General features: G+C 40.1%; 1 protein-coding gene across 1 annotated transcript; it reads right to left on the bottom strand.

The window, feature by feature from the left end:
• Positions 1 to 54,805: 54,805 nt before the first annotated feature.
• Positions 54,806 to 102,540, bottom strand: LOC105035210 (uncharacterized). Its single transcript, XM_010910670.4, has 20 exons — positions 101,116 to 102,540; positions 100,614 to 100,817; positions 78,995 to 79,099; positions 78,821 to 78,886; positions 78,567 to 78,731; positions 77,260 to 77,334; positions 77,021 to 77,175; positions 68,159 to 68,294; positions 67,995 to 68,064; positions 67,779 to 67,906; positions 67,606 to 67,662; positions 64,112 to 64,297; positions 63,898 to 63,990; positions 62,934 to 63,019; positions 62,784 to 62,850; positions 62,580 to 62,646; positions 62,364 to 62,500; positions 61,122 to 61,213; positions 60,896 to 60,962; positions 54,806 to 55,237 (listed from the first exon to the last, which is right to left on the bottom strand). The coding sequence occupies exons 1-20, from the start codon at positions 102,373 to 102,375 to the stop codon at positions 55,073 to 55,075; spliced, it is 3,381 nt and encodes a 1,126-aa protein (XP_010908972.1). The 5' UTR covers positions 102,376 to 102,540; the 3' UTR covers positions 54,806 to 55,072.
• Between the last annotated feature and the right edge of the window lie 26,616 nt (positions 102,541 to 129,156).

The raw sequence follows: 129,156 nt of genomic DNA, 5'->3' as shown, positions 1-129,156 counted from the left end.
CCTAGAAGAAGACCCTCTTCTTCTTCCACGTTTTTCTCTCTAGACACCCTAACTTGCATCTTTTATATCTCCACGACCCAAAGGTCTCTCTCTCTGATTTTTGGGTGGCACAAAGGTCTCCTCAAATCTATATCTTTTTCTAAAATTTCACAAAGAAACTCATTTTATACAGAGAGATATGATAGAGTCCATATCTAGGTCAAATACCTAGTCAAGGCTTATCCAAACATGGCAAGTTAAGAGGCGCCCAACTCTTGAGCACCTCCTCCATATTTCGTGCATGGATTACTATCAAAGGGTGACAAATTATATACCCTAAAAGCCATGAAAATTTCAAAAAAAATTTGGATAAATTCGGTGCAAAATTGAAAGAGTTTTGGATTTCTAAAACTCTATCTCATAGAATTCAAAATCCAAACTTATTCCTTTTTGATTTGATCCAAACCACCTTCCATGTAAGAAAGAAGAGAGAAAACCTTTTGTGAACGTGGGAGAGACCTGGGAGAGGGATTTTGTCACACAAAATAAGTGGAGATTGGCATTGAATAAGAGAGAGGGCGTGGGGAAGGCTTATGTGGCGCAAGGTGGAATCCTAGTCTTACTAGGATTCTATCTTATGTCTTGTTTTAATTTGGTTTCCCAAACCAAATCAAACCAAAATTAGATCAACCTAATTAAAATAGGTCTTAACCCAATTAAGAACTTAATTTAATCAGATTAAATTAGATTTAAATCTGATTTAATTTTCTAATCAAATTAGAAATTAGATTGACCAAGTCCTAGTTGAACTAGGACTAGTTTTTCCTTGCACTTGGCTTATCAAATAAACCAATTGGACTTGATCCAATCAAATCCAAAATAAATCTAATTAAATTATATTTAATTAGACTTAATCTCAGTCCATTGGCTTAATCAAATTAAGCCAATTAGCAATCGAATTGCTAATCGATCCTCCTGCAATACTTGCACTGGGTTAAATGTCAATCGTATTGATCATTTAACCCTAGAACGATTCTTAATCGTTGATCAACCCATCCGATCGGATCATGAACTCTAATGTGTGTGACCTCATAGGTCCAAACCTAAGTTGGTAGTACAAAAATAAATTTCTGTACCAATCGAAGTGACCATCTAGCAATGATACCCGACGACCGGATAGGTCGAATGTGTAGAACAACATCCTTAGAACCCATGCGGATATAGTTTTCATATAATTCATCCCCTTGACCAAAATGATCATAGGACACCCCAGAGTTCAACTGTCAACTCTGATCAGGTTGTCCACATTGTATTTCAAAATATCAAATCCATCTGATGGATTATCTTGGCCAAGGTTTTGCTAAATTGAAATACAGTGACTCATTCTTCTCCAACTCTTGGAGTGGTCAAACCCATCTCGATCACACTCTGACTTCGTAAGTACTTGACTGTGCCCAGAAGCCTTCCATCCCAGAATTAAAAATTCAGTTAGTCCAGTACCAAAGCACAGTGAGTTGCTTGCAAGTCACTGAGGCGATCTCAAGTCTAAGGGACACTTATACCTATATCCCATCAGAGACATTCTCGATAGCAGAATGCTCTGGAGTTGGTCACGTTCAATGATGATGTACCCTTACATCTCACCTGTATGCCATACCAGTGTCTCCACACTCCTTGGTTAAGAGGACAACCAACCCATATGGCCTACAGCGACCTATGCTCGATAGAAGCTGTCGTCCTTATTAACAGCCTATCATTTGGTCGTGAACAGTTTTAAGGACTAATCGATGAATCCTCTCTTTATCGAACTTAAATAGTCCTAAGGATTTCATCATAACAACGGAGTTCATTAGAAGATGAAAGCTTATGATGAAGATGCCAAATATATTTTATTTATTAACAAATCAATTACAATACTTGGTTGCTCAACCGTCAACAGCTTGATGATTGGCTTTTTGGGATACATTTTCCAACAACTTCCACTTGTCCTAAAGCCACTCGGCATAGTATCTAATACCCATCTTCGACTTGTGGTTGTCGAACTCCTTTATCGTCAGGGCTTTAGTGAAGGGATCGGTTAGGTTCTCCTTTCTGTCGATCTTCTGAAGGTCGACGTCACCTCGATCCACGATCTCTCAGACCAGGTGGAAGCAGTGTTAAATGTGCTTCATCCGCTGGTGTGCTTTGGATTCCTTCACCTGAGCTGTGGCACCAGTGCTGTCACAGTAGAGCAGGACTGGACCATCGAGGGAGGGTGCTACCCGAGCTCGGTGATGAATTTCTTTAGCCACACAGCTTCCTTCGCGGCATCCGATGCTGCGATGTACTCCACTTCACAAACAGAGTCTGCCACAGTATGCTGCTTGAAACTTTTTCAGCAGATGGCTCCACCATTCAGAGTAAAGATATAACCCGACACGCTCCTGCTGTCATCATGGTCAGATTGAAAGCTGGAGTCTGTGAACCGCACAAGTTTCAGATCTGACTCGCCATAAACCAACCATTGATCCTTAGTATTTCTCAAATACTTAAGGATGGCTTTAACCACTTTTCAGTGATTTTCTCCAGGATCAGATTGGTATCTACTCACTACTCCTAGTGAGTATGCCACATCTGATCTTGTACATGTCATGGCGTACATGATAGATCCCACGGCTGAAGCATATGGGACTCTACTCATACGCTCTCTCTCTTCAGGAGTTGTCGGATAATCCTTCTTAGAGAAAGAAAATTCCTTGCCTATTGATAGATAGCCTTTCTTAGAATTCTCCATGCTGAACCTCTTCAGCACAGTGTTTATGTACATGGACTGGGATAATCCAAGCATCCTTTTAGATCTATCCCTATAGATCTTCATCCCTAAGATGTAGGATGCTTCACCCAAGTCCTTCATGGAGAACTGTGATGATAACCAAACTTTTATTCCCTGTAGCACGGGGATGTCATTCCCGATTAAGAGAATGTCATCCACGTACAAGACAAGGAATACCACAACTGGACCATTTGCCCATTTATAGATGCAGGGCTCTTCTCCATTCTTAATGAAGCCATACGTTTTGATCACCTTATCAAAACGCATGTTTCAACTCTGAGAAGCTTGCTTCAGTCCATAAATGGATCTCTGAAGCTTGCACACCTTGGACTCATCTGTGGATATAAACCCCTCAGGTTGTATCATATACACCTCTTCAGTCAGCTCTCCATTCAGGAAAGCTGTCTTTACATCCATCTGCCAGATCTCATAATCCAGATGGGCAGCTATTGCAAGCATTATCCGAATGGATTTGAGCATTGCCACAGAAAAAAATGTCTCGTCATAGTCAATACCATAACGTTGACGATACCCCTTGGCGACCAGATGGGCTTTATAGGTCTCCACCTTTCCGTCTGCACCCCTCTTCCCTTTGAAGACCCATTTACACCCAATGAATTTAACCCCTTCAGGTGGGTCAACCAATGTCCATACATCGTTGACCTTCATGGACTCCATTTCGAATTTCATGGCTTCAAGCCATTTTTCAGAATCAGATCTCTGCATTGCATCCATATAGGTGATCGGATCCTCACTATTCTCATCAAATTCGATGGGATCACCGTCCCGGACCAAGAAATCATAGTATCTATCCGACTGACGCGGTACTCTATCGGATCACCTTAATGATGCAGGTACATTGGGCTTCGAATCTGATCTAATCATATCCGACTCAGGTTCAGCTATTGGTGTCGGTCTTTCTACCTGTTGAACTTCATCAAGTTCAATCTTAGAGGCAACAATTCCTTCACCAAGGAACTCCTTTTCTAAAAAGATTACCTTAAGACTGACGAACACCTTTTGTTCATCAGCATGGTAGAAAAAATATCCTTTTGTCTCTTTGGGGTACCCTATGAATGAGCATTTGTCAGACCTAAGTCCAAGTTTGTCTGTGACTAATCATTTGACATAGGCTGGGCACCCCCAGACCCTAGGTGTGAAAGTGCTGGCTTACGTCCCGTCCATATCTCATATGAAGTCTTAATTACAGACTTACTTGGAACCCTATTTAATAGATAACAGGCCGATTCGAGTGCATATCCCCAGAAGGATATCGGCAAGCTAGCAAAACCCATCATGGATCGAACCATGTCTAACAGAGTCCGATTCTTCCTTTCAGACACACCATTATACTGTGGTGTTCCTGGAGGAGTCCATTGGGAGAGAATCCCATTCTCTCCTAGATATATGAGAAACTCACTAGAAAGGTATTCTCCTCCTCGATCAGATCAAAGAGTTTTAATACTCTTCCCAGTTTATTTTTTTACTTCACTTCGGAATCGTTTGAACATTTCAAATGAATCCGACTTATGTTTCATCAGATAGACATATCCATATCGGGATAGGTCATCCGTGAAAGTTATGAAGTAGAAATATCTACCTCTAGCACTTGTACTCATGAGCCCGCATACATCAGTATGTATTAGGCCCAAGAGCTCAGTAGCTCTCTCACCTTTTCTAGTAAAAGGTGACTTGGTCATTTTATCAAGAAGACAGGACTCACAGGTTGGAAGTGATTCACAATTACTGACTTCAAGGATTCCCTCTTGAGTCAACTTGTTTATTATGTTCTTGTTTATATGACCTAGCTTCCAATGCCATAAGTAGATATCTGACACACTATCTGATCTAGGGTGCTTGCCAGTAGAATAGACTCTTATCAAGCTTGATCTTTTTGGTCTGGCTCTACACTGATGTCCCAGCCTGAACTTGCACCTTCTTCACTTTCTTCTTCTTGTTCTTCTTTCCTTTCTTAAAGTGTCGAGAACCAGAAGACGAACCTCCCACTAAGTTCACCGACTCCTTATGGAGTTGGTGATCTTTCTCAAAGTTCTGAAGCAACCCCAGTAATCCGTGATAGTTTACTTCAGGCTTTGTCATTCTATAATGAGTGAGGAATGGGAGATAAGACTTGGGTAGCGAGTTCAGTATTGCATCTTTCCCAAGCTGCTCATGCAAGGGAAAGCCGAGCTTGCTCAATCATTCCATTAACTCGATCATGTACAATACATGATCAGTGACAGAGGCACCATCCCGTATTTTGGCGTTGAAGATGGCACAACTAGTCTTGTACCTCTCCATGTCATCGGGTGTGCCAAAGGCATCCTCCAACACTTGAAGCATGTCCTTTGGCTGAGCCGTCTCGAATCTGCGACTGAACTCGTCGCTCATAGCAGCCAGCATGATACAGCGCACCGTGGTCCGATCACTGAGCCACTTCTGGTAAGTGTCTCTGACTGTTCCACGTGCATTGACAGCTGGCTCCTCAGGTGCAGGATCCATTATCACATATAGGATCCATTCATGCTCCAGGACTATCTTCAACTTTCGATACCAGCTACCGAAGTTGGGTCCCACCAACTTATCATTGTCCAACAATGATCGGAGCGATAGGGAAGTGGCCATATTTGCACAAAGGAGAACCATAACCTAATTAGTAATTGATTCATTAAACCTAAAGATTTAGACTTTAATCAAAAAGTTTCTCCCACTATTTTATTCGAATTGGTAGCCTCTACCTCCAACTCGAGGAATTATCCTAATTCTTTAGCGGGTACTAGAATCCACTTAGACTGCACACAAGCCCAACTTTGGTTGGTCAACTCATGTACATCTAAGGGTAGGTTAATAACCAATTGTTTCTCTAAACAATTTCTAGTAATTTTAATTTTGCCCCAGAAACCTAATCAGTAGGCTTTGGCCTCCACTGTAAGGATCCAGTTAGGTCCAACCATTAACATGATCATACTTGGTGTATCTAACCAATGAATGATTAAGCCCAACTTTGGTTGGCTCACCTAACCACCATTAGAGAGACACTTCCAAGTCATCATATGATGAGTGATAATTCCATTAGTCAACAAGCACCAGGCCTTTGGGTCTGTAATGATTATTGAGTTAATGGACTCATTATCAAACACCTTAATGGGAGGCTATGACTCAGTTATCTCCATAACTTTATCATTTTAAGGACCTAATAATTTTAGAGGATTTAAATAATATAGAGGATGAGGTCAGATGAACCAGCTTATCATGATCCTCCCACTGGCTTCACCAAGTCAGCTTAAGGGAGACCATTAAAAGGGCTGGTCTAGGAGCACCTAAATCAGTCACACTGATTTACCTAGCTGACATGGGTCAGCTCGAATAGTCAAGTGATCCGATCAAAACATAATTTCACCAAGAGGCCAGGTAAGTTCGATCAGTGGGAGGGTCTGCCAAAGCTTGCCTTAGACACCATCAGAAATGGCCAGGTAAGCGGGCTCCCAATTAAAAACCACCGGTCTGGTTTACCTTAGACACCAACTAGTTTAATTAGTTTCGATTAGATCAACCTAACAGTTCGTGCTAGACCGCTTAGCCAAGAATCAAGTCCATTTGGTTCTTGTTAAAGACATGGACTTGACCAACTACAACTATTGTAATTGATCTAGAGAATCTTTGACCTAATCTAAGACAACAATTGATTAGATTTAGTCAATTCTCTAATTAAGTCCATCTTTAATCTAACCATAGGTCTAACCCAATTAATGGACCTAATTCCCACTAACCCATTAACCCAATGTGTTATGATTTGTGTCTTAGGTTCTTCAATTCACAATCCTAGAACCTAATCAAACAACTTCTTAATTCTTAATTAAGTTTTGGGCTGAGGGTTGGGTTCGGCTTTTCACAAAATAATTTTCATATTTGTAAAATAATTTTATAATATGATTCTACCAACCATATTGCATGTTTGATTCATAATCAAGATACAAGTGAAATAAACATGAAACTACCTTAGATCTAATCTTAACAGGTTCATGTAATTGAAACAATTTCAACTTTAAACAATTTCTTTGCACAAAAATTATTAACAAAGAGATTTTATTTTAGATTTAAATATCTTTTAAATCTAATAAATCATAAATTTAATCTAGATCATATCTAACAAATTTATGATTAAAGATAGATCTACACAACTAGGACAACCTTTGCACTGTAAGGGGTAAAACTTACAGCAGGACAACCTTGTAGTTTGTGATTGATCTAAAATTTTAATTTTAGATTTAATAATCAGATTATAAATTAAATTTAATCTAAGAAATAATCTAATCATGTATAAATAATCATATAATTAAGAACCTAGGCTCTAATACCAATTGTAGGAACCAGATCTAGGGTTTCAGGGTTAGATCTTGAAACTTTTTCAAGATCATACAGCGGAAGACTAAAATAAATCAAAATTTATTTTTTAAAACTAAAAAATCCTTAGATCTAAGATTCTATTATATGATTATTATATAGTATTAAATTAAAAATTAAAATATATAAATATAGCATGAACCACATGTTGATCATATCAACATATTTCTATACCACATCTAATGTATGTATTAAACAATAGATCAGATCTATTACCTTGCAAGTTAGATGCTCTAACCTCGCTGATCTGGGATTAAGGATGATGTTGCAAGCCGCACATGCATCCGACCTCTAGGAGTCATCCACACGAGCCCACGAATCTCGATCAGAAGTCCTGCTTCAGGAAATCAGCACAGTATGCTAGTACTGCGCTGATCCTTCTTTGATGGTTGATCAGGTGCCTCCTTCTTCTTGATTTGGACTCTTCCAAAGATAGAAAGTAAAAGGAGGAGTTTCAGATCTGAGACGCTCTCAGAAAACTCAAGATGGAGGGAGGAAAGATATGAAAATGAAAAATCCTAGATGAAGACCCTCTTCTTCTTCACATTTTTCTCTCTAGACACCCTAACTTGCATCTTTTATATCTCCACGACCCAAAGGTATTTCTCTCTAATTTTTAGATGGCACAAAGGTCTCTCAAATATCTATCTTCTCCTAAAATTTTATGAAGAAACTCATTTTATATAGAGAGATATGATAGAGTTCTTATCTAGGTCAAATACCTAGTCAAGGCTTATCCAAACATGGCAAGTTAAGGGGTGCCCAACTCTTGAGCACCTCCTCCATATTTTTGTGCATGGATTACTATCAAAAGGTGTACAATGTATACCCTAAAAGCTATAAAAATTTTAAAAAAAAATTGGATAAATTTGGTGTAAAATTGAAAGAGTTTTGGATTTCTAAAACTCTATCTCATAGAATTCGAAATCCAAACTTATTCCTTTTTGATTTGATCCAAACCACCTTTCATGTAAGAAAGAAGAGAGGAAACCTTTTGTGAACATGGGAGAGACCTGGGAGAGGGCTTTTGTTGCACAAAATAAGTGGAGATTGGCATTGAATAAGAGAGAGGTCATGGGGAAGGCTTATGTGGCGCAAGGTAGAATCCTAGTCTTACTAGGATTCTATCTTATGTCTTGTTTTAATTTGGTTTCCCAAACCAAATCAAACCAAAATTAGATCAACCTAATTAAAATAGGTCTTAACCTAATTAAGAACCTAATTTAATCAGATTAAATTAGATTTAAATCTGATTTAATTTTCTAATCAAATTAGAAATTAGATTGACCCAAGTCCTAGTTGAACTAGGACTAGTTTTTTCTTGCACTTGGCTTATCCAATAAACCAATTGGACTTGATCCAATCAAGCTCAAAATAAATCTAATTAAATTATATTTAATTAGACTTAATCTCATCCCATTGGCTTAATCAAATTAAGTCAATTAGCAATCGAATTGCTAATCGATCCTCCTGCAATACTTGCACTGGGTTAAATGTCAATCGTATTGATCATTTAACCCTAGAACGATTCTTAATCATTGATCAACCATCCGATCGGATCATGAACTCTAATGTGTGTGACCTCATAGGTCTGAATCTAAGTCGGTAGCATAGAAATAAATTTCTGTACCAATCGAAGTGACCATCAAGCAATGATACCCGACGACCGGATAGGTCGAATGTGTAGAACAACATCCTTAGAACCCATGCGGATATAGTTTTTATATAATTCATCCCCTTGACCAAAATGATCATAGGACACCCCAGAGTTCAACTGTCAACTCTGATCAAGTTATCCACATTGTATTTCAAAATATCAAATCCATCTGATGGATTACCCTGGCCAAGGTTTTGCTAAATTGAAATACAGTGACTCATTCTTCTCCAACTCTTGGAGTGGTCAATCCCATCTCGATAACACTCTGACTTTGCAAGTACTTGACTGTGCCCAGAAGCCTTCCATCTCTGAATTAAAAATTCAGTTAGTCCGGTACCAAAGCACAGTAAGTTGCTTGCAAGTCACTGAGGCGATCTCAAGTCTAAGGGACACTTATACCTATATCCCATCAGAGACATTCTCGACAGCAGAATACTCTAGAGTTGGTCACGTTCAATGATGATGTACCCTTACATCTCACCTGTATGCCATACCAGTGTCTCCATACTTCTTGGTTAAGAGGACAACCAACCCATATGGCCTACAGCGACCTATGCTCGATAGAAGCTGTCGTCCTTATTAACAGCCTATCATTTGATCATAAACAGTTTTAAGGACTAATTGATAAATCTTCTCTTTATCGAACTTAAATAGTCCTAAGGACTTCATCATAACAACGGAGTTCATTAGAAGATGAAAGCTTATGATGAAGATGCCAAATATATTTTATTTATTAACAAATCAATTACAATACTTGGTTGCTCAACCGTCAACAGCTTGACGATTGGCTTTTTGGGACACATTTCTCAACAAAATGATCCTATTGAGCTCTCACAATCCCTAGTGACATCTAGCAATATGTAGCGGTAATCCAGTAGAACCAAAGTAGAACCTCTAGGTGTAGTTAATATATGATACAGTCCCTCTATCGTGAGTTCCGACTAGATGCAGATCATGGATAAATCATCAAACCTCATCATCAGTTATATGATAGATTCGATCAGCTCAAGTCCATTACTGATTCTAAATAAAAAAATTTTTCTATCAATCATACTGCTATGGCAATAGACTTGTGAACTCAGTTTCTCAAATTTCATAGGACTACTTCTCTCTATCAAGATCGATAGATTCTATCTAGATACACACATTGCTCCCACAGGTCAACCAACTGAAGCCAACATCCACTATAAAGACTCATAATCAAATTAATGCTTATGTGTAGTCAAACTACAGCAGTCTTACTATAAGCAACTATAACACCGTGGGTCAAAGAATCAGTCATATAATTACAGCATCGAGATATCACTGATGATTGGATAGAATTCATGTGATCTCTCATATGGTCACGCTCAGTACTTATTATTCTCTAACAACTATCTGCACTTGACATTCAGTATCTCTGCATCATAGACTAGAGACTCATCTATCCTGAAGAAAGTGAACTGTACGTCGATCTATCTACATCGATCACCATCTCCATAACTATTCTATGACTGAAGGCAATTTGAAAATCGATCATACATAGCTCTAATTCTCAATATTTGAGAATATGTATCGTAATATCAATTTCAAAGATAATTCAAAAATACATAACACTTGAATGAAAAAAAAAATTATCTTTTATTGATTAAATCAATAGTTTAAAATATAAATTTATGTCATAGAATGAACAATGTGTCAGCCAATAATTAGCTTTTAGGACATACATCTAACAGATACTTGGAGAGTAGACATGATGCCTCATTTAGTATCAAATCACTATAAAATATTATGTTTGTATATATCTTTATTGCTTTCATATTGCTCATCCCTACATCTACATATTTTAGCTTTTAGTTCATTGCTTCCACTATACTTTCACTTGCAAAATTTATATTTCAGCTTGTAAAAATTTTTAAATTAAAAAAAAAACAATTCACCATCCCTCTCTTAGGTTGTTTATTTGCACAACATCATTAGAGCAATGTGAGGTATGCGATGCCTCCTATTTCTATACAACTTCATGATGCTGGATTTCTCTCTTCTGAAGTGGGTCAAGGTCTCTTCCTTTAGCACCAAACTGCTGCTACAAAACTTGGAGATCATGTTGAGGTTGGTAAGGTTAAGGTAAGATGAAGATTAATAATCTCCCAATGTGCCACCTGGACTTGAGGATGTGGCTGTTACCACTCCTCGATAATGTGAAACAAAATCCTCATGCTAAAATTTTTTCGACAAGAGATCCTCCAACGCTCAAGTCAGTTGAAATTTAGTGAATAGTGTAAGAGAGAAAGAGAGTTAAGTGAGAATGAAGTATGTAGAATGACTTACCTAAGAGTCTCTTATTCCTCCTATTTATATGGGAGTTCAGTAACCACTATTGAGATGAGTGGGACATGCAGTAATTGCATAATAATAGCTAGTTCATAATTAAGCTGGTCATAACATCTATCCATGTGCTATCACAATTGCAACTACTTTATTTATGTGATAAGGCTGTGGGTGCAATTGCTACTGATATTCTCAAACTGGCATTATCGTAACTTCATATCATCTATGTCAGAGCTGACTAGGTTGAACATGCCGAGATGATTCCACTTTAGTCATGATTGAGGTCAGTTGAAATATCCTCCACATCACCTTCCACTTACGTGACAAATAAAATAAGGGCATGGACCTCCACCACCATACTTCATGATCTTCAAGCAAGCCTTTGTGAAGCAAACAGCCATAGAGGAGGTGGTGTTGCACTCAAGGCAAGCTATGCGGGCCGATGAAGAGAAGAATTACATTATTACATCTCTGAGGATCGGTATCCACTAGATCCCCAAGCAGCTACATCCAAGAAGCTGGAGGTGACTCCTCAAACTATGAAGTCTTAGAGGAGTCTACCCACCATTCTTGTAGTGGACTATGGTCCTATACATAAATGGAATGAGCCCTTCCATTATTGTAGAAGAAGGCTGCACTTTAGAAAGATAAGAAACTTTTTGTTCCTAGACTTTCTTAGAGAGGAAGGAGTGGTTGGCTGAAAATTTTGGAGTATGAGAGAGAGGCTTGTGCTGAAGGCTTAAGAGGAGGCTTGAGGTTGGATGACATGGAACTATGGGGTGTGATCCAAATTAAAGATGGGCAGCTGGTCAGGAAGGGTAATGCAATACTTATACCATATATCCAATGTGCGATAGCTTTCTTGCTCCTAACATCTCACCAAATCCAATGTGTAGTAGTTGATGGAAACTTTGGCCGTTTTGGAAAGAGCTTCATCTCACCATATCTCCTTTTATTTCCACCAAAATGCCTCTCTTCTTCTAATCCAGCCAACAACACTATTGTTGGTATTTTATGCCTAGACTTATCTCATATGATAATTATATTAAAGGGAAAGAAAGCCTGTTTCTATCAGAGAACACAGCGGATAGCTAGAGTGCATTTAAAAATTTTCTATAACAACTTAATAATGATCAGATCTTTATCTGATTCGTAGAAAAATTTGAATCAAATCTCAAAGATTCTGAATCCAAAGCCTCGCGCAAGTCTGAATCCATAAATCTTCTACTTCGCACGCACGTCAAACTTCGCAGGAAAGTGGGATGAAGCCTCTGATTGAAGCATCTTTGCAAGGCAACAAAGGGAGGGGAGAGAGCCTCTGGTGTGATGCCTCACACTAGTAAGAGGGACATCCAAGAGGGCCTTCACACCGTGGGAAGGTGGGATGCCCAAAGGAAAGACGCCAAGAAAGAAGGTGACGCCCCCTCTATCTTCATGCCTCCTCTCTCTCTCTTTCTCTCATTAGCACACAATCTAATTGTTATGCCATGACAATTAGATATCCTTCCTATTTATAGATGATTTCCTATGACCCATAAGACTAGGACTTCTAATTCAAAAAGATTTTAAATTAATTCATATCTTATTAAAGAAGGAGTCCTAAGGGAGAAAAGATTGGCACCTAACTAGGAGCCCACATGCACCCACGCCTACACCCAAGGATGGGGTGGCAACAACCAGCACCCCATCACCCTTTGATCAGCCATGAGGAGAGAGAAACTCAATAAAAATAGACTTTAAGGATCTAATCTAAATATGGATAAATTTAAATCCAATTCAAATCTGATTTGAAATAATTTTGAATAGGCTGTCAATCCCAAAGTATTCAAGATTTAGGATTAAGTTTAATTTAAATTTATGAACCCAATTAAATCTAATTAAATTAGATCTAATCTAAAATTAGTTAGCACTTAAATCCAATCTTTTATAGATTTTTTGGATCAAAGATCAAATCTTATTCATCTCCAAAATTAAACCTGAACCTCATGTCTAGTGTTAGCTAGACATAGTCAACTATTTAATCCTGTATGACCCATAACTTAATTCTCAATCAAATTAATCTATTTGTTCAATCAAGTCATGTACTTCTAAATTGAATATATAGACTTAGGTCAATTCTTTCTTATGTCACTTGACTTTGTGTGTGACTCCATAGGTTCGAACACTAAGTCGGTAGCACAGAAATTATTTTCTATACTAATCGAAGTTACCATCTAGCAATGATTTTGGATGTTCAGATAGATTGAATTATCGCAAAGTAATATTTAAGAACTTATGCATATGGTTATCGCATAATTCATCTCTTTAATCCTGAATGCTCTAGGACGATCTAGGGTTAAACTGTCAACCCTGAATGATCATCCACATTGTATTCCAACCTTTCAAATCCATCACATTGATTACCCTTGCCAAGATTGTACTAAATTGAAATACAGTGATGCATCAGCTTCTATAATCCAAAGTGATCAATTCCATCTTGATTCACACAGACTTTGCAAGTACTTGACTGTATCCAGCAGCCTTCTATCACTGCATTAGAAATACAGATAGTCTGGTACCAAAAGATAATGAGTTGCTTGCAAATCACTTTGATGATCTCAAGTCTGAGGGACACTTATATCCATACACTTCATGAGCTACTCTTGACAGTAAAGCGCTCAGTAGGTGAGTCACTTGTTCAGTGACAATGTACTCCTACACCTCACCTATATGCCATATCAGTATCTCCACACTCCTTGATTAAGAAGACAACCAACCCATATGGCACATAATGATCTTCACTCAATAAACATCATCATCTTTTAATGACATATCCTTTGGCCGTAAATATGTTTAAGAACTATACGATGAATCCTCCTTTATCGATTACTTTATAGTTCCAAGGACTTCATCACAACACAAGAGTTCTAGCAAAAAAGATGTAACTTTATAATGAATGATGTCAAAATAATTTTTATTTATTAATTAATAATTCATATACATATTACAGAATGAGTACAATTGTCCAAATGATTGACTTTAGGATATAGTTTTTAACAACTCCCACTTGAACTAAAGCCAATCGAGGTAGTATCTTATACCCATCTTTCACTGACGGTCATCGAACTTTTTGATTTTGAGAGCTTTAGTGAAGGGGTCGTCTATGTTCTCCTTTCCATCGATCTTCTGAAGCTTGACGTCACTTCGATCCATGATCTCATGTACAAGGTGACAGCGGTGCAGAATGTGCTTGGTATGCTAGTGTGACTTCGATTCTTTCACTTGAGCTATGGCCCCAGTGCTGTCACAATACAGCAGAACAGGACCATCAACAGAGAGTGTAACTCTAAGTTCTGTGATGAACTTCCGCAACCACATCGTTGAAGGGAAGCATGTCAATTTTGTGCATGCATTTTTAAAATTTTATAGTGGAACATACATATATTAAATAATTTAAACTACAATGCATACATAGATCAAATATAAAACTATCATATAGGATCTATGATATGAACTAATATGCATGTATGTAAATTTGAAATCTAAAATTCAGCAAATATAGATCACATCTAAATTGTATTTAGATTATATCTAAATATGAATTGAGTTCAAAACTCCATATTTGAGCACGGATAGCAGATCACCACATTCAAAATTCATGGTAGTTGGTTCTTCATGATGCTCTGCAGCCACACATGTATCCGACCTCTACGGATATCCACACGAAGCCTTTACACTGATCAATCTCCTCGGGAGTGCTAGCTCGCGAAGACACCATACTGTTAGCTGATCTAAGAGGAATATGAAAAAAATGAAGAACAAGGAGACTCTCTCTTTTTTTTCTTGATCCACACATCAAATCTCTACGATAGAGATCAAGAGAAGAACTCTTTCTTCTCAATTCTCTCATGCACAAGAGAGAACTTTTCTCTCTTCCTTTCATACCTTTAAGAAAAACTTTTTTCTCTGATTTTTTATAATAAAAATTAGATCCAATCTGATTTCTTATGTAGAAAATAACATGGATTTTCATGTTTTAAAAAATCAAAAAGAAAGATCCAAGAAAAGAATCGTTCTTCTCTTTTCTTCTTTCTTTTTCTCCTTGATCTAGAGCCCTAGGAAGCCCCAAACATCCAACTAGATCTTTTTGACATTTCTTCTCAAAATTTTCATATTAAAAATTAGATCCAATCTAATTTTTATACTAAAAAAATATATGAGAGAAGAACTCCTTCACCAAAATTGCGCATAAGAAAGAAGACATTTCTGCTTCCTTCTCTTTCTCTTATTGGGAAGAACCTTTCTTCTTCAATTTTCTATTATAAAATCAGCAGAGGAGCCTCTCTTTGACACTTAAGAACCAGCAGCAAAAGTCTCACAAAATTCTTTCTAAAGAGGCATAGAGAGAAGGCTTGGCATGTGGGATATGGGGCGTCCAACTCCTGGATGCCCCCTCCTTTCTTTTTTGTGACAAGAAGAGGGGGGACGCCTACCTTTCTCACGAAAGAAACAAGAGGGGCATGACATCTTGAGTGAGGTGTGGGTTCTCACAGTGAAAATGGATGTGTCATGGAGAATATATAAGTAGATGGATAGTTATGAGTTGGTTAAGTCTTATTCCAAATAGGACTCATAAATCTTGATCCAACTCTAACTAATTCTTCGACCCAACCCTAACTAACATAGGAATTAGTTATAATAAACTAACTAATTAGGTCCTAGCCCAATTATAAAACCAATTAGGCTCTAATCCAATTAAAAAATTAGTTAGATTAAGATCCCATCAATATAGAGATTGATTCTTGTCGTCTTAATGGATATCAGAAAAGCTTTTGATAATAGGGCTTGATCCAATCAAACCTATTATCTAATAGGATTTGATCCAATCAAACCTAAATCTCAATTCAAAATTTAATTTACATCCTTAAAATCAATTAGAACAAGCCCTGTTATCCATTAGGACTGCATCCAATCAATCCAAAGCAAACCTAATTGAATCCAATTTAATTAGATCTGATCCAATCTCCATTGCTCAATTAAATTGAGTCAATAACAATCAAATTGTTAATTAATTATTCTTCTAATTTATCAATCATTAGTAAATAATTTATTGCAACCTTTGCATAGGGTTAATCATCAATCACATTGATAATTAATCCCTTCAATGATTCATAATCATCGATCAGTCATTCGATAAGACCTGTACTTCTATGTGTGTGATCCCATAAGTTCAAACTTAAGTTGGTAGTATAAGAATAATTCTTGTACTAATCGATATAACTATCTAGTAATGGGACCTGACGTTCGGATAGGTGAATGTATGCCCAGCAACACTCTAGAACCTACATGGATATAGTTACCATATAATTTATTCTTTTGACTCTCGAGTTGCTTGCAAGTCACCGAAGCAGCCTCAAGTCAGAGAGATATTTATACCCATATCCCATCAGAGCAACCCTTAACAGCAGAGTGGTCCGAAGTTGATCATGCTCAGTGAAACGTACTCCTATATTTCATCCGTATGCCACATCCGTGTCACCATACGTCTTGATTAAAAGGACTACCAAGTAATATGGCACACAATGATCTACACTCGATATAATCATCATCTTGTAACAATTGTATCATTTGGTCACAAGCAAGATTTAAGAACCACACGATAAATCCTCTTCTATCATTTTGGAAGTAGCTCTAAAGACTTCATCATAACATATGAGTTCTATTTAAGAAGATGTATTCCTTATGATGAATCTGTTAAATAATATTTATCATTTTATAACTCATATACATGTATGGAGTATAATCATCTACAACCTATATGATTGACTTTAGAATATATTTTCCAACAACTCCCACTTAAGCTAAAGTCAATCAGATCGGTATCAAATACCCATCTTCCATTTGTGATCATCAAACTCCTTAGATTCGATTGCTCTAGTCAATGGGTCGGCCAAGTTCTCCTTTCAATCGATCTTCCTAAGATTGACTTTATCTCAATCTTTTCAAATAAGGTAATTGCAATGCAGAAAGTATTTGGTTCTCAGATGGAACATCAATTTTTCAACTTGAGTTATGACTCCAATATTGCGGTCAATACAGAAGGACTGGACCATCAACGAAGAGTGCCACTCCAAGCTTGCTAATGAACTTCTATAAGCAAACAACTTCTTTACCAGTATCAAATATCATAAAAAACTCTATATTACAAATAAAACTGGCTACTGAATATTGCATGAAAACTTTCCAGCATGTCTTTCCTCTTTTAGGATAAAAATATAACCTGGCATAACTTTATCATTTCGATTCGACTAGAAACTAAAATCAATATTCTATAGATTTTAAGTCAGATTTTTCATAAATGAGCCATTGATCCTTAGTATTTCATAAATACATAAGGATGATCCTCATAACCTTCCAAACTTTTATGGAGAACAGAGATGATAATCAAGCTTTTATTTCCTGTAATGTAGGGATGTCATTTTCGATTAAGAGAATTTTATCCCAAACAATATAAAGAATACTATTATAGAACTATTAGCCCATTTGTACATACAAGATTCTGCTTCATTCTCAATGAAGCCATACGTTCAAAACATATATTTCAACTTCAAAAAATTTGATTCAATCCGAATGGACTTGAGGATTGCCACAAGAAAAATATCTCATCATAGTCAATACTATAATTTTAATAAAATCTTTGGCAATCGAATAGAATTAATAGGTCTTCACCTTTTCGTCTGCACTTTTTATCCATTTGAAAATTCACCTACACCCTATGAGTCATACCCCTTCAGATGAATCAACGAATATCTATACATCATCGATCTTCATGGACTTCATTTCATATTTAATGGCTCCAAACCACTTCTCAAAGTTAGATCCCTGTATGGTATCCGTATGGGAGATCAAATCTTCTTTCTGAATCTAGAAATTGAAGTATCTATTCGACTGACACAGTACTCTACCGTATCTACTCAAGGATGTCTTTACATCGAGCTCTGAATTTGATCTAATCAACTTCAGTTCTATAAGTTTGTGACAGAGTTACTTTCTCTACCTATCAAGCTTTACCAAGCTTGTTCTTAATGGCATCAGTTTCTTTACCAAGAAACTTTTTTTCTAAAAAGAATGTCTTAGGATTAATGAACATCTCATGTCCATCAAGAAGGTAGAAGAAATATCCATAATATAATATTTATCAGATCAAGATCCAAGCTAGTCGGTTTGTGAACATTTCATATAAATTCGACACTCTAAACCCTAAGGTAAGAGAGTATCAAATTACCCAAGTCCATATCTCATATGGAGATTTGGTGATCGATTTGCTCAGAATATTCTCGGGCACATATCAAGTAGTCTCTAAAACATAACCTCAGATAGACTAGTAAACCCCACAGTGGATCGAATCATGTCTAACAAAATTTGATTCCTCCTTTTAGACATCCTTTCAAATAATGATGTCCTAGGAGAGGTCCATTGAGAGAGAATCCAATTCTCTTCATGATATGTCTAAAACTTACTGTAAAGATATTCACTTCATCAGTCTGATCAATAAGTTTTAATACTTTTTGCAATTTACTTTTTCACCTCATTACGAAATCACTTGAATATTTCAACTGATTCGGACTTGTGCTTCATAAGCAAGATGCATCCATGTCAAGCTAGGTCGTTAGAGATTTTAATGAAGTAGTAAGTCCTCCTCTAGTATTTATGTTCATGAGTGCAAATACATCCATATGTATCCAACTTAGAACATTACTGGCTCATTCATCCTTTCCAATAAAAGGTGATTAAGTCAACTATGCCAAAGGCAGGCTTTAGTGATATTATCTAATCTAGGGTGTTAGTTAGACGTGTACTTTACACTAATAGGCTATGGTACTGAGTTTGTATCATTTTTCAATTGTCCACTCATTATTGTAGTATTATTTATAATGATATCACAATAATCATTCTTATTGACACCATCAATAAGACTGGACAATAGTGATAATCATTTAAAATAATATCTTTAGGATCGAAAATAAGCTCAACGATTTCTAATGTTAAGACTGGAACAGCTTCCATCTCTCACATTTAGGAGCTTTTGCCGTTTTCAAACCTTCTACTATCTTGAAGTCTTTTGCAACTAATTGCAAACATGACTTGTAATATCGATATCCTATACCTAGGTAGTAGTATTGCTGATAGAAAAAATTTTAAGAAGTTATCATATAACTATCTTGACCAACAACCATTTGCTGATTTCTCTTTTAAACCTGTTTGGATCAAGAGAACCAAAATATTGAGGACAATTCTTCTTCCAATGATCCAGTTTCTTTTAAAAAAGCATTCTGTCTGATTGTGGTTACCCTTAAACTTCTTGATCAATTCAGGCTCAAGGACTATGCTTAACTTCTGATACTGCCTATCGAAGTTAGGTCCAATAATATTGTCACTGTTTAACAGTGAACAAAGTAATAATTTTCTAGCCTTTTCTGAAAAGAGAACAATTGACTTATTAGTATATGAACTATTTTAAGTCTAAAGACTTGGACTTTAGTCTAAAAGTTCTTCCACTATTTTATATGAATTGGTAGCCTATACCTCCAATTCAAAAAATTACTTTAATTTCTTAGTGGGTACTAGAATCCACACAGACTGCATTCGGACCCAAGTATGGCTCAGCCAACCCTAGTGCATCCATGGGTGGGTTTCTAACTAATTATTTCTCCAAATAATTTTTAGCAATCAGATTTTGCTCCAAGTATCTCTTCAGTAGGCATGTCGTGCCTTTATTGAAAAATTTGGTTAGGTCCAACCATTAACATGACTATATCAAGTGCATCCAGCAAACAAATATTCAAACCCGTATGTGGCTCGACCAACCAAACCATTGATCTAAAGGAGACAACAAGATGGTCATATGATGAATGATAATTCTAATACCTTATAAATACTAGGCATGTGGCACCTCTAATGCCTATTTAGAATATTGGACACATTATCATGCACCTTAATAGGAGGCTATGATTCTAATACCTTATAAATACCAGGCATGTGGCACCTCCAATGCCTATTTAGAATATTGGACACATTATCATGCACCTTAATAGGAGGCATGATCTAGTTATCCCCATAACTAGCTCATTTTATAAACCTAATAATTTAAAAGATTTGATTAATAATCAGTAAATCTGTAAGTCATAAATCCTCCCACTAACTTCATCAAGTCATGTAAAGGACTAGAGACTAGCTGGTCCAACCGGTAAGTCATAAATCCTTCCATTGACTTCATCAAGTCATGAGAAGAACTAGAAACAAGTCAGTCTAGGGTACTTAAATCAGTCATACTAATTAACCTTAACGACATGGGTCAACTCAAATCATTCAGTGATCTAGTCAGCCTAATGACTCGAGCTCAATATTGAGCCTTAATCAAGATCCATTTGGTTTAATCAAATATATGGACTCGACCTTCTACAACTATTGTGTTTGATCTAGAGTATTCTTGATCTAATCTAAATCAACTATTGGTTAGATTTGATCAACTACTCTTTTTAGTCCATTAAATTTTTTATTCTAACCTTAGGTCTAACCCAATTAAAAGGAACTGATTTGAGCTAACCCATATCCCATATTTTATGTAATGTCATTAGATCATTAATCATACTAGATCTAAAATATATTTCTTAATTCTCAATTAAGTATAGCATTAACATGGATTAAGATTTTTAATTGAAACTATTTTAATTTTATAAAATAATTTTACATCATTTTATGTAAAATTTTTTATTCTGAAAACTAGGTCGGCTCACCCCTATATTGAGTTGGCTCACTTTAGTGGGTCGATTAAGTCTGATACTAGATTGACTAACTGATCATGAACAGTAACCATTACTATTTGGCTGGAGACAACTGGGTCGGATCAGTCAATACTAAGTCGATTAAACCAGAAGACTGGATTGACTCTGTTCAAAATTGAGTCGACTCAGTTAGCGTGCCAACAGATATTATATAGTTTCAAATCTAAAAATTCTAGCATAAATTGAAATAAATCATAACGAACTTTTAAATCACATCTAAATATTTTATGATTCTAAATTTTATTTTTTATGATTAAAATAATTTTAATCATACAGATTAGATGTTCTACTTTTCATACAACTCAAATTTTATATCACATATAATAAATCTTAAGATTTCAACGTCTAGGATTTTGCAAAAAAGTAATCTCTTCCTTTCGCATTCTTCTTCATGGGATTAAATCACATGGCACCTCTACACGACATAAGAGCACCCTATCGAATGGAAGAGAGGACCTTTAAATCTTTTTTGCTCTTATGATCGGATGGTCTGGTGATCAACCCAATCCAAGTACTTGCTAATCGGATATCTAATCTACTCACATATTATATATACAAAATTTAGATTTAATCTAAATTATATCAGATCTGATTTTTATATTAGATCATATCTAAAACAGATCATAATACATCCCATGCATTACTAAATCTAGATTTCAACTCTGCATGCATATATGTTCATGTCATAATGAACCTTCTCTTTGATACCAATTAAAGGGAAGCATGGCGGTTTTGTGCATGCATTTTTAAAATTTTACAGTAAAATATATATAAATTAAATAATTTAATCTATAATACATGCATAGATCAAATCTAAACTATCTTACAGGATCTATGACATGAACTAATATACATGTATGTAAATCTGAAATCTAAAATTCAGCAAATATAGATCACATCTATATTAAATTAGATCATATCTAAATTATATTTATATCATATCTAAATATGAATTGAGTTTAAAACTCTATACCTGAGCATGGGTAGCAGATCACTGTATCTGAAATATATGATAGTTGGTTCTTCATGATGCTCAGCAGCCGCATATGTGCCCGACTTCTATGGGTATCCACAGAAGTCCTTGTGCTAATCGGTCACTCCGAAAGTGCTAGCTCACAAAAATACAATGCTGTTGGTTGATCTAAGAGGAATATAAAGAAGATGAAGAACAAGAAGATCCTCTTCTTTTCTTTTTGGATTCACGCATCAAATCTCTACGATAGAGATCAAGAGAAGAACTCTTTATTCTCAATTCTCCCACGCACAAGAGAGAACCTTTCTCTCTTCCTTTCACACCTTTAAGAATAATTTTTTTCTCTAATTTTTCATGATAAAAATTAGATCTAATTTAATTTCTTATGTAGAAAATAATATATATTTTTATACTTTAGAAAAATCAAAAAAAAAAAGACCCAAGAGAAGAACTATTCTTTTCTTTTCTTCTTCCTTTTTCTCCTTGATCTAGATCCCTAGAAAGCCCCAAACATCCAACAAGATTTTTTTAATATTTTTTCTCTAAATTTTTATATTAAAAATTAGATGCAATATGATTTTTATACTAGCAAAAAATAAAAAAAAATTGAGAGAAGAACTCCTTCTTCTCCAAGACTGCGTACAAAAAAGAAACCTTTCTCTTCCTTCTCTTTCTCTCATTTGGAAGAACTTTTCTTCTTCAATTTTTTACTGTAAAACCAGCAGAGGAGCTTCTCTTTGACACCTTAGAACCAGAAACAAAAACCTCATAAAATCTCTTGTAAAGAGGCATGGAGAGAAGGCTTGGCATGTGGGATATGGGGCGTCCAACTCTCGAACTCCCCCTCCTTTCTTTTTGGCGACAAGAAGAGGGGGGATGCCTACCTTTCTTACGGAAGTTCTTTTTGGTGACAAGAAGAGGAGGGATGCCTACCTTTCTTATGGAAGAAACAAGAGGGGCATGACATCTTGAGTGGGGCGTGGGTTCTCACAGTGAAAAGAGATGTGGCATGGAGAATATATAAGTAGATGGGTGGTTAAGACTTCTAAATAGGACTCATAAATCTTGTTCCAACTCTAACTAATTCTTGAACCCAATCTTAACTAACTTAGAAATTAGTTAGAACAAACTAACTAATTAGGTCCTAGTCTAATTATAAAATCAATTAGGTCCTAATCCAATTAGAAAATTAGTTAGATTAAGACCCCATCAATCCAGGGATTGATTCTTGTCATCTTAATGGACATCAGGGAAGCTTTTGATAATAGGGCTTGATCCAATCAAGCCTATTATCCAATAAAATTTGATCTAATTAAACTTAAATCTCAATTCAAAATTTAATTTGCATCCCTAAGATCCATTGAAACAAGTCCTATTATTCATTAGGACTGCATCCAATCAATCCAAAGCAAACCTAATTGAATCCAATTTAATTAAATTTGATCCAATCCCCGTTGCTCAATCAAATTGAGCCAATAATAATTAAATTGTTAATTAATTATTCTTCTAATTTATCAATCATTGTAAAAATTTGTTGCAATCTTTGCACAGGGTTAATTATCAATCACATTGATAATTAATCCCTTCAATGATTCATAATCATCGATCAGCCATTCGATCGGATAGGTACTTCTATGTGTATGATTCCATAGATTCAAATCTAAGTCGATAGCATAAGATCAATTTTTATACTAATCGATGTAACCATCTAGCAATAGGATCTGATGTCTGGATAGGTCGAATGTATGCCCAGCAACACTTTAGAATCTATGTCGATATAGTTACTGTATAATTCATTCTTTTGACTCTCGATGCTCAAGGATGACTTAGAGTTAAACTGTCAACTCTAGATGAGTGGTCCACATTGTGTCTTAATCTCAAAAATCTTGTGACTTCTCATTAGAACTATTTTGATCAAAGTTTTACTGAATTAAAATACAGTGAAGCATCACCTTCAATATTACTTGGAGCAGTCAATCCCATCTTGACTTGCACTCAGACTTCACAAATACTTGACCATACTTAAAAGCCTTCCATCATCGAATTAGAAATTTGGATAGTCCGACACTAAAGCACAGTAAGTTGCTTGCAAGTCACCAAGGCAGCCTCAGATCAGAGGGACACTTATACCCATATCCCATCAGAGTATCTCTTGACAGCAGAGTACTCCGAAGTTGGTTACGCTTAATGAAACGTACTCCTATATTTCACCCATATGCCATACCCATGTCACCACACGCCTTGGTTGAGAGGACAACCAACTAATATGGCACATAATAACCTACACTCAATACAATTATCATCCTTGTAATAATTGTATCATTTGGTCATGAGCAGGATTTAAAAACTACACGATAAATTTTTCTTTATCATTTTGAAAGTAGCTCTAAAGACTTCATCATAATATATGAGTTCTATTTAGGAAGATGTATTCCTTATGATGAATCTACTAAATAATATTTATTATTTTATAATTCATATACATATATGGAGCACAATCATCTACAACCTAAATGATTGACTTTAAGACATATTTTTCAACAATCACCTCCTTTGTAGTATCGCATGCAGCAATGTATTCTACTTCGCATATAGAATCAGCCACAGTATGTTGCTTGAAACTCTTCCAGCATATTGCTCCTCTATCTAAGGTAAATACATAGCCGGACATATTTTTGCTATCATCATGGTCTAACTAAAAATTGAAATCAGTATATTCCATAAGTTTCAAGTCAGTGTCCCCACAGATAAGCCATTGATCCTTAGTATTTTTTAAATACTTGAGGATTGTCTTCACAATCTTTCAATAATTTTTATCTGGATCAGACTAATATCTACTCACTATCCCTAGTGAATAGGTCACATCCGATCTCATACACATCATGGAGTACATGATAGACCCCATTATTGAAGCATATGGGATGCTACTCATATGCTTTCTCTCCTAAGGGGTTGTCGGACAATCTTTCTTGGAGAGAGTATTCCATAGTCTATCGAAAGATAACTTTTCTTGAAATTCTTCATGTTGAACCGTTTCAACATGGTATCGATGTACGTGGATTGAGACAATCTAAGTAACCTTCTAGATCTATCTCTATAGATCTTCATCCCTAGAATATAGGATGCTTCTCCCAAATCCTTCATGGAGAACTGTGATGAGATCTACAGCTTTACACTCTACAAAGCTGGGATGTTATTTTCTATTAACAGTATGTCATCTACATATAGTACAAGAAAGATGACTATAAAATCGTTAGTCCATTTGTAGATGCAAGGCTCTTCTCCATTCCTAATGAAGCCATACGTTTTGATCATCTGATCAAAATACATGTTCCAACTCTTAGATTCCTGCTTCAGTCCATAGATGGACCTATTTAGTTTGCACACCTTAGATTCGTCTGTGGATGTGAACCCTTCAGCTTATATCATATACACCTTTTCTTCCAGCTCTCCATTAAGAAAAGCGATTTTGACATCCATTTGTCAGATCTCATAATCTAAGTGTGCTGCTATTGCAAACATAATCCGGATGGACTTAAGCATTGCCACAGGTGAGAACATCTCGTCATAGTCAATACCATAATGTTAACGATAATCCTTAACAATTAGATGAACTTTATAGATCTCCATATTTCCATTCACTCTTCTTTTCCTTTTGAAAATTCACTTGCACCCTATGGGTTTTATCTCTTCGGGAGGATCAACTAGTGTACATACACCATTGATCTCCATGGACTCTATCTCAGATTTCATGGCCTCAAGCCACTTTTGGGAGTCATGCCTCTGCATAGCTTCCATATAGGTGATCGAATCCTCATCATTCTCATCGAGTTTGATAGGATAACCATCTCTGACCAAAAAATTGTAGTATCTATTCGGTTGATGGGGTACTCTACCAGATCTTCTTAATGGTGCTTCTACAAGCTCTAAATTTAATTTTTCAATCAAATCCAATTCTGTGTATCGATTCTTCTTCCTCATGAACTTTACTAAGTTCAATTTTACTGACATTAATTTTTTCTCCAAGAAACTTCTTTTTCAAAAAGACTGTCCTGTTACTAACAAACACTTTTGTTCTTCAGTGAGGTAGAAGTAGTACCCTTTAGTTTTCTTTGGATACTCTACAAATAAATATTTATCAGACTTTGGTCCAAGCTTATCTATCTTTAAACTCTTGACATAAGCTACACATCCCCAAATTTGAAGGCATGAGAACATCGACCTACGCCCTATCCATATCTTATATGGAGTTTATCGACAGACTTGCTCGAAATCTTATTCAGAATATAGCAGACAATTTTAAGAGCATACCCTAAAAGAAGATTAACAGACTTGCAAATCTCATTATGGATCGAACCATGTCTAATAGGATTTGATTCCTCCTTTCAGACACCCCATTATATTATGATGTTCCAGGAGAGGTCTACTGAGAGAGAATCCAATTCTCCTCTAGATATGTCAGAAAATCATCGGTGAGGTATTTACCTTCTTGATCTGATTGAAGAGTTTTAACACTCTTCCTAGTCTATTTTTCTACTTCACTACGAAATCGTTTGAACATTTCAAATGATTCGGATTTATACTTTATAAGATAGATGTACCCATACCTCGATAGGTCGTCTGTAAATATAATGAAGTAATAGTATCCTCCTCTAGTAGCTATGTTCATTGATCCACATACATCACTATGTATTAGATCTAAAACATCACTAGCTCGTTCACCTGTTTTCTTAAAAGGTGACTTAGTTATCTTACTAAGTAGACAAGATTCACAGATTGATAATGATTCACAATCATTAATTTCAAGAACACCCTTCTTGATTAACTTGTCTATCCTATTTTTATTCACATGACTTAGCTTATAATGCCAAAGGATGGAATCTCTGATATTATCTATCCTATGGTGTTTGTTTGATGTGTACATTACACCAATAGGCTGTCATAATATATATATGTCATATTTTAATTGTCCACACATAATTGTAGTATCATTTACAATGATATCACAAAAATCATCTTTTATTAAAAATTTAAAATCAAATTTGGCCAAAAGGCCTATAGAGATGATATTCATAAAAAAAAAAAAGACAATAATGACACTCATTTAACATGACACGATTGGACTCAAAAACAAGCTGCATAGTTCCTAATGCTAGAATTGGAACAAGGCTTTCATCTCCAACATTCAGGAACCACTGCTCTTCTTTAAATTTTTTACTGACCTACAGTCTCTGTAATAAATTATAAATATTAATCAGACTTTCGGTATCCAATACCCAAGTCATAGTATCACAAATAGAGAAATTACAAGGAGCTATCATATAAATACCTTATGAAGTAACCAATTGCTTGATTCTCTTGTTCTTAGGCCTATTTGGGTCAAGGAAAGCTATATAAGCCGGACAATTTCTTTTTCAATGACCCAGCTTGTTGCAAAAGAAGCATTCTATCTGGCTCTTGTCGACTTTCAACTTTTTGCTCTGCTTTGGCTTGGGATCGATGGCATGATTTTTCTACATGTTCTTTTTCTTTCCTCTCTTAAAGGATTGATGACCTGCAGACAAACCTCCCACTATATGCATCGGCTCTTTCTAGAGCTGATGGTCCTTCTCAAATATCTGTTGTAATTTTAGCAAACCATGATAGTTCACTACAGGCTTGATCATTCTATAATGACTCAAGAAGGGTAGGTAGGATTTTGGTAGCGAATTGAGGATAGCATCCTTGCCTAACTATTCATATAACAGAAAGCTAAGTTTGCTTAAGTATTCAATCTGCTCGATCATATATGATTAGTGACTGATGACCCTCTCGCATACGGACATTGAACATTGTGCAAAAAATTTTGTCTCTCCACATCCTCTGGGGTGTTGAAGGACTCATTCAATATTTGAATTATATCCTCTGACTGTGCATGCTTGAACTTATAGCTAAGTTCATCGTTTATGGCTGCCCTCATGATGCAATGCACTATCGTGCAGTCACTGAGCCATTTCAAGTAAGTGTCTCTCACAACATGGGGTGCATTGGCAGCAGGTTCTTCAAGTGGTGGATCCATAAGCACGTACAGGATCCTCTCGTACTCCAGGATGATCTTCAACTTTCGATACCAGCTATCAAAGTTGGATCTGATAAGCTTATCGACGTCCAACAGTGAACAGAGTGATAGTATGTTGGCCATAACTGAAAAGAAGAAACATAAATCTATTAGTATATGAATTATTTTAATCCTAAAGATATGAACTTTAGTCTAAAGGTTCTCTCATTATTTTTTATAAATTGATAGCCTCTACTTTCAATTCAAGGAATTACATAAATTTCTTAGCAAGTACTAGAATCCACACAGACTGCATTCGAGCCTGAGTTTGGCTCGATCAATCCTAGTGCATCCATGGATAGGTTCATAATCAATTATTTTTCTAAACAACTTCTAGCAATTAGGTTTTACCTCAGGCATCTCTTCAGCAGGCATGTGGCACCTTCACTAAAAATCTTGATTAGGTCCAACCATTAATACGACTGCACTAAGCATATCCAACAAAGGAATGTCCAAATCTGAGTGTGACCCGACCAACCTAAGTATTGATCTGAAGGACACAATAAGATGGTCATATGATGAATGACAATTCTAATATCCAATAGACGTCGGGCATGTGGCACCTCCAATACCTATTTAGAATATTAGACTCATTATCATGCACCTTAATAGAAGGCTATGAACAAGTTATCCCCATAACTATATCATTTTAAGGACCTAATAATTTAGAGAATTTAATTTTATTGATTTAAGAATAAGAAAAAAAATTGATCTATAAGTTGTAAATCCTCCTACTGACTTCATCAAGTCATGTAGAGGATTAGACACAAGTTGGTCTAAAGACATCTGAATCAGTCATATTGATTAACCTTAATGGCATGGGTCAACTCGAATTGACTAGTGAACTAATCAAAACATAATCTACCATGTTGGCCAGGTAAGTGAGATCAATGAGAGAGATATGCCATTAACTCGTCGTAGACGCCATCTAGGTAAGTAGCTCCCAACTAATAACCACTTGATCAAAACTGTCAAACTTACCTTAAACACCAACTGATTAATTAGTTTCAATTTGATCCACCAGAAGATTTGGACTCAACCACTGAGCCATGATCATGGTCCATTTAGTAAGGCCAAAAACATAGACTTGATCAAGCTTCAACTAGTGAGGTTGATCTAGAGAAATTCTGACCTAATCTAATTCAACTCTTGATTAGATTTAACTAATTTTTCTATTCAGTCCATATTTATTTCTAACCTTAGGTCTAACCAATTAAAAGGATCTAATTTATACTAACCCATTGTCCATCGATTTATGTGTTGTCTTAGTAATCTTTAATTCTCAAATCTAGATTGTTTAGACTTAATTCCAAATTAAGTATGTAAAATATGTATTTCAGTTTATAGAACAATTCTACTAGAGTTTCAAATGAAGCATACCATATATTTTATATTATAAAAATAAATTTTCATGCATATATTTAATAATTAAACATGCATAAGTATAAGCTAAACTTCATACATACATTACATATATCATGACTACTTTTAGATCACTACCGATTACATCTAATATAACATGCTTTTTAAATTTTAAAATAATTTTTATATCTGAATCTATCTTATTGTAATGAATCATAAATGGCTTTAGATCTAATCTAAACTTATTTATGATCAAAATTATTTATAAAAATCTATTCACTCTTCTTCATGAAATTGGATCACAATGACACCCCTACACGTTATAAGAGAATCTATCGAATGGGCAAGCGAGGGAGACGAATCCCTTCTTCCTCTTATGATCGGATGGTCTGGTGATCTCATCAATTCGAGTACTAGACTACTAAGATCTGAAATCTTATTTCAAATAGAATTACATCAATATGCAATTTGATAAAATATTTTATGTCATGAACATGACTTTGATCTCATCGACCATGTTCTTTATATAATTTAATCAGATTTGATGTATCATATACATCACATTAGATCTGAAACATATCTTATACTGATTATAAAATATCAAATTTAGATCTAAAATCTTATAAAAAATTAATTAGATGCATATATGAACACATAAAAATTAATTTTTTGGTTAGATCTGTTTTGATGTTGTGTAGAATTTTGTTAGAAATCAGATTTGAAAATCTATCAAAACAAATTCAATTCAGATCTAAAATAAGTCTAACTTCATAATCAAAATAATAATATTAAAATTTTATAAAAATTAATTTAAAATAAATTTTAAAATAGATTGTTATTCTAATAAAATTTAGCAACAAGAAAAAATTCTGTTATAACAAATTTATAACAAACCTTAACCAACTATTGATTAAGTTCTTGTAATCTAATCAAAATTAGATCTTAAATTTTATTTAAATAGATCTAAATTAAATTTAATATTTAACATAAAATTTTAATTATATATAATATATAAATAAATTAAAAAAATTTAATTATGTATCTATATACCAAAGTCTGGCTCTGATACTAATTGAAGAGAAAGAAAGCCTGTTTCTATCAGAGACCGCAACAGATAGTCAGAGTGCATCTAAAAATTTTCTGTAACAACTTAATAAAGATCATATCTTTATCTGATTTATAAAGAAATTTAAATCAAATCTCTAAGATTCTGAATCCAAAGCCACGCATAGGTCTGAATCCACAAATCCTCTACTTCACGTGCACGTCAAACTTCACAGAAAAATAGGATGAAGCCTCAGAGTGAAACACCTTTGTAAGGCAACAAAGGAAAAGGGGAGAGCCTCTGGTGTGACACCTCACACCAGTAAGAGGGACACCCAAGAGGGCCTTCACGTCATGGAAAGGTGGGATGGCCAAAGGGAAGATGTCAAGGAAGAAGGTGACACCCCACTCTATCTTCATGCCTCCTCTCTCTCTTTTTCTCTTCTTAGCACACAATCTAATTATTATGCCATGATAGTTAGAGGTCCTCCCTATTTATAGATAATTTTGTATGATCCATAAGACTAAGATTTTTAATTCAAATATACTTTGAATTAATCCATATCTTATCAAAGAAGAAGTCCTAAGAGAGAAAGGATTGACGCCTGACTAGGTGCCCACATGCACCCACGCCTACACCCAAGGGTGGAGCGGCAACAACCAACACCCCATCATCCCTTGGTCGGCCATGAGGAGAGAGAGTCCTAGTAAAAGTAGACTCTAAGGATCTAATCCAAATATGGGTCAACTCGAATCCGATTCAAACCTGATTCGAAACAATTTTGAATAGACTGTCAATCCAAAACTATTCAAAATTTAGGATCAAGTCTAACTAGAATTTATGAACCCATTTAAGTCTAATTAAATTATATCTAATCTAAAATTAATTAATATTTAAATTTAATTTCTTATAAACTCCTTAGATCAAAGATCAAATCTTGTTCATTCCCAGAATTAAACCTGAATCTTATATCTAGTGCAGCTAGACATAGTCAACTGTTTAATCCTGTATGACCCATAACTTAATTCTCAATCAAGTTAATCTATTTGTTCAATCAAGTCATATACTTTCAAATTGAACATATAGACTTAGATCAATTCTTTCCTATGTCGCTTGACTTTGTGCGTGACTTTATAGGTTCGAACACTAAGTCGGTAGTACATAAACTATTTTCTGTACTAATCGAAGATACCATCTAGCAATGATTTTTGACGTCCGGATAGATCAAATTATCACAAAGTAATATTCAAGAACCTATGCATATGGTTACTGTATAATTCATCCCTTTGACCCATAATGCTCTAGGATGGTTTAGGGCTAAACTGTGAACCCTGAATGATCATCCATATTGTATTCCAACCTTTCAAATCAATCACATGGATTATCTTGGCCAAAATTTTACTCAATTAAAATACAGTGATGCATCAGCTACTATAATTTGAAGGGATCAATTCTATTTTGATCCACATACAGACTTCATATATACTTGACTGTACTTAGTAGCCTTCCATCACTATATTAGAAATACAGGTAGTCCGGCACTAAAGCACAGTGAGTTGCTTGCAAGTCACTATGGTGATCTCAGGTCAGAGAGACACTTATGTCCATACGCTTCGCAAGCTGCTCTTGATAGCAAAGTACTCAGCAAGTGAGTCACTTGTTCAGTGATGATGTACTCCTACATCTTATCTGTATGCCATACCAATATCTCCACACTTCTTGATTAAAAGGACAACCAACCTATATGGCACACAATGACCTTCACACGATAAACATCATCATCCTTTAATGACATATCATTTGATCATGAATATGTTTAAGAACTATACGATAAATCTTCTTTTATCGATTACTTCATAATTCTAAAGACTTCATTACAACATAAGAGTTCTAGCAAGAAAGATGTAACTGTGATGAATGCTACCAAAATAACTTTATTTATTAATTAATAATTCATATGCATATTACAGAATGAGCATAATCATCCAAATGATTGACTTTAGGATATATTTTCTAACATATATATCCTTGGATCCTGACAGAGATGGACGGATAAGGCATATTACAACTAAATCTTAACTTTTATGATTTATTATGGTGGTTACCATGAGTACCTCGGATCAGCATAACACCATGGGACACCTTTGTTGGAATTCAAAGTTTGGTGCATGTATATGTGTTTTAAATATTTTATTTTTTAAACATCGCAACGGATAATTAGACTAAAATATTTTTAATCTAAATTATGCATACATGAAAATATAAAATCATATAGATCTATCTCATATGCTGAAATTGATATATACTGAAATTCAGATTGTGATCAAATCATATACCTATTTTGCAATTCTTTTCTTTGAATCTGGATCTGGACAAAAAGAGGTTATCTCTTAGCCACACAAGCATTCGACCTCTACGAGTATCCACTTGGGATCAACCTAGAATAGTCCTCTTTAATCTGAATTTTGGTTCTCTAAAATTTAGCCTGCTAAATCTGAACGATGCCTGGATCGCGATCAACGCTTGCTCTTTCTCCTTGATCTTCTGCTTCTCTACTTCTTTAGAGTTTCTCCTTACTTTATGCTGCTACAAAACACCAACAACCAGTAAATTGTGAGATGCCCAACACCTTAGGCATGGAACTCCTTAGGACTCGCATCCCAAGGGATGGGCTTGTAGAACGCCCAAGAGAAGAGAAAGGGAGAGGAAGAGAGGGCATGGGGAGAGCCTTTGGGCGTGAGGGGCTGTTGGTTTGGATGCTCGAGGGACCTTAGGGGAGGTCCCTTTAAATAGGCATAAGGATTGAATCCTATTCAATCACATAATACAAGTCTTACTTGCATTGGATTTCCTATTAACTTAAGTTATCCAACTTACTTTAGGAGATCCTTTAGGCACCAACAATTGGAGCCCTTGTACCTATAATTAGATACTCCAAAATACACCCAAGAGATACCCCCTAAGAGAACTAAAAGCCTTCTAATCAATGGACATGCCCAACTTGATCAAATCAAAGTGGCATCCAAAAATAACTATCAAGAAAATTAATTAGGAACTTGCATCCTTAATTAATATGATCCACAACCTTAGACACCCAATAATTGAAATCTCATGAATCTAATTTATGTAGGTTATTAGCAAATAATTAAGTTAGAATTATCTTATCAAATAAGTAATTCCAACAAAAAAAAGAATTGGATCCAACCATATACTAGTAAGGTTATCATGAACCCAATGAGTTTCTCTAAACCCAATTGATACTTCATAAGCTCAATTACTTAATCCAATCCTAATCTCTTTATTGTGTGGCTCCATAGGTTCAATTCTATCTGGTAGTGAAATATACAATGATCTCTATCATTGTATCATTAAAACTCCTTTTAATGGGTCGGAACAATTTCACTCTAACTCAACAAGGATTGTCGATCCAAAATGATCCTAGTGAGCTCTCATAATTCACCAATGACACCTAGTAGTATGTAGTGGCAATCCAATAGAACTGAAATAAATCTCTAGATGTAGTTAACGTGTGATTCAGTCATTCTATCGTGAGTCCTGACTAGATGACAGGTCATGGATAAATCGTCAAACCTCAACATCAGTCATATAATAGATTCAATTAGCTCAAGTCTACTTGTGACTTTTATAGAAACTCCTTTCCATCAATCATACTACTATGACCATAGATTCTTGGACTTAGCCTTTCAAATCTCATAGGACTACTTCTCTCTATCAAGATCAATAGATTATATCTTGATGTGCACCTCACTCCTACAGTGGACTAACTATCGTCAACATCTACTACAAGGGCTTATTGAGATCCATATTTATGTTTCAGTCAAACTTTAGCAGCCTCGCTGTGAGTAGCAGTACTATCTCAAGTCAAAAGATCATTCACACAACTACAGCATCGAGACAATCACTGATGATCAAATAGAAATCCAAATGATCTCTCGTATGGTCATACTGAATACTAGTTATTCTCTAATAACCATCTGTACTTGTCACTCTGTGTCTCTACACAGTAGATCAAAGACTCATCTATCCCGAAGGAAGTAATTTGTGCGTCAGCCTATCTGGATCTATCACCATCCTCATGATGATCCTATGATCAGGAGTATTTAGAAATTAAATACATGTCTTTAATTCTCAACACTTTGAGAATATGTATCGAAACTAATTTCATTGATGATTCAAGAACACATCACACTTGAATGAAAAAAAAATCTTTTTATTGATCATATTAATATATTAAATATAAAATTATGTCCTAAAATTATTATAATATATCAACCATATTTGTTTTGTACTTAATATTTATATTTACTTCTAGGGACTTTAAGATACAAACAATGGCTCCCACTAATTAATCGGATCCCTCCACTCTTCGGAAAGAAAATGAAAACCCTAACACAACAAAGGATTCCTAGTGGATGTTGCAGTCCCACCGATGACATGCACCTCACCTAACAGTTATTAGTAACATGCACACCAATGCATAGGCAACTCTTTGCCCAGATGCTTCACTAAGCATGTTGCAGCGACTTGATCTCTAAGTCATGTGAGATCACCTAACAGTTATTGCCCACACTTCTTAGTTAAATCCAATCCACCATTCACAAGCAGGTGCAAGGCCATCATTGGGTCCCTCACCTAACAGTTATTGGGCCCAACCCCATCCTTACCCTGGAGCAACTCTTTGCTAATAGAGTGGTTGCGTGTTTTCGATGCAACTGAACCACTGTAACCAGTCGAGAACAATCAACGTCAGTAGCACACCCACACATCTACAATGGTGGAAGACCTATGGACTTAATATTTGTAGGAAGGTTTAGGTTTAAGTCTCATCTAATCGGTCATCATATGACCGATCTAACTGGTATGGGCTAAACCAGATTGCTAAGTAACCTAATTCAAGATCCAATCTTCCAAATTAGTCAGATAAGTGGAGATCGGTGGGGGTCCCCCCGCTGCCTTCCTAAGATACCAATAAATTGATCAGGTCAGCTAACGGAACCAATTAAATAACCACATCTCATTAACTTGTCTTAGACACCAATAGGTCGATTGATCAGAATTGGTTAGTACTAGTGAATCATGCTCAAACCAGCGAGCCAAATTACATCCTTAGATTAATCGATTCTACATATGAGATTCAAATGATTTGATCAACAATAATTGTATGATCATAAACTTAATTGATCTAATCCTTATCAACACTTGACTCGGTATGATTAATTACTTCATTGAGTTAGACCCATATGACTCAAATTAAAAATCTTAAATGCAATCCTATTACATGACCTAATTTAAGATTTTTTCATGATAAAAATTCTCATGCACAAACACAAATTTTAGATTCTAAAATCATATTTCAGATCTAAATTTATTGCATAAAAGTAAATTTTAAAATATAAAAATAATTTTTAGGTTTTAGCATACAAACATATATCGAATATATGCATGTAAAATCTGATCTAAACAAAATTTTAGATCTAAGCATGATATCATATATCTCATATACTAATCATGGATCAGATTAAAAATAAATTTATGATCTAAATGTATAATTATATATCACATATATGAATCAAAATTCAGATCGTATAAAAATTTTTGATTTTATGCATGCATCTATGTATCACATGAACATGAACTAGAACTCTTTCTAGATCAAAATTCAAATCTATGCATGCAATAACATATCAACTATATGTTCTAAAGTTAAATATAAAATTAAATTTCAGATTCGAAGATCCATCTATACATCTTATGTATTAAGAAAAAATCTGATTTTGAAACCTTTTCAAAAACATGTATGTCAAAATTTAACATATGAAAATTTATGTCTCTGATACCACTGTTGGAATGTGGGGTTTGGTGCATGTATATGTGTTTTAAAAATTTTATTTTTTAAATATTATAGTAGATAAAAAGATTAAATACTTTTAATCTAAATTATGCCTGCATAAATATATAAAATCATATGGATCTATCTCATATGCTGAAATTTAGATTATGATCAAATTACATACTTGCTTCGCAATCTTTTTCTTTGAATCTAGATTTGAAAGAGAAGAGATTCTCTCTTAGCCGTACAAGCATCTAGCCTCTATGAGTATCCACTCAGGATCAATCTGGAACAGTCCTTTTTAATCTGAATTTTGGTTCTCAAAAATTCAGCCTACTGAATCTGAACGAAGTCTGGATCGCGATCAACACTTGATCTTTCTCCTTGATCTTCTTCTTCTCCTATTCTTTAGAGTTTCTCCTTACTTTGTGCTACTACAAAACACCAGCCACAAGCAAATTATGGGACATCCAGCACCTTGGGTATGGAACTCCTTGGGACTCACATCCCAAGGGATGGGCATGTAGAACACCCAAGAGAAGAGAAAGGGAGAGGAAGAAAGGGTGTTAGGAGAGCTTTTGGGTGTGAGGGGCTACTGGTTTGGATGCTCTAGGGATCTTAGGGGAGGTTCCTTTAAATAGGTACAAGGATTGAATCCTATTCAATCACATAATACAAGTCCTACTTGAATTGGGTTTTCTATTAACTTAAGTTATCCAACTTACTTTAGGAGATCCTTTAGGCACCAACAATTGGAGTCCTTGCACTCATAATTAAACATCCCAAAACAGACCCAAGAATTCTTCATAACAGAACTAAAAGCCCTCTAATCAATGGACACGCCCAACTTGATCAAAACAAGGTGGCACCCAAAAATAACTATCAAAAAAATTAATTAGAGACTTAAACCCTTAATTAATATGATCCATAACCTTAGACACCCAACAATTGAAGTCTCATGAATCTAATTCATGTAGATTATTAGCAGATAATTAAGTTAAAATTATCTTATCAAATAAGTAATCTCAATGAAAAAAGAAATTGGATCCAACCATGTGCTAGCAAGGTTATCATGAACCCAATAAATTTCTCTAAACCCATTGATACTTCATAAGCTCAATTACTTATTCCAGACCTAATCTCTTTATTGTGTGACCTCATAGGTTCAATTCTATCTCATAGTGAGATATACAATGATCTCTATCATTGTATCATTAAAACTCTTTTCAATGGGTTGGAATAATTTTACTCTAACTCAACAAAGATTGTCGATCCAGAATGATCCTAGTGAGCTCTCACAATCCACCAGTGACATCTAGCAGTATGTGGTGACAATCCAGTAGAACTAAAATGAACCTTTAGGTATAGTTAAAGTGTGATTCAGTCCCTCTATCGTAAGTCCCAACTAGATGACAGGTCATGGATAAATCGTCAAACCTCAATATTGTCATATGATAGATTTGATTAGCTCAAATTCAGTTGTGACTTCTATGAAAATTTTTTTCCATCAATCACACTACTATGGTCATAGATTCTTGGACTTGGCCTTTCAAATCTCATAGGACTACTTCTATCTATCAAGGTCGATAGATCCTATCTTGATGCGTATCCTACTCCTACAGTGGACCAACTGTCATCAACATCCACTACAAGGGCTCATTGAGATCCATATTTATGTGTCAGTCCAACTTCAGTAGCCTCACTGCGAGTAGCAGTACCATCTCAAGTCAAAAGATCATTCACACAACTACAGCATCGAGACAATCACTGACGATCGAATAAAAATCCATGTGATCTCTCGTATGGTCACGCTCAATACTAGTATTCTCTAACAACCACCCGCACTCATCATCCTGTGTCTTTACATAGTAGATCAGAGACTCATCTATCCTGAAGAAAATAATTTGTGCATCAGTATATCTGGATCTATCACCGTCCTCATGATGATCCTATGATCAAGAGTTTTTAAGAATTAAATATATGTCTCTAATTCTCAACACTTTGAGAATATATATCCAAACTAATTTCATGGATGATTCAAGGATACATCACACTTGAATAAAAAAAATTATTCTTTTATTGATCATATCAATATATTAAGTATAAAATTATGTCTTAAAATTATTACAATGTATCTGTCATATTGACTTCTAGGACATACATCTAACAACCTCAGATCTTAAAGCTATCATCGGCACCACTTACTTAAGAGTAGAGCCATATATAGTGTAGAGTAACACATGTCTGATCTATCGTATGGCTTGTCCGGTGCACTCTACTACCTCGGCAGGCCAATACCTTAGCACGTGGGCTATCCCTATTATCACAGCCAGCTCACCTTATGATATGCACGACACCTGTCCACCCTGAGTGGATAGACTCAGGCATAACCAACTTCTCTGATCTCGCAGAAGTGATTAAAGGTTAAGACATCTCATCTATAATGGTTTGTTCAATGGTCCTATAATCTCAAGATCGCACGATCTCACAGCTGTTCGACTAGCTGTTCGATAGCCTTCCATATAAGTAACCAAAGTCCCGAGGATCAGATAAGCCAATCATTCTCTCTCAGAGAACTCGTTACTATTCTTGCTGTTCTCTGAATCTGACTTAAGTGTTGCTCCTAGATTGATTTTGATGATTACAAAGCAGATTGAAGGGATACAAACAATTGAAAAAGTCCTTATGCTCTTCAAGGGCAAAATCGTAATTTTGCTAAAATCCTGATTTGATAGTACCATTTGGTAGAACAAATGATTTGAAATCTATTGGTGAAAATTTCATTGTGTTTGGACTAATATTTTTGAAGTTATGAAGGTTTAAAGTGCATGAGTCGACTCATGAGTCAACTCATGGCACTATGAGCTGAATGGCACGAAAAAATTCCCATGGCACGCTGGATTTTTTGGCTTGGCACGACCTGTGAGTCGACTCATGAGTCGACCCACAAGGCATGAGTCGACTCATGAGTCGACCCCTGCTGATTTGAACCGAAAAATTCAGAAATCAGATCTTCTGGTCTGTTGCAACAGAAGTCGACTCATGAGTCGACTCCTGAAGCATGAGTCGACTCATGAGTCGACCCCTGCGACGGGAAATGTCAGCAACGGCTATTTTTTTGCCCGTTTTAATTGCCATTTATGCTTCCTAAAAATCCTCTAACGGCTCTTTATCTGCCTAAATTGTTTTCTCTTGCTTCTAATGCTACAAAATGCTTTAAATGATGAAAGAAATTACAGATTAAATAGCGGATCAAACGTGAAATCAAATGAAGAGAAGAGTAGAGAAGAAAAGAGAGGAAAAAGGGAAGAACAGAAGAGAGGATCCGAAATTTGCAAGAAAAAGCCTGAGATCAAAGAAATATCCATAGAGAAAAAGAGAGAGGATCCACAATATACCAGAGAGATTGTGAAAGAGAAAAGGAAGATCTTTCAAGGAGAGAATTCTTCACGCCTATCGTTTCAACCTTGATCTAGAGATCGTTCAAGGCTTTCAAGAGATCTTCAATCAACAATCAACCTCTTCTCAAGCGTTCAACCGTTCATTCATCTTGAGAAAATCTGAAAAAGGGGTTCTTCATTTGAGTAAAGCTTTTATTGTTATATTTGCTCATTTAAGGAGCTGTTTTTGTATTCATCTGTGCTCTAAATATTCTTACTCTTTGTGAGTTTTTGCTCTTGTTTTTGGAGGATTTCCAAAACAAGGAAAGGTTGATCCGAACCTGAAATCGGAGTGTTTTGGGTTGGCTTGTACCCGGGAAACAAGTGTTCTAGCTTGGGATAGCTAGGGTCGGAGTTTCCGACGTCCTGTATTCTAGCTTGGGATAGCTAGTGTCGGAGTTTCCGACGTTTTGTATTCGGGTTGAATACAAAGGATAGTGGATTAAAATTCCCAAGTGGGATCTTGGGGAGTGGACGTAGGTGCAAGGTTAGCACCGAACCACTATAAATCCTTGTGTTTGTGGTGTGCTTTATCGCTTTATCATATTTATATCCTTGCAATACTGCTTTAGTTAATTAATATTGATTTAAAGCCATTATTTTGTTCTTCATAAGTTATCTGTTGGGCTTAAAATTTTTAGAAACCCAATTCACCCCCCCTCTTGGGTTGCATAGCTGGGCAACATTAAGTGTCAGAGGATCCTCATCAGAGCGAAAATCTTTGGTTTGACTTATTTTGTATGTCACTCCAGCGTCAGCATCCCTGCACAAGGTTCAATCGCCTTCTCTCTGACTTCGATCAAATCGAGCAGCAACAGATAGAGAAAGGACGTAATCTTCATCTTGCCTCCAAAGTGAACATTATCTTGGCTCTCCAATGTCGCCACCTCTCATCGGGCGAAGAGCCAAGCCAACAGCCAAGCACTGCAACTGATGATTGAAACTCCCCCACCAGCCCAGCCAGCACTGGTCACTACAAATCAATTCAGTCTGCTCTTCTAATCGATTCAAAATTTGACGATCACCATTCAGACAGTCCAAACTATTCTGGTGCCTCTCCCAATGGTGCTGTAGGCTGTTCAGGCTACCCCTACACCTCCTTCAGTGGTGCAACTGATGGTCCTCTCAATGGCATCATCAGCAGCTCCCATGGTGGTGCCCCCACCAAATCTAGTTTCGCACTTGACTCCTCAGCAGCCACCACAGCCAGAGCCACATGTGCCTCCTTAGAGCTCGGAGAGGAGACACATTCATCAGAGCTGTCAATCGGCCAGACGGAGATCTCCCAATCCATGATCGAGATATGATTCAACCCCGGATCATCGTTCTTCACAATATTCCAAGGCCTGCACCATTTGAGATCTCAATATCGAAAGATGGTTCCACACTCTCAATAAACAGATGGAGAAGAGAATTGAAAATACACTCAACAACAATCACTCCTCGATGCAGCCCTATGAGGGATATAATAGTGAGCCGCCCTTCATCCTAAGTATAGTGCAGGAGTTGCTCCCTCGGTACTTCAAGCTGCCTCAGCTAGAAGTCTATGACGGGACCATCGATCCTGTCGATCACTTGAAACCTTCAAGGTGGCCATGCTCCTCCAGGGAGCATCTGAAACGATCTTCTGTTGAGCATTCCCTCTGACTCTCAAGGTTACAGCTCCACAGTGGTACTCCAGTTTAAAGCCGACTTCCATCCACTCCTTCGAGGATTTGTGTCGGTCCTTCATCGATCATTTTGTCAACAGTCGATGGCAGCAGAAGCAGTCTGACTACCTCCACTCCATCAAGCAGAAGGAGGGTGAGTCGATCCGTGCTTTTGTTAACTATTTCAATACGGTGACTCTGGAGGTTCAAGATCTAGACCAATCGACTACGATGGCCGCAATGATAGGTGGCCTACTTAAGAATGACTTAAAAAAATCATTAATGAAGACTTATCCCCAAAATTTTTGGACATGCTTACCTATGCGGAGAAGTATGTCCGCACAGAGGAGGCTTTTACAGAGAAGACCCCCACCAGTTCTGTTGTGGCAAGACAGAATAAGGAGCACTCTTCAAGACAGGAGGGGAGAAACCACTAGCGCTCTCAGTCCCCATTCCAGAGGTGGAAGAACGAGGGCTGAAACCATCGATCTTGAAGTCCTCAAAGAAGGGATCGGCGACCCTCACCCCTTGGGTGCTATAATAATTACACACCCTTGACTGTTTCTAAGAGGGAGGTGTTGATGAAAATTTGGACCGAGTTGTCCCAACCTCCTTAGATGCTGACGAAGCCAGAGTGCCACTGCAACCCAAATAAGTACTACCTCTATCATCGTGATCACGATCATGATACTGAAGATTGCCTGTAGCTCCATGATGAGATTGAGAGGCTCGTCAGGTAGGAGAGATTAAACCACTTCATTCAGGGGAGAGTGCCTCCATGGCGACCTTCTCCAAGAGCTTAGCGGCCACCTCCTTTACCTCAGCAGTCATTTCTTTTGTCTCAGCCACAGCCAGCACCAGTACAGCTGGTGAGATAGGAAGCAAGGGGACCAGTGGCAGTTGAAGACCGACCCATCCATAGCAAAATCCATATGATAGCTGGGGGGTCATCTAGGTTGGTAGAGCCTCTAGAGGCGAAGAGGCCAAGACTTGAAGATGAGGGTGAGGATGCCACTGCCTTCATCAAGCGAGATGCTGAGGATGTACTTGCCCTATACAATGATGCGATGGTTGTAACGGCAAACAATTATCGATTTTAGTGTATACCATTTATTCATTGATAATGGAAGCTCAATTGATATTTTATATTTTTCTGTTTTTACCCAAATGGGATTCACTCCAGACTAGCTACTAGATTTAACACTCCGATTTAGGGTTTCTTCAAAAGTTCAGTGATTTCGGAGGGGATGAATAAGCTCTCACTTACCATGAATACTACATCAAAGTGGATGATGATCCAAGTTGACTTCTTGGTGGTCAAGCTTCCTTCAGTTTACAATGCAATCCTTGACCATCCGAGCTTATAGACTCTAAAGGCCGTGGTGTCGAGCTACCACTTAATGGTGAAGTTTCTAACCCTGAAGAGAGTAGGACAGGTCAGGAGCAATCAGGCCATGGCTCCATAATGTTTTGCTGCCAAACTTCAAACAAAAGGCCAACCATCCTAGGCAAGAGCCCAATCTGAACTTTCAATTGGGTTAGATGCTCGAGATGATCTATCCGAAGAATGAGCCCAGCCATTCGAGGATCTCCCGAAGATTCCACTGAAGAAGGAGAATCTCCAACAAACTGTGAAGATCGACTCACACCTTGATGAGGTAATGAAGAGTCAACTTTCTTTATAGAAAAATACAGATCTCTTTAGCTGGTCGGCTGCAGACATGCCCAGTATTGACCCTAAAGTGATGTCCCATCACCTAAAAGTGGATCCAATCTATCATCTGATTAAATAAAAAAATGAAGCTTTGCCCTAGACCACCAGAAGGCTATATCCAAAGAAATGGACAAACTGCTCAAAGCTGGTTTCATTCGAAAAGTAATGTACCCAGATTGATTGGCAAATATTGTCCTGATCAAAAAGGCGAATGAAAAGTGACGCATGTGCATCGACTTCGTCGACCTGAACAAGACCTGTCCGAAGGATAGCTATCCGTTACCTCAAATAGACTAGATGGTGGATGCTACTTTTGGGTATGAGCTCCTCAGCTTCATGGATATCTTTTTCAACTATAATCAGATCCGGATGGTGCCTGAAGATGAAGAGAAAGTAGTCTTTATTACTAGCCATGGGCTTTATTATTACAAGATGATGCCCTTTGGCTTAAAAAATACAGGGGCTACTTATCAGCGACTGGTGGACAAGATCTTTAAAGATCAACTCGATCGTAATATGGAGGCGTAAGTAGATGATATGCTGGTCAAGAGCCGAGCAGTCCTAGACCATATTATAGATCTTTAGAAGACCTTCAGCACCCTCCATCGATTCTAGATGAGGCTGAATCCAGCGAAGTGTGCCTTCGGAGTTACCGTCAAAAAGTTCTTAGGACTCATGATCCCCCGAAGAGGCAACGAGGCAAATGTCAAAAAAATTAGGGTAATTCTTGAGATGACTTTGCCAAAAACAGTTGGAGAGGTGCAGCATCTTACTGCAAGATCGCCTCACACAACTGCTTCGTCTCCAGTTTGGTCAAGAGGTGTCTCCCATTTTTTTAGACCCTCAGGTAGCCAAAAGACTTTCAATGGACTATTGAATGCCAAAAGGCATTTGAGGAGTTAAAGCAATATCTTAGTCCTCCATCACTGCTCACAAAACCTCAGTCTAATGAGGAACTACTACTGTACCTCACTATCTCTTTGATGGCAATCAGCGTAGTTCTCGTTCGAGAAGAAGGACGAATCCAAAAGCTGATATACTACACCAGCGAAGTCCTTCACAATGCATAGACCAAATACTCTAAGCTTGAGAAATTAATTTTTGTACTGATTGTCATGGTGAGGAAGTTGCAGCCTTATTTCCAAGCCCATACTGTTGTGCTGCTCACTGACCAATCGATTAAGACCGTTCTCCACCAAATACCTCAGGGCAAATTATAAAATGGATGCTAGAACTTGCCGAGCTGGATGTACAGTACCGTCCAAGGCCTGCAATCAAGGCCCAGGTGCTAGCAGACTTTATTCTTGAATGTACCATCCCGAGCAGATAGAGCTCACAAGATGGAGAAGGCTCAAGGGCTGTCGAGTGCTCAGAAGCTGGTGAAAGCTCAAGGGGTAAGGAGATAGATATAGGATCTGACACTGAGGAGTTATGGACACTGCACGTTGACGGCTCATCAAATGCTTCTAGAGCTGGACCGGGCTGATCTTGATCGATCCTGAAGGCGGTGTTGTGGGATATGCACTACGTTTTGAATCCTTAGCCACCAACAAGGGGCAGAATAGGAAGCTCTACTTGCCGATCTTAAGGTGGTGAGAGAAATCGGAGCCCAGCACCTAAAGGTCTTCAACAACTCCCAGCTAGTGGTGGGGCACATAAAGGGTGGATACGAGGCACGAGAGAAGAATATAAAGAAGTATCTCTAGAAGGTAAAAGATTTAACCTCAGCCTTTTTGAGCTTTGACATTCAACAAGACCCCAAAGCAGGCAATGCCAGGGCAGATGCACTATCAAAGCTAGTAGTCTTGTTGCCCGCTGATTTGGAGAACGAGACCTACTTCGAGGTGCTCAAAACCTCAGTTTTTGAGGAGCCTCCAGCAAGTTGATGAAGAACTCTACTGGATTGATTTCCTGCGCAAGTATCTTAGGTCAAGTGAGCTACCCACTGACCGCAAGAAAGCTCGGTAGATAAGAAAACAGGCCGCCCGCTATGTCTTGCATGATAACAAGCTATACAAGCGGTCGTTCTCCCTACCTCTTCTGAAATGTCTATGTTCATCTGAGCTAGATTATGCACTATTAGAGATCCACGAAGGAATCTACGAAAGCCATTTGAGGGGTAGGTCTCTCTCTTACAAAATTCTTCAACAAGGCTACTACTGACCCACCATGCAGCAGGATGCAGGTGCCTTTGTCAGAAAATACGATCGGGCTAGAGGATCTCCAATATTTAGCATCAACCGACAGTATTTCTAACTCCATCAATGCCCCATGGTCATTCGTTCAGTGGAGGATGGATATTCTTGATCCTTTTCCCCTCGCATCCAGTCTGTTCTAGTTCTTGCTGGTGGCCATCGACTATTTTACAAAATAGGTCGAGGTTGAACCTCAGGCTCGCATATCTGAGGCAAAAGTGAAGGATTTCATCTAAAAATCAATCATCTACCATTATGGTCTTTCCGAGTCCTGATTACAGATAACGACAGGTAGTCTAGTGGTGCCCAACCTCATGAATTCTATAGAGAATATGGAATAGAGCACCGCTTTATCTCAGTTAGCCACATACAAGCGAACGGAGAGGTGAAGGCGACCAACAGAACTCTCTTGCAAGGCTTGAAGTCCAGAATTGATCGAACTGGGGGTCCTAGGTGGAGAGCTTCATCATGGCTATGGGCTTATCGAACTACTTAGAGGCTTCCAATGGATGAGACTCCTTTCAACCTTACATTCAGGATCGAAACATTCATCCTTATAGAATTCAAGCTCCCATCTCTTAGAGTTGAGAAATATAATGAAGATACTAACTCTACATAGCTCTGAGCCAACCTCGACTTGATCGAAGAAAGTAGGGAGACTGTCACCGTCATAATGGCTGCCTATCATCAGAGGATGGCCAGGTATTACAACGCTCGAGTCAAAACCAAGAAATTCTGAGTTGGTGACCTAGTATTGCGATAAACCGAAGTCTCACAGCCCATTGAGCAGGAAAAGCTATCACCCAACTAGGAAGGTCCTTATCAGATGGATGAGGTAGTACGTTCGGAGATCTATCGGCTCAAGCAACTTGACAAGACTTCACTCCTTAGATCTTGGAACTCCACCAACCTACGCATATATTATCAGTGATGTTATAATTTTATATCATTATATATCAATACAAATGCTTAGATTCACTAATCCCTACTTGTTCTAGCATCATGAATGATTTGAACTTCTTTCACTATGAGGAATTTCTCTGATCGAAACTATGTTTGATAGATGAGGGCTAACCATAGGGACCCTCGATGATCGACGACCAATCCTCGATGACTTGGAGGTGGGGCTAACTCACAAGACCCCATCAAAACTCGAGTCATACAAGAAGCGGAGAAAGATCCTAAGAGACCTCCAGAGAGCTAACTTATAAGACCCTCAATCCATAATTTGGTGAGCAAACCTCGACGACTTGGAGGTGGGGCTAACTCACAAGATCCCATCAGAGCTTGAGTTGTGTAGAAAGTGGAGGAAGACCCTAAGAGACCTCTAGAGAGCTAACTTATAAGATCCTCAGTCTACGATCAAGAGATGCGCACACGCTATCTACAGGCACACGCTACCTCTCGTGTAAAGATGAGAAGTGTACAGGCATAAGCTGTCTCTCGCATGAAGACGAGAAGTGCACATGCTGCCTATGGGCACACGCTGCCTCTCATGTGAAGATCAGAAGTGCATATGCTGTCTATGGATATATGCTGCCTCTCGCATGAAGATAAGAAGTGCATGCGAGATGAGAAGTACACACACTGTCTATAGACACATGCTGTCTCTCGTGTGAAGATGAGAAGTGCACATGCTGCCTCTCGCATAACAATAAGTGCACATGCTGCTCCACTCATGAGATGAGCCAGGCACACAGTGCCTCTTCCCCGTAGGGCAGAATCAAGCTGCCGCCTGCAGGGCAGAGCCAAGCTGCCGCCTATAGGGCAGAGCTAAGTTACTATTTATCGAGCAGAACCAACGACTCTCTGATGGAGCTACCTTCAACAAGATTCATTCGGGATAATTTTATCTCAAATTGGAATGAGCTTGTTTAAATTTTTAAGGTCTGGATTGATCCGGATCGAAATAATTCTAAGGGCCTTAGGTCGAGGTCAGCCTCTACATGTTAAGTTAAAATACACACGAGCTTGCAAAAAGTAAATTTTTATTCATTTTGATATTTACAAGAAGAAGGATGGCATCTTCAACACTGACTTACAAAAAAAGTACTTACAAGAAGAAGGATGGTGTCCTCAGCGCCACCTTACAATATATATATATAATATATATTTACAAGGAAAAGGATGGTGTCCTCGATGCCACATTAAAAAAAAAGAAAAGAAAGAGAGAAAATATAGCAAAATAGAAAAAAGCCACAAAGATCATGTCGGTCCAGAAGTAGATTCTCGTCGGTCAGCAAATCTGATTCGGAGCTTCCGTCGTCGCAGACAATAGCAACGTTCGGATAGTGGACACTCTCCTCGATCCCCAGCTCAAGGATGAGGAAGCTCAGTCCTCATCTGATGAAGAAGCCTCCTCATCACTATTTTCGAGCTAAAAGGAGTGGAGCTCCAAATATGGCATTATCCACAGTAGGTGGGCCTTGCAGTTCTCGAGACCATCGATAAACCCACCAATGGCAATATCGATGACCTCCCTCCTAAACTCTGTAGAGTTTCGATACTTCTGAATGCGGTGGGCCCAGACATAAGGAGGAATCTGCTCGAACTGGGGGGTGTAATGACCCCTAAGCCTTGACGGAGACTGTGAGGTGGAAGGCGCCCAGCGAAAGAAAGATGGACTAGCATCCCTAGCTCTCGCCTTCCTCCAGGCCTCTCTTGTGAAAGCCCACCTCTCCTTCACCCTGTCCTTCACCACCGACAAAGGAGGATGCAAAGGGGGATGCGGGGGTGATGACATCACGATAGAAGAGAGAAATGTTTATGAAGGATGGAGACAAGAGATTGGGTTTCTCCATCTGTTGGCCTTTATTTATAAGCTCCATAGCCTAAATCAACCGTCAATCGATGGCTTGAGTGGATAAAACTATCCATCAGCTAATAAATGGTACATCTTTCCACTATCAGGAATAAATCCCGACGATGCTTCGAGAATTAGAACATGGCTATGTGGCATATGCCTACTGGCTCCACATTTTTTCGTAGGTGTTATCCTAGTGGAAGAGTCAATAGCTGTCATTCCAACGATCACTGGTATCGAAAAGGACAAAACAAAAGCACCGCTAGATATTTGTTTAAAATCAGCACACTCAAATAGTTGCTCCAGTTAGCAGGCGTGGGAAGTTACCTCGGATCAGCATGCACATCACAAGTAAAGATAAGGTATGAAAGAAATCAATTTTATTCATTCCTTCAAAAGCTTTTATAGTGATCCTGAGAGGTCCGAGGTACAAAATGAAAACAAAATAAAAATCTAAGAAATCACATCCCGAGCCGAGGCAGTTGTCGCAAGTTTACCGACTGCAGTAGGGTCCCAAACTTCATCTAAAAAGTTCAAATTTAGTTTTGGATATTTAGCGGCGACCCTATCTTGGACTAACTTCCCCTAGCTAAGTTTCTTTTCAGCTGCCCCAACTGAGCTTCAAGCTCCTTTATTAGTCCTTGCAGTCAAGAGTTTTCTTCAACTACGATTATACTCTCTCAAGCTAAGCCTTAAGCCCTTCTATTCTCCCTAACAACTGAAAGTTCTCCTCGATGATCCCTCTCAATGCCACCTCAGCATCCTCGGCTCTTCTCTCATTGGAATCGGCTCTCAGGAGGGCCTCCCCGGCGTCCCTTGTCGTCTTGTCCTTGGCGTCCCCGAGTATCTCGACTTCAAACTGATACTTTTTTGCCTCAGTCAATGCAGGAGCCCTAACTTACCTGAATGATGCACTCCACGGCTCTTTTTCTTACCTCCTTCCACGGTACACCCAGTAGTTTGTTTGTTTCGGCCAGAAGGAGCATCCCAGAGAAAAGCTCGCTTGCTAACTTGTAGTCCCTCAAAGTCGAGGCCTTGAGCCTCAAATCGATCGATGCAACTCCAGAACCAGAAACCCTGGGTGCGGCCCCAGAAGTCCCAGCCTCCTTGGCTGGCTCATCTCCTGAGAAAAATATAATGGCAGGAGGGGTCGGCAAGCTCAGAATTATATCTTTAGAGGCCCAACTCGTTTGGCTCCTTCAATCTCCATTGAAAATCGGAGAGGTTGAGCCAACCCTTACCATTCGGAGGTCGCTAGCACAAGGAAGTTCAGGACCTTTTGATCTAGAAATTGGTGGCACTAGGAGACTTTCGATCTTGATGCAGATGCTTTGGTCGCTCGCAAGCTCAGCTACCCTTTTTCGATGGACCTTCTTATCAGGTTTATCCAGAGAGCCTGCATCCTTCTCTGTCACCATCTCTGCAACTAAGGCAAGTAAGTCGTTGGTAAAAGCATGATGGAAATCAAAGAGTATAAGACCCTGGGGGTGGGCAATACGTACCTCAAGGGGCAACCTGGCTGATCCCGACATTGAACAGCATCTGAACTGATAGCAGCTCCTTCAGCTCTGAAATCTTGAAGCCGTACACGATTGCCAACTCCTGCCTCAGGCGTTTATTCATGAAAGGCTCTTTTAGTGAAGCCTCTTGAGATTCACCCCAAGCGACGAACCCCCAATCCTCATCGAACATCTGAGAGACGAAGAGGAATCGAAGTTTCCAACCATGAATGGCGGTGGGGATCCCCAAAAAAGATAGTGGGTGGACGTCCTTCTTCCTCCACGGCATCATATCCACCAGCCACGGGACTCCGAATGCCTTTTGAGGCTGAAGAGGGAGCAGAAGAGCATGACACTAAGGTCAATCTCCACCAACATGCATACTGCAGTGAAACTGTAGATGTACCACCATGAGTTTGGGTCCACCGAACATAACGACATCCTGAGATATTGAAGGAGAGCCACGAAGAAAGGGTGAAAGAAAGCTGCAACGCAGCCCAGAAGCGTTCCTCATAGAGGCTAATCCGGCCCGAAGGTGGTTGGCAGACTCGATCATCTGGCCCCAGGACTTTCAACTGGAATGCTGAAGGGATTTGAAACTGCTCATGGAGTAGTACTATATCCTTCTCAATCAGCTCGGATCAGAACCCCCATTGCGTGAAGTCAGGATCTCTAGAGACCATCGCGAAAGCAGAAAACAAAGGAAGAAGGAGAACCTATGGCAAAGAAAAGAAGACAATCTGGAACCTAAAGAGACCTACGTCTGGCTTTGTCTGGGGCTTTAGATAGTCCCAGATTTAGCAGAGCCTTCAAAAGGCACCTCCCATCATGACATTAATTGCAAGAGGTGTGAATTGACAAGGAGCGAAGAGACACTCAACACGTGGCTATCCTTGATGGATACAATTTCTGCCGTCGATCTGGTAGTTAATACCAACGACAGGCAAATCACATTCTGCACCATTTTTGAAGAGATGTGTGGTAGTATGGCAACACTTGATGGATATAATTTCTGCTACCGATTTAGTAGTTAATTCCAGTGACAGGCAAATCACATTCTACGCCACTTTCGAAGAGATGTGCGGAGACATGCGGTAGTACTAGCCATGCAAATGCAGTTCAAATTTCTAATTTGCACGATAGGTACGAGTCATATAGCTTGAATCTATACCTATCGTGTGGATGTAGTTCAAATTCTTATCCTTTCAAGGCCTGGGTGATAGGTACGGGTCATATAGTTCATATCAGAACTTGGTTTATAATTCATATCATAGTTTATTATTTTAATGATATTTAAACTCTCAGTTTAACTCAAAATTTAATCATTATGGCCTAAAATTTACACTCATACATCCAAACACTAGATATTAATAAAGGTGAATTTCATTCATTTATATCAAAGTGATTACAAAGTCTGGATTACAAAAGGAAATGGAAGGAGATATATGTTATCGCTTTGAAGCACCACCAAGACGGCTTGTTTCAGAATGACCTCCTTTAGCGTCGGTAACTTCTTCAGTTTGGATAGCCACGTTGATATTGTTCGCCTTGATGGAGTGACGAGATGCTCTAACGAACTTTTCTGCGCTATCCGCTGCTATGGCAATCAAGCTTTCATCCACAACGTCAACCTGAAGAGATCCAACGCTGTCAGTAGGGAGGTGCATTTGGACAATTCTTTTGCACCTCTCAAAGCCTACTGAGAACACCATCCTACAAGCTTGGTTTATAATCTCAACCTTCTTTTTTGCCAGCCGACCCGCCCTCCTTTTGGCATGCATAATCAAAAACTCCTGCTTTTTAAATTGGCACCAAAGGTGATCGTGATTTTTTTTTGCCTCCTTCAGTTCCTTCTTCCAGTGCTCTGCCTCTAGCGAAGTTTCTTGAAGCTCGACGGGTGGCTCCGGAGTCACCTGAACCCTTCCGAAAGCAGAGCCTTCATTCCTCTGAGGTATTCTCTTGCTGCAACTTTTCTTTTTTAAGGATTTAACCCTCTTAGCTAAGCTTCCGCTAGGACTCCTCTGAGAATGAGCCACAAGGGAAGAATAGTCTTGACTTTTTTTCCCTCCAAGTATCCTTCTTAGGTGCTCCAGGTCATCCCGAGCATGATGCCAATCTCTTTCGACCTTAGACCTCTGCCGCTCGAGATCTTCAATTCTTCTTTTAGTTCTCCTTAACTCGTCATCTCGATGATTGATTATATCCTGAACTTCTTGACGGGCCTCCTCAGAGAAGCCAAGCTCTTCGGCTAGTTCACCATTATTTTTTTCTATCTACTCCAATTGATACTTCAGCAAATCAACCTCTTCCTTTGCCGCTGCAAGCTCTAACGATGAGACATCTGAAGTGGCACTGGCAAAACTGGCCAAGTAGTGTCCCACCTATGCAAAAAAAAATTACAAACAAACATCAAAATACTGCACATTATCGGAGATCAACAAGAAAATTTAAAAATTTCTTACATGCGCGAGTGACCTCAAGGCACTAGCCATCCGCTTCTGAGCCCCTTGCTCATCCATATACAACTTCTCCACAGGTGACAGAAAGCTCCTAAGAAAATCCGCTGCTGATTGGAGATTCTCCACTGTAGATGGGATAGAAGACATCAGTTCCGAGGAGCCTGCTTGAGAAACAATCGGAGGAAGACATCTGGTGGGTGTCACTAACTCCAAGGATTTTTCAATTTTCATCACCACTACTAGAACTCCCTCAGAGTTGCCAGCCGCATCCTCCGCCTGTGTCGCCGCAGTTGGAACTTTTGCAGGGCTACTAGTTGTTCCCACCACCTACGCCCTTTCCATCGGCACCTCCTCTCTTGCCAAAACCCCGTTCGATGGGTCTTTCATCCATCCTTTGATAGAGCAATCACCAGTTCAACAACTGGAGGGGGATTTTCATCTCCCGCTACTGCTGGAGTCGATCTGATAGCCGGAGCTTAGGCATAGTTATCCTTTGGAGCTGAAGAACCAACGTTCGGGGTCTTAGACTGTTTCTTTCGGGCCAACGCCAGTTCGAGCTTCCTCACAAGTTCTGCACTCATCTTGCTTTCAAAGGTCGCAACAAAGGTTTAGAGCAAGAAGGTCTCACGACTACTCTCTGACAAAACGCCCAGGAGCCTGATTTAAAAGGAGAATAAAGATGAAGACAAAAAACCGCAGCCTAAGAAATTAATTTTTTTAGAAGACCACCAGCTTTGGGGTCCCATCAATTACGATCATTCGCAACGATCATGCCAAGATGACATCAACAGCTTTGAATGCAGGACATTCGTGAAGGCATGAAAGTACGCATCCTCTAATCTGAGGCACGATTTTCGGAATACTCTTTTTGTTTGATCCTCACACTCAAGAGTAGGAGGATAGTGTTACGGTGGTTACCGTGAAACGTGACAATCATAGGACACCTTAGGTCTTCAAGCTATCACTAGGACCACTTAAGAGCAGAGTCATATACAGTATAGAGCAGCTCGCATCTGGTTTGTCGTATGGTCTGCCCAGCACACTCCATTGCCTCAGCAGGCTAATACCTTAGCACGTGGGTTGTCCTAGTTATCACAACCAGCTCACCTCATGATGTGCGCAATAGCTGTCCACCCCGAGTGGATAGACTCAAGTGTAACCAACTCCCCTGATCTCGCGGGAGTGATTAAAGGCTGAAACATCTCATTCGTAATGATATATTCAATGATCCTACAATCTCGAGATCTCACGATCTCACAATTATTTGATAGCCTTCTATATAAGCAACCAAAGCACTCCATTGCCTCAGCAAGCTAATACCTTAGCATGTGGGTTGTCCTAGTTATCACAACTAGCTCACCTCATGATGTGCGCAATAGCTGTCCACCCCGAGTGAATAGACTCAAGTATAACCAACTCCCCTGATCTCGCGAGAGCGATTAAAGGCTGAAACATCTCATCCGTAATGATATATTCAATGATCCTACAATCTCGAGATCTCACGATTTCACAATTATTTGATAGCCTTCTATATAAGCAACCAAAGCCCAGAGGACCAGATAAGTCAATCATTACCTCTCAAAGAAGTTCTTTGAATCTGATTTGAGCGTCAGAAAATCCTCGCTAGAGCGAAAACCTCCAGTTTGAACTTATTTTGTTGGTCACTCCAGCACCAATATCTTTGTACGAGACTCGATCACTTTCTCTTCGACCTCAACCAAATTCAGCAGCAACAAAATTTAATTGAAAAAAAAAAAAAAACTTTAAGATATAAGTACAAATTGTGAAAGGTTAAAATATAACACTATAATTCTTCCAAATATATTTTCCTATTTCCTTATAAAATATTAATAAATTATGCATGCTACATGATGTCTGTCATAGATGTAAAATATAACTTTTGTACTTTCTTGTAACTAGTTCCAGCTCTGCCCGGTGTTTATACCAATTAATTCCAAAGCGTGCCCCATCGTCGCTGTCCCCTATTTCAATTGGCAACAGCCGCTAAACCGCTAGTCGCCTATGCTGCCGCTCATCCGGTTGTCTTCCTGACCTCTACACACTGACCGATCTCTGAAGTTCTTATAACCAAGCCCTTAACTCCATCAACTGTGCAGTCTCCAATAATGGTCCACAGTCAGGAATGGTGATGGGACTGAGCTCAATAGAGGCAGCCGCCGAGGACCAAACCACCTAGGCACTCTGACCTCTTGTTACACCGGCACCACCCAAAAGCTCCCCATGCTCACATTCTTTGTGCATTTTCTGGGTCAACATCTGCTGCCAATCCAAGCAAGCGTGGATCTAGTTGGCTCAAGGAAAAAAAACTGAACGCTCGACAAGAGCTGAACTCAAATCGGTGATATATAATTTGAGCCAAGCACGAGCTGGAAATTCCGACGGCTTGTTCACACCCCGAGCATCCAGAATCAAGACCGACACTAGAATTTTTGTGTTCTTTATTTAAAGACAGCTCAACAACTAGCCACTAAAGCCAGATTTTTCTTTTTAATTAAAAAAATCCTGCTTAAATGCATCACAGATTATTTTACACAAATCAATAAATAATATACCCATTAAGAAAAGACAGTAAATCGTTCAAATTGGAAAAAAACATAGAAAGATTTGAGCTTAATATTCTAAGTTTTAAGAGACCAAGCACTAAGACTAACACGAGCATTCTAAGAGTTCTTTATTAAAACACAGCTCTAGAACCCAGCCAAAAGAAAAGAAAACGAAAAAACCACCAATAACCACACTTTTTTTCTTTTATCTTCTCAATTGTAACAGATCAGTGGCACAACGCACTTACCAATAAATAATATACATATTTTACAGCAAAATCACAACCATACTCTCACAACCTTGACCCTCAGCAAGTTACATGCAGCTCACACGCAATCCATTCAAACCATGCAGAGGCAAAGAATTGAGTAATAATGATAAATACACAGTTAGAAATCAGGATTTGCAGTTCACAGGCCCAGCAACTGAAGATACTATGATGACAAGACAGAATGCAGTGCACGCTGCTGCTGGGGCTGTAAGGAAGACCAGGTTGAAGCGAGAACGGATGGAGGCAATGTCTGCTGAAGCTGCCTCAGAAGATTAATCATCCTGCTGGCAGTCTGTTCGGTCGCCAAATCCTTGCCCCCACATAAAATCTATACAGATAACACGCACCCAAGTTTATGAACGCCCAAGAGCCAACTAAAAACACGATACAATCAAAACTAATTCCATGGATAATATTAGATGTGCTGTAAATGTAAGAATTACATTTTTCCCCACAACTGAAGCATTCCATCAGTCCACTGAGACAAAGTAGATGTACATTAAAGAGTAAAGACATGATTAAATAGTGGCAAATGCTCAAAGATATGTTACCAGAAAACTTGCACGATACATTCATTCTCTACTCAAAACTCAACTTCTTTCCATTTAGCTTATGGTAAAAAAAATTCCCTTAGATTTTTTTTTTTTAAAAGTACGTCCTAGTTCTGTTCTATCTCAATATTCAGGAGCCTACAGTGCAACATTTGATTCTCACTTTTGAAGCATAGACAGAAAAATACAGATATAAAAAAAATATAGTGCAGAAAGCCCGAAAACAACAACAAATACATGTCTTGCATGTATACATACACAATAAACACTACCATTTAATTATCACAAATTTCTGAAGTTCTAAGCCGCTCTCCTGGAGGCTTTCTTGCTCTTGTGGTAAGGGAACGAATGATGGTGAAGACCAATAAGGTTTCTATTAATACAACAAAATATCAAGGCAATGAATGTTGCTTGCTCAATCTAATTCAACTACAAGCAATTAGAGCCGCACTGCCACCCACCTCCCCCTCAATAATTCCCTTTCAATTTCACTCTTAAATATTTCTCTCTATCATAACTGAACATGCACCTTTACCTGATGCACCTGGATTAACATGAAACAACACAGGATTGTGTACAGAATACGAACCTGATGTGTCACTAGGACCCTCAAACATAGCAAAATGAGGATGTATAGGTGAGAGGAGAGAGGCACAGGGAGTTCAAGCAAGAGAGAGATCAGAAAAGCAGATAAGAGGTACCTCCCATGGATAATGTGAGCCAAGCATGGACTAGATCAGGTGATGAGAGCAGCATGGAATGATGAAACTAGATACAAGTAGGATGACCACTACAATGGGCAACGTAATGAACTATAAAGGTCATGGTAGGTCCAACTGGTCAGAATCGAGAATGGGAAAAGGAAATTAGTGTTAGACGGGATTTTAGTCAAGTAGCCAACATGTGCTCTGCACATGGTGTATTTAACTGGAGGGCATTAGATGGATGGGCACGGTCCCACCAGTTTGATGGGTAAATTAACAACAAGGTCCCTACCATGTCAAAAATTTAATCCATAGTGGATACTGGAAAGAACTTTTTATTCCCATCACATTGTCAGAAGGCCAGCTAGTTACAGCCCCTAGTATGCATAAAACAAGGCACACGTGTGTATAAAACAAGCAATAGTGTGTGAAACACGTGCATAATTGTATAGAAAAAAAATGCATGTGCAAATATGAAGTGCATACTACGTGATATACAGCATATCCCTCTACCCTCGCCCAAGTTTTAGGTACCTTTAGCTGAGTGCTCGTATCTTAAGATTTGAGAGTACGGTATTGTGGACCCAACTGGACACAAGCACATCGGATGCCATGTCCAAATCCATATAACAAAAATCTCTCCTCCTCCCACCTTCTTCCCTTTCACCACCCTCCCCCCTTCTCTCTCTCTCTCTCTCACACACACACAAAATTAGCAGATTCCTTTTCCCGTTCTCGTCACTTTGCCACTACCAAGCATGCCATGCCTGCCTGCCCTATTTACCTAGCTTTAGTCCAACAATGATGAACCAACTCTTGTTTAAGATCCACTAGAACTATTAAGACAATGGCCCTGTGGTCTATTGGCAAAGAGCTTCATTGAACTCAAGACCTGCCTCTCTCTATGGTTCTTCTCATTATGGTGCTCCTTATCACTTGGTGGTCAAATCCAAAAACCAAAATACCTCATTGTTCAACCTTCCTCAACAAGCCAAAACATCTCAAAACTCCAATGCTACTTGTTGAAAGAAAAAGCTCAAAAAGAATTCCATTCATTAATGAGATCCCATCTCTTTAAATAGATGAGAAACAAGTACACAAAGAAAAAAAGTACATACTTGAAAAGCAAGTACATACTATGTTTAGAGATATACTAAGTTTAGAGACATACTAAATATTTCTTTCCTATATAAAGACTTATTAAATAAGTATAATTCTAACTCCCCCTCAAGCTGGAGCATATATATCAAACATACCCAGCTTGTTACACATAGAGTTGAAAAATCAAAAGACAGAGACTTAGTCAAAATATCAGCTCCTTGCGAGATGATGCGGATAAAGCCAACCAGTCGTCATAGATAGGATCTATGGAATTGGAGGACCTTTAGTCAGATGTTGCGCCTTTCATGGGACACTAATAAACAATTTAAATAATTAAACCCTCAAAAGATAGTGCCGTTGAGCTTTACTATAGTCGTTGTTAGATTCCTTGTCGCAGCGTCAGAATCGGGAGTCAAGAGGTGTTGAGAGTTGATTGTTGTTGTGATTTAAGGACGCCATAGTAGCCAGAGAGGATGACAAAAACATCCAGATAGTAAAAAAGAGGAAAGGATACCTTTACACAGCAACCAGAGAAATCACGGATAGTGTACCGCTTCCGTGATTAGTAGATAGCTAGAAAGATAGCCAAAAGACTTTTGCATGGCATAGGAAAAGAATCTATGTTGATTATACAAAAACATATGGCTCCTCAGGATGCACAGAAGGTCCCTCAGCCAATCTTATAGAATTACAAGCAGATTTCAGCAAACAGCAAGTAGAAGTATTAATCAGATCTCAAAGATGGCAAAGGATGGACTGCTATAGCGTGAACAGATTGATTTCAGGACTATAGTAGTAAGGATCCAGCAAGTACTAATCCAAATTTTCAGGCAACGGCTAGGGTTCTAGCAAGAACCAAAGGCAACCATCACCAGAGATCTCTAATAGTGGAGGAAGAGGGCGATGAAGAAGGCTGACGAGGAGATGGAAAGTGGTGGTAGCAGTGGTTTAAAAGGCTGTGAAAGAAAGGAGACAGGTAAGATTTTTGAGAAGAAAGTTGGAACCTTGGTGCGATTAGGGCTTTGAAGGTTGCCGGCGAAGAGAGGCTGCGAAGTGGGCTGCTGCAGCGAGGGCTCCTATAGAAGAGCTGCTGCGGCTAGGAAGGGCTGCTGCGGCCTGTTATAGGGAGGGTGGCAGAGGACTAGGGTTGTGGAGAGGGTGCGGCAATTGCTCTAATACTATGTTGAAAGGAAAAGCTCAAGAGGAATTTGATTCATTAATGAGATCCCATCTCTTTAAATAGATGAGAAACAAGTACATAAGGAAAGAAGTACATACTTGAAAAGCAAGTACATACCATATTTAGAGATATACTAAGTTTAGAGACATACTAAATATGTCCTTCCTATATAAGGATTTATTAAATAAACATAATTTTAACACTACTTTTACGTTTCTCATGCTTCACAATGCTTGAGAAAGTAATTGCAATGTGTGGATTATATAGGGATTATATAGCACATAGGCAGCATGAAAGCACCTAGGAAAAGTGCCAAGGTGGAAGCAGAGGACATAGAGGTGGGCCATGAAGGGGTAGAGAGGGAGTATAAGAATAGGATGAAAAAGAGGTAAATAATGAGAGGAAGCAACACGCAAGGAGAGAATGCAAGGTACTACATAGCATCTGACTCATTCTCCATGCAAGTTACAAAACAGCCAAGCTGCAATACAAGCTTCCTAGGCCTATGCAGGAGCTTAGGTAACACACTGGCCAGCCACATCAAAAAATCCAGCTGAGGTCCTATCCAGGATGGCTAGGGAGACACATATGTGGCCACATATGCAGCTCCATAGATCGATTTTAGGAGAGCACTTTTTACCTTCCACTCATATTTACCATAGCTCCTAGTGTCAAAACCCTTTTCCATTTTCAGGAGTCCAATTTGTGCATTGAACCACTACCATACATACCCCTACACAGCAATGCAGGATAGTGCTCTTGGTTCTTGTTCTTACATTTTTAGCATGTGATTTCAACTATTATATGCAAATATTTAATTATGGGCTTGAGTTAATTCTCTTTATTATTCTTATACTTGATTGTTAGACTACAATAATGATCTAAAATGTGGATTACTCTCCTCCATCTTCCACCATGAAAATGGAAACTCTAGGGCTGCATTTTGAACCCCAGGTTCCACTCCACCGTTTTGGTCTCCACTTCACCAAAATACCCTTATATTAGTTCTCCAGTGAATTAGAGACGGCTCTGCTTTGGAGCCCAACAAGCAGCAAGAGGTCTTGGTGTAATCTCTTACATGAATTGCACATGCTTGGGCCTTTTTTTTTTTTTGTTGAAAAAGGAAAAAAACTCCATCTGAATTTAGAAATTTGATTTTGAATGCTAAAGAGAACCTGGTATACTACATGGAGTTCATTAAAATGTTGGATGAAAATCCAGAAAATTTCTCACTAGGACCCTTCTTGCTTGGTAAATTTCTTGATGTTGACTAGCTTATCCCTACCCTTTCCTTCTAATTATGTATTTGATCCCCAACAACCCTTTAACACTCTCCTAGACATAAGAGTCATAAATTAAGAGTCAAAAAGGTGAGGTTTGGTATGTGGATATGTATCTATATCAAAAATGAACACCATAAACCACTCAAACAAATAGGAAAGAAGAATCTTATCTAACATATGCTCCTAAATTTAATTAGTGTGGATTTATCTGAGTATCCAGAAAATGAGCTTATCAACTATGCCAAACAGCTGACTTGTTTGGACTGACATAGGCTAGTTGGCTACAGGATTTAGACTCTTCAGGCTGGTAGCTTGACTATGATGTTTCTAGTGGACCCTTCAACCAGAAAACATGGTTGCTTGTGATAACCTTAACAACATCAACTGTTTCCTTGTGCAGTTTCCAGATGACAGCTAAGCTACCAGATAGTAGCTGATAACATATTCCACCTGCAAAAGATTGACACTGAAACTAAAAGAAGACGGTATTCCCCTCTCTTTAATAACCCATGAAAGAAAGCTTAACCAAGAGAAGAATCTTATCTAACATGTACTCCTAAATTTAATTAGTTTGGACTTACGAGTATCCATAAATGACTTTATCAACTCGGCCAAATGAGTTTGGACTGACTTTGGCTAATTGACAATGGGATTTGGACTCTAGGCCTGTGACTTGGACTATGATGTTTCTAGCGGATCCTTCAACCAGAAAACATGGTTGCCTGTGATAACCTTAACAAGGTTGACTCTTTCCTCGTTCAGTTTCCAGATGACAGCTAAGCTGCCAGATAGTAGATGATAACCTATACCACTTGCAAAAGATTGACACTGAAACCAAAAGAAGATGTCAGTGTTCCCCTCTCTTTCAGAACCTATGCGAGAAAGCTTAACCAAGAGCCAGAAAGAAACAAGAATGTATACATGCTCTTACACATGTAAGCATACATATACAAATGTTGCTCAACTCAATGAACAACCACAGTTACATATACTAACCAACATACAAATGCCAGAAACACATCATAACAATTATAATTTGCAAAATGACAATTGAATATTAGTTAATTTAGGTCTAAGATATATCTGAAATGAGAATGTGAGGTGCTGACAACAGAAATGGCTGTACAGGGGTACCAAAATACAAATGCTTGACAAATAATAGAATACCTCAGCAAAAACAGAAATGATCTTGGGGAGATATTGATTGTTAGGACCCAAAAGCTCCCTATCAGACCTGCGAACAAAAGCAAAAAAATATTGCTTATATAATTCTCAAATTATGCAGATCACAGACAGTAAAAGCAATTCACCCCAACAAAAGCATGGAGAATCATACTTTGACCAAAAAGAGCACTATTGATCAGTCTCATAATAAAGCATAGCACAAATTTACCTTTCAACCATCGAACAGAGCTGGTCGTGTACAATTTTTGCCTCAATCAGATCATTTTTTATAGGCAAGCAGCTTAACCAAGCAGGAAAAACCTGCCCAGGATAAAGAAAACTTTGTGATACAATAAAAACCAGCATATGCATCATATGCTGAGCTTGCCAAACATAATGCAACCAACTTTCATTCTTATGGTCAATTTTATGGAATGACATTAAAGATGCATTTATTAAGAGAATAACAGAATCATACGGTGATGTAAGCTTCACACAAGTAAGAGGACTCAATATGCTAGATTGCCTTCTCTGTATAAATAAGAATATTGTCATGAAACTAAGGATGAATATAGCAGGAGACTGATGATAGACAAAGCATGCAACAAGAAAGCTGGAAGTCCAGAACCCACAAATGGGAAGGGAAATGAAACAGACAATTTCATAGCGGATCAGCTCAAATTAAGTCTCGAAAAAATGGGATGGGAAACCCATGCATTAATCACCACTTAGCCACTGAAAGGTCTGAAGAGGTTATTTGACAAAGAAAGTATTTGAACTGGCAGAAAAGTTTTTCGCATTAGCTACTAAAATATCCACACAAGGCTGACCACTCAGTCTTCACAAAGTAAAATATGCTATGAAAACTGCAAAAGGATCTTCAACTACTGTTAATGAAATCAGAAGCTACAGAAGTTTTCAAGCAAAAAGATGATATGCACATTAACCCTTACATTTGTTAAGAAATTTAGAGTCCCAGAAAATAAAGAAAATTGCAATCAACCAAGATAAGTTGAAAACAATTTTCACATAAACTCACAATATAATGAATCTCAATTATTTTTTCTTCATCAATGTCAATTACCTTTTCTACCTGCTAGTACATATCTAATATGCTTTTTCAAAAGAGAACACCTAGAGAGAGTGTTCCATGCAAGAATTCAGATCCCAGCGGGATGTTCCATCGGACACCAGGACGGATACCATCCCATGTGTCGGGACAAGGCCGTCCCGCCAGCATCTCAGCATCCTGATCGGGATGTCTTGGGATATTCTTTATCCCAAGTGTCGAGACGGCGGCGCATCCTGTTCCATGGAAAAATCGGGATAGTTCCATCCCATAGGATGTAAAACCTTGATTCCAAGAATGTCAGATCTCATAAGCATAAACTGGTAGTGGGTGCATCTTCAATATATTTAATTCTTCTTTATTGAGAGTAGATATATACATGCAAAAACAATACTGAAATACCTGAGCTGCATCAATATTATCCCGATGAAACTGGCATATTTTCCCTAGAGCTGAAACAGCATTGTCGTAAGCCATTACATTGTCTGAATCCAGTGCATTCGGATGTCTTATCACATTATTTAACCTACAGAGAGCCTCTGCAGAAAGACAGTATTTCATATGATGTATTAAAAAGATCACAAAGACTTACAGATATCAGAAATATACACAAATTACCTCCAACTAGAGGTCTAAATACGGAACCACCAAACTCCGCACAAACCCCAACACCGTAAACTGCAGCCTGAAAGTAACACATACATGGAAATCAATCCATGGTGACTTAAAAAGGAAGATGGAAAGTGTGTGTGTGCAGGAAGAGACAGGCAGAAGGGGGGGGGGGGGGTGTGAGAGAGAGAGACGAGGCATCCAAATATGAACCTGTCTAACAGCTGCATTTTCATCATTGCAAGCTTCTAATAAGAAAGGAAGATATGTATCATAATACCTGACATACAGACATTAAAAATTATGAAATACAAAAATGCATATAAAATCACATTAAAATCAAATTTCAAGTAAAACTCTTACTTAAGAGCTGCTTCTCGACATTGTTCTGCAACATCATCAAAAATACAAATGGCAATCCTTCTTTCTTCGGCTGTTTTATCCTTACCCTAAAAATAAAAGACTGTAGAAGTCAAAGAAAGCAAATGCAGGAAACTTTTGTAAATCTATAGCAGAAAATAATTTGTAAATTTCACTTGCAGTATGCAAATTCGTAACTCAGCTATTGTTTTCATTGAAGGAGGTGGTTTCGTTCAAACACATTAGAAGAGACAGAACATTAGTCTCTGAGAAATTAGAGATTTTATTGGTGTAAGGACAACCTAACAGTCTATTTTACAACTGTGGTGATCCATAAGGGAGAACGGAAATTATTATAGGTCATGTGATAATTCCAATCTACTAATATCAAATTAGGTGCAAAGGAATAGTAGCAAAACATGAATCTCAGCCATCACTTCACACAATATGGATGACCTGAAACCCTAACCTTAAGGAAGAAGTAGTCAGGTTTTAACTGGAAGATTAACAAATAACAACTGTACCTATTGTGCAGGATCTTTATTTTTAATGCTAGGTAGTTTCTCTAAAATTTAGTGAAGGTCTTTCAGCACACTCGCCTTTGTCTAAGCTTGTCTTCAGTTTGGATATTTATGTGATGAATATTATTTTATCATTTTTCCCACCTGATGACTAAAGGTGTCCACAACAATACTTGCATGAAAATAGACATAATTTTTCAACAACATCCCAAACAAAATCTTATACTTGATGTTGACCGCATCAGCAAGCAAAACAAGAACTGGCATTCAAGAGTAAAAACAGCATAAACAATGATACTATAAAAAATTGCATCAAAGACCCATGTTGTCCAAGCCACAAGTCATTCTATATCAAATACTGCTCCAATACTCCATAGTAAAACAAGCATACTACAAGCAGCTAGAGAAAACAAATGAAAGGTAGCAATGTCAACTATGGAACATACCCACATAGGTGTTATATATATGGAAAGCTCATCAAAAAATGGTATAAAAGAAGCCTTGAAAGTTTTGATCAAAGTGCCCAAACAATCACCAACCTGCATCAAAAGAATAAACAACATTAAAGCATTCAACTACCATATCTTATAACAGATAGCAGTGACCAAATTAAATTTCTAAGTTTGTTAAACATGATATATTTTTTGACTGAAAACACACTTGATCAAAGACTTCTTCTTCTTGTTCATTCTCTTCTCTGAGTAATTCCCCTTCTTCAGCATCAAAGTCCTCTGCTTTTGTCCTCTCTGCTCTCTCTCTCTTTCTAGTTGTGCTAGCTGTTATCGCATGCTTGATTTCATCCACTATGCATCTGACCTGGTTTTCATCAAGAAGCATTCCAGAAAGCTGAACGGATACAACAAACGAGGAAAAAGGTAAGGCTCAGAGTTATATTGGTTGTCATCCTAAGAATAAAAATATCTGAATATATTCATGTTTTTATCCAAATTGATAGATTAATAACTACTGCACAAGTTAGACATCTAACAATAATTACAATAAAAAATCTGTTTTCTCCTCTACTTTCCTTAGAGCTTGGTGGGTGCACCATTCTTGTCAGTAGAATAGGTTTTCAGCCTTGAGCATTCATCCTTGCACTTGATAGTGGATTCGGTCGGAATACCAAACCCCCAATTCTCCTCAATCTAATAAAATAGTCAGATCTAAACTTCTTCACAAAATTTCATCATCTAGTTCAATTCCCACTCTCAGTTTTGGAGACATGAATCACATATAACCTCACTAATTTTTTCAGAAACACAAATCACATGTGATCATGTTACAATTCCTACGCTCAGAGAAAAGGCGAAGCCAAAGCTACCAATTTTGTGAGAGTAAGACGAGTTGCTAAGTTGAGTCATTGACTTTCCTACCATGTGAAAACTTAAATAATGATGTATGCTATATGAGCACTCTTATGCATCCTTTCTTTTGGATGATCAATCACTTACTAGTGTCACTGTTGACACAAAAAGGCATAAATATGCCAACTTACATTCCAATTGAATTTGACCTAATTAATATACACTCCACTAATTGTGATACGTTAAAGAAGATAACACAGAACTGTCAAAATAAGCAACAATAACTTAACAATGCACCCAAAAAATTAGCTAAGACAAAAGACTGTAGGATGCAAGCAGACAGCAAGGAGTTGTGTTGCATAGCAACTGCACTTCAGCTGAGTGCCTAGGCAGGCGCCCACAGATCAAGGCAGCCCTAAAAAATGAATTTATAAAACCAATATAACTATGGAGAAAAATATGCACATAAATAATACATATATAGATAACATACATACATATGAAAATTCATACACATATGTATGTGTGTGCACGCGTGCACGCATAAATATGGAGAAATATCTGTGCGTGCGTGCGTGTGTGTGCATATATATATATATATACATACATATACATACAGATACATATACGTATACAGACATATATACATATATGTATATATACATATATGTGTATATGTATATGTATATGTATACACATACATATATGTGTATATGTATATGTATATGTATACATATACATATACACATACATATATATGTGTGTGTGTGTGTGTGTACATATACATATACATAGACATATACACAGATATATACATATACATATATGTATATATGCATACATATACATATGTATATGTATACACATATATATACACATACATATATGTAGATATGTATACACATATATGTTATATGTATACACATATATATGCATATGTCTGTGTATATGTATATATGCATACGTATACATATATGTATATATGCATACGTATACATATATGTATACACATATATGTGTATATGTCTGTGTATATGTATACATATACACATATATACATATATGTATACATCCACATACATATATGTGTATATGTATATGTGTATATGTGTGTATGTATATATGTACACATACACATACATATGTGTATATGTATGTGTATGTGTGTAAGGCAATGTCATCAGTGATGCCTCACAGAATAGAATGTTATTTCTTCTTCCTCTAGGCTTTGGAATGGAAGAGTTGGTTTAGCATCGACTCCGGGATTCTTCCCCCGACTACAAGAAAAGAAAGCATCGCTTGCTTCTAATTTGGTTTGGCATTATAAGGAGCAACTTCCCCATAGGTTCGATTTGGTTCCATCCTATACCTTCTATTCTACATCTTATCACTTGAAATTGCATTCTATCACACTGGTGGTACTTCTTGTTGAATTAAAAGATTGGATTAGTCTTTCTGTACCCACTCGCCAACCCCATTCTTCACCCATCACATTATTTCAAATTCCATTCAAAATTCGAATTTCAATGTTGCTGCCCATGACAAGCTCGAACGGCCTCTTGTTTTAGGAAAAGCCTTTTTGTAAGTTGAAGCAGAATTAAGCAACATCTAGCAACTTAACTCTTTTGGTTGGCACTTACAAAGTGCCTAAGGTATTCTCCATGTAAGCCATTGAAGCACTCAGTCTGGCCATCGGTTTGAGGGTGACTTCTCAACATATGCATCTAGGAAGCATGGATTACAGATAGGGACATGGATATGACAAGACTGCGATGCACCGACATGGCACATCTTGAAAAAAAATAAGATATCATACATCTAGGATATGGCAATAAACAAAATGCTTTTTAGATATAAGCTCTAAATCCCCTCAAAGTGACCTCTTCTTCCTCCATATATGCTCAGAAACATCCAACAAGCATGAATAATTTATCATAGAACACCATATAATATTCAACATCACAAATTATAAGATTCTTCATAACAACATGGTCCATATAATAGGTAAATAGCATAATAGAAACCTCCATAAATGATACATCATCATGTCCATCATGAAAGTGGTAACATTTAATCAAAGATAAGTAGACAGCAAGCATGTATAATATAATGCAGCAAATATTTTAATTCTGTCGTACTGGAAATATGTGCATCAAACCAGCAACATAATTAAAAGAAATATGCAGGCTAGAAAAAATAATCAGGCAAATTCAAGAATTCATCAAAAATTAAGCAATTCAAAAAATAGAACCAACTAAAATCAAAATAATTGTTTCTCTTAGATTTTTGGACCTAGATGGAAATCTAGGCTCAAAACCTACTTGTCCTGGGCCTGATAACCTACTAGTAAGACTAGAAGTATCCTGAAAGCATCACAGGAGTATCTTAGGAAGCATCCAAGCATACCAAGAAGTATCCAGGCATATCCAATAAGTATCCGAGTCGCAAATAAATAATAACAAAAATTAATGAGAACACTTATTTCCTATATTGGACACGCGTTGTGGCTGCATTGGAACCCTAACCATATCCAATAGTGTCAGATACAGCCGCGGACCCACGGTACCTATTTTGGAGCACCCACTTCTATATTTTGTTTATGTACCCATTGACTTGGTTATTCCTATTGACTTGCCACATATCTTACATACATATATACCTAAATAAATGCCCCCCTTCCCCAGCCCCCATCTTGTCTAAGGGGCCATCTCGACGACACAAGGTTTGTTCTTCAAAGCATTGACAATGGCACCATATGCTCAAAAGCAAGCAAGAACCTCGGTAACATAATTCTTAAAAAGAAGAAGCTTCAATTACTGCAACTAGTCTAACTATCTCGAATAGACAAACCTGTATGCATTCATTCAACGAATCCAGCATGCTTGCACAAATCTCTGTCTCAGGTTCCTACAAACAGATTTTGTTCCAAGTATAAAATCTCATGCTGAAAGAACAAGAATTCGGGTGACACAGAAAGCAACAATAAAGTAAAAACAAAGCTCAATAATGTGTTTTAGGATTGCCTTATGCAAAGCTTCAACCAGAGCTGGAATTATATAGTCAGATAACTGTTTAACATACGATTCATCACGGCCTTGAGCTTGGCCCTTCTCCACTGCCAACTTGGCTGATCGTAGTAACTCTGGCATGGCTGAGACCAGCAGAGGAATTGCACAGAATTTCAGATGTCCTTGGAGGAAAAACAAAGTATCTATACAAGAGAGACTTCAGAGTAATACCTGAAACTGCGGCCTTCCTAACTTCTTCATGGAAATAAAATTTCAGCAGCGGTACCAAAGTAGGAGCAACCTGCACTTGATTAAATCTCATTCAGTTACTAATATTTGTTTGAGAAAATGCATTAAAAAAATGAATAAGCATTGGATTATAGATCATTACCAACCTGATCAATCCACGGGAAGAACCCCTCCTTGAGCTCATCAGCATAGCAACAAAGCATGTTGCATGCTGTAGCTTTCTCCTCCAAGATGCTCGTCCTAATACCAATCCTTTTATCCCCAAGAGTGATTGTTTCAATGCTGCAACCAGTTAGCAGATGTTCAGTATTAGTGGGTTTTGAAGTCGATCAATATTTCACCTATGACATTATAATATCAATGAATTTTTAGCAATATCAATGAATTTGTAGATATACATGCCTGCAAACATACAAACACATGCATATACACAGATAAATCTGCGTATATCTAACATGAAAACAAGCCAATCCTCCTAATTTCTATGTTCTTCCTTCTCAATTCCGATATCTGTACTTATTTGGAGGGTTGTTCCTCTATATTCAAAGCTTTGAAGAAAATTTTTTTCTTGGAATCATCCCAAACTAGTTTAAGCTGCATGAAAAAGGCAGCCTAGTGCATGAGGCTCCTGCCATTGGTAGGTCTGGGAAAGGTCAAATTTATGCAACCTTACCTCCATATACAGAGAATAACCTTACAATAGCGCCAAAGCTCACACTCAGTTTAACTCCAAACCCATGACCTCCAAGTCATATGAAGCAACCTTACCATTACACCAAAGCTCACCCTCAGTTTAAGCAAAAGCAAATATCCCATTTTTCATGTAACTGATATTCACCAATTTTGTTTTTTCAGTTGAAACAATTTTTTCGTTCTCCAGTTCATGCAACTGATGGGAGGTCGAGTTCACTGCATGTGGAACATATATCTAAGATTGGCATCAAAACTTTCACATGCAGTTGAAGACAAAAATGATCATCTTTTCTCACAAGGGGGATGTTATTAAGCTTGTTGAAAGTCACATTTTCTTTTAACCTTGCCATCAAGAGGGATATATTTTCAAAGTAGAACCAGGCCCTTCAACTTCTCTATCTTTTTCACATCTGGAAGATGTAAGCTTCAATTCTTTAATACTTGAAAAAAGTTTTACGGGGAATACCTCAAAAATGATGGAAAAATTAATCTGGCCCATATGTTTTCCTAAGCTCCAACAGTCGAGCACTGAGTGCCCATAACATGGCTTAAAAATTATGCCTGGAATATTCCAATTTTATAGGGAAATACAAAACCAATCACTAGTTAAAGGAATTAATATTCTATGTTATGAAGCAAGAGTTTAATTTTGGTTTTTAAATTTTTCATGCAGAGCATGAGGATGGAGACTGCCAAGCTTTCAACACCAACCATAAAATTACAATGGCAAATGTATTGACACGGAAGAAGCATTAAACCATTCAAGTCATTAGTCTACCACTAGAAAAGATATTCTATTCTACTTCAGTTTGAGCCCCTCTATGTCGAGTTTATTTGGGGCAAAGGATTCTTATGTAATAAATTAGGGGTCTTTTTGTAACAACCATTATAATGAGAATTTCCAACAAATGAAAATTCGCTTTATCTGATGAAGTCCAACCCACTTTTTTGGGTATATGGTATGCATCAAATGAAAATAAATTGTTGAGCTTTTCATCTTCCAATTCCCAGATATGAGATGTAGTTTGAGATGCAATGCCTCTCCAGAACCACGAAATTCCTTTATGCTTCCTTCTCTCTTTCCCTTTACATTTTTCTTTTATTTCAGCTTACCTGTACTTCTGTACAGTTCTCTTTATTATTCCAAACCAATCGCAGCTGTTTAAAACCACAACAAATTACAGTCCTCATCACACACACTGATCTATGATAGACCACTTCATTGACCTTGAGGACAGCCACTAAACACCTTAGGTTCAGCCAGCCTAAACCCAGGCCTCAAATGTCTGATCAGATCTGCTGCCATTGCAGACTCAGCCAGTCATCCGAGTCCCCAAAAGTTCCCCTTTTTAACCCAATATTCTCCTCCCATAAACCTAAATCTCTGCTGTCTTTTAATCAGCAGAAAAAAAAAAAAAGGAACTCTTCTGTAGTTCTCAACCCAAATCACTCTTCATTCACATCAGAATGAATAAATGGTTACTCCAATCTAGTCGACTCACTATTTAGCAAGTGGACATTGTTCCATTAAGCCTTGCAAATTGAGATCATCCAATCTTTCTTCAATTTACTTTTAACCCTTGCCTCTAAACTCCACGTATATATGATCTATTTCCTTTCCCATATTGAAACCCATGCAAGTTAAATCATAATAGAAGCAAGGGTTTGCTGAACCATCCTTAACCACCCAATTCGGGGCATGTCGAACCATACCAGCAGCTGACCAAGACAGTTCTGGTGTTCGAAACAAGAAACCAGTGAAAGGGGGTACAGGGAGAAGAAAAGAGAGGAAGAGAGAGGGGTGAGAAAAGAAGAGGAAGAGAGGGCTGCCAGAGGGCACCACGGTGCTGTAGAGATCGGTGGAAGCCTCTACTGCCCTCCGTCCCTCCCTCTACCATTCTCTGGCTTCCATGGAGGTCTGTAGCGGCATGGCATCCTCCACAGGCCCTCACTCCCTATCCCTCTCCTTCCCTCCCCCCTCTTTTTTTCTCTCTCCCATTCTCCCTTAGCCATTTCTATGTGTCGGTTCGGGCCCGGTGTGGAGTGGTATGGAGGCCTACCGAACCGTACCACTAGCTAACCGATCCAAACTCCGGTACCAACACAACCAACCTTGATTGAAACCCATCATTAGATTTCTATCTCTTAGCTCTTTGAACTCCAGAACCTGCAGCCTTAAATTATAATTAAAACTCATGCAGGTAAAATTATAATTGAAACCTATATTAGGTCTCCAGCCTCATATCTCTTACCTCTTTAGCTCACCAAAGAGGAATTGAGACTACTATAGGCCCTGCTTTTTAAGAGCTTCTCTGCAGCAGCAGATTCCATGGGTGAAAAGGAGGATCTTGAAGAATCAGTTCGCATCTAACTGTGGCCATCTGTGACATACTGGACTTGTTAATCTAAGCCTGTTCCCGCATATTTCCATTAGTCAATTATTCTTTTGCATACATTCCAACTTAATTACATCTTAAGTCATTGCAACTTGCACACTATAGAAGCTAGGTCACATATAGATTATCTCTCAGGTGAGTTCCATGCTAAGGAGCTTCATACAAACAAAATTGCAAATTAACCAAAAATTTGATCCCAAAAATAGGACACCACCGTACAATGAGTTCAAAAGTTAGTGTAACTTTTTGCTTCTATAGCACATCCAGAGTTGCATAAATCAAAGTCCCCAGTGAGGGGGAGGGTAAAGCTTTGTCAGGCCAATTAGATAGGCAAAAACCCACCTCTGCAATGTGTAAAATCCATAGACACGATAGCATCATAATGTTGGTATTTATTCCACTTTGATCAATCTCAAGTTTTAATTAAATTATCTCTAGTATGAAATAAAGAAACAATCATTTCAGTTTGTCTGGTGCATGGTCTGTGCTTAACACTGATTACAATTAATTTTTGAGATTTTCTTCTCATCAATTCTAGTCTCTGTTGCAACTGCAAATTTACCAAATAGAGGTATATGTTCCCTTTGAATTTGATAACTCAAGTAGCTGGTGATATGTGACAAGCTCAACCATAGATCAGGATTATTCACTCCTTTCTGCCTTTTCTATTTTCTTCCTCTTTCACTCCTTACCATCCTCACTTGGAAAGAGGGGGATGGAATGAGGAAGGAGGGGGGAGGTGGGGGTGGTGTGGGTGGGGTGAGGAAAGAGAGCATGTTTTATAACTTGTTGTAAGAGTTCTCCTCTTGGACTTATCCCATAACTAGCCACAATAATAGTTTGGTACAAGTCTAATCAGCCATTATCCCAGGCCAAACTCTAACCATATTCCTGAAATCCAAAGCAGGATCAAGCTTCAAATGACAACGTAAGATATATACAAATGCTGCATCCAATAAAAAGGATATGAAGTGGTTATTCGATATGCTGTGGGACTGTCTTGGGCATAGTGCCTACTGTTTGTCCCATATGCTGAGCCCAATAAACATATGCCTCTCCAAATAATCAGAATATTTTGGACATGCCTCATAACCTTTAGTCGTGAAGATTCAGGACACTGCTGGACTTCGCTTACTGCATGATTGGCTACCTGTTTGACAACTTACAAGAGTGCCAGTTAGACCCATAAAGTTTTATTGGATATATACAAGCCATTAGACTAACATGGGTTTGCAGTACAAATCTATGAGACACCCTTTAGAAAACCTAGATGGTAAGGTGCTCATAAGAGGGATCAATTACTTAAAGGAAGAAAGAAATCCATACAAGAAAAAAATCAAATCCAATTATTGTCAATGCCAACATATCACCAATGTAAAGTCTCAAGTTGGTCAGTGTTCCAGGTTTTTTCAGATTCCACTTCACCTATATCTGAAGCAGATCCAATAAGACTCTGAATTCAATGCTAGGATCCAGAAACATGACCCAGTAGCCAACCAGCCACTCCTTTTAGACTTAACCGTAAGATTTGGTCAAATTTAGGTTAAGTTATTCAGCTATCAGCCTTCAATGAATTTCTCCTCCCCTAAGCTTTTCTTTTTGTTTGTCCGCTATTACTCATGAATCTAAACAAAGAAGTTACAATAGATACTAAAAGCAACAAATAACATTCCTTGACAAACATGTGAAAAAATCATTATTTTGGTACATGATGAACAGAGAATGGGGTGGAAATAGACACCATAAGCTGCATTTTTATTTCATTTTCCTGCCCATGATTTTTTTTTTTTTTTACTTTACACTCATTTTTTGAACATGCTACATCCATTTTAATGCAAGCTTTATTAAATTTATCCTTCAAATTCAGTCCCTGATAAAGAAAGCTTTACTAAGTCCAGCACACACAAACATCCACAATAAGAACATACAAAGAACCTGAAAAACAATAGACCTCATAAGCTGCAACTTTGCCCCATTTTTCTGTCAGCCTAAGACTCCTTTAACGCTCATTCTGAGCATGCCAAATCCACCCTTAATGCATTATTTATTAAATTCATCCTTAAAATTTCCTTAATATAAGCTTTATTAAATCCTACACAGAAAACATTTTTTTCCGGAAGTTCATCAAGGGGCACTAAACTGGTAGAAGGCCCTAATGGGTCGCCAGCTGGTTACTACTTGTTGACCGGGCTTCTAGGAGGTTGCCTAGACCAAGAACCATACATAGGAATCAGGTCCAAGCTCTCAAGGCAGAACAAAAATGCTAACATGAAGAGCCTCTGCAAGAAATAACATTCTCCTTTGTTTCTACTCTATTTCTAATCTCTCAATACAGGTTGAGTTGGGTTAATTGTACCTTGGAAACGATATTGCCAGATACCTGCATGAGGGGGCGAAAATCATTCTTAGGGCACCATGTAGTTACTTCAAAGTTTTTGTTCGGAATACAATTTTAGCATTCAGCATTACTTTTACGGTTTTACCTACATATTTCTACAAATAAAATAACATTGGACAACCACATACAGTCAGTTCATCTATGTCAATGTCTACGCAACCTCCAGAATTGGCAAATAACCAAGGGATGCAAGTGATGAACCATGCCTATCGTATAGGCAGTTGAAAAGGTGAGAGACTAGCTGGAAGTCACTCATTATTTAAATCAGCTACTTAATTTATATTAGCAGATCTTCATACTATTTCTATAAATTAACATTTTAGCACCTTGAGGCATACATTGTAAATGTACACAAATAAAACACTTTCAAGATATACAGAAAAACCTCAAAATTTATACTAAATTCCCAATTGAACATAATAGAAGTATGACACCAATAATGTTATCATTATTGGGATCGAGTCGAAATCATAACAGAGGTAAGAACAGATTAAGTCATAGATCAAATCATGGATCCTAACATGTTTTCTGGTTTCTTTGAAAACTAAAAATGTGGAAGATGAAAAGAAATGAGTCAATCATGAACTAGATGCACAAAGAATAAAAAGTCATTCTATACAACATCTCGATGAGGATGACATCAAGTCATCATGCCCTTAATGTCCTGGGCGACACACATGCTACAATGGCTGAAATAAAGGATCACGATCCCGCAAGGGTGAGATAATTCCAAAAACCCATCCCCAGTTCCGATTGCAGACTGCAACTCGCCTGCATGAAGCCGAAATCGCTAGTAATTGCCGGTCAGCCATACGGCGGTGAATTCGTTCCCGGACCTTTGTACACTCCATCTGTCACACTATGGGAGCTAGCCATGCCTGAAGTCGTTATCTTAACCGCGAGGGGGATGCCGAAGGCGGGGCTAATGACTGGAGTGAAGTCGTAACAAGGTAGCCATACTGAAAAATACAGCTGAATCACCTCCTTTTCAAGGAGAGCTAATGCTTCTCGTTCCAAAAACCCATAAATGTCATGTCTAGTCAAACAAACATCATATCCAGGTACTTAAGATACCTATATGATAATCTACATGGTAGTGATTCCAAATCAACCCCACTTCTCAAATCACTATCCAACCTAGTGATAGGATATCCATCCCTGAGGTTGAGAATCTAATATCACCCCAAGTCACTGATCTTGAGCTTAAATTTGAGCATAAAAATACCCCTATCTGGCAAAAACAATAAAGGGTATATCCATGCACCGTTAATATATTATATCAATATATAAATGATATTATAATATATTGATATTATATACTGTATTTAGATATATTATATTATTAATCATATTGTTGTCATATTATAATTCAATGATAATTTTAAATTATAGTAGAAATATATAATTGTATTTCATATTTATATAATGAAATTATTTAATATATTAATTCTATTTGCCTTATTTTCCTAATTAAAATAAATATTAATATTAGAAATAATATATTGTGTACAAATAAAATATTAATTCTATGATAATAATTAATATATCTTTATAGCATCAACAATTTATAGGACTAATAAATATATTTCTATCAAATATATTAAGTATTATATGATCAGTGATTTTGAATTTTCATAGAATACCAAATAAGTTACTCATGGATACTCAGGAACCTTTATCACTGAATTATGGCCTACCAAACACAATGATATTAGATCACTTGGGATCAAATCGCCCCAAGATTCAGTTCATCAGTGATGTTAGATTTACCATGGTGATCCCATTTGGGTCATCAAACACCACCAAATTGAGGTATATTAATTAGTATGATACAATTTAGCTTTTTTTTAGTATCAGGTGTAATGTATTTTATTTGTCAGTGTCCATGTGTCATTTTGTACAAAATGAATTTAAAGAATCATGGTTTGCCAAACCATACTAGCGACCAATCAGGATAGTTCCAACATTCGAAACGAGATACCAACGAGGGGGATAAGGAAAGAGAGAGGGGGAAGGAAGAGAAAAGGAGAGGGGGAGAGAGCCTCCGAAGGCCACCAGAGGGCAACCGAGCTTGCTACACGAGATGGAAGCCGAAGGAGGGCGAAAGGAGGGAAGAAGAGAGAGAGGAGACCGCTGGAGGCCTTTGAAGGGCCAATGAAGGTCGAAGGAAGGGCTCCGCCCTCCTCCCCATTGAAAAAGGGACTTCGACCCTGTTTCCCTTTTTTTGCAACTTATCTATTTTTTCCTTTTTTAGGGAGGGGGATTTTTAGTTGAGCCAACTTCAATTGAAAATCCCCCCAAAAAAAAAGTGAAATCAGCAACAATTGCCGACTTTGCCAAAGAAATCACGAAAAAAAAGGGAAACAGAGGCTGAAGCTTCTATTTTGATTGATAGGAGGCCGGAGGAGCCGGCCTTCACCAGTCTCAGCAGCGAGGCAACTTTGTTGGCCCTTTAGAAGCCTTTGACAGCTTCCTCTCCCTCCTTTCCTTCCCCCTTCATCCTCTTCTAGCTTCCACAATGTGCAATAAACTCGGCTGCCCTCCGACGGCCTCCAAAGGCCCTTTCTCCCTCTCCTTCCCTCCTCTCTCTCTCTCTCTTCCCCTCCCATTCTCCATTTACCTTATCTCCTTGTCGGTTCGGGCCTAGTACGAAAAGGCATGAGGATATACCAAACCACACCGCTAGCCAACCAGTCCAACTCCAGTACCAATACAGTGAACCTTGAAAAGAATACTTTTATAAGGTCTTACATATTGGTATCCATAACTTATAAAGACGAGCCATATTCATTTCTAAACATGATAAAATTAATTTGAGATAGAGTAACATGGAAATGCCCAACCATCAGAAAGGAAATCTGCAAGGAAAACTTGCACAGTTCAATCACGCAAACTATTTCCTTTGATACTGAAAAACAAGAGGGACAATATTGTTCGAAGCATGGTTTGCTAAACCTGACCGAACCACCTGGTTCACCCTGCACTGAGCCAAACCAAAGCTATGCTGGATCGGCTCAGCCCTATTTTTCAAAACCACACCCAATCCGCCCGTACTGAGGCATACCGCCCCCGTACTGTACCGAGCTAAAGCATGCTGACCTGTATCAAGATAAAAATTGAAAAAAAATGTTTCACTCGATCTGCTGAACCAAACCAGACCAAACCGGCCAGTTCACCCCGCACTGAGCCGAACCGGCCGTCAACTAGTACAGATCCCAATATTAGTTCTGTGGACCTTGGTTTGGAGGATTAAAAGTTGTGGCACATCCAAAATTCGATTCATAATTGCAAAAGGTGAGGTCTGAGATAAAATTATATCATAACTTTGCCAAGTAGGATACAAAGAAAAGCCTAAATAAACAATACGTAGTAGAAGTACAGAACATAACTTGCTTCTCATGTTAAGCAGTTCATAAAAATGAGAAAATAACTGCATAACTATGCAAATTGTTCCACTTAACTTTACTTCCACAAAAGATCTATCAGTGCAAAATATTTAAAATGTCAAACTGATAATAAACCTGTCATCATCGGATTCATCAATATCATCATCTGAATCTGCAGAAGTAATTGTAACATCCGGTTTGAGCTGAGCAGATTGAAGCAATGGGGGCATGACCACATTCATGTATGGAAGAAAATCCTGGCCTAGGCATTTACAAAGTCTTGCCCATGCCTATGGCATAAAATAGGAACTTAGGGAAGGAGAAGAGCAGATATGAAGAAGACCACACAATAAGCTCAGAGAACTCAAACATACCTGCAGCATGTAGCTTGTTATTGGATCATCCGTCTCCAACTGAGATCCTTGCAATGTCATCAGCACTTCCATTACCTAGCATTAAATAATCAGCTACACGCATGAGATTGTCATTGACAATGAATGAAATCAGCAGCCAGATACATCCAGCTGCAACCACAGAGAATTTTAATACTGCATCTAAGGAAACCCAGGAAAGAATAAATAAGAAGAGTGAGAATGGATGAAAAATCTATTGAGTAAAGTTATATATTTGAAACGAAAAAAAAAAGAAAAGAAGCATAATAATGACAGGTTGCTGTTTACTAGGCTATTTGTCTCAGTTTTGGAATACAAGATGTCCCTACAAATCTCTGTCTAAACCAACAAGCTCTGTTCTACCTTTGTAGGGCTGACATTACATATCAGGGTATTGTTCAGTGAAGGTCAGAAACATTTTTGACCCCAAATTAAAACAGATGTCATTCCTCTATGAAAAGGTGCCGGTATGAATAACTAAATAATGGCTTCATCAAGTAGAAGGAAAAATATATATATATATCTGCATGAAGTGCAGCACTAACTTTCTCGATCGCACAGCATTTTTCCAAGTGCTTCCCTATTTCCATTGTTCCCAAAAGATCTACTTCCTCATATCCAAAAGAACTTCCCAGTATACATAAACTATCATGAAAACAATTAGAAAAGCTGACATGACATTTTGAGTCATGCAATAACGAAGCAATCCTGCAAGATTTCTCCAGACTTGGGAGGAACATTTACGAGGTCAAATGAAGATGACTTCTGACATAGGGAAACCACATGAATTTCTGAGGCACATATTATGTTCCACAAACTCTATTAACAGAAATGTTCTGCAGTTTAAGTCTGTCAATCATGAATGTGCCAGTCCATTCAAAAGTTCAGTTTTGCCATGCTTTGTGAAAGGTCAATCATTATTTTTTTTTTATAGATATTTTAGCAACAAATGGATGCAGCAACTTGACTAGATTCCCCTAACGGCTTATCAGCATTTATATTTCAACAATGTGCTGTCTCAAGGTGAGAACTTTATAAATGTGTATCAGTAATTAAACCACTTAACAAGATAAAAAATAAGCTTCAGCCAGTCCTGGATTTATATTCAGGAATATTTAATAAAATAAGGCACATAAAAAAAATCAAGCCACACCATAAATGACTATAACTTACAAAATGGACATTTGCAGCATACTATATTAGGCCTAGACTCACAAGGCCTAAAAAAAAAGAAACAAGAAGAAGCAGCATAAAAGCATCAAAAGTAAGTGACATATTAAAAGTCTAACCTGTTTAGCATCATCCCTGAACTTATCCTTGCCTACAGCCATTCCGACCAAACTAATGCACTCCATGGATTTGGCACGGAGCATTCTAGTTGACTTGTCAGTAGCATTCATCAAAATAGCTTTCAGGTATGGCATAACAGCATCATAGTACTTTTGGAAGTGCTCCTGCATAGATAATATGATGTCAAAAAAAAAAAAAAATCCAATCAAAGCAAATATAATATCATCAGCCTGACAGTGCCTTCAACAAATACCTGTGATGAATCTGCCACTGATGCCAAAGCTGTCAAAGCTCCTTCTTGCACCATCTGCTTCCCATTCTGAATATAACATGTCCCATATTTCACAACCCCATTGTAGTTTCATTCTCAAGAAGAAAACATGCAGCATAAGATGTAGCAATAGCAAAGATAATAATGACAACCAACCTGTAGCAGCACAAGCAATTTGCTCACAATTCCATCCAAGTAAGGTGTCAAAATTTCTGGAGTGCAGTTTTCACTGAAATTCAGGATTGCAGAGGCAGCATGGGCCTGAAACATCAATCAGAATATAGCTCAGGCACTTCCTACCAACAGACAACTTGATAAATAAAGAGAATATGACCTAAAAGCATAGGTAAGCAAGATGACTTGACGAGTTACAGATTATCTGATTTCAAGGCAAGCACATGCGAAAGGTTCAGATTCAAAATAATAAACAAATAAATAAATTACCCCCAGAACTGAAGGTACTAGTAGGTGTGCATGATAGCAAAGTCAATGGTATGAATGGAACTGTGAACCAGAAAAGCAAAATTATCTTCTTAACGCACAAAGCATGCACCAGAAAAAGTCGGAAAGGTCATATGGACAATTTACTCCCATAAAAATGTAGAAATGAAAGCATCTTATTTGACTTTCGGAAGTTACATTTCCTAACTAGGCTTTTGAAGATGTGAACTTGCTTTTGGCCCAGATGCATGCACCTAGAGCACATCCACCCCCCCCCCCAACAAAAAAAAAAACAAAAACAAAAACAAAAGAGGTCGCACATTTATCTCGTTGATCGCTTAATTTGAATTCCTATTCATGCAATAGTTTATTTTAAATTCATGATTTACATACTACTCAATTTTTATTCTGTTCCCAAAGAGCCCCATTAAGAGTCAAATTGTGAATGAAGTTTAAAAAATGGGAATTGGTTAGTGGCTCTTTAAGAGATAGATAAACAGAGCATATTTTAGATTCAATGAGGAGCAAATCAATATTATAGGAAATGACAGCATAATACATAATTTTCAAAAATGATTGTTTAAAATTCTCACACTAAACAGGGAAAAGGTGGTCGCATATCAAAGTTCTCTAAGAACTACTCAAACCTTCATCATTTAAGGAATGAGTATGACCAAATACCAAAATGTAAAGAAAAGGTAACATTCCAAGTAAGATTCAGTCAGCTGCTTCTTCCCAGATAGATATGCTCAGATTTCCATGCGAACAAACATGAATGCAGATTATATTATATATGTAGACTAAGTAACACGAGAAGGAAATATCAGGATTTGCAAGAACCACATTGTCACTTCTAATAATTAGTAAACTATCATGTTAAGTAATTTATAAGCTGAACTGGTAATGAGAATTGAACAAATAAAGTTACGAAGCAAAGTTGAAGCATGAAAAATTGCAATACTTTGTCACAAAAATTTATTAATCATGCAAACTAAGAATTTAGGGAAAATTCTTTATCATTTTTCTGGAACTTTTGAAATATAATTAATGGAATTAAAATTAGAAAGCTGAAGTCTTAATTGAAGATTTTGATTCTTAGTTATCAAAGTTGTAATTTTTTCTATTGGGAATGTAGAGTTTATGAACTAGAATTTTTAGTATAAAATGTCTTAACTTACTGTTATATGACTGGTTTAAGAAAATTTTCATATCATTACCATCATGTTTGAAGTAGTTTTTTAGAATCTATAATGGCTCTAAGGAGCTCTGAGTTTGTAGTTTGAAAATTGATTACTAAATGAGATATTTATAAAAAATCAACTCCTTGTTTTCCTCCACTTCATTCTTGTTTTCACATTCTCCAACTCGGGCTTGCTCCTTATCATATTTTTCATCTATTTAGGGCATTTATTTATCAATTATCCTCAAGTTTGATATCAACGAATTCAAATAAAGCATATAAAGAAATTAGTTAGGTTTTCAGCTTCATGGATCCAATTAATTATATTAGCTTGTTTTGTAAACGCATTTGAGGCTCAACAAATATAGTTCACATAAAGGCATTATCAAGGTGATAGCATAGCAAAAGATGAAAGAGAGGAGAAAATCAATAATGAAATGGTTGTCCTAATTTATACAGATATCTTTACTATAGTGGAGGTTTTCCTTATTGGGGTCAACAATATTGTTGCTGGTAGTGATTAGATAAGGTTCTAGAAGGATGTGTGGTGCTAGGATTAGTAAATTAAGGAAAAGTTCCCAAAGATCAGTGCTCCAACACTAATGTTTGAAGATTCGGAGTGTAAGCACTCAATGGTCTGGCTAGCACAATTGATTCCTCAAGTCTCAACAAAACTCTAAGAATTTTGAAATCACTATTCATGTCCACATTCCATGTTGTGCTTAAGCTACATTCAGTGGGGAAAGGCAGCCACCGTTGATATGGTAAAAGAAAGAACTACATTATTTATTTGCACAAGCACAGAACCCTAATTTTGTAGTCTATATTATGCTCCTTCATCTATTTACCCTTGACCTGGGGAGAAGTCTGGTAGAATTCCTTGTCATTTCCATTAACCGCTTTATTATGTTTGATTAATCAGCATCATCTCATTGCATAAACTTCACAGATAGAGAATGGGGATATCTAACTTGACACATGGTCACCATATTTCCAACTTATTGGAAAATTCTCCAAATATCCATTCATTTTTAATTGGCTGTCAGTCCACTTTTTACAGCCAAGCAACTATAGCAAAGGTTAACAGTGATAAACATAATAAAAAGAGTAACAGGCTTGTGGAATTGAGGTATGACTATGTTAAGGTTCTCTGGGAAGACGTTATTCTTGCTTTGAATTTTATAAATCTATTAAAAACCATGTAGATCCTCTTGCTAAAGGTTAGCACGAAGGCTAATCTAAGATTCATAAAGAGGGATGGGATCAAAGCCCACTTTTAGTTACCACTAGTAGCAACCAACCTATTGACTGGAATCCCAATTCCAATGGGTAAAAACAAGCTATCTGAGTGATTGGTGGGAGCATTAGGTTGGAGTTTCACTCCATATGCCCATCCCTGTAATGTTACTGCTCCACTCAACAAATAGAGAAAGGCCTTAAGCTCTGAATGAGTGCTAGGCCTATAATTTTTTGCTAGACATCCTTGAAAAGCTCACCTATGAAACAGTTGCAATGAAGTTGCAGTCTATGGGAGTCAAGGCAAATCCACACAGTGCACATAAAGATCAAGATACATGCGCATGACTGTTAAAGCACACAATTGAATGACCCAGACCTTGAACCTCATATTATGTGCTGGAGTTGACAAAACCTGCACTCCAAGGTTCCAAGTTCAAGATAAAAGTCACTTAGGTCCTGTATAGATGGAAGCTTGTCAATGCTAGACGCAAGTTCAAGTCTGGAAGGCACCCATCACAAAAAACACAGCATACAATGTCACCCTATTTTTTCCTTTAACAAAAATTTTAAAATTGGAGGGGGACTGTTAAAACTTGTTTCATATTTTATACTCTATATGTTTCTTATAAAACAAGTTTTGGTTGTTTTAAAATTTCTTTTATTTTATTGTTTTTATCATATGGACTTATATGTCTTTTATCCCATTGAGATATTTTGAACTTCACCTAACGTGCTTGTATTAAACTCTTTATAAGGTTGGAGCCTACATTTATCTCAACTCTCCCCTTCAAGAGAGTATCAGAAAAAGGGTTTCCCAAGAATGGGCTTTCCTATTTTTCTAAATACTATCAATAATCTGTTTCTTGGGGCAACCCCTAAACACACCATTTAGATCAACTTACCTCACCAGAGTGCTTCATTCAAGGGAGTGAGATTGTTGTATCTTGGAAGAAGACCTCTAGCAGCCCATGCACCTCAAGGGGTGTGATCTTCTTTAAGGAGAGCATCTGTGGATGTGCCTTGATCTACTGGTATGGCAATCCAGTACTATGTTTATTTATTTTAATTTCCTGTTTAATTTTTATAACATGGTTTATGCTGTGTCAAGGATCGTGTCAACAATATAAATAGGTATGAAAGGTATGACTATTACACCCTTGGTAGCCTTTTCTTTGGTCTCTAAAATCTGGTTTTTATCTTTTAATCATGTTTTCTTATCTTTATGCTGTGCTTTTGCAAGAAATAAGGTGGAAGTAACAATTTTAATGCTTCGTTCGTGACTTTTCTTTGTGTGCAATTAAGCAAATGATATACCGATATGCATGTTTATCACATAAAACCACATAACTTGAAATTAAAGACATACATCTAAAGCATGTGTTAGAGTTAATAATTGAAATGTGATTATGCTACTAACATAATTGAATTTCGATGAATCATAACTATATATAAATATTACACATTGACATACTTACATATAGAGAGAGCACAGAACTTAATATAATTGGAATTCATTATTTGAATTTTTAAGTTTCAAAGTTCTAAACCTGGTTAAAATTCTGAATATGATTTCCTTCAAGAAAAACTAGGAGTTCAATTTAAATTTCTTTAGCAAGATATACAATCTCAGAAAAAACAAGGTTTCGCGTCCAAGTTAGTGCAGATTTAAAAATTAGGAGTAATATAGACAAAAGGAGGGATGTCATGAGTATAACAAAATGCTTTCCATTAATTAAGTCATGAGACTTCCCAAAAAAAAACTCCAATAGGCACTAGAAAGAGGAGAAAAGTTATCAGTCATTATCATGGTCATCTACTTGTGAATCAGTCTCTATATAGGGTCCCAACTTGCCAGAATATCTTGAAGGTTTATATCACATGTTCAACTAAAGAGTTGAGCAACGATGAAGGTATTCAAAACACAACCACATACTTTTGCATTAAGGAGTCAATGTAAGGGAAGACTGAAGTTCACCATGTAACCGAACACCCCTCATATAGATTTTTTTCTAGTTCCTAATCGTAATATCAGATAAAACCTAGGGAGTTGCCATTTTGACACAAGCAGTTATTCAATACAAAGTTTATCCCACAAAGAGGTTTGCTGGTTTTTCCCCTCCTTTTCATTCTATTTTACTTGAAAGAAGTGCTTGAGCCAAAGCACCATGATTTTAAATTAGGAATTTATCCATGCGAGAAATTAAGAACAAAATCAAGGTTTTCAAGGATGAACTTCATGTAAGTATTATGTAGAAACTTAGGAAAGATTTCAGTTAGTTTTCTTCTATTCTTCTACAAGCAATAAATAAGAATCCTTAAATTAGTATGATTTCCCTATCATAATGAGTATCTAAAATTCAACATTTTTTTGTTAATAATTACTTGATGATAACTTAAATTATATATGATGAGAAAATAATAAAACAAACTTAAACTATGATATCACAACTAATGCATTAGTGTCATGTTTGATGATTATAAAGAGAGTGCCAATTGTTGTTAAAAAAAATGTCAAAAAAGATATATAATTTATGGATATAATTTTTATTTATTCTTACATATAGCTGATTAATAACTAATATATTTGCAATTAAACCAATAAGCCATAACTCAATCACTTGTCTCATTTGATGAATAGTAGAGGAGTTAAAATCACAAACATTGGTTTGCATGACATATGCTCAAGAACCAACTACCCTACTTTAAAAATTACAAAGCTAGATCCATCTCCTACTCCAAAAGGCTTTCATAATACATATAAATACCATGTAAAACTTCATGGATATCCAAAGTCCAAACTTTGAGTTTAGGCATGCATATTCTTTATACCACACTGAAATATACTCTAGAATAGAAGCAAAAATATTTCTTTCATTTTATGGATAAGATGGTATAAAATCAAGATCTCAAGATAGGTTTGTTAATATTATCACTAATGCATTAGGAATGTGCCGTTGCAATAATGTCCTACTGAACCTAGAAAAGTAGAAAAATAAATTCGTTTAGCTTTTGGTCTAAAAAAAGAGAGTACTGGAAGCCCTTTGTAATACAGAATTTTACAACATAGAAAAGTTGAAAAATAAATTTCTTTAGCTTTTGGTCTCAAAACAGAGAGTACTAGAAGCCCTTTGTAATACAGAATTTTACGCCCCAAAGTAGCAAGAAGCAAAACCTATTGTTTCTCATGTTTATCATTAATCTCTTCCTCCTATCCTTGACATCACCACGATCATCACCATCTTAAACATCATAACCACTCTACATAATAATTGCCACATCTTTCTGCCATGAATACTCTCATCCACTACTAACACAGTCTAATCTTCAATATTGTTAGAATAGTGGGCTGGGCCTCAGTACTAGAATCATACGCAGAGTCTGTGTCTAAGGATATAATTGTACTTTTTCTATTACTGTAAACCTAGCACATACCTGTATATAATAGATGCGCCTAACTACAATTGGGTCAAGGCTTCCAAAACACTTTCTCTCTCTCTCTCTCTCTTTCTCTTTTCTCTACATGGTATCAAAGCCAAAACCCCAAACCTTTTATAGCAAACACCAAAATCTTAATTTTCTCCCTCTTCCTCCCTCATTCTCCCTCTCTATCCCTCAAATCAGATCTATGAACTAAGTGCGACCAAGGGTGTCGCACCTATGGCAGATAGAGCATACCTAGGGAGAGGCTGCGCTGGTTTCTAGGGCGACCCAAGGGGTGGTCGTCAGCAGTCAGCACTGCTTTCGGCGTCCAAGAGTGGCTGCCAGCACTGTAAAGAGCTGTCCAGTCCAGGGAGATGCTGCAGGTGTGTTTTCGGTCAGAGTGAGGTCGAGTTTTTGGGTGATTTCAACCTAGACAGGTGCCGGTCTTAAAGATTTTGGTCTGGGAAGAGCAGATCTTGGTGGTTCTGATCTGGACAGGTTTGATCTTGGAGATTTTGGTCAGATCTGGGTGATTTCGGACTGGGTAGTGGCTGATCTTGGTCGTTCTGATCTGGAGAGGTTTGATCTTGGAGATTTGGTCAGATCTGGGTGATTTCAGACTCGATAGTGGCTGATCTTGGTGGTTCTGATCTGGACAGATTTGATTTTGGTTATGATCTTAGTGGTCTAATCTTGACAGGTTTGATTTTGGTTGTTTTTGGATTGATTTGTTTGGAGACTATGGCGGGTGAAAATTATGAGCAAAAGGTGGTTACTAAAATCACCACCGCACCCACCAAAATTACACAACGAAAGTTGACTGGTAGAAAGAATTATCTTCATTGGAGGAGGACCGTTGAGAGGTACATGACGAGCATTGATAGGAGTGAATATCTTACTATGGACCCACCCCAGCGTCAAACAAGGAGGCTAGGAAGAAGTGGCTGATGGAGGATAACAAATTGTTTAATCAGATTCAACTGATGCTGGACACTTGAGGCTGATGACTTGATTCAACACTGTAATACAGTTAAGGAGATGTGGGAGCACTTGGAGTTCACTTATGGAAGCAAGAAGGATCTCACCTATCTGCAGGAGATCATATCCCATATGTACCGGCCTGAGTGGAAAGGGAGACCTTTGCTGGAATATTATACACAAACAAAACAAACACTTTCAGAGAAAAGAACCATGTTTCCATGGACTACTGATATTAAAGATCAGCAAGATCTAGAGGAGAAGGTAGTGGTTATGAGTTGGTTGATGGGGTTAGGCCCTGAGTATGAGATTGCCCGTACTCAGCTTCTGACAGATAGTGATCTCCCATCATTTGATGAGGTCTATAGCAGACTCACCCGAGTTAGTAAGACTGTTGAGCAAGGGGTTCCGGAAACTAGAGATGCTGCGCTTGTTAGCCAGAATCCACGGACAAATAGTGCACAAAGTGGTCGAGGTGGAACTCATGGTGGTCCTGGAGGTGGTAGGGATGGTGGTCCTAAAATTTGCTTTTATTGTAATGAACCAGAACATTTGAAAATGAATTGTTGGAAATTACTAGAAAAATCACCGCAGGGGCAAAAATTTGCCCGAGTTGCCACTCAGGATGGCCTTTCATCTACACCAACCACAGCACCTAGAATGGTTGCTATGTCTGCTGAGGAATTTGCTGAATATACTCAGTTTCAGGCCTTTGAGTCCACAGGAACAGATTCCACTGCTACCTTAGTACAAACAGGTAATCCCACTGCTTGTCTCTCCACCTCTTCTTGCACTTGAATCATTGATTCAGGAGCGACTGACCACATGACTGGCAACACAAGTATTCTCTCTACTTTCCACTCTTCTCCTCATTCATCCACTGTGACCTTAGCAGATGGATCCTCTACTCCAGTCATAAGAACTGGGGTAGCGTGTCCCACACAATTCATTCCTTTATCTTCTGTACTCTATTTATCAAAATTTTCTTTCAACCTACTATCTGTGAGTAAACTTACTAAAGCTCTTAACTGTAGTGTTCATTTCTTTCCTTCTCACTGTGTTTTTTAGGATCTTGGGACGGGGCAGATTATTGGTAGTGGTCGGGAGTCTAGTGGACTGTATGTGCTTGATCCGTTACCTTCCCAAGGTTCACAGTCAGTTGCTTGTGTTGGCAATCTCTCTCCTTTCCAGATTCACTATCGTTTGAGTCACCCGTCTTTAGCGTCCTTGAAGAAGTTATGTCCGAGTCTTAGTCATGTTTCTCGTCTTGAGTGTGAGCGTGTCAGCTTGCTAAGCAGCATAGGAGTTCCTATCTGCCTCATGTCAATAAACAGGCCATATCCCCTTTTAATTTGGTTCATTCTGATGTATGGGGCCCTTGTCCTGTCGTGTCTGAGGCTGGTTTTAAGTATTTTGTCACATTTGTTAATGATTATTCAAGACTAACTTGCCTTTATTTAATGAAGAACCGTTTTGAGCTTTTTTTCCATATTTTGTGCCTTTCATTCTGAAATTAAGACTCAATACAATGCTGTTATTTGTATTCTTCATAGTGACAATGCAAAAAAATATCTCTCTCATCCCTATTCCACCTATCTTTCTGAACATGGCATTATTCATCAGTCATTCTGTACAGTCACTCCACAACAAAATAGGATGGCTAAGCATAAGAATCGTCATGTGATGGAGGTAGCTCGTGCCCTACTTTTTCAAATGAATGTTCCTAAGCCCTTCTGGACAGATGCTGTAACTACAGCTTGTTACTTGATTAATCGCATGCTTTCATGCGTTCTTGATGGTCATATTTCCTATTCTGTGCTTCATCCCACTCATTCATTATTTCCCTTATCCCCACGTCTTTAGATGCACTAGTTTTGTTCAGGATGTGAGATCCCAGATCTCCAAGCTTGATCCTCAGTCGTTGAAATGTCTCTTCTTAGGCTATTCCCAGTCTCAGAAAGGCTCTCGGTGTTTCTCTCCTGACTTAGGGAAATATTTAGTCTCTTCTGATGTCTCCTTCTTTGAAACTACCCCATTCTTTTCTAGGTCTTCCACTTTATGTGAGTCCGTCTCTTCAATATCATCTGATGATGATTTTCTTACTTATCGTAATTTGCCAAACAGTGGTTCTTGATGTCTCTCATCCCCCTGTTACCCAAGTTTATGCTCGTCGACCACAACCATCTATTATGCCACCTACAGAGGAACATGATGTCCCGGCAGACACTCCACCAGCCTCTCCTTCCTCTCCAGTACCTGCTTCATCTTTGGATCCACCACCCTCTCCACCAGACCCTACTCTTGATCTTTCCTATTGCACTTCGAAAAGATAAACGATCCTGTACATACCCTCTTACCTCATTTCTTTCCTACCATCAACTTTCCCCTTCCTCTCTTTCTTTTATTGCGGCTTTGGATACAGTAACTGTTCCTAAGACTATTTCAGAGGCTCTTGCTCATGATGGGTGGCGGGCAGCTATGCAAGAGATGGATGCCCTGGAGCAAAACACTACTTGGGACCTAATGTCCTTGCCTGTTGGAAAGAAGGCAATTGATTGTAAGTGGGTCATTGTTGTCAAAATGAATCTTGATAACTCCATGGCCCGGTTGAAAGCTCGGTTGGTTGCCAAAGGCTATGCGCAGACTTATGATGTTGACTATTCTGAGACTTCTTTTCCGGTTACTAAACTTGCATCTGTTTGCCTTTTCATAGCTCTTGCTGCTTCTCACCACTGGGTTATTCATCAATTGAATGTCAAAAATGCATTTCTACATGGAGATTTGGAGGAGGTTTACATGGAGCAACCACTAGGTTTTGTTGCTCAGAGGGAATCTGGGAAAGTTTGCAAACTGAAGAAGTCCTTGTATGGATTGAAGCAATCACCTCGTGCCTAGTTTGGTAGGTTCAATGAGGTGATCATGGAGTTTGGGTTGAAACGAAGTGCGCATGACCACTCAATTTTTTACAAGCAGTCTCAACAAGGATGTATTCTGCTGGTTGTGTATGTTAATGACATTGTGATCACGGGGAGTGACAATACAGGTATCAGTAACTTAAAGACCTTTCTTCAAACTCAGTTCCAAACAAAAGACCAGGGCCATCTACGATATTTCTTGGGGATTAAGGTTGCCCGGTGTAGGAGAGGAACTTTGCTCTCTCAGAGGAAGTATGTTCTTAATCTATTAGTTGAGATTGGGTTGATAGAGGCTAAACCATGTGACTCACCTATGGTACCGAATATGAAACTATTGGCAGAGGATAGTGAAGTGCTAGAAGATCCAGAGCAGCATAGAAGGCTTGTGGGCAAGCTCAACTATCTCATGGTCACTTGTCCCGATATTGTCTTTCCAGTGAGTGTTGTTAGTCAATTTTTATCATCTCCAAGAACTTCACACTGCAATGGAGTTATACACATTCTAAAGGATCTCAAGGGGGTTTCAGGTCATGGTGTTCTCTACAGTCACGATCATGATAGAATTGAAGATTTTTCTGATGCTGATTGGACAGGTTCACCAGTAGACCGATGGTCCACTACTAGTGACTGTATTTTTGTTGGAGGCAAACTGTAGTTGCATGATCTAGTGCACAGTCAGAATATAGAGCTATGGCCCTTGCTACATGTGAGCTTATATGGGTACATCATTTGTTGAAAGAGACTGGTCTTCAGCAACCTGGAACTATGAAGCTGTGGTGTGACAACCAAGCAGCCCTTCATATCACTTCTAATCTGGTGTTTCATAAGCGCACAAAACACATCGAAGTAGATTGTCACTTCATTCGAGAAAAGGTCTAGCAAGACTTGATTACTACAGTCCATGTTAGGACTGAAGATCAATTGGTAAATATTTTTACTAAAGCCCTCTCAAGGAACAGGATTACGTATATTTGTAACAAGCTGGGTATGATTAACATCTATGCTCTAGCTTGAGGGGGAGTATTAGAATAGTGGGCTGGGCCTTAGTACTAGAATAATACGCAGAGTATGTGTCTAAGGGTATAATTGTACTTTTTCTATTACTGTAAACCTAGCACATACTTGTATATAATAGATGCACCTGACTACAATTGGATCAAGGCTTCCAAAATACTTTTTCTCTCTCTCTCTCTCTCTTTTCTCTACAAATATCAACACCAGGTTGGAATAACAAACCAACACTCGACATACGCTAGACATGCACCATGACGTCCCACTACAAACCACCAATTTTCCAATTTAAATGACAATCATAGTACTTGCTTCATTATTATCTTGCCGTAATATCGCTTTTCACTTCCACCAAGGCCTTCAATCTTTGTATAACAACCTTGCCTATGATACCATCACCTGATCTAATTTTCTTCCCCCACATAAGAACCCATGATTTTCTACAACAAACCTGATACAGGCAACAATTCGGGCAGGTTTAAAGGGGTTGTATACACCCGGAAGCAGAGAAGTTCAGCTCCAAGAGGAAGGACAGTTGGCAATTAGCAGTTACAAACAATTGGCAATTAGGAGTTACTCTTTGTTCAATATTTCATGTTTTTAGGCCCACTAACATAGTGGCAAACATGTTAGCAGTCACTACTTTTGTGTTCAGTTTCCTTCTTAGTTGTGGAGGTGATGCTTCCCGAGTTGTTAGTTAAAGGAAGCAAACCAGTAGCTATCTCATTGTATATACAAGACCATATCAATTGCCATGGATGTTGTTGAATGTTCATTAAAACAAACACTTTGTGTTTAACATGAGATTTGGAGCTCTCTTATTTAACGAGCTCTAAACATTGCAAAAATAGAGCGAAGTCGGGGCAACCGTTCATCCAAGCCTTCATCTTCACCCAAACCATCTTCTTCTTCCTCTAAATCCATTCTGTCTCATCCCATAACCAAATCCTTTGCGAAGGGCCATAACATTTTGGTATCAGAGCCAAGTGTCATGGGAGACTCTAATGCCAACTTGCAACAATTGATTGAATCCTTGCTCAAACCACTTCAAAGGAATTGGCTCGAATTTCCAACGGGATAGAGAATGTTGAAGGTGCTGCTACACGTTGGGACAATTCTCACAAGGACTCTTCCAGTGTCGGCAAGGGGGCTAAGAACAAATAGATGGCTTCACATTCAAGTTTGGAAACTCTTGACAGTGATACTAGCATGCCAAAATTTTCCAAAATGGATTTTCTCCATTATGATGGAACAGAGGACCCATTGATAATGGTTGGGACACTACGACCATTATTTCCTCCACAATCAAACCACCAAAGCCGACAAAATGGGGTTGTGCTCTTTCAATTTAGAAGGCAAGGCCCAGCCTTGGTATTTGCAATTGGAAGAGGATTTCCCTGAGCTCACTTGGGATGTATTCAAAGAAAAGTGCCCCCTTCGTTTTGGGCCACCTACAAGAAAAAGTCAACTTGGCGAGCTTAAGAACTTACGACAGACAGGAACAGTGGCAGATTATCAAGAGAGGTTTGAACTTCTGGCAGCTAGGTCCGACCCTCTCACTCAGAGACAAAAGTTGGACAAGTTTATCACAGATCTCCAAAAGCAAATTTCAGTTGGCGTTAAACTCCATGACCCAGAGGATATACATTCTGCCATGAATATGGCACGGCTAATAGAAGATAGTTTAACTGATCGAGGGCAGCCACCTCTCTCCTTTAAGGGCAGTACCAATCGACTGGGAGGACACAAGCCTCCTAATGTTGCTCCGGCACATAAGACCCCTGGATTTGCCAAACGTTTGAATCGAGCCGAGATAGAGGACCGAAAAGCAAAAGGACTTTGTTTTAATTATGATGAAGTCTATACTAAAGGGCATCAGTGCAAGCATTTGTTTTGGATCGAATTTGCCGATGAAGAGGAGGGAACCGATAACCAAGAGCAGGCACAGGGAGTTCTTAATGACCAACAAGAACCTGAAATATATCTTCATGCTATCACAGGTACCTCTTCTCCCCAAACGATGCAAGTGAGAGAGACAATCTTTGACAAACCTCTTTTGGTATTTATAGACTCTGGGAGCACCCACAGTTTTATTGATTCACGGCTCGTCTTCTAGTTGAGGATTAGTTACGACAAACATCGAGGAAAGAAAGTTCTTGTGGCAAACGAGGAGAGCCTTGTAAGTTTTGGACATTGTAAGCATATCCCTCTTGACTTTGGTCTTCGTAAATTTCATCAAGACTTTTATATACTTCATCTTAGCGGATTTGATGCAGTTTTGGGGGTTGATTGGCTGAAAACATTGGGCCCCATTCTATGGGATTTTACTGCTATGCAAATGGAGTTTATATCTGTAGGTTCTAAGGTTACACTTCAGGGTATCAGAACCACTAACCAGCTACACCTCACCTTCACCTCATCCAAATGACTACACCCAACTTAGAACTCCGGGCCTTGTTTGCAAAATTTGCTACCCTCTTTACTGAACCAAGCACGCTACCACCATCAAGAAATTATGATCATAACATATATTTGGAACCTGGTACTTCCCCATCGTCGTTCGACCTTTCCGCTACCCCCATGCCCAAAAGAATGAAATTGAAAAACAATGTGAATGCCTTCTACAGCAGGGTCTCATCTGACCCAGCCAATCCCCTTATTCCTCCCCAATTTTGTTAGTTCCGAAGGCTAGTGGTACATGGTGCTTACGTATTGATTATAGAGCTCTAAATGCCAATACTATTAAGGATAAATTTTCTATTCCTGTCATTGATGAATTGTTGGATGAATTATGTGGAGCTTGCTATTTTTCTAAGTTGGATCTCAGATTGGGCTCCCATCAAATACGTATGCATGCTTCGGACATTGTAAAGACAGCGCTTCGCACACACCATGGACATGTTGAATTCTTGGTTATGTGCTTTGGTTTGACAAACGCGCCTTCCACTTTTCAAGCTTTGATGAATGAGGTATTCCGTCCTTTCCTTCGCAAATTTGTTTTGGTCTTCTTTGATGACATATTAATCTATAGCCAAACTTGGGTGGAACATGTTAATCATCTTCATTTGGTGTTTGAGACATTGTTATCTCACTCTTTCTTTCTAAAGAGAATAAAATGTGCCTTCGGGCAAACTAAGGTGGCTTATCTGGAACACATAATGATGTGCCCAGGCCTAAATAACTATCTTGTGTAGGTAAGAATAAAGGTTGGAGCACAGAAAAAGAGAAAAAAAAAAAGAAACCTTTGAAATCTGATTGATAAGAAAATCGCCACAATCAGATCACAAAGGGGTAGAACGCCACACTCAAGAAAAGAAGAATGTGAGTGATAAGTTCTAGGATTTATAACTCGCCACTAACACACAGGAGTTAGATAAGAGAAATCAGCAACACTCATTTTCATTCATTGAAATCTGAATTGAATACATAGGTCGTCTCCCTTTATATAGATAAGAGAGAGAACATAAGACAAATTCAGTAAATGGAAGGAAATAACAGAATTTGACTATTATAGAAATGATGGTGGCTATATCTTGCTACAAAAGAAATGATAGTGGCCGTATCTTGCTACTATGGAAATAATGGTAGCTGGAGATCATAGTGAATTAGGAAGAACAAAATAACTTTGGCTGCATCTTGCTACTATGAAAATGATGGTGGCTGGAGATCATGGTGAATTAGGAAGAACAAAACAAGCTTCTAAACTCGGCCCTTTTTTCAAGCAATAATTTCTTTCAAATTCCTGCCAAATCTGATTCGCACCACATCATGCTTCTACGCACGTGAGCAAAATCATCAATTTGGCTCTTGGATCCATATATGGCATGTGATCATCTTTTTCTTCATAATGGTGCACATAATTTCTTCCTTATTGAGTAGGATTTGCCCTCAAATCCAAGTCTTCCTCATCATCCAAACTATCCTCCAAGTAAGGAGAAAGATCTCGAACATTGAATGTAGCGGACACATTATAGTCACCAGACAATTCAATCTTGTAAGCATTGTCATTCACTTTCTCAACAACTCGGAATGGACCATCAGCACGCGGCATGAGCTTAGATTTTCTTTGGTTTGAAAATCGTTCTTTGCGAAGATGTATCCAAACAAGATCACCTGGAGCCAAGCGAACTTGTTTTCTTCCTCTATTGGCTGTCTTCTCATAAGCCGCATTCTTCCTCTCAATCTGCTCCTTGATGCTCTTATGCATGGACTTAACCAACTCAGCTTTCTTCTTCCCATCCATACAAACTCTTTCGCTGATTGGAAGTGGTGCCAAATCAAATGGGGTGATAGGATTAAACCCATAAACCACTTCAAAAGGAGAATGCTTAGTAGTGCTATGAATACTACGATTGTAAGCAAACTCAACATAAGCCAAACACTCATCCCAATTCTTCATATTCTTGTTAACAACAATGCGAAGCAAAGAAGAGAGGGTACGATTTACCACTTCGGTCTGACCATCGATTTGCGGGTGGCAAGTCGTGCTGAAGAGCAATCTAGTACCAAGCTTCTTCCACAAGGTCTTCCAAAAGTAACTCAAGAACTTGACATCTCGATCAGACACAATGCTCTTTGGTACACCATGCAGACGTACTATCTCTTTGAAAAATAATTCTGCAACATGTGAAGCATCATCGAATCTGTGGCATGGCATGAAATGAGATATTTTTGAGAATCGATCCACAACCACCAAAATCGAATCCTTCTTTGGTACCAACAGAGCTGGTACTGAACATGGGCTCATAGACTCCCTCACATAACCCTTCTTCAAAAGATCCGCAACTTGCCGCTGCAACTCCTTGGCCTCCTCGGGATTGCATCTATAGGCTAATCTATTTGATAGGGCAAACCCTGAAATGAGATCAATCTGATACTCGATTCCTCTGATTGATGGCAATCCTTTTGGTAATTCTTTCGGGAACACATCTGTAAATTCCTCCAAGATCTCCTTCATTTGCGGTGGAAGGGAGACTTCTTGACTTGGAACCTGCTTAGCTACAAGAACAAAAACAATTTTATGGTTAGTCAAAACTCGCTTCACTTCCCCTTTGTTGGCAAATAGGTTCTCTTTCTTGCCCTTTTCAATCACAAGCTGATCCTTCTGGACCTGTTGCGGGCTAAGTGGTGCCAACACTATATTCTTCCCATTCTTGGCAAATGAATAGGTGTTTTTGAAGCCGTCATGAATAGCCCTCCGATCGTACTGCTAAGACCTTCCCAAAAGAAAATGGCTGGCTTTCATAGGAACCACATCACAAACAACCTCATCTTTGTAGGACTTGCCAATAGAGAAAGGTACTACAACCTGCTTTGTAACCTTCACATCACCATCGTCAGTAAGCCATTGCAATCTATAGGGACGGGGATGCTTCATAGTCACCAAATTAAGTTTTTCTACCAAAATAGTAGAAGCCACATTGGTACAGCTACCTCCATCAATGATAACACCACATACCTTATCATGGATGGTGCACCTGGTATGGAAGATATTTTCGCGCTGCTCATCATCCACTTTGGCTTGTAGGTTCAGGTTGCGACGAATAACCAACAGCTCTCCTTCATCTGCAAACTCCACATAATCTTCTTTTACCTCTTCCAAAATAGCCTTATCTTCACTTTCAATTTCTTCTTGTGACTCCCGAATGAACATCACCCTCTTGTTTGGACATTCAGAGGCTATATGACCGTAATCAAGACACTTGAAACACTTGATATCTCGACTTCGTCTGGGAGGTTGTGAATTTTCCACCTCTTTTTCTTTGGCCGCATCTGTGACTTGCTTGCTAGAATCACCTTTTTCTACTTGTTTTGGCACCGCCTTAGGGACGGACCATGGTGATAAGGAAGATGAGTTGGTAGTCTTACTTGGCTTACTTGCACCACGCTTGCACTGTCTCTCCACCTTAACAACAAATTTGATCACATCGTCAAGGAACACATAAGATTGCAACTCCACCGTATCAGCAATCTCCTTATTCAAGCCTCCTAAGAACCTTGCAATGGTCTGTTCTTAAGGTTCTCGCAAATCGCATCTCATCATCAGCATCTCAAATTCTTTGATATAATCCTCAATACACATCCCCCCTTGTCTCAAGCTTTGTAACTTGATGTACAGCTCCTGCTTATAATATTGAGGGACAAATCGCTTCTCCATGATCCGCTTCATAAGTCTCCAGTTCCGGATCTCCTCTTCTCTATCCCTCCTACGCTGAGCTTTCACATTCTCCCACCAAAGATTAGCATAATCAGTGAATTCAAGGGCAACAAGTTTACATTTTTTTACCTCAGAATAATCTTGACATTCAAAGACCTTCTCCACACGTTGCACCCATTCCAGATATTCTTCGAATGAGCTGGTTCCTTTAAAGGATGGAATCCTCATCTTAATATTGTCTCCCAAACTCCTTTGCTGCCGCCTTTGCCATGGGTGTTCCTCCACACCATCATCATCCCCGGGTTCGTCGTACTCCTCTTCATCATTGCGATCAACACGTCGTGGTGCTGGATGGCCATACCGCTGTGGTGGTGGGGGAAGTGTTGCCAACCGCTCAAACGCTTGTGTTAGGCGATTGAGTTGCTCCATCATCTCTTCTTAACGCCGCTGGAGCCCCATAATCTGAGCTTGTTCCAGACTCATGCCTCTAGGAATGACAGGGGCCTCGTCTCCTCCAGACATGATTTGGATGTCAAACACTCCCTCAGGCTTTGATACCAAACTGATGTGCCCAGGCCTAAATAACTATCTTGTGTAGGTAAGAATAAAAGTTGAAGCACAGAAAAAGAGAAAAAAACAAGAAACCTTTGAAATCTTATTGATAAGAAAATCGCCACAATCAAATCACAAAGGGGTAGAACGCCACACTCAAGAAAAGAAGAATGTGAGTGATAAATTCTAGGGTTTATAACTCGCCACTAACACACAGGGGTTAGATAAGAGAAATCAGCAACACTCATTTTCATTCATTGAAATCTGAATTGAATACATAAGTCGTCTCCCTTTATATAGATAAAAGAGGGAACATAAGACAAATTCAGTAAATAGAAGAAAATAACAGAATTTGACTATTATAGAAATGATGGTGGCTATATCTTGCTACAAAGGAAATGATAGTGGCCGTATCTTGCTACTATGGAAATAATGGTGGCTGGAGATCATAGTGAATTAGGAAGAACAAAATAACTTTGGCTGCATCTTGCTACTATGGAAATGATGATGGCTGGAGATCATGGTGAATTAGGAAGAACAAAACAAGCTTCTAAACTCGGTCCTTTTTTCAAGCAATAATTTCTTTCAAATTCCTGCCAAATCTGATTCGCACCACATCATGCTTCTACGCACGTAAGCAAAATCATCAATTTGGCTCTTGGATCCATATATGGCATGTGATCATCTCTTTCTTCATGATGGTGCACATCACATAATCTCCAAAGAAGGCGTTGCACCTGACCAATCCAAGATTGCAGCTATGGTCGATTAGCCTTAAGCCTACAACAATAAGAGAATTGGGAGGTTTTCTAGGCTTAACCGATTACTATCGAAAATTCATTCATAATTATGGGGTTATTGCCGCTCCTCTTACCCACATGCTACGTCGAAATTCCTTTCAATAGTCACTGGAGTGCACAGTTGCTTTTGATCAATTGAAGAAAGCCATGGTAACAGCCCTGATCCTTGTATTGCCTGATTTTTTTCAAGCCCTATACCATTGCCTGCGATGCATCCGATGGTGGCTTAGGAGCTGTTCTCCAACAAGGTAATCAACTGATAGCATTTTTCAATCGACCATTAGCCCGTAAACACCAGGGACTTCCAGCTTATGAGAAGGAGATAATAGGCTTGGTTAAAGCCATCCGCCATTGAAGACCTTATCTCTAGGGTAAATCTTTCATCATGCTTACTGATCATTACAGTCTTAAATATATGTTGGACCAACAGGCTCTTTCTTCATCATAGCAAAAAGGTTGAGCAAAGTCTTGGGCTATGATTTTACTGTTCAGTACAAGCCGGGTAAAACCAATGTCGTTGCGGATGCTCTTTCTCATCGCTCTGAGGTCGAATCGCAATTCATGGCTTTGTCTGTACCCCAACTGGACCTTCTGGATGACATTCTCATGGAAGTGGCTTCTCTTCCTACTTTGCAAGCAAAGGTTAAACAGATTCAAGACTCGGAGAATCAAGGACACTGGTCTTTCAAGCAGGGACTGATCTTCTATAAAAATCGGGTCTACTAGGCGTCAAACTCCCCTCTGATTTCTACAATCTTGGCTGCTATTCACAACAGCTGCCATGAGGGGCATCAACGAACCCTTTACAGAGTCTCTCGGGATTTCTTTTTGCAAAGAATGAAGGCTGACGTCCAAGCTTTTGTCAAGACGTGCCATGTCTGTCAGCGACACAAAGGAGAAAACTTGCAGCCTGCAGGCCTTCTCCAACCTCTTCCAATACCAAAGATGATCTGGTCAGATCTTTCAATGGACTTCATTGAAGGTTTACCCTTATCCCATGGCAAGAGCATCATTCTGGTTGTAGTCGACCGCTTTCCAAGTATGCTCATTTTATTCCTCTATCTCATCCATATTCGGCAAACAATGTCGCAAGAGTCTTTTTCGACCATGTCGTCCGCCTCCATGGAATACCTAAGTCAATAGTCAGTGACAGAGATGTTGTTTTTACAAGCTCCTTTTGGTGCGAGTTGTTCAAGTTGAGTGGTACTCAATTCAATTTCAGCTCCTCCTATCACCCACAATCGGATGGGCAAACCAAGGTCGTCAATCGCACGGGGAAATGTACCTCCATTGTTTCACTAGTGACAGGCCCAAACGGTGGATGGATTGGCTTAGCTAGGCAGAGTACTGTTATAATACAGAATTCCACACTTATTTGAAGGCCACTCCCTTTGTAGTAGTTTATGGCAAACCCCCTCCATCCCTTCGTTCCTTCTGCCCTGGTATGTCCAAGATTGATGCGCTTGATCTGGCGTTGCATGACAGAGATGAAATCCTTACCCACTTGCGTGCCCACCTTGCTCAAGCCCAAAACACCATGAAACAATCCTATGACAATCACCATCGTCCCTTGGAATTCTCTGTTGGATCACCTGTTTGACTCAAGTTACAACCTTACAGACAATTATCCTTAGCCAAACAACAGAACCAGAAATTGTCTCCCAAGTATTATGGTCCTTTTACAGTCCTAGCCCGAGTTGAACCTGTAGCTTATAAGTTAGACTTATCCACTACTTCTAAACTTCACCCTATCTTTCATATGTCCTCTCTTAAACCATATTACCCAGGCCAAATCCCCATTGAACCCACCTAACCACCACTGATCAGTTTCTATTCTATCTCTCACCCTAGAGCAATCCTAGATCAATGCATCAACAAGGGCATTTCCGAGGTACTCATCCATTAGGAAGGGAAATCACCAGCTGAAGCTTCTTGGGAGCCCATTTCTGTCATAAGGGAGAAATTTCCTGCTATTGTGCTTAAGGATAAGCACCATTCCAAGGGGGGATGTAATGATACAAGCAACAATTCGGACAGATTTAAAGGGGTTGTATACACCTAGAAGCAAAGGAGTTCAGCTCTGGGAGGAAGGACAGTTGACAATTAGCAGTTACAGACAGTTAGTAATTAGAAGTTACTCTTTGTTCAGTTTTTCATATTTTTAGGCCCACTAGCATAGTGGCAAACATGTTAGCAGCCACTACTTTTGTGTTCAGTTTCCTTCTTAGTTGTGGAGGTTATGATTCCTGAGTTGTTAGTTAAAGGGGGCAAACCAGTAGCTATCTCATTGTATATATAGGACTATATCAATTGCCATGGAAGTTGTTGAATGTTCATTAAAACAAACACTGTGTTTAACATGAGATTGGGAGCTCTCTCATTTAACGAGCTCTAAACATTGCAAAAATAGGGTGGAATCGGGACAACCGTTCGTCCAAGCCTTCATCTTCACCCACACCATCTTCTTCTTCCTTTGAATCCATTCTGTCTCGTCCCAAAACCAGATCCTTTGTGAAGGGCCACAACAAAACCACTGTTAGCCACCACCTTCCAACCAAAACTTGACTTTACTTGGGTATAACAAATGTTATCCAAGACAGCAAATACCAAAGACTACAAGGTTTTCCTTTTCAAACCAATTTAATAAGGTCTTGAAGATGAGCTTATCAGTATGGCACTGACATCCATGGATAATGTTCAAACAATGTCATAAACATCCTTCATATGATATGTAATAATTTACCACGTCTATGTAGATATCCATGTAAAAGGATGTTCGATAACTATAAATATTCCAATTCATTAGAAGTTCAAAATGGTCATATCTAATAACTAATATATGCCAAATCAATGTCAATAATCCTCACAACTTTCCTCACTTAAATGCGAAGAAGCATGTCAATGGCATCTTGCAAGCACCATCTAACATGTCAGGACATTTCTTTCCAAATGCGAAGAATCTTGCAATGAATAGAGGTTGCAAGGGTAATTTGCCATTGCATTCACCGTTATAGACTCAGAGCATTGTCCTATGAAAAAAACAAAATGCATAAACCACTAATACAAAGCTGAAATTTCTTGCCTGTACACGAGGATTCTGGAAATCATCCATAGCAGATGCCAGTGCTGGCAACACAAGATGGTGATACTGCATCTGCAAATCAGGACCCAAATCAGTTGACAGCTGCCCAACAGCATTTATCGCTGCCCAACGTACTCTAGGATGGGGATCTTGGAACAAGTTCAGGACCACATTTACTACTTGTTCAAGATTTTTTATCATGACCTGCATAAGAAAAACAGATTTCCTTTCAGCAAATATTTCAATCAAAGAAAAATTGCATGCAACCCATCAGCAAATCTAGGACACAGGACTACAATAACAAAATTAACTAAACCTTGTATTCTGCAACGAACATGCATTGAAACATCACTCATTAACTTAGTATGATATTTTATGCATCTAATTTATCTTTAACGAATTATTTTGAAATTTTCTTTAGCAAAAACAGTAAGAAAACAACTAATCAAGAGCTGGAAAAGGAGACGGCTAATTAAAAGATGGAAAAGTAGAATTTTGCTACCTTCGAACATCCCTCTGCAATCTGCGCAAGCATGATCAGGGCAGCGTGGTGCTTCTGCCACTCAGGTGCAGCCAAGTATGCCGGAAGCAGCTCAGACACGACAGGAACGATAGTGTTCCCCCCGAGGGCAATGGAGAGCCGGTCAAGGCACTCCTGGCCGACACTGTAGTTGCTGGTCTCCCCAGCATCTTCATCCTCGGTCTCGGCACTGTGCCAGGCGGGCTCATCCTGGATGTCAAGCAGCATCTTCATGAGGACAGCAAAGAGGCGGCCGATGTACTGGGGAAGGCGGCGCATCATGCCAGGGGCACGCTCACGAGCCTCGGCAAGCGTGATGACGAACTCGACAGCAAGGTGGCGAGTGCCGTCCTCGAGGCGGTCAGCCTCGGCAATCTGAAGCATGGCACTGACAACATCAGGGAGCTGCCGACGAAGGAAGCGGGGCTCCGTGCTGGCAAGCTCGATGAGGAGCTCGAGCGCTTCCTGGGCAGTGGCCTCCTGGCCAGAATTGAGGGCCTCGGTCAGGGTGCGCATCATGGCGGGGAGGAGGTCCTGGAAGCGGTCACGGTCAGTGGCGGAGGGGAGGCACTGGATGAAGTTGATGGCGGCGCCGAGGGCGGCGATGCGCACATCAGGGGAGGAGTGGTGGGAGAGGGAGGAGAGGAAGACCCCGTGAAGGGTGGAGAGGTGGGGGAGGAGGGCGTCGCCGATGTACTGGGCGAGCTGGGAGAAGATGAAAAGGGAGGACTCCTGGAGGCGGGGGAAGTCGGTGGAGGTGACGGCTTGGAACATGAAAGGGAGGAGTTCCGGCCAGGCGTCATCGGGGAGGAGGCTGGAGGCAAGCTCGGAGACGGTATCGCAGAGCTTCTTGGCGATGGACTTCGAGTCCTCGCGCTGGACGGCGGAGAGGAGGAGGGACTTGAGGGAGGACTGCGTCGCAGGGGAGAGGCGGGGCCAGAGATATGAGGGCGAGACGGCGGCGGCGTCAGACGAGGAGGAGCCACGGGTGAGGACCTTGCGGAGGAGGATGGCGGACATGGCGCGGATCTCGACGCGGGAGGAGGAGTGGAGGAGGTGGGCGAGCTTGAGAGCGAGGGAATCCGGGTGGCGGTCGCGGCAGAGGTTGAAGAGGGCCTCTGCCTGCGATCGCTGCTCGTTGACGGAGGACATCAGCTGGGACACCAGAGCCTCGAACAGGGCCGGGTCCGCCGCCCCGATGATCGCCGCCACCTGCTGCTGCTGCTCCTGCTCCTGCTCCATCCCAACCGCACTACTTCGACCGGAGGAGCGTTAGGGATTCCGGTGGATTAAGGATCGTCGAAGATGATGCCTTCTCTTCTAAACTTAGGATTAGGGTTTGCAAGAGGGAGGCTTGGCGGGGTCGGGGTTTTGGTTTCGAGATTGGAGTTTGGATTCCAACGGGAGCGAGGATGGGATGGGGTCAGGGCAACGGGGTGGTGGTGGTGGGGCACGTCACGCCGTCGCTCGCTGTTAGTTAGCCGTAACTGGGTTGTATCTTCGCGCGAAAGAAGAGTTCACTTCCTTTGGGCCAATCCACCGTTGGATCTCGAAATAGTGGACTCGAGATCTGTGCAGCAGGAAACCTAGGCGGTTCGGATTGCGGGGACATTTGTGCAGGATGGGATCCAACGGTCAAATCGTAAAAGAACATTAATCATTTTTTTGAACGAAAGATACAACCTGAACCCATCCCTCCGATTTGTGCGCGGTGGTATTAATGTAATTGAGTGCTTTGGGAGAAAAATATTATTATAACCGTTCGATCAAGAAGATAATAGAAGTCTATCGATTATTATAATTTTTTACTATCTTAAAAAACATTAATAGACTTGCTTTGCCGGGGGTTATTAAGGTAAAATAACAGATAATCGATTGGCATCCGGCTAATATGTTTTTTTTCCTTATTTTTTTAATCTTAAAACTCTTCCTTATTTTAACTTCACCGTCCCTTTACCTCGCTTTGCCTTCTCTGCATCTCCCCGCTTCCATCCGCGCACCCAGTCACCTCCCTAAGCCTCTCGAACACTTCCGCCGCCTCCCACCGCGGCCAATCTGAAACGCACTGATTTTTGCGACAGCGAAGACCTCGGATGAAAAGGCTGACGGCCGAGCAGATTCTTCATTCAACCAGGATCCTCTAATCGGGAGTCCTCCGCATCCATAAATGACCGACATTAAGCTATTAAACAACATAAGCTGTGCATGGCAACACATGCTCATGGGCTAACTTATTTGATGGTCATCGATGGCGGTCATTATGGTGGTTATCGTGAGAATCACAAACCAGCATTCCAAACAGGGGATGGCCCAGATCTTCAAGCTATTATCGAGATCACGGGCTAAGACATATAGAGTTATATGCAGAACAAAGCTATTTATATCTGGTCCGCTGCGTAGTCTACCCAACGCACTCCGTTACCTCGACAGGTTAATGCCTTAGCACGTGGGTTGTCTCTGTTATCACAGTCGACTCATTTTATGATGTGCGCGACAACTGACCACCCCGAGTAGATAGACTCAAGCATAACCGACACTCTTAATCATGTGGAAGTGATTAAAAGCTGAATTATCTTGCCCGCAATGGCATGTTCAACAGTCCAATAATCTTGAAATTGCACGAACTCACAACTATTCGATCAACTGTTCGACAGCCTTCTATATAAACAATCAAAGTCTCAAGGACCAAGATAAGTCAATCAATCCTTCTCAGAGAACTCGTTGCTGTTCCTATTATTCTCTAAATCTGACTTGAGCGTCGGAGGGTCCTCGTCAGAGCGAAAATTTTCAGGTTGGACTTGTTTTGCAGGTCACTCCAACATCATCATCCCTGCGTGAGGCTCGATCGCCTTCTCTCTGATCTCAACCAAATTGAGCAACAACAGATAGAGGAAGGGCGTAATCTTCATTATGCCTCCAAGATGAATGTCATCTTGGCTCTCCAACACCACCGCCGTCTCTCGTCGGGCGGAGAGTCAAGCAAACAGTCGGACGCAGCAATCGGCGATTGAAACTCCCCTGCCAGCCCAACCAGTACTGATCACAGTGGATCAATTCAACCTGCTCTTTCAATAGGTCCAAAACTTGACGACCGCCATTCAGACAATCCAGACTGTTCTGGCACCTCCCCCAATGGTGCCGCAGCCTATTCAGGCTGCCCCTGCATCTCCTTCAGTGGTGCAACCAGTGGCCCTCTCAGCGGGACCATCGGTGGCTCCCACGGTGGTGCCCCCATCAAATTCGGTTTCACACTTGGCTCCTCAGCCGCCACTACAGCCAAAGCCGCATGTGCCTCCTCAGAGCTTGGAGAGGAGATGCATTCATCAAAGCCATCAGCCGGCCAAACGAAGATCTCCCAATCTATGATCGAAGCATGATTCAACTCCCGATCGCCATTCTTTGCATTATTCTGAGGCCTGTACTATTCGAGATCTCGATATCAAAAGGCGGTTCCAAGCTCTCAACAAACAAATGAAAAAAAAATAGAAAATGCACTCAACAACAATCACTCCTCGGTGCAACCCTACGACGGGTATAATAGTGAGCAACCCTTCGTTCCGAGGATAGTGCAGGAGCCACTCTCTTGGTACTTCAAGCTGCTTTAGCTAGAGGTCTACATGGGACCGTCGATCCCGTCAATCACTTGAAAACCTTTAAGACGGCAATGCTCCTCCAAGGAGTATCTGATGCGATCATCTATCAAGCATTTCCTCCGACTCTCAAAGGGACGGCTCAACAATGTACTTCAGTTTGAAGCCGGCTTCTATCCACTCCTTCGAAGATTTGTGTCGGTCCTTTGTCGATCACTTTGTCAACAGCCGACGACAGCAGAAGTGGTCCAACTACCTTCTACACCATTAAGTAGAAGGAGGACAAGTCGATCCGCGCTTTTGTCAACCATTTCAACACTGTGACTCTGGAGGTCCGTGATCTGGAGCAGTCGACCGCGATGGCCACGATAATCAATGGCCTACTGAAGAACAACTTAAAGAAGTCATTGACCAAGACTTATCCTCGAGATTTTTCAGATATGCTTGTCCGTGCGGAGAAGTATGCATGCACGAAGGAGGTCTTTGCAGAGAAGACCCCTGCCAGTTCTATAGCGATAAGGTAGAATAAGGAACGCTTTCTAAGGTGGAAGGAGAGAAACCACCAATGCTCTCGATCCCTACTCCAGAGGTGGAAAAATGGGAGCCGAAATCATCGATCTCAAAGTCTTCAGAGAAGGATCAGCGACCCTCACCCCCTGGGCGTTACAATAATTACACGCCTTTAACTGTTTCTAAGAGGAGGTGTTGATGGAAATCCAGGCCGAGCTGCCCCAGCCTCCATAGATGCGGATGAAGTCAGAGTACCGCTGTGATCCAAATAAGTACTGCCTCTATCATCGTGACCACAATCACAATACTGAAGATTGCTTGAAGCTCTGTGATGAGATTGAGAGGCTCATTAGGCAGGGGAGACTGAATTATTTTGTTTGGGGGAGAGTACCTCCACGGTGACCTCCTTCGGGAGCTCAGCGATCACCTCCTCTGCCTCAACAGTCATTTTCTTTGTCTCAGCTACAGCCAGAACCAGTGTAGCTGGCGAGATAGAAAGTAGAGGGCGTGCTACTGTTAGAATGACTGTCTATCATCAAAAGGTGGCCAGGTACTACAACGCCCGAATTAAAATCAAAGAATTCCGAGTTGGTGACTTGGTATTATAGCGAGCTGAAGTCTTATAGCCCATTGAGTAGAAAAATTTATCACCCCACTGGAAAGATCCTTATCAGGTGGATGAGGTAGTATGTTCGAAGACCTATCGGCTTAAGCAACTCGACGGGACTCCACTCCCTAGATCTTGAAACTCTGCCAACCTACACATATATCATCAGTGATGTTATAATTTTATGTTATTGTATATCAATACAAATGCTCAAATTCACTAATTTCTACTTGTTCGAGTATCATGAATGATCTAAACTTCTTTTACTGTGAAGAATTTTTCTGACCGAAACTATGTCTAACAGATGAGGGCTAACCATAAGGACCCTTGGTGATCAACAACCAATCCTTCGTGACTTGGAGGCGAGGCTAACTCATAAGACCCCATAAGGGCCCGAGTCGTGCGAGAAGCAGAGAGAGACCCTAAGGGACCTCCGAAGGGCTAACTTATGAGATCCTTAGTCTATGATTTGGTGAGCAAATGTTGGTGATTTAGAGGTGGAGCTAACTTACAAGACCCCATCAGAGCTCGAGTCATGCGAAAGTAGAGGGATACCCTAAGAGACCTCCACAAAGCTAACTTATAAGACCCTCAGTCTGCGATCATGAGATGTACACACGCTGCCTACGGGCACACATTGTCTCTTGCATGAAGACAAGAAATGCACACGCTGTCTATGGACACATGCTACCTCTCGTATGAACATGAGATGTGCACACACTGCCTATGGGCACATGCTTCATCTTACGTAAAGATGAGAAGTACACACGCTGCCTACAGGCACACACTGCCTCTCACGTGAAGATGAGATATGCACATGCTACCCACGGGCATACGCTACCTCTTGCATGAAGATAAGATATGCACACGCTGTCAACGGGCACACGCTGCCTCTCGCATGAAGAGAAGATGTGTACACACTGCCTACGAACACACACTGCCTCTTACGTGAAGATGAGATGTACACACACTGCCTCTCGCATGAAAATGAGATGTGCACACACTATCTATAGACACACACTACCTCTCGTATGAAGATAAGATATGCACATGCTGCCTATAGGCACGAGATGAGTCGAGTACATGCTGTCTCTCATGCTACGAGAAATGCACATGCTACCTACGGGTACGTGCTGCCTCTCACATGAAGATGAGATTGTTAGAAAATGTGTCATAAAGTCAATCGTTTAAATGATTGCGCTTTTTGTAATTGTATGTAAATTATGAATTGATAAAAGTTACTTGACATCCTCTCCATTGAGCATACATAGGATGTACCAATCTATCCGGAACATTGATCCCCCAACATAATGCTCCTACGATCAGAAATATTTAATATTAGGATTTTAGGATTTTAGATCTCACTAACATGATCAATTTATATCTCCTAAAATCATTATCCTAATCTTTGGAGTTCATCATAAACTTAGACATAATAAGATGCGGTTAATATGATGAATCAATACCTCAAATAATAATAAATATTATTTTATAAGTTGAAAATTGTAAAGAAAGTCCCATCGCAACATACTTGCGATTGGCTTATAGGGCATTTTTCTTTCAATCTCTCACTTGCACTAAAGCCAATCGCCTTTGTATCTCATATAATCACGATGATAATCATATAGCTGCTGTGGTATCGTCTTAGTGAATGGGTCTGCTGTATTATTCTTTCTGTCTACTCATTTAAGGATAACATCTTATCTCTAACGAGATGAAAACATTTGAGAATATGCTTAGATCTATAATGAGACCTAGATTCCTTATCTTAAATAACGGCCTCAGTGTTATTACTCTAGAGTGACACTGGTCCTTCAATCTTAGGAACGACTCTTAAATTCATGATGAGTTTCTTCATCCAGACAGCTTTCTTAATGGCTTCACTAGCAGCAACATACTTTGGTTCAGTAGTTGAGTCAGCTACTATCTATTGCTTGAAACTCTTCCAACTCACTACCCCATCATTTAAGATAAACACATACCCTGATATTGACTTGCTATCATCTGCTTTCCAATGATTCTTCCTTGGATCCGCCTAAAATCTACTAGCTATGCCCAAAGCATAAGCTACATCAGGCTTGGTACATAGCATGGCATGCATAATTAATCCCACAGCTGAAGCATAAGAAATTTCATTCATTCTTTTTCTCTCTTCTAGTATCTTAGGACACATTCTCTTAGAGAGACGTATAGCATGACTTGTAGGCAGGTAACCTCTTACTTGCCTTCATATTAAATCTCTTTAATATGAGATCTATGTACCGTGATTGGGATAAGCTTAACATCCTTTTAGATTTATCTCTATATATCTTTATATCCAGTATATAGGATGCTTCACCCAAGTCTTTCATGAAAAACTTATTTGATAGCTAAGTCTTGATAGATTGCATCATTGGGATATCATTTTCAATGAGCAGTATGTCACCAACATACAGAATCAAGAAGATAATAGCACTCACACTTGTCTTCTTGTATATACATGATTCATCCATATTTTTAATAAAGCCAAACTCTTTGATTGTTATATCAAATCGAATGTTCCAGCTCCTCGAAACCTGCTTCGATCCATAGATGGATCTCATTAGCTTGCATACTTGATTTGCTCTCTCACTTGAGATAAATCCCTCTGGCTGAGTCATATAGACCTCTTCCTCTAGATTACTATTAAGAAAAATGGTCTTGACATCCATCTGCCAGATTTCATAATCATAGTATGCCACTATTACAAGCAAAATTCGGACGGACTTGAGCATAGCCACTGGTGAGAAGGTTTCATCATAGTCAATTCCTTACCTTTGACTGAAATTCTTCGCCACTAACCTAGCGTTGTAGGTTTCTACTTGGCCATCTACTCTGATCTTCCTTTTGAAGACCCACTTGCACCCTATATTGGGGTCACACCCTCAGGTGCATCAACCAAGGTCTACACTTGGTTGGTATTCATCAAGTTCATCTCAGATTCATAGCTTCCAGCTATCTGTCTGAGTCCCTACTCATGACAGCTTCCGAATAGGTCAGTGGATCAACATTCTGAATAATGTTGATAGAATTGTTATTCTCAATGATAAAATTATATCTCAGAGATGCTTGACGCATTCTATCTGACCTTCAAAGAGGAGATGTGTATAGTAGATGTACCTTATTCTTGGGTACTTTTGATTGAGGATCTTCTTATGATCCAACCACTAGTATTTCTGAATCAGTTTGTAGATCATGAACTTTCATAAATTCAATATTCTTCCTACTGCCTCATTCTTGGATAAACTCATGTTTCAAGAAAGTGATGTGCCTACTAACAAACTGTTGGAAAATATGTCTCAAAAGCCAATCATCAAGCTGTTGACGGTTGAGCAACCAAGTATTGTAATTGATTTGTTAATAAATAAAATATATTTTTGGCATTTTCATCATAAGTCTTCATCTTCTAATGAACTCCGTTGTTATGATGAAGTCCTTAGGACTATTTAAGTTTGATAAAGAGAGGATTTATCGATTAGTCCTTAAAATTATTCACGACCAAATGATAAGCTGTTAATAAGGATGACAGCTTCTATCGAGCATAGGTCGCTGTAGGCCATATGGGTTGATTGTCCTCTTAATCAAGAAGTATGGAGACACTGGTATGGCATACAGGTGAGATATAAAGGTACATCATCATTGAATGTGACCAACTCCAGAGCATTCTGTTATCGAGAATGTCTCTGATAGGATATAGATATAAGTATTCCTTAGACCTAAGATCGCCTCAGTGACTTGCAAGCAACTCATTGTGCTTTGGTACTGGACTAACTAAATTTTTAATTCAAAGACGGAAGGCTTCTGGGCACAGTCAAGTACTTGCGAAGTCAGAGTGTGATCGAGATGGGATTGAGCACTCCAAGAGTTGGAGAAGAATGAGTCACTGTATTTCAATTTAGCAAAATCTTGACCAGGATAATCCATCAGATGGATTTGATATTTTGAAATACAATGTGGATAACCTGATCAGAGTTGACAGTTGAACTCTGAGATGTCCTATGATTATTTTGGTCAAGGAGATGAATTATATGAAAACTATATCCGCATGGGTTCTAAAGATGTTATTCTACACATTCGACCTATCCGATCATCGGATACCATTGCTAGATGGTCACTTTCATTGATACAGAAATTTATTTCTGTGCTACTGACTTAGGTTTGGACCTATGAGGTCACACATATTAGAGTTCATGATCCGATCGGATGGTTGATCAATGATTAAGAATCATTCTAGGATTAAATGATCAATACGATTGACATTTAACCTAGTGCAAGTATTGCAGGAGGATCGATTAACAATTTGATTGCTAATTAGCTTAATTTGATTAAGTCAATGGGTTGAAATTAAATCTAATTAAATATGATTTAATTAGATTTGGTTTGGGCTTGATTGGATCAAGTCCAATTGGTTTATTGGATAAGCCAATTGCAAGAAAAAACTAGTCCTAGTTCAATTAGGATTGGGTCAACCTAATTTTTAATTTGATTAGAAAATTAAATCAGATTTAAATCTAATTTAATCTGATTAAATTAGATTTTTAATTGGGTTAAGACCTATTTTAATTGGGTTGATCTAATTTTGATTTGATTTGATTTGAGAAATCAAATTAAAATAAGTCATGAGTTAGAATCCTAGTAAGACTAGGATTCCACCTTGCGCCACATAAGCCCCCCCACATCCTCTCTCTTATTCCACGCCAATCCCCTCTTACTTTGTGCGACAAAAGTCCTCTCCCAGGTCTCTCCCACGTCTACAAAAGGTTTTTTTTCTTCTTTCTTACATGGAAGGTGGTTTGGATCAAATCAAAGAGGAATAAGTTTGGATTTCGAATTCTATGAGATAGAGTTTTAGAAATCCAAAACTCTTTCAATTTTGAATCGAATTTATCCAAATTTTTTTAAAATTTTTTTATGGCTTTTAGGGTATACATTGTGCATCCTTTTCTGATGGTCCATGCATGAAAATAAGGAGGAGGTGCTCAAGAGTTGGGCGCCCCTTATCTTGCCATATTTGGATAAACCTTGACTAGTATTTGATCTAGATAAGGACTCTATCATATCTCTCTCTATAAAATGAGTTTCTTTATGAAATTTTTGTAAAATATAGATATTTGAGATACCTTTGGGCCATCCAAAAATCAAAGAGAAAGACCTTTGGGTCATGGAGATATAATAGACACAAGATAGGGTGTTTAGAGAGAGAAACGAGAAGAAGAAGAGGATCTTCTTCTAGGGTTGTTTATTTTCATCTCTTTCCTTCCTCCATCTTGAGTTTTCTGAGAGTATCTCAGATCTAAAACTTCTCCTCCTACTTTTCATCTTTGAAAGAGTCCAAATCAAGAAGAAGGAGGCACCTGATCAACCATCAAAGAAGATCAGTGTAGTACTAGCATACTGTGCTGATTTTCTGAAGCAGGACTTCTGGTCGAGATTCGTAGGCTCGTGTGGATGATGTTGGGAAATATTCCCAAAAAGCCAATCGTCAAGCTGTTGATGGTTGAGCAACCAAGTATTGTAATTGATTTGTTAATAAATAAAATATATTTGGCATTTTCATCATAAGCTTTCATCTTCTAATGAACTCCGTTGTTATGATGAAGTCCTTAGGACTATTTAGGTTCGATAAAGAGAGGATTTATCGATTAGTCCTTAAAACTGTTCACGACCAAATGATAGGCTGTTAATAAGGACGACAGCTTCTATCGAGCATAGGTCGCTGTAGGCCATATGGGTTGGTTGTCCTCTTAACCAAGGAGTGTGGAGACACTGGTATGGCATACAGGTGAGATGTAAGGGTACATCATCATTGAAAGTGACCAACTCCAGAGCATTCTACTGTCGAGAATGTCTCTGATGGGATATAGGTATATGTGTCCCTTAGACTTGAGATCGCCTCAGTGACTTGCAAGCAACTCACTGTGCTTTGGTACTGGACTAACTGAATTTCTAATTCAGGGACGGAAGGCTTCTGGGCACAGTCAAGTACTTGCGAAGTCAGAGTGTGATCGAGATGGGATTGACCACTCCAAGAGTTGGAGAAGAATGAGTCGCTGTATTTCAATTTAGCAAAACCTTGGCCAGGGTAATCCATCAGATGGATTTGATATTTTAAAATACAATGTGGACAACCTGATCAGAGTTGACAGTTGAGCTCTGGGGTGTCCTATGATCATTTTGGTCAAGAGGATGAATTATATGAAAACTATATCCGCATGGGTTCTAAGGATGTTGTTCTACACATTCGACCTATCCGGACGTCGGGTACCATTGCTAGATGGTCACTTCGATTGGTATAGGAATTTATTTCTATGCTACCGACTTAGGTTCGGACCTATGAGGTCACACACATTAGAGTTCATGATCCGATCGGATGGTTGATCAACGATTAAGAATCATTATAGGGTTAAATAATCAATACGATTGACATTTAACCCAGTGCAAGTGTTGCAGGAGGATCGATTAGCAATTTGATTGCTAATTGGCTTAATTTGATTAAGCCAATGGGCTGAGATTAAGTCTAATTAAATATGATTTAATTAGATTTGGTTTGGGCTTGATTGGATCAAGTCCAATTGATTTATTGGATAAGCCAAGTGCAAGAAAAGACTAGTCCTAGTTCAACTAGGACTTGGGTCAATCTAATTTCTAATTTGATTAGAAAATTAAATCAGATTTAAATCTAATTTAAATCTGATTAAATTAGGTTTTAATTGGGTTAAGACTATTTTAATTGGGTTGATCTAATTTTGATTTGATTTGGTTTGGGAAACCAAATTAAAACAAGTTATGAGACAGAATCCTAGTAGGACTAGGATTCCACCTTGCGCCACATAAACCTTCTCCACGCCCTCTCTCTTATTCAACGCCAATCTCCACTTATTTTGTGCGACAAAAGCCCTCTCCCAGATCTCTCCCACGTTCACAAAAGGTCTCCTCTCTTCTTTCTTACATGGAAGGTGATTTGGATCAAATCTAAAAGGAATAAGTTTGGATTTCGAATTCTATGAGATAGAGTTTTAGAAATCCAAAACTCTTTCAATTTTGCACCGAATTTATCCAAATTTTTTTTGAAATTTTCATGGCTTTTAGGGTTTACATTGTACACCCTTTTCTGGTGATCCATGCATGAAAATATGGAGGAGGTGCTCAAGAGTTGGGCGTCCCTTAACTTGCCATGTTTGGATAAGCCTTGACTAGGTGTTTGACCTAGACAAGGACTCTATCATATCTCTCTATATAAGATGAGTTTCTTCGTAAAATTTTAAGGAGAGATAGATATTTGAGAGGCTTTTCTGCCATCCAAAAATTAGAGAGAAATACCTTTGGGTCGTAGAGATATAAAAGATGCAAGTTTGGGTGTCTAGAGAGAAAAACGTGAAGAAGAAGAGGGTCTTCTTCTAAGGTTTTTATTTTCATATCTTTCCTCCTTCCATCTTGAGTTTCCTGAGAGCGTCTCAGATCTGAAACTCCTCCTTCTACTTTCCATCTTTGGAAGAGTCCAAATCAAGAAGAAGGAGGCACCTGATCAACCATCAAAGAAGGATCAGCGCAGTACTAGCATACTGTGCTGATTTCCTGAAGCAGGACTTCTGATCGAGATTCGTGGGCTCGTGTGGACGACTCCTAGAGGCCGAACGCATGTGCGGCTTGCAACATCATCCTTAAGCCTGGATCAGCGAGGTTAGAGCGTCTAACTTGCAAGGTAATAGATCTGATCTATTATTTAATACATACATTAGATGTAGCTAGTATAGAAACATGTTGATATGATCAACATGTAGTTCATACTATATTTATATATATTTTAATTTTTGATTTAATGCTATGTAATAATCATGTAATAGGATCTTAGATCTAGAATTTTCTGATCTTAGAAAATAAATTTTGATTTATTTTAGTCTTCCGCTGTATGATCTTGAAAAAGTTTCAAGATCTAACCCTGAAATCCTAGATCTGGTTCCTTCAGATGACTCCTAGAGGTCGAACGCATGTGTGGCTTGCAACATCATCCTTAAGCCAAGATCAGCAAGGTTATAATGTCTAACTTGCAAGGTAATAGATCTGATCTATTGTTTAATATATACATTAAATGTAGTATAGAAATATGTTGATATGATCAACATGTAGTTCATGCTCTATATATTTTAATTTCTGATTTAATGCTATGTAATAATCATGTAATAGGATCTTAGATCTAGAGATTCTCTGATTTTAGAAAATAAATTTTGATTTATTTTAGTCTTCCGCTGTATGATCTTGAAAAAGTTTCAAGATCTAACCCTGAAACCCTTGATTTGGTTCCTTCAATTGGTATCAAAGCCAAGGTTCTTCATTACATGATTATTTATACATGCTTAGATTATTTCTTAGATTAGATCTAATTTATAATCTAATTATTAAATCTGAAATTAAAATTTTAGATCAATCACAAACTGCATGGTTGTCCTGCTGTAAGATTTATCCCTTACAATGTGTTGGTGCAGAATTCCGCCAAAGCCAGAGTTGCTGGAGTTGAGATGACCGCGGCTGTCATCGGGACCTGCAAGAAAAGTCTAAACCAGAGTTGGAGGTGCTCCGGCAAGACCCTCCGATGCTCAAGTCAGTACTCTGCTTCAACAGAAATGGAGTGCTCGAGTGGGAATTTTAGCAGAGTTTTGAGATAGAGTTTTGAGCTTAGAGAAGAACGTATCTGGAGGTCCCTTTTTATAGATAAAGAGCATAACTGATTGACAGTGATGTCTGCAACCGCCTAGTAATGGGCTGTTCAGAGCCACACAGAGTTTGTTACGGAGAGTAGTGGCATCAAGGGTCGTTCAGGGCCACGTGGAGTTTGTTACGGAGAGTGGGGTGGTGTCCATTGTCGCGACTTGCCAGAGAGTGGTGGAGCCACGCGAAATCCATTGCAGAGAGTGGAGTAGGGTAGTGGCCATTGTCATGACTTGCCAGAGAGTTCGGATCTGTCGGCTGGAACTCAGTTGGGATATCTGATGGAGCAGAATGGCTCTCTACCCCGTCGATCTAGGAGAAGCTCGGATGTTTTCAAAGCTACTGATGAGTCTATTATTGTCGGATGCCTCAGAAACTGATGCTACAGGTGGGAGTCATCTGCTGTAGAAGCTCGGATGGAGACTTTCTGTTGGTGAAGTCTAGTAGGAGTCCGATTGCTAGAGAAATCCGTCTGAGATTCGCCTGATGTGGAAGCTCGTCGAAGATTATCCATCGGAGAAGTCTGGTTTCATGAAGAATCTGGTGGAGGGTCGGCTGGCGGTGGACTTCGGATGGCGTTGGGGAGGTTCGGTAGACACCGGAGGTGATCGATCGTTGTAGAAATTCAATTGCCAGAGTCCGTCCATCGTAGAAGCTCGTCCGATATCCATCCGCTATGGAAGTTCGGACGGAGTCTGGTTCTTGTAGAAGGTTGAAAGGAGATCGCTTATTGTAGAAACTCGGTCGAAGATCGGTTGTCATGGGAGCTCGGAGTAGTGACCTGGCCAGTGGATATTGTCCCATTGTAGAAGCTCGTCTAGGATCTGACTACGAAGAAGCTCGGCTGAAGTCTACCTATAATAGAAGTTCGGAAGAAATGTGTTTACACTAGAGGCTCGAATGAAATTTACTTACAGTAGATATCTGGGGTAGACCGTCCGCTGTAGGAGTTCGGAGTAGACCGTTCGTAGTAGAAGTTCGGCTCTTGCAGGAGCTCGGTTGGAATTCTGAAGGCGGTCGACCACTATAGAAACTTGGATGGAGTATGATTACTGTAAAAATCTCATTGTCGGAAAAGCTCGGATATTGACGAAGTCCGAAAGAAGTTCGAGAATAGTTGATCACTTTAGAAGGTCGGCTGATAGTGAGGCCCAGAGAGCCTTTGGAGTGGCCCGGTAGATGGATGGAGAAGCTCATTGTCGGAGAAGTCCGGATGGTATTATGGAAGCTCGGACGGTCGAGGGGGTTCAGAGAGACGCCACACAAGGTCGGAAGCCGAAAAAGTTCTGGAAGGGTCGATCCTTTACAAACTTCGACTGGGGGTATTTTATACCCAACACCAGTCTCCCTACTTTCGAGTTCGGATTCCAAAAGAAGGAAGTACAGAGAAATTCTCACAGTCGAAGTTGCCCCCCCTCGATTTCCGCACTCGGTGGTTGCCAGATATTTTGGCATTTGGTGCGCTGGTGCCGGAGTCTTTTCAAATCAAAGTGATCCGAAAAGATTTTTTCAGAATTTTTTTTGGGGCGTGGCTCTAGGTACGACGCAATAATGACTTTGTCAGCTATCAGCCATTTTCAGCAGCTTATCATAGTGAGTGGGACACGCGGCAAGTGTAGGTCGGCCAGAGGAGATCCACAATCATAATTGTTTCAGGCCCTGTTGCCTATTTAAACACGTCCTCCTTCTTCAAGGATTTCACTTTGCCTGAGAGAGTCCCTCGGTCCCCTCCTTTTCTCCGAGAGCTCCAGCCTCCTTTAGCATCCTTCTCGGCCTTAAGCATCCTTCGGGTCGACTTCCATCGTCCTTGTCATCTTCCTGCACTCCTCGGGCCAACCTAGGTTAGTCCCGAAACTTCTTGTCATTTTTCTGTTCTTTCTTTTTTGTATTCCGTTCGTTTAGCTTCCTCGAGAGCTTGTTTGCTGTTTTTTTTGATTTTTTTTTTCAAAATTTTTGTGGCTTCTATTTGATCCAAAATGTCTTCCGATATCTCCTCTTCTAGCGATTCTAGGAGTTCGTTAGCCCCAGTTTCCCAGAGTCCTTGTACCGTAGACGAACCCATAGTCGGGATCGAACCTCGTCTGGTCTTTGCACTGGACACCATCCCCAGCTCTTTGACTCCGGACGAACTCTCACTGATAAGGATTCAGTATGGAGTTCCTCCGCAGTACGAGCTGGAGCTTCCCGGGCCCACTGATCGGGCTAGCGCCCCTCCTCCCGGCTACTTCTGTCTGTACCAGGAGGCCTTCTGTGCCGGAGTTCGGCTTCCACTTCCGCCTTTTGTTGTCGCCCTCTTCCGTTTTCTGAATATTTCTCTAGTCTCAGTAGCACTGAACTTTTTTAGGTTTTTGATAGGATTTCTTTCTCTTTGTAGTTTAGCTGAAGTTCGGCCGACTCTTTCTTTGTTTAGGAATTTCTACACCTTCAAGCGTCATCCCTCGGCAAAGGACTGGGGGTACTTCTCCTCTCAATTCGGTAGAAAGGGGTTGCTGAAAGGCGCCCCCCTCTTCTATCCACAACTAGAAGGAGAGGTTCTTCTATGTCCGATGTCCGATCTTGGAGCTAGGATTACCCCCTTGGGGCTCTCTGAGGGATTTCATCCGTCAGGCTTGTAGCCTGGAAAGGGACGACCTCGAAGCCTCCAAAAAGCTCGAGGCCTATCAAGCCCTCCTTTTGCTTTATGTTGATAAGGGACTCCGAACCTCTCCGGAGATGCCGGCTACTAACAAAATGAGCCGCAAACTGGTGGCTCATCTGATCAAAGGAGAAGATAGTATCTGACTTCAGTGCCGAGTACCAGTTTCTTGCTGCTCCCTTAAAGGTAGATGGGAAAGCTCGGCACAGGATGGCGTCTGGCGCGCCATGGAGCAGCATCATTGTCCGAAAGGCCTCCAGGTGGTCAACCGGATCTGAGGTTCTGTCGTAGCTTTCGAATTGGGGGAGCTTGAAGTTTGATGGGATCAGTTCCTGCATGATCATTTGAGAGAAAGAAGGGTCAGTACAGATGTCCTCACCATAAGCAGGGAGAGCATGGCGGAGCTCTTCGATCCGCCGGTTCATCTCCTGGAGCCTTCGATCCAGGAGGTCCTCTTGACTGCGAGTCTCGAGGGTCTTCTAGTAGAGTGGAGGTAGGGATCCTCCGGGAGTGAAATCATGATTAGATTGAGGGCTCTCCACCCTCGGATTCCCCTTTCCGGGGAAGACAGGATGACTGACCCAAGTGGCCCGCCCTACTATCGGATCTTAAAACTCCGACGATGCTCTTTCCAACCGCACTGATGCCTGCGGCTGTTGCTGTTGCTGCTACATGGCCTGCACTGCTTCGGTGAGGTCTCTGTGTTGGAAATAGTGTCCCAAAGCTAATCCTCTGCCTATTGACGGTTGTGCTCCTTTTGTATTAGTATATGAATTATAAATAAATAAAAGTTATTTTGATATTTTTCATCACAAATTGTTTCATCTTCTAATGAACTCCTGTGTTGTGGTAAAGTCCTTAGGACTATTTAGACTCGACAAAGGAGGATTTGTCATTTAGTCCTTAAACCTGTTCACGATCAAATGATACGTTGTTACCAAGGACAATAATATTTATCAAGCATAGGTCGTTGTGTACCATATAGGTTGGTTGTCCTCTTAATCAAGGAGTATGGAGACACTGGTATCGCATACAGGTGAGATATAAGGGTACATCTGCACTGAACATGACCGACTCCGGAGCTATTTCTGCTGTCAAGATTTGCTCCATTGGGATATGGGTATAACTGTCCCTCCGACCTGAGACCGCCACGGTGTCTTGCAAGCAACTCACTGCACTTAGGCACTGGACTATCTGAATTTCTAATTCAGTGACGGAAGGCTGCTAGGTGTAGTCAAGTACTTGACTTGTCGGTGCGTGTGTCAAGATGGGATTAACCACTCCAGTTCAGGAGCTGTATACAGTCGTGTTAGCAAAATCTTGGTCAGGGTAGTCCTAGTGACGAGTCACAGGACTGATTGAGTTGAGCACGATTCGGATGATCTAATCAGGGTTGACAGTTTAACCCTGAGTCGTCCTAAACACAGGGGTCAAAAGGATGAATTATACAGTAACCATATTCACGTAGGTTCTAAGTGTTGCGATTGTGACTATTCGATCTATCCAAATATCGGGTACCATTACTAGATGGTCACTTCGATTAGTACAGGAATTGGTTCTTGTGCTACCGGCTTAGGTTCGAACCTGCGGGGTCACACACATTAGAGATTCCTATCTGATCTGATGGCTGATGAAGAGTCATAATGCTCATGGACTATGAGTCCTACGTGTCTGAGACTCTGTGATCGAGAATTAGGATTCTCTGATCACGAGTTCTATACATTTTGGGTACCGGGGTCAAGAGTCCCACTGGTTTGGGACTCTTCGATCAAGGTTTCATATAGATGGACTTTGATACTCGATTGCCCATCGGATTTGAACTCAGTATTTATGAGAGATTTAATTAGTAATTTAATCACTAATTAACTCAATTTAATTGAGTAATTATTTTTGGATCAAATCCAATTGAATTGGATTCAGTTGAGTTTGACCCGATTAGGTTAAGAGTTGACCTAATCGTCGAGATGGTTTGGTCCCTGATTTGATCAGGGGTTGGGCTTAGTCAATTTCTGATTTGATTAAGATTTTATTGAGCCTAATTAAGTCTAATTAAATTAGGTTTAAATTAGTCTAATTGGGCCTAACTTATTTTAATTAAATTGGTTCAATTAGGTTGGTTTAAAATGAGAAACCACCTTGACCCAAACTCCCTGCGCCACCTCACTTCTTCTGCGCCCATTTGAATTCACGAGAAGCAACATCTCGTGAATTTTCTCTCACGCAGAAGGCATCCCACGCCCCACATTTGTGCGCCATATGGGTGGATAAAGATTGTTGGTTGGCCATTCAAATTCAAAAGAAAGTTTGAATTTGAATGAGCAACCAACTCCATGCGCCACCTCTTATCCTTTTGTACACCCCATATTATACACGAGAAAGTGTTTCTCATGTAAACTCTCTATGCACAAATGAAGCCATGCCCCTTCTCTTCTCATGCCCAAGTGGATAGGGATGAGTTGGTTTGCATTTGAATTCAAATTCGATTTGAATTCAAATATGCAATCGCTTATCTTTATCCTCTCACGCGGATAAGACACGTCTTGCATTATTTTAAAAAGAGGAGAAAGGTGGGGCATGTGCACAATCTGATCTAAAAAAAAAAATAAGGCATGAGGAAGGTTTCTGCATATTTTTAAAAAGTTCAAAACATTCCGAGAGGAAAGAAAGAAAGAGAGTGGGTGCAGGGTCTTCTGTGAGCCCCCTAGGGTTTCAACCTAGGGTTTGGGAAGTGAGAAAGTGAGCTACGAGTATCGTGAGCCTATCAAATTTAAGAGAGAGCATCATCAACCTCTCAAGCATGTTTGCTGATAATTTGAAGTATCTGAGGAATCGACAGATATCGATCGAAGGAGTTCGATCAGCATCGACCGTCGAAAGGGCTCTACAACGAGCTAGCACTCGTGAGGAGCTGATCAGATTGAGAGCTTTATATGGACGATCCACAAAGATCAGACATGCTGTGTGGCTGTGTTGCAATAATCAAATTCTCTCGACGGTAATCAGATTGCGACAATCGACTACCCGCACAAAGGTATTGTGTTCTGAACACAAAACAGTAAATTATTTACTGTTCAAATTTAAATTTTAAATTTAAATATATGCATGCTATATATCATATTTAGATCCTAGTGTAGGATAAATATATATTAATTAATTATATTAATTAATAATTTTACTATAAAATAGTGATTTGAAAAAAATTTTAAAATTATCATTTTACCCCTGCACTAAAAAATTTACTACAAATGGTATCAGAGCAGGTTCTAAGATATGATATATATATTTACATACGTAGATTAAGTTATAATCTAAAAATTTAAATTTAAAATTTAAAATTCAAAATTCAAAATTTGAATTTTGAAAGTTGTTTGAAATTTAAAATTCAAAAATTTGAAATTTAAATTTTAAAATTTGAAATTTGAAATTCAAAATTCAAAAATATGAAATTCAAAATTTGAAATTTAAAATTTGAAATTTGGTTGAAATTTGAAATTTGAAATTCAAAATTTGGAATTCAAAAATTTAAAATTTGAAATTTAAAATTTAAAATTTGTTTGAAATTTAAAATTCAAAATTTAAAATTTAAAATTTAAATTTTAAAATTGGTATATTTAGATATACTTGATCTCAGTAGCAAGTAATCTAATTGGGTTGGTTGCCATGGTCATCCGGTCATAGGAGAAAAGTAGGGTTTAAAGGCCCTCTCCTCTCATTTGATGGGGTTCTTCTATGGCGGTAGGGGTGCCGCTGCAATTATATTCCATGCAGATGAAGCAGCGAAAGGACTTAATTGTAAAGATTCAATTATAAAATTTATCATGAATGTGTTAGATTAGATCTAAAAGAATATTCATGATTTATTTTGATTGAGTTATTTTCTGTTATGTAATTAGCAATAGGATTGCTATTTATGAAATATACTGATCTATTTGTGAAATGAGTCAACATATTTGGTGAACAGAAAATAAAACCTTTCAAATTTGTAAATTATTTTCGAAATGCCAAATCCTGATCCATCAGCCCAAATACTTAATTAAAGGAATTAAGTGTTGTCAAGTTGGTCTAGAATTGTGAATTAAGATCTAAGACAATTGTATAAATTTATAGGTCAATGGGTTAGATGGATTAGATCCATAATTGGGTTAGACCTAAGGTTAGCTTAAAGAAATGGACTAAATTAGAGTAATTGATCAAATCTAATCAAAAGTTGAATTAAATTAGGTCAAGGACACTCTAGGCTCAACTCCAATAGTTGTAGTTGAATGGGTCCATGTCTTTAACTAGACCAAGATGGACTTAATTCATGGCTACGCGATGGAACCCTATTTACTAAGTTGATCAAATTAAAACTAATGAACCGGTTGGTGTCTAAGGTAAGTTCGGCAGTTTGACCAGTGGTTCTTAAGTGGGAGCTACTCACATTGATTCGATCTCTGATGAGTTAATGGCTTATCCCCACCACTGATCTCACTTACCTGGCCAACCTGGTGAGTTAGATTTTGATTAGATCACTTGGTGATTAGGGCTCACCCATGTCATTAGGTAAATCAGTGTGACTGATTTAGGTGCTCCTAATGCCGGCTTTAATTAAATCCTTTATAATCTGACTTGGTGAAGTCAGTGGGAGGATTGAAATTGGCTGGTTAATTTCTTCTCTTCTATCCTTTAATAAAATTCTCAAAAATTATTAGGTCCCTAAAATGATTAAGTTATAGTGATAACTAAGTCATAGCCTCCCATTAAGTGAGTGATAATGAGTCTATTAGTTTAATAATCACTGGAGGCCCAAAGGCCAGGTGCTTATTGACTAATAGAATTATCATTCATAGTATGATAATTTGGTTGAGTCTTTCTGATGGTGGTCAGGTTGGCCGGCCAAAGTCGGGCCTGATCATTTATTGGTCCTGTTGGTGCAAAAATCTGCTTGCGCCGGAGAAGCTGGAGTCGGGGAAGCCGCGGTCGCCGCCGGGACCTGCAAAGGAAGTCTAAACCGGAGGTGGGGTTGCTCCGGCAAGACCCTCCGACGCTCAAGTCAGTTCTCTGCCTCAACAAGAATGGAGTGCTCGAATGGAGAATTTAGCAGAGTTTTGAGATAAGAAATGAGCTTATCGAATAACGTATCTGAGTCTCCCTTTTATAGGTGGAGGAAGCAACGAATTGATGGCGACGTTTGTAACCGTCTGGCAGTGGACTGCCCAGGGTCAGGCGGAGTTTGCTGCGAAGCGTAGTGGAACGGACCCGTGGCTATCGCTGGGGCGTGCCACGTGGAGTCTGCCGCATGAAGTGGGGCGGCATTTTGCCGTCGTGACTTGCCAGTGGATGAGAGAATCGCGCAGTATCCATTGCAGGAGGTGGAGCAGGATCGTGGCCGTTTATCATGGCTGGTCAGGTAGTAATGGAGCCGTGCGGGATCCGTCATGGGGAGTGGAGCAGTGCTACGATCGTTACTGTGGCCTGTCAGGGAGTGGTGGAGCTGCGTGGAATCCGCCGCAGAAAATGTAGCAGAATCGTGGCCGCGATCGTGGCCTGGGAGTGCTGATACTGATCTGTCGGCTGAAGTTCGGCAGTGGTCATAGTCCGGCCACCGTAGAGGTCCGGATGAAGACTGTTTGCAGCCGTTGGAATCGAGGATGGAGCCCGACTCCCGTAGGAGTCCGGGCGAAGTTTTCCTGCAGTCAAGGTTAAAGGCGAAGTCCGGCTCCCATAGGAGTCCGGACGCGGCTTACAAGCAATTAACGTTGAGGGCGGAACCCGGCTCTCGTGGGAGTCCGGGCGGAGTCTACTCGCAGCTGAAGTTATCGGTGGAGTTCGGCTCCCGTAGGAGTCCGTCCGGCTCCCGTAGGAGTCTGGTCGCAGTCTGCCTTGCAGCCGTTGGAGTCGAGGATGGAGCCTGGCTCTCGTAGGAGTCCGGGCGAAGTTTTCCTGCAGTCAAGGTTAAAGGCGAAGTCCGGCTCCCGTAGGAGTCCGGACGGAGCTTACCAGCAATTAACGTTGAGGACGGAGCCTTGCTCCCGTGGGAGTTCGGGTGGAGCTGTCTTGTAGTCGATGTCGGCGGCGGAGCCCGGCTCCCGTAGGAGTCCGGACGGAGTCTGCTTGCGGCTGAAGCTGTTGGCGTCGAGGATGAAGCCCGGCTCCCATAAGAGTCCGGGTGAAGTCTCCCTGCAATTAAAGTCAGAGGGGAGGTCCGACTCCCGTAGGAGTCCGGACGAGGCCTACCAGCGGTTGATGCTGAGGACGGAGCCTGGCTCCCGTAGGAGTCCGGGCGAAGTTGTCCTGTAGTCGATGTCGGCGGCGGAGCCCGGCTCCCGTAGGAGTCCGGGTGGAGCTGTCCTGTAGTCGATGTCGGCGGTGGAGCCCGGCTCCCGTAGGAGTCTGGGCGGAGTCTGCTTGTGGCTGAAGCTGTTGGCGTCGAGGATGAAGCCCGACTCCCATAAGAGTCCGGGCGAAGTCTCCCTGCAATTAAAGTCAGAGGGGAGGTCCGGCTCCCGTAGGAGTCCGGACGAGGCCTACCAGCGGTTGATGCTGAGGATGGAGCCGCTCCCGTAGGAGCCCGGGCGAAGCTGTCCTGTAGTCGATGTCGGCGGTGGAGCCCGGCTCCCGAAGGAGTCCGGGCGGAGCTGTCCTGTAGTCGATGTCGGCGGCGGAGCCCGGCTCCCGTAGGAGTCCGGGCGGAGTCTGCTTGCGGCTGAAGCTGTTGGCGTCGAGGATGAAGCCCGGCTCCCATAAGAGTCCGGGCGAAGTCTCCCTGCAATTAAAGTCAGAGGGGAGGTCCGGCTCTCGTAGGAGTCCGGACGAGGCCTACCAGCGGTTGATGCTGAGGACGGAGCCCGGCTCCCGTAGGAGTCCGGGCGAAGCTGTCCTGTAGTCGATGTCGGCGGCGGAGCCCGGCTCCCGTAGGAGTCCGGGCGGAGCTGTCCTGTAGTCGATGTCGGCGGTGGAGCCTGGCTCCTCTAGGAGTCCGGGCGGAGTCTGCTTGTGGCTGAAGCTGTTGGCGTCGAGGATGAAGCCCGGCTCCCATAAGAGTCGGGCGAAGTCTCCCTGCAATTAAAGTCAGAGGGGAGGTCCGGCTCCCGTAGGAGTCTGGACGAGGCCTACCAGCGGTTGATGCTGAGGAGGAGCCCGGCTCCCGTAGGAGTCCGGGCGAAGCTGTCCTGTAGTCGATGTCGGCGGCGGAGCCTGGCTCCCGTAGGAGTTCGGGTGAAGTTGTCGTGTAGTCGATTCCACTGACGACTTCGGCTGTGGGTATTTTATACCCAACACCAGTCCTCCTACTTCCGAGTTTGAGTTTCAAACGAAGGAAGTACAGAGAGAGAGATGGCACAGCCAAAACCGTCCCTTCGAATCCTGCGCACTGCCGCCTCCGGATATTTTGGCATTAAATGTGCGCGTGCCGGAGTCTTTTCGAATTGGAGCGGTACGAGGGGATGCTTCGAAATTCCCGCAGGTACTCTGGCCTAGGTACGGTGCAATTATAATCCTGCCAATCGTCAGCCGCTTTTAGCCGTCTGCCAGGAGGAGTGGGACACGTTTCGGATGCGGACTGGCCTGGGGGATTCGCGATCATTATGGCATCGGATCCCAGGGTCTATTTAAACCCATCCTCCCTCCTTTAGGCATCCTACTCCATTCCTGAGTTTTCGCTGGTGTCTGTCTTCTTTTCGAGAGCCCTGCTTTAGTGAGCGTCTTCTCGAGCCGTTGGCGCCTCCCGTTTTTCATCCCCCAGGTCCCTCAGAGTAATATAGGTTAGTGCCAACCTTCCTCTCACTGCCTAGGGGCTTCTTTTCTCATCATTACTTTTATGCATCCCTCCGAGTTAGTCTTCGACCTCTCGTTCCCCTTTCGATCCGTCTTTTTAGGGTCCTTTAGATCCTCCCTTCGAAACTACTCAAAATATCCTCTGGCTCTTCTGCTCCTGGCAGTTCTGAGAGTTCTTCTGCTTCAAACCCCCAGGTCCCTGTCTTGTGGACGAACTCGCGTCCGGGGCTGGCCTCGCTCGATTTTCGCACCGGGCGTTATTCCATGTTCCTCGACTTCGGAGGAACTCCTTCTGATAAGGGTTCAGTATGGGGTTCCTCCGGAGTACGACCTGGAGCTACCTGGCCCCTCTAACCGGGCCTGCACTCCTCCTCCCGGTCGCTTTTGTTTGTATCAGGAAGCGTTCCGTGCCGGACTCCGGTTTTCGCTTCCTGCCTTTGTCGCTGCCTTCTTCCGCTTCTTGGACATCTCTCTCGCTTTCGTGGCCCCGAATTCCTTTAGGTTTTTGATAGGGTTTCTCTCCCTCTGCCACGTAGTCGAGGTTCAGCCGTCTCTCTCCTTGTTTAGGCATTTTTATACCTTCAAACGCCATCCTTCGGTGAAAGACTGATGGTACTTCTCCCCCCAGTTTGGTAAGAAGGGGTTGCTAAAAGGCGCCCCTTCTTCGATTCATAATTGGAAGGGAAAATACCTCTTGTCCACTGCCCGACCTTGGAACTGGGCCTGCCCCCTTGGGGTTCTCTGAGGGATTCCGTCCGCCGGGCTCCCAGCCTGGGGGAGGACGACCTCCAGGCCGCCCAGAAGCTTCTAACTTATCCCGCTCCTTCCCTTCCTAATCTTCGGAGGGAGCAGCTTCTTTTCAACATCGGCGTTCTGTTTGTCTTCACAATTATTCAATCAATAAAGTCGAATTTCTTATTGTGGATGGCTTCTCCTTCCCCTTCCTCCTTCTTTTCGCTTTTCTCCTTGCAATGAGTCGTTCCCTGATGCTTTTGCCTTCCGATGGCAGTGCCCTGCAGAAGCACTCCCCTTGTCCCTGGGGGTCCCGCTGAAATCGACAATCCAACGGTTGAAAAAAGAGGTCCTTCACCTGACGAAGAAGTTGAAGAAGACGGAAGGCGAACTCCGCAAATCGAGAGAAGGCCATTCTGAAGCTGCCGCTGAGGCCGCCCACTTCCGGAGTCTCCATGTGAAGGCGATCATGGATTACAGCCGGAGAAGGCGAACTTCGCAAAGGAACTCGAGGAGTGCAAGAAGAGCACCAGCGACCGTATTTGGGCTCAAGAAGCCAGGATCAGCGCCCTTAAGGTGGAACTGTCAGCTGCGAAGAGGAAGATCGGCCAGCTGGAAGGAAATTCATCCCGGCTCTTGGCCTGGGTCGATGATGAATAGAAGTGGTCGCAGAAGGTCTCTGACCTTCAGAAGCAGCTTTAAGACGCCGAGATGAGCCACGACGTTCAGCGGGCCAGCTGGCGCCGGCAGGTGGAAGAGTATAAAGGGAGATTTCGGATGGCGGCCGACGAAGTCGTTTGTCTCCAGAGGCAGCTGGCGAACAGGGCGCAGCTTACTTCCATCCAAGATTCTGAAGAGCTCCAAGCCCTGAGAGGCACTGTTGAAGGGATTTCTGTCTCCCTCGGAGAGAAGTCAGCCGAGCTGCAACAAGTGAAGATCCAACTGGCACTTGAGCGGTGGGCCGTCGCAGACATAGAGGCGGAGTCCGAAGTTTTGAGGAAGAGGCGTCGAGAAGCAGAGGCTGAGAGCCAGCAACTTCGTCGGGCGCTCCAGGACGCACTGCGAAAGAGGGAAGAGCTAGAAGGAGAAATAGAGAATCTGAGGCAGTCCTGGTTGAGGGACGGAATAGATAACTCTAGGTCGGAGGGAGCAGGGCCTCCTTAGAGCTCTTTTTGCCTTTCTGTCTTATCATGTAGTTACTTCCTTTTTGTCGTTTTGCCCTCCTTTCCTTGGCCTTCCTGGCTTTGTAGTGTGTATATCAGAAATAGAATAAAAAGAGCGTTTTGCGTTACCTCGTCCACACGCTGCACTAATATCGCTGTCTGCCGAACCTTTCTTGCCATCTGTCTTGCCCGATGTTGACATCGTTGGGAGGGGGCTTTTTCCTTTCATCTGATCTTGTTAGCCGGCCAGGTTTCGCCACCATTAGCCCTCGCTGCAGAAGTCGTGGATGGAGCCCGACTCTCGTAGGAGCCCGGCTGAAGTCTTCCTTGGAACGGAACTCGGCTCCCGTAGGAGTCCGGGTGAAGTCCTCCTTGCGGGCGGAACCCGGCTCCCGTAGGAGTCCGGGTGAAGTCTTCCTTGCTGGCGGAATCCGGCTCCCGTAGGAGTCCGGGTGAAGTCTTCCTCGTGGGCGAAATCCGGCTCCTGTAGGAGTCCGGGTGAAGTCCTCTTTGCGGGCGAAACCCGACTCCCATAGGAGTCCGGGTGAAGTCTTCCTTGTGGGTGGACTCCGGCTCCCGTAGGAGTCCGGGTGAAGTCCTCTTTGCGGGCGAAACCCGGCTCCCGTAGGAGTCTGGATGAAGTCTTCCTTATGGGCGGAACCCGCTCCCGTAGGAGTCCGGGTGAAGTCCTCTTTGCGGGCGAAACCCGGCTCCCGTAGGAGTCCGGGTGAAGTCTTCCTTGTGGGCGGAACCCGGCTCCCGTAGGAGTCCGGGTGAAGTCTCCCTTGTGGGCAGAACCCGGCTCCCGTAGGAGTCCGGGTGAAGTCTTCCTTGCGGGCAGAACCCGGCTCCCGTAGGAGTCCGGGTGAAGTCCTCTTTACGGGCGGAACCCAGCTCCCGTAGGAGTCCGGGTGAAGTCTTCCTTGCGGGCGGAACCCGGCTCCCGTAGGAGTCCGGGTGAAGTCTTCCTCACGGGCGAAACCCGGCTCCCGTAGGAGTCCGAGTGAAGTCCTCTTTGCGGGCGGAACCCGGCTTCCGTAGGAGTCCGGGTGAAGTCTTCCTTGTGGGCGGAACCCGGCTCCCGTAGGAGTCCGGGTGAAGTCCTCTTTGCGGGCGGAACCCGGCTCCCGTAGGAGTCCAGGTGAAGTCTTCCTTGCGAGCGGAACCCGGCTCCCGTAGGAGTCCGGGTGAAGTCTTCCTTGCGGGCGGAACCCGGCTCCCGTAGGAGTCCCGGTGAAGTCCTCTTTGCGGGCCGAACCCGGCTCCCGTAGGAGTCCGGGTGAAGTCTTCCTTGCGGGCGGAACCCGGCTCCCGTAGGAGTCCGGGTGAAGTCTTCCTTGCGGGCGGAACCCGGCTCCCGTAGGAGTCCGGGTGAAGTCCTCTTTGCGGGCGGAACCCGGCTCCCGTAGGAGTCTGGGTGAAGTCTTCCTTGTGGGCGGAACCCGGCTCCCGTAGGAGTCTGGGTGAAGTCCTCTTTGCGGGCGGAACCCGGCTCCCGTAGGAGTCCGGGTGAAGTCTTCCTTGTGGGCGGAACCCGACTCCCGTAGGAATCCGGGTGAAGTCCTCTTTGCGGGCGGAACCCGGCTCCCGTAGGAGTCCGGGTGAAGTCTTCCTTGCGGGCGGAACCCGGCTCCCGTAGGAGTCCGGGTGAAGTCCTCTTTACGGGCGGAACCCGGCTCCCGTAGGAGTCCGGGTGAAGTCTTCCTTGCGGGCGGAATCCGGCTCCCATAGGAGTCCGGGTGAAGTCTTCCTTGCGGGCGGAACCCGGCTCCCGTAGGAGTCCGGGTGAAGTCCTCTTTGCGGGCGGAACCTGGCTCCCGTAGGAGTCCGGGTGAAGTCTTCCTTGTGGGCGGAACCCGGCTCCCGTAGGAGTCCGGGTGAAGTCCTCTTTGCGGGCGGAACCCGGCTCCCGTAGGAGTCCGGGTGAAGTCTTCCTTGTGGGTGGAACCCAGCTCCCGTAGGAGTCCGGGTGAAGTCCTCTTTGCGGGCGGAACCCAGCTCCCGTAGGAGTCCGGGTGAAGTCTTCCTTGGGGGCGGAACCCGGCTCCCGTAGGAGTCTGGGTGAAGTCTTCCTTGCGGGCGAAACCCGGCTCCCGTAGGAGTCCGGGTGAAGTCTTCCTTGCGGGCGGAACCCGGCTCCCGTAGGAGTCTGGGTGAAGTCCTCTTTGCGGGCGGAACCCGGCTCCCGCAGGAGTCCGAGTGAAGTCTTCCTTGCGGGCGGAACCCGGCTCCCGTAGGAGTCCGGGTGAAGTCCTCTTTGCGGGCGGAACCCGGCTCCCGTAGGAGTCCGGGTGAAGTCTTCCTTGC

Source organism: Elaeis guineensis, chromosome 3, assembly GCF_000442705.2.
Source record: "Elaeis guineensis isolate ETL-2024a chromosome 3, EG11, whole genome shotgun sequence".
Lineage (NCBI taxonomy): Eukaryota > Viridiplantae > Streptophyta > Magnoliopsida > Arecales > Arecaceae > Elaeis > Elaeis guineensis.
Note: the sequence above shows the minus strand (reverse complement) of the source record. Positions and strands in the feature narration are given on the sequence as shown.

Bases quoted from the DNA above. Each gene is read 5' to 3' on its own strand.
- LOC105035210 (XM_010910670.4), bottom strand. From the start codon at position 102,375: ATGGAGCAGGAGCAGGAGCAGCAGCAGCAGGTGGCGGCGATCATCGGG. The intron at 77,176-77,259 runs GTATGTTTGAGT...TTTATGCCATAG, and splicing joins TAACAAGCTACATGCTGCAG to GCATGGGCAAGACTTTGTAA. The intron at 64,298-67,605 runs GTTTGTCTATTC...GTATCCGTTCAG, and splicing joins CGTTGAATGAATGCATACAG to CTTTCTGGAATGCTTCTTGA.